The 144,179-nt window shown below is 39.2% G+C and overlaps 1 protein-coding gene and 1 long non-coding RNA gene across 10 annotated transcripts; one reads left to right on the forward strand and one right to left on the reverse strand.

Moving 5' to 3' along the window:
* Nucleotides 1–11,960: 11,960 nt before the first annotated feature.
* On the reverse strand, nucleotides 11,961–28,680 carry LOC128851129 (uncharacterized). Of its 2 annotated transcripts, none has more exons than XR_008448396.1 (3): nucleotides 28,566–28,680; nucleotides 16,735–27,846; nucleotides 11,961–14,659 (listed from the first exon to the last, which is right to left on the reverse strand). It is a non-coding gene; the product is annotated as an uncharacterized LOC128851129 (long non-coding RNA). The 2 variants fall into 2 exon arrangements; XR_008448397.1 differs by lacking the exon at nucleotides 28,566–28,680 and having other exon boundaries at nucleotides 16,735–26,775; nucleotides 27,538–28,559.
* Nucleotides 28,681–28,724: 44 nt separating this feature from the next.
* Nucleotides 28,725–120,764, forward strand: SATB1 (SATB homeobox 1). 8 transcript variants are annotated; one of them, XM_054057514.1, is made up of 13 exons: nucleotides 46,344–46,883; nucleotides 46,976–47,045; nucleotides 49,734–49,969; nucleotides 53,730–53,906; nucleotides 54,698–54,824; nucleotides 55,551–55,674; nucleotides 73,299–73,410; nucleotides 75,936–76,390; nucleotides 85,022–85,234; nucleotides 93,528–93,683; nucleotides 115,609–115,812; nucleotides 116,313–116,408; nucleotides 119,032–120,764. In XM_054057514.1, exons 3-13 carry the CDS (start codon nucleotides 49,759–49,761, stop codon nucleotides 119,512–119,514), a joined length of 2,358 nt encoding a protein of 785 aa, XP_053913489.1. In that variant the 5' UTR covers nucleotides 46,344–46,883; nucleotides 46,976–47,045; nucleotides 49,734–49,758; the 3' UTR covers nucleotides 119,515–120,764. The 8 variants fall into 8 exon arrangements, with proteins under 8 accessions (XP_053913487.1, XP_053913492.1, XP_053913494.1 ...); XM_054057512.1 differs by lacking the exons at nucleotides 46,344–46,883; nucleotides 46,976–47,045 and adding an exon at nucleotides 28,725–28,856; XM_054057517.1 differs by lacking the exons at nucleotides 46,344–46,883; nucleotides 46,976–47,045 and adding an exon at nucleotides 28,725–28,856 and having other exon boundaries at nucleotides 119,035–120,764.
* Nucleotides 120,765–144,179: the final 23,415 nt, after the last annotated feature.

Raw genomic sequence — 144,179 nt, forward strand, 5'->3', positions numbered from 1 at the left:
TGGGAAAATTCTCTTTGTATAATTTTCATGGTGAATCACAGCCACTAGGTTTGGAAAATGATTAGGTGATGTAGACCTGCATTTGTCAGCATTGTAGTGATCAGTAATACCATAGCAACATTTAATTATTTAATTACCAGCATTCATTTCCACTTATACAAGGAGGGAATAAAAAAAAAATAAATGGCAGCAATACAAATAGTAAAGAAATATTCACAGCTGAGTCTAATTGTTGTTTGGTTTGAAATGAAAAGTGTGGTAGGGGCACAACACAGTGAAGTCCTTGTTTTTTCATAAAAAATATTTTTTAGGGTCCCCATTGATTTAAAGAAGCTGAAATACTGTAGGCTCGGAAATACTTGCAGAAAATTAAGCAAATGCCTGAACGTTGGCATATTTGTGAAGAGCTACTTAGTTGTCAAAATTAACTGATAGTCTGCTTTTTAAAAGTAATGAAGTATATGCATATTTACACATTCTTTTCATGGAGGAACACAGACAGCACCATCTTCCTGTGAATCGTTATTCGCTGCAAGAAGTTTCAAGTGTCATCACCAACTGATAAAGTTTCTCCAATGTTTTACAGTTCCATTTAAAGCCATCCTATAGGACTTTTAAATGAAAACAAGTTTATTTCTTCTATAGGGAATACGTTCCGTGCTTCCCATAAGCACTGGTGGTAAAGGTGCTTTATATACCCAAACTCATGTATACAATTTAAAAGAAACAACCTACCAAAAAAGAAGAGGCAGTGTAACAGCCAGTTCTTCATGCACACTATGTGCAAAAACCCAGGATCCATAAGCAGATACTTTTTTTTGCTCTTTCACAGATGGCTTGTTCTGTGACACTCATCACTGTTGCCGTACATGTTGTTGGTTAAGCCATTCTTGTGAGTTTTACTGTAAAATTTTCCCTCCAAATGTCTGTGAAGGACAAATAGTGATTAAATCAGTACCTCCGAGAGGTGGAAACCCTGAGGCCACATCAAAATTAGTCTTGGTGACCAATACCTGATGACTCGGATTAAACTATGCTTTTCTGAGAACCACACTGCAAAGCAACACAAAAGTGAAGGCTTTTCTTTCCTCCTTATTCTTCTGTCTAAAAGTTATAGAGAAAAAAAATGAGTTACAATGTGATGAACTGGCTGCCTTGTGATTCTTTCCCAGTAGCCAGAGAAAAACTTTTATCATCTGACCTTGCATATGGGTGGGGAGAGCTATGAAAAAGTGTGTATCACCTGTGGTAGAGACTGCATCCTGACTGCAAGAAGGTTGATGAAAGTAGAGCCCAGGCTCTAACCTGCCTCTTTCGGTTAATTCAGCTGGTTATTTTATGAAAAAAATCATACCCCTTCTCCCTTGTTTTGAAGAAAAAGGGGTTTGGTACAAAAATACTACGGAGGGATGCAAGTTGTTGTTAAATGATACAGCGGAGTTGACAGTGAAGAAATTTTCTATTTCCTCCTTCCAACTCCTCATTTCTCAGTTTGCCTCCTCTTTGTCGTACTGACTCAACTAGGTGTTGGGCTGTGAGATAAACCAGGTCCCTAAATGATGCAAGTGAAAATAACCCTTCTGACTGTCTTATGACTGAAGTATTACCCTTGCAGAGCTCTTGGAGACCTTTTAATGCTTATTTTATTTACAATAAATAAGACAAAAATGATTAATTGTCGTAAGAGAAAAATGATATAGATAAGCATTATAAAGTGGTGCATCATGCCTTTTTCAATTCATAGATTCTTTTTTACAGCCAGAGGTGACTAAACATTATGAAGATGATTTCAAGTTCATTGAGAACAAATAAATCAAATTTTGAGTGAGAAGTAAAAATTCACACCCTAAACTTACAACTATATTGGCAGGATACCTAAAAAAGGCAAGACTGCTTATTTTGAAAAGAGAAAGAAAATGAGAGCTAACTCTAACAACAAGAAAACCGGCAAGACCAAGTGTAAAGTAAATTTATCCTACTTATCTATTACTGCTGCTTGCTAAAACTGTCTCTAACTAGTTTAAATAGATTATTGAACAAAACTACTAAATAATAGAAATGAAAAAGTGTGCAGTTCATACCAGTGAAGCAAGGAACAAGAGAATAAGCAGATTACCTAATAATCAGTGTCTGTCTAAACGCTTTGCAGGATTAACTTTAAGAGCCAGTGCTCAATTTCATGCAGAAGAGAAGATGTAGAACATCATGGGGCAGTTCTTTCTATAAAATAGCAATGGCATTTTGGTTGCTCAATTATTTGTATAACATGCTACATTGTAATTCTGCTACTTTCACAAAATGCATATTGTGCCATTTATGCTAAAATGCCTTCTTAAGGAGTTGTCTGTAAAAGACAAGGCAATCAGATGTTAGCAGAAAAAATCGAGTTGGCCCTTATCAGACCTCTGATAGAAAGTGCTGTCTCAGAGTGGGTTTTAGCCCTTAACCTGAATGTTGCAACTTTCTGCTTTCAGTCCAGCACAGTTTCCTGGACTAGAGAGCACAGTTACAGAACGCTTATTCAAGGAAATTTCATTTTGATTTCTGCTGCTGAGGAAGCATCAGCATAATTTTCTCTATCTGCTTCTCCATTTATCTCACTTACTTGGACCACTTTCTGTCCTTTGCTTGAGCTGAAGCAACCTTTTGCAGGCACCATTCCAACCATCTCTTTCTTTCAGCTTTATCGTGATCAGATGGCGTTGTGTAGTACTAGCCTGTTTACGTTTTAGAGCTTCTCCTCCTGCACGGTAGGTAGCTGGGACTTCTTTGGCTGTGGAAAATTAGTGGCTGGAGAAGCTCCACTATTTTCTAGAGAAATTTTAGAAGAAGAATGGGAAATGCTTTTCCAGACAGAAAATAAGCCCTGATTTACTGAAGCCTTCTAGGTTGCAGGAAATTTTATAAGCCTACCAGAGCTAAAAGAGTAACAGAGAAGAGCTTATCTATGATGCAATATAGTAACTAAGGTGCTTCACTGTTTAAGATTATGACTGTTCATTCCTTCCAGGAACAGAAATATAACTTTTAAAAATGTTAGTGTCACTTGACAATCATTTATTGCTGAGCCCTAATAATCTTTACAGTGCCATTTTACTCTTGGCATATTCATTAGGGTCTTGTTCTCAGCCGTAACTTCTAAGACCTAATTTAACACGAACAAAATAATATTTAAATTGAAAAAAATTTGAACTGAGATTAGAGCACTTGTATCTTCTGCAAACTCTTTGCCTCAGTGCCAGGTAGTACAGTTCTCCTTCTGACGTGAATACGCACATGATTTTACTAATCTGTACGTGGCATGTATGTTGGCAGTATTTCTTTCCCACGTCCATACTTAACAAAAATCTTTACAAAATGCTAATATAATCTGAAACGTTAAGAAGGAAATACCAAATAAAGGGGTAATTTACAGGGTCTCAATTTTCATTTCAGTTTACTCTTGGACTTCATTTTTTTCAAATGTTTCACTTTAACACCTGTTATTTTAATCTGGATTCCAAGCCTTTTGAGGCCATTATTACAGTTTGATGAAAGGCAAGAGGACAGTGAAAGACTGGATTAAAATGAAGATTTACAACACCTTTTCCCTCATTAGTTACATCTATGTAATTATAGCAAAGCGCTGAGTGGGTACCTCTTTGCCATGCACCTGAAGCATTTTTTGCTTGACAGTGCACTGATAGTTTAGTAACACAGCCCCTACTGTGACTGACAGTTGGTTTGGACTAAATCACATAAAATTGAATAGGAGACAATGGCTATTGGCTATCTCAGCCAAAGTCTGTTTGGCAGAGTATATTAACCTTCATGAAGCTCTGCATTATTACACAGCTCCATGTGATGCTGCTATCTGCAGCACAAGTTTACTCTTAGCTTGGCTACTAAGAGTAGCCAAAGGCAGTGGTGTAGAAAAGCAGAGAATCACTGAAAAATTTTTCTTTAGCTGCAATGAAGGTTACATGTGTGCCAAACACATCAATATGGCAGATGACCTGACAGAACCTGTAGTTAAAACAATTCAGTTTTCTTATTAAAGTTGTTCCTGGGATAAAAGCTCAAACCTCAGCTCACTCAAAGAAAATTATTCTGGAGCATTGTTTCTATCTTTAACACCTTGGGAACGTGAAAAGAGTGAATTAATGCTGTTACTTCAACACTTTTATGTGTTTTATTTAGTATTTTCCAAGAGCCATTTCAATGCCATCTCAATCTGTAAATTACTGAAATGGGAAAGCATTTAAGTCTGCTGACTGGAAAAGGAGCAAATACGGTATTTCTATTGAAGAAGCCAAATCTGAAGGTGATCCAAGAAATTGCATTAATGTAAGCTTCAGCCCAGAATCACAGATGAGGCTAGTCATCAATCACCAGGGATAGATGAAAAAATAAAACAGGAGAGTGAGAAGATTTTGGATGGAAACATGATATAATCGTGCCATCTGACCTCCGCCAGCACAGCCCAGCGTTGACAGGAGCTCCTGCATGAGCTTTCCAAACCAAGTTTGTGCCTTCCCCAAGGGTGTCAGAACTACAAGGTTAGGGCTCCCAGCTGATCTGCTCAGATCCTAGGGAAAGCGAGGAGATTGTCATACCACCTATACAGGCATGCTTTACTCCAGGTATCTAGACCAGTTGCAATTCAAGCTAATTAAAATTATGAGCCCAGGATTCAATTACTTTGTTCAGAATTAAGCATCAAGCATTTGGAATAATTTAGGGTAGCCAAGATATCAGTCCAAGGGTGCCAGATATAACAGAGGCACTACAGGAGAACTTGTGCCTCTCTGCTGCAGCAGCTGCAGGCTGGGCAGTTGACACGAGGGTATCTCAAGTATCATTGGACTTCCATACATTCAGGCAACTGATCTGAGAGCCCAATTTCTCTGTATAGTCCACAGGAATATGTAGGCACCTGCATCAACTAGTTCAGGGTGCTGAAGTTAGTTAGACAACGTGATTACAGCACTCAGAAAGCCTTTACAGAGGCAAGCATCCTTGCAAATGCGCATCCTTTCCTCAGCATTAGTGATGCATCACCCCTGCCATCAAGACTAAGATGAGATTGAATCTACTTTTGGGGAATGGTGCAGTCCTTTTCCCTCTGCTATCACCTGCCCCTCCTCAGGAGGGAACTTTATTGAAGTGAGGCAATGACAAAACTTTGTCTGATGCTTGAGCCCGCAGCTTCAGAGTGTTTTAATCCAGGCTGGTGTCTCTCACCTCTTCTGCATGGCCTCTCTTCTCATGGCCATACAATTCAAACAGAGTGGAGGAGAGATTTATGCAGAGAGGCAGGGAAAATCCCACCCTTGAAAAAATGTTAGGATGGTGAAAAGGGTGATGAAAACAGCTGTTGTACATGGGTGCCTCTGGCAGGTTCAAATGTCTGATTTGAATGAGGAAAAATCAGGGCTTGCAGCATGGATTTCTGTCTTCCAGGTGAGTGTCCTAATAACCTCTAGGTTACTGGCTTCTCCTGAGTCACCTCAGAACCCTTGTTTCATCCTGATATAAAAAGGGAAATTTCTGAATTTTTGGCAGGATAGTAAAACCACCCAGCTACAGTCTCAAGGCATGCACCCTCTCTCCATGGGAGGTGAGGAATCATGCTCCACACTCTTCCCTCAGGTACTGGCCCCGCTCCATAGGCTGATAAGGAAGGATAATAGGTCTGTGGCCCCACCTCCTTCCTTTGCCTTTTTGACAACCTGATCCCCAAATCTGAGTGACAACAAAGGCTATAGTGCCGTAGTTCTTGGGCTGCCTGGGACACCCACATGGCAGCCTGTCAGGTCCTGTGTGGATGCCAGGGCTCGGCTGGGAGCAGATCCTCCACAACCCAAACAGCTTTGGAGACTCGAAAGCACTTGCTTTTGTTTCCAGCCACTGGCAGGATCGCTCTGCGTTACCTGAATTACTCAGGAGTCCAAAGTTTCCTTCCTAACCTGCCATTCTTCTCCTGCCTGATATGTCCCCATGGGTACAGCCTAAAACTCACCTGTTGGAGGGGTAGGAAAGAGGGGGAAATTAAACAGACATTGAGAATGCTCATGCAAAGCAGAAAGATAATGACTGCTCCAGCCAGTGCTGGCAATCACTGCACAAACTTCTCTGCACAGCGCTGCCAAGGTAGCTTGCTTCTGACTGCGACACACCTGCTTGCTTAGAGCTGTGCTTCTCCGTGCCAGGGCTGCCCACTGCACTGACTGCCTGTGACTGCACTGCTCCACGCTCCGAAAAAATACGTGCAGTGGAGAGTAATCAGACAACTCTGTTCACTCCAGTTTTACATGCAAAGGCCAGATTTGGACGTGTAGGTAGTAGTCCTGGAGTAGCAATCCACCGTTTCACATCCCGCGTGTATATATATGCTATACACCCAAACCAGGAAGGCACGCTTTCGTCCGCAGACTTGCAAAACATCCCTGAGCTCATTTTAGGAGAATTCATTGCTGCAAAATGTTTTTCAGTAGTTTATTTATTAAGCAACACATGTCAAATGATATCTGCAGAAAAAAAAATACTAAAAAAAATCCAAGCAAAAATAAAAGAACAATTATTTCTTGAAGATTCTGATTGCCTATAAACTATAACTCTGTTCATCTCTATGACAATTTATATTTTCATTTATGAAACCATTCCTGTTAATAACTTTCAATCTTTTTTTACTGGCGGAAGTAGGAATACACCAAGCAGGCGAATTATTTTAAACCATGTCTTGAAAACCTAGGGTTATGGCACGAGACACATTCACTACCACTGCTTTAGAGCACATGATAAGTTTACAATGGGGCCCTATTTCAAAAGGCAGGGGTTGGTTAGGGCAAAGCAACTTACCATGACTGCAGTTCCTAATGTAAAAGTGTCAGCGTGCTTGGTATATTCATAATGTGTTTATTCTCATTACAGTTTTCAGTTTGTCAGTGTTTTACTGGCATGCAACCACAGAGCATAGACTGCTATTGCTGGTTAACCTTGTTATTGCAGACAAGTTACAAGTCCTGACAAGAGTTTGATAACTGTGCCTACTTATTTTAAGCCATACATGAGGAAAGGGTAGGAGGTTCAAAGTAGGCTATGCTTTCCTGTGTGAGTCCCCATATGATCACTCAAAAGTTACTGTAAATATAAAAGCATAAGTGCCTGATTGCCATTTTGTCACTATGACATGAGACAAGAAGGTAATCAAAGAACAGAATCAAATATGAGGCTGAAGTTACAAAGGTGCAACACCCTGGAGCCTCAATCCTCTAAAGCAAATGTGTGGATTTAGTCACCTGTACAGGTGATTGTAGGATGGAGGATTCATTCACTTGCAAATAATCTTTCCTGGAATTTATATCCCAGAAGAAACAGTGACCAAACAGGTGAAGAGTGGAAATTACTATTTCTTATGGAAAAACTATGCTTTTCCCTTCCTCTTCCTCTTGACACGTTTACTGCCTATTCATCTGCCTCAGCCCCTTGTTGTATCTTCTTGTAGACTTTCATTATAGACTTGCTAGGTCAGAATAGTTTCTTTCCTATTAATTTAACAAAAACAAAGCAGGCCACAAAAGAAATATCCTCCAGCTTTTATCCTTGACTGAGGCCACAGTTCATTGCTGGAATATAAATATAATCTTAATACTTGACCAAATGTTCCACAGCAGTTTAATAATATATATATACAGTGGTGGACAAAAAAAGAAATTAAAAGTTTAGGTAGTTCCTAGATGCAATTTCACAGATTATGGTAAGTTAGTTAACACTCTTACAGCTTCTCAAAAAGAGACACTTAAATAAAATTATTTCGATATTCCGAGACATTGGTCGTGTGCTGTTCTTTAACAATGAGGCTCATGGACCAGCAGCCTTACAATTAAAAGATTTCCTATTTACTTTTTGTCATCTATATTAGAAAGCTACTAAAGACTGCCAAAAAAACCCATAAGAAAAGATTAACAAAAAGAAGGAAAAGTCATCCATCTTTAACAAACATCTGCCAGTGGCCATTTACATATCAATTCCGATTGTTGTCTTCCTGTGGAAAGAAGTGGTGCTGCCTTGTGTATACCTTTGGTTTGAGGAGAACTTCCTTATCATTAAGGTCCATGTTCATTAATGTCCTACAACATGAGCAGCCGATGTGAAAGAGAGGCAGAGCAGAGAGAGGCAGGATTCTGGTCCTGAACAGCACCTGACATGGCTTGAAAATCCTGCTTCTTCAGTCTAGGAACACACTGCCTCTGAAACGACACTGTCTTACAGATTGTTTTGTATCAATGGAGGCCCATTTTACCAGAAAGTTTAAAAAAAAAAAAAAAGGATAAAAAGAAGCAGCTAAACTCAGAGAGCTGTGGAGCTGCTGTAAAATTAAGAAAATGCTTTTCTCATTCATCTTTTAATGTTCCCTCAAATTAGATGGAGAGGAAAGATAGTTACTGGCTTCACCCTCACACTTCTCCACCCTATCATGTAACCACAGAAAAGACTGATTTATAACAACAGTAACTTTTGTACTATCAGACATCTACAAGTTTTTCAGTCTGCAATTTTAACTCACATGAATAGATACTGCAGACTTAACAGGCTTCAAAAAGTTAAAACCATTTTAATGAACTACTTCTAATGTGACTACACTTCTGAGAATGTGCAGTTCCTTCAAATGTATTTCCAAGTGAAATAATGCTTCTGAGATTTATTATAGCACATATATTTTTTCCTGAAAATACAGCATAATCATACTTTAATTATTCTTAAGTATTTGAAAGCTGGTTATTTTCTTCTTTGAAATCTGTTTTGACTCAAGCGTGATTTATAAAAAAAATTAAATGCAAAACTGTCCATTTCTGGATTTGTTATTTGCAGTTCTATGGATGTTCTGCATTAGGACACTCCACCTCAGACCAGAAATTTCCTATGTTATTTCACAAAACTTCAAGATGAAACACCTATTTTTCTGACAAAATGTTTATTTAGAAAAAGCTCCTCTTCTAAGTATAAGCTCCCTTGTGCCAATTTTGCCACCTTGGTGAATATTTATAGATGAATCACAAGTCTCTGACAGAAGCTTTGGATTGGGAGCCTGACTGAAGCACTGGTAGTATAACACATTACGTTTCACTTGCAGACCTTGTACCTGCCACTTTTATGGGAAAATCAAATGCTTTTAATTATTACATTCAATTTCTGTCCTATATTTCAAGCCACGTCTAAACTTTACTTCTTCAGGCTCATGATAATGTGTAAACAGAACGTTTCTTTATGAATCATACAGAGATGTCAGCACCATGGTTCTTGGGTAAAGTTCACACACTTGATAAACCTAAACCTTAAGGGACTTTTCGCTGGTTCTGTGAGAGTGAAATAGCACATTTAAATCGATTCTGTTTATATCCAGTGCACAAAAGAGACTTATTTTTATCCTCTGATACACCTCGGTATCAGGAGGTGAAACATCAAGCGTAATAAGGAATAGAGGGGGTCACAGACATTCCACCAAAACAAATATACATTATTGTACCTGAGATGCCATACCAGAGTTAATCCTATTTTTATCTCCATGGCTGACAGCCATAGGGACTATGGTGTTTCCATAGAACTGTGTTACATAGATGGTCAGTGTAACTGTCGTTGGGCCGGTAGATTTGCACGGCAACACACTCTTTTGGAAAAACATCAGCATTTAATTAAGATTAGTTGGTTGATTTTTATTTTTTTTTTAAAATGAAATGACGGGGAGAACTTAAGAACTGACATAAATAGTGGGAGGCCCACCTATTTCACTCCAGTCATTCCCCACTTTGAAAATGCAGGCCAAGTTTTCTTAGCCTCTTTCATCTCAGGATCAAAACGGGACTCAGACCGACAAGGTTGTCTCAAAGAGAAGAAAATAAATAATACAGTCTCAATTGCAATCCTTAGTCTTCAGCAGGCGAAGATCGTTTCGTATACACCAACTTCAATCCCCTCCATGCAACTGGAGAGCCAAAGATGCCAGGCTGATTGCTTTGTACATCTCTGCAAATGGATGTTGGAGACATGAATCTGAACCAACATTCCATTCATAATATCAGTCCCCTACAGTAGTGTAAGGAGTATGCTGGATGGAAAAGACCTTACCCTCAGTAATGCAAAGCAAAACCACAGCAGGTATTATCTTGTACCTCTGTTCATTACCTGGACTTTTAAGGTATCAGAATGATACATCTCCCTTACCTATAGCAAAACAAAAAGAAACAAGGTTTAAAACAAAGAAAAGCATTTTTTCTATTTTTTTTCCAGGTTTTGGATTTGGAAAGATGTGGCAGAGAAGCCCTAAAGTTAGGGCAAAACACGACAAGGAAAACATGGCAGACATGGACAGTGAAATTGAGTGTACGTACCCTCAGCGAGTTTGCCAACATCACTAAGCTGTGTGGTGTGGTTGATATGCTGGAGGGGAGGAATGCCATCCAGAGGGAGGAATGCCATCCAGAGGAATCTGGACAGGCTTGAGAGGTAGGCCTGTGCTAGCTTCATGAAGTTCAACAAGGTCAAGTGCAAGGTCCTGCACCTGGGTCAGGGCAATTCCAAATGCAATTACAGGCTGGGCAGAGAATCAATTGAGAGTAGCCCTGAGGAGAAAGACCTGTGGGTGCTGGTGGGATAAGAAGCTCAACATGAGCTAGCAAAGTGTGCTTGCAGTCCAGAAAGCCAACTGTATCCTGGGCTGCATCAAAAGAAGTGTAACCAACAGGTCAAGGGAGGTAGTTCTGCCTTTCTGCTCTTGTGAGACCTCACGTAGAGTACTGTGTTTAGTTCTGGAGCCCTCAGCACAGGAAGGACATAGATCTGTTAGAGTGAGTCCAGAGGAAGGCCACAGAGATGATCAGAGGGCTGGACCACCTCCTCTGTAAGGACACACTGAGAGAGCTGAGGTTGTCCAGCCTGGAGAAGAGAAAGCTCCAGGGAGACATAGCAACCTTCCAGTACTTGAAGGAGGCCTTTATCAGGAAGTGCAGTGATAAGGTGAGGGGTAATGGCTTTAAGATGAAAGAGAGTCGATTTAGATTACACATTAGGAAGAAATTTTTTTACTTTGAGGGTGGTGAGGCTCCGGAACAGGCTGCCCGGGGAAGTTGTGGATGCCCCATCCCTGGAGGTGTTCAAGACCAGGCTGGATGAGGCTATGAACAACCTGTTCTTATGGCAAGGGGGTTGGAACTGGATAATCTCTGAGGTCCTTCCAACCCAAACCATTCTATGATTCTATGAAATAATGGCTATATAATTAACATTCTTGCTTTTGCAGTGGCAACGACTGATGGACTGAGGGCAGGCTCCTCATAATCAGGTGAGGCATATAGGACACAACAGAGCAGGGTTTGAGTGGACAGTAATACAAGTGTTATAGAGTAATAAAGGGAGTTATATTCCCATCAGTGTGCAACCTGCTGACATGGCTTTAAACAGCACTACCCTTACTTAAAATGTGTTAAAACACAGTAATTAGCTTGGATTGTAGTATAGCTCATTTTTCTAGTGTTAACAATCAGGACTGCAGGGAGAAAAACTATGAAAACATAAACTAAGTGCAAGCCAATACGTGAATACCTCCATGGTTTATGAACAGACTACCCCATTTATTGCAAAGGAATTAACTGTGACATCCTCTCCTGGTGTTTGAAAAGGTAACAAGGTTACCCCCAGCAACATCACAGTTAAGAAATTGAGCAAAACCAGGCTGATTATCAGAATGAGCACAAATATTTTATTTTTGTGACTGAAAATAGTTGAAAGCAATAGGAACAAGTATCTGGTGCCAAAAAAAAAAAAAAAAAAAAAGGAATAATATCATTCCAGCATGGAATTCATCAGCCAGCTCTCAGTTTGAGCCAGAACATTACTGACAATTCTTAAAAAAGAAAGTTCAGCAACATGTTTTTAAAAAATTCAAATGCTTTTACAATTACTGTTTGCATCCAGATCACAAAGAAGAAGTATCAGAATGGGAAGGGAAAGGTCTGGCAGTCCTGCTGAGCAAGGTGAAAACACAACAAGAGCTAGAAGATTCGTGAAAGCAAACAACCCCTCCCAAACCTGTATTTTAGTGGGTGTATTTTTTCCCACTTTTCCCCAAACAAGAAATTAGTAAAAGTATTCATGTATTGAGGAAATTATCCTTAGAGGATTTGAGAAATTCTTCTCAATACTGATTGTAAATTTATTCCTACTTGCTGAGGGTCTCAAGTCAGACTCACTGAAACAAAAGGCACATTAAGGCAAACATCCTCCCCTGGTTTTTGGGGGCTGGAAAGCTGTAAGACCCTGTGGTGGCAGAAGGCAAGCCAGTCCCTGATGGTGCCAATGTCTGCTGTGTGGCTGCAGGGGCCAGTGAGGGTCCCAGGAGGCAGAACAGACATCTCCACCATCCTAGTACAGGGGCAATCAAGATCCTTCTCTTGACTGCCCGTGTTGCCGAGCTGGAGTAGCTGGGGTGGACAGACAGTGGCTCATCACTGTTGTCCGCAGAGAGGAGAGATGGAGGGAGACGCCTGAGTGGTTCCCTGGGCAAGATCTGAGAGAGGAGTAAGGACTGGGGCTCTGGAGGCAGGCAGAAGCACAGGTGTCCGCAGCCGGAGTGCCGGAGGGAGGGTCACCTCGCCAGTGTGGGCCCAGATGGCACTGCACATGGCTCTTCCCTTGCCGGAGCTGTGTCCACTGAGGCAGGACCTAAGGTCATCACAAGGCTTGGCAGAGACCTTGCAGAGTTCCTTCTCCCGCTGCAGTCACTCAGATTTTGAAGAGATGTGGGTTTGTAAAAGACAAGTTGCTCTGCTCAGATCTGGGAGGGCTACCTGCTGACCTTCCAGAAGATAGTGTCCACCAGCCTTTGCCCTGAGATGGGAGACCTGCCTGCTTCAGGCGAAAATTAAAACAAAACACATATTTGCTTGTCCACCTATTCCAAAATTACAGGTGCACGGTTGCTTGTACTTGCCTGGGAGGCCATCTCAGTATTATCTGGCTTGTGATATGTACCCTGAGCAGCCAAGAAACATTGGAGTTGGGCTGAGAGGTGGCTGCTTTTGCCAGCTAGGTGCTGCGCACCAGGCACAAAGTTAATGTTGGTGTTTGTCAGGGGGTCTTGTCCTCTAGATATGGCATCTAGTCGGCCTTTTTTGATGCTCCCATCAGAACTAGCACTTTCTATTTCACATTTGAATATTATATTCCTCCTCTGCCTTCTCCAGCTGCACCAGTTGCTGCGTACTACAAGATGTGTGCATATTGGTGGGACCCATGTGAGGGACCAAGTGTTAGAAGGGCTTTGCCAGGGATACCACAGCAACAGAGGGAGTGGGGACAAGTCCAACAGCAGGTCACACAGTATGTTCCTGAGATGAGATTGGGACACCAGGGATACCATAAGGGTATCTCTGTCATCAAGATATGACAGGAGTCAGAGAAGATGTTCCTGTCTGGGTCACTCATAGATTAGGAAGCCTTAAGAGTGACATAAAGTGGCAAGATAATCAAAATCTTGCCCAGAACCAATTTCCAGAAGTCTTCTGACTTATACATAGTTTTCATGGGGTTTTTTTTTGAAGTTCTGAGAGCATGAAAACATGACTATACATTACTCAGCCTGAAGCAAGGCAGAGGGTGGACTGCACTATGCATCTCAGTAAAGTATTAATATAACAGGAGGTGTACCGGCTCAACTAATATAATGTTCCTCATTCCACCCTCGAGTTTAATTTGTTGTTGAGGCACACTCCAAAGGTCAAGCATTTCAGCTCATTTCAGAAGATATGACCCAGCACCATACCAGGACTACTGTATTCCAAAAGATTGAACATTGCAGTTAATCACAGAGGGAATATCATAGAATTTTTCAGTAAACAGTACATCTGCATTGAATAAAGAAAAAAAAAGCTCAATTTGAAATATTCAAAAGTAACTTCTAAATGAAATGGAAAGGTGTGAATTCTTATTACACATTTGCACAAAAGCCTTTTCTGCTGCTGTTACCATGTACCTTCCTGGGATAAATGTGTGGTTTACATCATCTACATTACAATGTATAACTTTTAGCACTCACACTTTATGCTGTAACACATGCACTGACACATTTTTTTTCTCCTTGATCTTCTTCTTTCGGATATGATTTCTTAAGGCTTGTCTACATGGGAGGAAGTTAAGCAGCACAGCAATTCTGGGATAACTACTCCATGATAGCTCCCGATGGACACTTCATTGCAATAAAAAAAAATACTTTATTTGGGAATAATTACTCTGCATTGTGAGTGGAATAATTATTCTAGAATAAAAATCAGACTAATTCCAAGATACAGTGTGCACACCCATGCCAGGGGTTTTGTCTGTTTGTTTGGACTTAGGGTTTTTTTACCCCAGAATGTGAATACTACTCAAAAATAGCTGGAAGGGTTTTTTTTCCCCTGGTATAACTATGTTAGGCCATTTTTCCTTATAGGTAAAGTTATGGTATCAAGTTAAATTAAATGTGTCACCTGAATTCTTGCTAGGTTGAAGCACAGTTTGTCTCACCATTTTGTGCTGGCAGCCAGTAACTGTCTGATGGGCCTTTTCTTGGGATGTTTTTCCCGTTCCTTCATAACAGGTGACTTGACTTCCTCAGCATATTCTTCAGATGATAGGAAATCTGTAGCTAGAAGCCAAAGTGTTATGGATTTTATTTTGTGGGAATCATGCTGGAAAGTATCTTCTTTTTCACACATCGCTAGCAAAAGACAGCAATTGACTCTGCCCCATAAATCCGGAAGAGTCAGATTGTGACTGCCAATAGTATTTTGTCTCACCTTTCTCCCTAAATGCAACTGTCTTTTTATTTCAAGTAGTTAGGCAGTAGACAAAGAACAGAGAAGGCCGTGGTGATTTGCCTCTTAAGCAAAGGCAAAATAGATCTCCACCTGGCCAAGATGCAGGCCAACCACAGACATTTCTCCTGGCCTTTTATCACTGATCTTCCTCCAAGTTCACTCAAGTGTCCCTTACCTTCTGTATTTATGACCTCTCCTGCCTTTGCATTTTAACTGGCTCTGCTCTTAAGCTGTGGGTGGAGTGAAATGTGTAAAACCACCTGCCTATGATGTTATGTTTCCATTCAGCTTCAGGGGAAAAAAAAAAAAAAAAAAAAGTGTATTCAGTAATTAAAAACTTTTTTTTCCTTTAGATGTGTCTAAGTATTTCTAGCAGAAACAAAGTCACACAAACAAATCCATTCCTCATTCATCTTGCTGGCCCGCCTTTCCCTTTTAAAGACACATAATTCTGTTTGAAGATGATCTTCGAGATCCTTAGTCCTTTCATAATATGGCCTTTCATTTCCCATTTTACCCTTTAGCATTTTCAAAAAGGTCTGGCAGCAGACTGTTTCAGATACAGAATGTGTTCATGTTACCAGTAGTGTTTAATGCATAGTCCAGTGGTGATATTTAAAGCATCACATGAACCATAAGGAGTTAAATCAACTGGCTTCAATATGAATCAGTTTTATATGCAGATAAATTGCCAGGCAAAGAGCAAACTGCAAATGTTGCTCCTGATTCTGTGTACACCAGCATTTTGGGTAATTTTTAAACATTCTATATTATCTTTTAAACAACAGATGGTGTTAATAAAATTATAAACCACACCCCATAAAATGCCAAACAGCAATAGCATTTACCACGGAAATAATATAAGGTATAATATTTCCACATTTATGAAAAGCTGAGCATGAAAAACATTCATGTTGCAAAAGATAAGACCCAAAATACTCCTTTTCATTTCTTGTTAATGCAGCTTCAGCATTTTAATTAGTATCAATTACTGTGAATAGAGCTTTGGATGTGTTTTAACTTGTTCGAAAGTTTCAAAAAAGAAAGTTTTTATTTGTTTTGTATTAGTCTCTCTTACTGCAAGTTCAGATGTGCAATGTGAAATAAAAGGTTCTGCTTTAAGAAATGGGGTTTGCTTTGAATCAGTTAAAATAAAAGAGATGGATGACATCTTAAGTTTTCTGTGAACTTTGAGCATGAAATTACTTAAAAAGAAAAGTTAAATTTGGCAATGCTGGGTAAGTAATCATAAAATAATGAAAACACTCTTAAATAGGTAACAAGTCAAAACTCTATCAAGGGCCAGTACTTATTCCGGGAAAACTAACATTAACTTTGATCGAGGCGAGAGTTTTTGTTTCTTCCACAAATGGAAAAGAATACTGACTACTTAGCACAGAGATCTTTATTCTACTGACATTTTTTGAAAGTTTGTGAACTAGATGGACAAAAACTGACTTTCCCTTTCAGACTACACTTGCAGTCTGAATATCACCCCAAGAGAACACTACAGTATGGAGACATATGGACAAAACAAGTGTCTTCTATACATGCAGGAGATGCCACCACGCCTGTCATCACTTGGGTCATTCAGCATTTCCTCTGCCTATTTTGAGCCCAGCCTGCTGCCTTATCACATTGTGGTGGAGGAAGAATATGTTTCCTCTCTCCTTCATTCATCTTTTTGATATTCGTAAAGCAGTCCTCTTACCCCAAGAAGCCCAACATCGTGGCAGCTCAGCTACTTATCTTAAAGAAATGAAAGCAATGGTATTGAGAATCTGAACATAGCTATTCTACAGCACAATGAAGCATGAACCCAGGCAGACTTTACACTTAATTATGGAAAGTAGTGATTATGCAGGATGAAAGTCCTGTCTCAAACAACTGCTGCCAGGTCTACCTGTCTTAAGGTGTTCCAGCAAGGTGTGTGGCTAAATCTTCATAGCTCCACCCTCCTTCTGCAGTCTCCTGTAGCATTTCTGCATCTTCATTTTGCAGTCTTCAGGCTTCAGGGCTAGTTGTCTGAGTGCAGTTTAAATGAGTTAAGAGACTCACACTGACATTACTGAGATCAGAATCTAGCCATTTGTACGTCTGAGCACATATTCTCCTTGAAACAAGTTTGTGGTAGTATATCCAGGAATGTTTCGTACTTGGGTTCAGATCTGGTTCCAGCTGGAGTTCCCTCGTAATGCTCCAAATCTCATTAAGTTAATGAGAGCTTTTTTCCAGCAATTTCAATGGGATTCCCTGTTTCTGTGCTCACATCCTCAACTCAGCCTTGCTCACGGGAAGCCAGAGTGAGTGTTGGGAACAAGAGGTCATGCTCCAACCCTGCCACTCCCTTTGCAGCAGGACACTGAACAGGGCTGTCAGGGCGGACGTGCCAGATGTGACTGGTAGACACTCTTGCCTACCTCCCTCATGCCTTGACTTTCCCTGTTACCCAGTTTTCTCTGTTTACTGGTATGGTCAGAGATTCAGATTTAGAAACTGGAGCTAGGAACTTTGCACAAATAAAGAAAGGAAGATTAAATAGGAATTTTCTGTGTTACCAAGCTTGGAGAGTGTACACTGACGTTGCAGTGATGGGCGATGGTGTGACCCCCACCTACAGGTCAAGTTCAGTCATTTAACATGTGCTCTTTTCCTTTCCAAGTATGTTATCAAACTGACCTGTCATATCCGTGTGCCTTGTTCACTATTCCAGAAAAAAAAGAGATTGCAGACAGAAAACATTGCCCTCAGATGAACTTGGAAGAATGGCTGGAAACCTCGTACAGCTGTTGACAAAGCTAACTTATTTTCATGGCAATCAGGACAGTCAAACCAGTACCTTTAATGAGAACTAGATGCACCCACACAAACAAGTTGTATGGACTGAGAGATACATATCTTCTCATATTCAAATAATATTCTTCCTATTAGCACTACAATTATTATACAGAATCACTAAGAGAAGACAATCTTCCTAAATATTTATTTAGTGTTGATAGAATTGCTTGCAAAACCTCTCTCTCATTCTGAGAATCTCTTACAAGACTCCCTTGTTCCCAAGTTCATTATAGCTACTTATATTATTACTGTAAATCTTCCTAATGTCTCAAATGTTTGGCTCTGAAGAACATTTTTATAATGAGGGTGGGGCAATGCAAAACTTTTCCTCTTCTAATTCATTGCTAAATTATATTTGCAAGTTCAAATGCCAGAGTGATGAAATCACAATATTATTCATTGGATTTTGTTTGATTATTTGGTAGTGTTGTAGGGAACGTATCTATAAAACAACATGAAAAGCAAAGCAACAGAGCTTTAGGGGTTTTCCGGAATTTCTCTTCCGCACACATCAATTTTACTGTATGACTGCCCTGAAAGATTTATGCTTTGTGTTTTGAGGGCCAGGTTTTAAATGACTTCACAGAATAAAAATATTAAAATTTAAATGCAACTTTAAAAATGTGTGTTGGACCTTTGGGCCTTCTGAAGAGGTCAAGTTCAAGACACTTTTATAAAAAGACCATTCCCAGAGAGATTGCATGGGAAAACCTATTAACATTACTGCTTTCCTTTTATTTCCCCTTTGATCATAAAATAAGGTTATGGGTGGCAAAAGCTGTAATGATGGGAAGATCCCAAATAGGATAGTATGATTTAATCTACTGAATACAAAAAAAACCCCAAACCACCAACAACAATGTGGTGGGTTACCAAGCAAGACTATAACTACAAAGTGCCTTGCTAAGGAGAAACAAAAACAAAACCAAAAAAACAAATTAAAAAAAAGCCCTGTGCAAGTTCACAATATGAATTAGTTTTTTTCAAAAAAAAGGAAGAAGACCTTTAATTAAATCTCATTTTGTTCATATGACAAGAAAACCATAACAACTATTATTTAAAGAGTTCCTAAATCCTGAGTAAAAATAAACAAATTCTGCATCTAGCATAAGAAACAACAAAGGACAATTAGCTATCTATGCTGGGGATATACCTCAAAATCTCCATATTCCATATAGAGAATATTGGAGCCCTCCTTTTCTTGATTCTGCAAACCTAATAGTGACAGCCACTAATTTAGGGAAGAAAGGGAGAATATACAAGTCCGCACAAGCACTTCTTTTGACTTGTTACAAATAATTTTTTCTAGAAGCTGGGGGCTTTTTCTCAATTTTACTGTATGAAGTAAAATTTGGAAGATATACTATATGAACTGTCCTCCATTCCTGCTAAGGCCATTTTTCACTACATGGTACCAAAAGCACAAAGCAGTCTCAAGTTTATTGTTTTTGAATAGTCCCATATGAGTAAAAGAAAAATTTGGCTCTGAACATCTCTAGCAGAAAACTCTGTTGTTGTCATGAATATCATAAGTGTAATCGTTTTTCTTTTAATTAACATTCAAAAGAGAAGAGGAAGTTGGAAATCCAGATAAATCTGTTATGAGTCAATTAAGAAGCCAGGATTAGCATATGCAATCAAGATGGGTGCAGCAAGATTTCATGGAAGAGTTCATGAGGAAGAAACCAGGATGTATCATTTGCATGGGCAACCTCCTTGGTTTGTGTTCTTCTCAACCTCAGTATTGTTGACTTGACTCACTGCATGAATATTGCTGAGCAGTAGCAAACCACGATTTCATTTTTCTGCTTGCACAGATTCAACTTACCTTGACACAAGGTTTTGAAAGAGACAAATCCTATGAACTATGGTAAACAGTAGTGGTCTTTTTCTTCTTCCTGCATATATCCTTTTTTATAAAATCTCTTTCTAGACCCCAGTTGCATAAATATCATCAGTAGATACTAGACACTGTTCTACTCTTCCTTCATCAGATAGATCACACTTGAATACCTCCCAGGGATTAGAATTGGGATACTTCACACATAGGTCGTCTGAGCAAGTGAAGCCTTTATCAAGGGTGACTGATTAGTGGAAGATATAAAAAAGGAAGTGATGAACTCACACCAGTTACTTTCAAGATGAATATATACTAAAGACAGTGTCAAATTCACAAGACAATGCAGTTTTTATTTGTGTGTAGTGAATAAAAAAAAACATTATGGGTACAAAGCTTGAAACCTTTAACATTTTTGAGCTGATTATTATAGTCAGGTCATCACAGAGAATCTTATGAGTCCACTCTCCACAGTGTATCTTTTCTACAAATAGACTGAAGGTCTAAGTCTCCTAGGATTAAAAGCTAATGTTTTCCTAACTTCAAATTTCACAGAAAGAAGAATTCAAAGTTTTTAAAATATTATACTCAATGGAAATAAAAATAATTTAATATATATTGGTAGTCTCATTTATTTTAAAAAAAAAGCTTTCTTTGTTTTTTTTTTTTTTAAGTAGGCTGAGCAACTGGAGATATTTCAACAAATATGTAAGATGGCATGGCCTTGACACTGTAGTAAAGACTGACCACTATAATCATGACCACTATAAAGCTTTATTTTAAGACAGAAACTTCAAAATATCTAAAGTAATATATCTACTGGACCTCTTATTTCTCTTAGTGAATCTTGCTCCATTGTATTTCTCTACACCATAGTCAATCTAAAAGGAAAAAAAGAGTAAGGAACCCTGTACATCAGAAATGCTCTACATGGACTACATTTTTTGAGGGTGTAAATACATTAGAATATATCAATGTATATGAACAAAGTAGGGTAGAAGGGTGTGTTTCAGAGTCTTTTCAGTGCATACACACTATTAAAATCTGTCTGAGATATGTTTGGAGAAAGCAACAATTATATTTCTTATTAAAGAATATGCAATTACAGCCCTCTTTACACTTCCTGCTTCCTTCAACAATGAAGACCTGTCTGCAATGAAGATTATAAAGTCCAGCACCGCTTCACTAGGTCACCAGACTGAACAGGCCAATCCACTTTCACAGCAATTTGTTCCATATTTTCTCTTTCAGGTCAACATTGTTTATAATAAAACTGAGCCTAGCTGGAGATTTACAGCCCTGTCACTGCAGAAGAGTTAGCCCCTGTAAAATCAGATAGAATGATGTCTAAACTTAAACACTAAAAAACTTATGAGGTTGCTAATGTATTACTCTCATGTCTATTACCTTTAAAACCTTCAGCAGGCACTGAAAAATACAATCTCCGGAATTCCCAGTTTTCAACAAAAGTTACCATAGCCACAGCTGGTACAAATTCTTTATGTGCTAAAACATTATTTTAGTTTCGTTTTGTTTATAGTATTTTTCTGTCATCAGAAAAACCAGAAAGTCTACAGTTCAGATTTCTCAGGATCACAAATTGTATGATTAAACTACAGATGTTAATTAAGACCCAAATCGGTATCTTCATGCATAGCCAGTATAACCAGCTTGTTAGCTAGGGAAAGCCCATGACATTTAGAATATTCCATATTGTAGGATGCAGATCACAAGTGGAAGGGTTCCAGAGTAGCTTTGTAACCTCCTCTTCAGTTGTATCGAGCAGGTTTGGGGAAAGAAACATGAATGGGACAGACTGTCTGAACTGTGCCCATATATTCTGTATGTGGCAAAAGCAGTCAGTTACCCCATGGCGGGGGTAACTGGACTGTGCACTGGACTGCCATCATGTTGTTGCCTTTTTCTGGCGGGATATATTGTGCCTTGATTTTGGAAGTTTGCAAGCAGATAATATGAAATTATTTTTAAAGGAGAAATAAGCATCTTTGAATATCATTACATTTTCCTAAAAAAAAAAAGGTCAAAATTTTAGTATTTATTTTCACTTTCATTTAGTTAAATTCCATAAAAATATAACTCTAACCTTGTATCCCAAAGGACTCAAACCAATATGAGTCTCTAGCCATGCTAGCCATTACAGCTTCCAGTGGGAAACACAGCGAGAATTTTCATTATAAATAATATGCAATCCAACAATTTCCTGGGCTGTCATTTGTGATACAAACAAAAATAGTGCAGAAACTCTACTAAGAGAACAGTTACTAGCTGATACTAAGTATTGGTGTTTATACGAAACCAACTGTTCTGAATGAACAGATACTGATTTATATCATTTTACGGCCCGATCCTATAAAGGATTCTGGTGCTCCAATATTGAATTTTTTGGCCCATGATTCCCTACCAGGTATCCAGGATCATGTTTTAAAAGTACAACTTACCTGCAGTGTACATGGAGAGACACTTGGGTGGCCTGGAAAACAGCCAGCACAGCATGTCTTGACCTCAACATAAACTGACTGGAATTAACCAGGGAAAATATGAGGTTTGTCCCAAATCTAAAATCCTGCCTCCCTCTAAAGCCAAGGCTCTACCTGAGGATTGCCTCTAAAGACAGGGCTCTACCCAGAGCTGTCTGAGAGATGCCTCCATCCACTCCGTATCTACACCCTGATTCTTTTTATGAAAATAGGTTCCTGTGATCTTTCCTTCAAAACTTATGTTTTATTAAAACATAGCTGGAGGAGAAGCTGGCTTCCCATCTCCCTCTATACGACAACTCTGTGATTAGAACACTCATGCAATCATGGGATTCATCTCTCTTGCCCTGAAAGGCCCCAACCCACATCTCCTCTCACCCTAGGGAAGACTCTGACCATCATGCTGATGGTTATTTTAGAAAAGACAGTCTCAACCCTTTTGCCGAAACAGTGCCCTTGAGCACAAACAAATTCAAGATTCCTTAGATCATAATCTACTGTTTAGGTTATTCCCAGGGCTGGGGCACACACTGAGTTTCCTCAGGATTATTTCTGTCTTTGCTATGCTAAATTGTTGTGGAATACACACATCATCCCCCTCAAAAAATTATAAATAAAAAAGTCCTGGGAATATGTACCATCATTACCACTGTGACCCTACTGCATTTTGTCAAGTGAGTTGTGTCAGTGAGTCTGAGGCATGCTCCAGGTGTGGCCAGGAGGTCAGGTCAACCAGGACATTTGAGTGGAGGAATGTCATGGTCCTGGGGTCCAGAGAACTGGGCATGACCACTCCTGAAAGGCCACTCAGGAGTCTCAGGAGGAAAAGGAACTAACTCCAAGGCATGAATCATGAGAGGCAAATGTAGTGCTTTGAGGTTTAGGCAACTGCTTAGCAGTGGTTTTTTGAATCACACCTGTTTGTTCACATGCTTCTATTCCACCAGAGTCCCACATTTCACACCATCCAGAAACACAAGTCTTAACAGACATCTTTGCGCTCACCAAAATATCTTTTATTTATGAAAAAAAAAAAAAAACCCAAACCAGCAGCAGTTGTTGAGGACAGTTAACACTGGAAGCATCGAGTTGTTACCTTCACGGCATAATCCTTGTCATAGCTCTGCTGACAGATTGATTATTCAAAGTATGGTGCACCTACGGTTGGGAATCATATTGCAAGGCTGAAGGCTTTACGCTCAAACTGCCTTGTCTGTAGATAAACCCCGGAGGAAGATTTGTGCTAAATCCTATTTTCACTTCACAATATTCCTGAGGTGAAAATATAATTTTGCGGAAGTAAAAATATTTATTTTGACATTGTGACTAATGTCTTCTACTCCAGGACAAAACATTAGCAGAAGGCTTTACTAACCAGATGCAGTAGACTCCAGACCAAAGACACATTGCTTTAAAACTTCCTCATTCTGGTCATGCTTTGGTTTAAGTCTTTTCAAAATCTCTGAATTCCTAATAACAAGATGCACTTGTGTCTCTAAATAGCTCAGTGGTGAGGTGTTTATATTATCACCTACAGCAGGAAAAGCCCTTCCACTGGAATTAGCACGAATTGAAGAAAAAAAACCCAGATATTATTTTCTCTCATTTCCTCAGTCTTCATAAGCCTATTTACAAAGATCTAGTGACACACCTTTTAACTTCTTGTTAGGTATTTAGAATAGCAACATGACTATAAGTTAAATATAATTTGTGAAATATATGCCATATTTGATAAAAAATGCATGTAGTCAGAATCATATGATGATGTAATTTGCATAGATGTAAAGCCTGAATTTATTATACACAACCTATATTTGTAAAAGTAGACAGTCACCTGGTTTCTTTTCGCTGGTTTAATCTGGCAGTCCCTCACTAGAGGCAACAGAATTTTTAAAAGCAGCCAAGACAAACCAGACACCAAGGGAAAAGAGAAAAGACGAGCAGACAATGTACAGGAAAAGTGGTTCACACAAATATTAATACAACTCATTCCATTCTTTAAAAAATTAAAATTTTAGACTGACAGAAGGTGGAGAAGGTAGTCACGCAAAGAGAAGTGTGTTTGATGTCACTGATGCACGTGCAACAAGTTGATTTTCTCCTCTGTAGAGCACAAGTTTTAAGAGGACATTTACAGGATACAGTTTACTTTTATAGGTAACCATAGATCTCCTGCTACAGACGTGGAGCAGGAAGTGATTACCACCTTGAAGAGAAGCTGAATGGACTGAGGTACTCCGCAGCATCACAGCCTAGTAACACTAATCTTCAATGAATGATTGGAGGAAAATTAAGCCAGTCTAGAGTTGGACAGATAAATTTGTTATTCTTGACGTGATGCCCATTTCAGTGAACACATTTTCAGAAGAGACATTCAGGTAGCGAGGTGGCATAGGCCTAAGTTCAGGAGATTGGCATCTAACCAACAAAGAGTAGAACAATCAAGACTGCCAAAATACACCGAAAGCAGTAGCTGCATTCAGGAAACGTCATCTGAGTGTCTTACATTGAGCCACCAGTGAGATGAATCATCAGATGAGATTATGGTACAACTGACAATGACCACTTGCTTATAAGATATGCACAGGCCACTCCAGCATGCTTGTTCACTGCCATTTTCATCTACAAAAGATTATGCCAAACCGGTCGGAACATAGTTATTCAAACCAAGTCTTAACTTTTCATCAAGCTGCTGAGACAGCTATGTGTAGACCATGCTAATAAGCATTTTTTTTTTGCTGTATTTCGTAAGTACTAACATATAAACAGATTATAAAACCTAGGCTGCTGGTTTTGTCTGTTAAGAGGGAAAGATCAATCAAACATTTTATTTTCAGTTTCTGATGTGCTTAGCTTAAAGGAAACCATGAAGAAAGCAAGCAGTGATGAGAAATGCTAGGTGGCATGTAGTGTTTTTCAATGCTACAGCATTAACTCTATATTACAAGCTAGAAATTAACCATACTTGATAAGGTATATGTTACTTGGGAACAACATAAGTATCTGAACATTACTGAGATTTCTGTTGATCATCTGTAATTTCAGGCAGAAGATGGCATCAACCATCTTGAGGTCGACTTAACTCTCAAGTATGCACACGTTCATGCAGTGTTTCTCCCTAATAATGAACATTTTATTTCATGCCCCAGCTAACATCAGATGCAGAAGAAAAAGCCATATGCATTTATTTGGCTCCTGGATCTATGTGGATCCTTTTAACCCCACTCCACTCCTTGCTCTACTTCACTTCCCACCACTCTTTACTCATGTCTAAACATAAAGTTATTTACATGTCTGAAAGGAACTGGAAAGCATCTGTGATATTTCCCAGAGGATCCAATAGCTCTTCTCACACACAGACTTATTTCCACATCATTATGTCACAGTAGTGCTTCAGTAAGGAGCACCTCAAGAAGGGCCTCTGTCAGAGTTTCAATTGGTAGATTCACCACCTCACTCTAAAGTGAAAGATTTGAGCAGAATTATTTTCAGTTAATATTGTCCTTCACTTGAATCGGTTATGTCTATAGTCCTTACGGGATGGGTCATCAATAAGATGGTCTTTGGATAAATGTACTTTTATGCATTGTTCAAAGTCCCTAAAACTCATGGGACTTTGAAATCGTGGATTTCTGGTGCTCCTTGGCAGGCTCTAAATCCACAAATTCATGAGTCGTTTATTGTGATTCATATGCCACTTTCATTTTTGGCAGGTAATTCTAATAGTATTGGAGAATGATTATTTGAATGAGATCTGCACTCACCTCCCTCAAATCTAAAAAAGTGCAGAACGGAGCTGTCAGCACAAGTACGGCAAACACTTATTCCTTATAGGGTTTTGACTGCACAATTCCAGCCATCAGGGACGAGCAGGATGAGCAGGACTTTCTACAGTTCCTGTAGAAGGTTGGGCAAGCAAACATCTGGGGGTGGACAATGAGGAAGAGGAAATATTTATGTGTCAGTACTAGGAAAGTTATATTGTACACCTGCTTCTTAGGCATGCCATCTGCGCTCAGTCACACCATAATATAGCTTTGATGACATGCCACAGGTAAAGGGCAGGCAATATATGTCTTGCTTCATTGACATGAATGACACAACTTGGTAAAACTCACTGCTTAATGACATAAATCATAATTCTCAAACACAGTATATGGTTGTCCCATGTGTTTTTCTATGTCTGGACCCATGCTAAGTATTTTGATACTGAAAGCACTGAAGGAGTATTATGGTGAAAACCGATGCACGCCAGGTAAGCAGTAACACCTTCTCTATACTAATACCTGACTTGTCGTTATATTTTGTTGACCTGTAACTACACTGTAACACCCACTGCATATTGTTTACAGTAACCTAATAATGAGCAATTTGGCTTCCATTACTGCTCACAATCTCATATTAAATGTTTCTTGTTTCCAAAGTAAACTGCCCCATGCAGTTGAAAGGTGTCACCATAATTTTTCAAGAGCTGGATAAATCTTATATTTAGAAAAGGAAATGTGATCTAAAAAAAAAAAAAAAAAGAATGCCTTTTGACTAATATACAAAATTCATGAAAAATAAGCTTTATATTACATTTCTTTATTTTAAAGAAGCATTTTCCATAGTGCACTTGAGGATCTTTTAAGAGCAGGCTTGGTCTGAATTCAGTTCCAGTCTTGGATCTACTCTTAAATCCATGTGTGGCCTCAGGCAAACGTGTTAATTTTCCCGTTTCAGTTTCCCTGCCTTCAAAGTGGGGATAACGCGACTAACCCAAATAGCTTAGCTGCAATTTATAAGAATGAGTAACTTGATTATTAGATTTCTGAGACATGAAACATGGTTATTATTAGGACTCACTGACTAGACAGTCAGAAGATTGTGATACATATAAAAGGAGATGGGTCTTTGACAATAGAAGGGTGCCAGTTTGTCAGCCAGTCAGTCAGTCAGAGTGGCTGTGCGAGGAGGTGGCTCTAGGGAGTGGATAGTTAAACCTATAAAAGTGAGAATGCCCTCTTTGTACTGATTTTCTGTTTATTACCCCATAGTTCCTAAAGACCATAAAAATCTAAGTCCTCTTTGAGAAACGAATAGGTCCAAAGCACTACAACAAATCAGCTGCAGGCAAATAAATTTTTATCTGTGTAAGAGAGCTAGATGTTATTTTCTAGTGAAATGTCAGAATTGATTAAAGACTTAGCATTGCTGTTTAAAACGAAGCAGTTAGTGGATGATACATTTTAAAGGGAGAAAAAGTCAGAGGCCTAATAACATGGAAATAATGGGGTAAATTAATTTCTGGTGTTGCTACAGTGATTTGGTACTCCACACATTGGGTCCAAATTTACACCACTGTTCACAGTATACATAGGATTACCTTGTAATAACTATGACAAAAACACTATCCCCATTGGCAAGGTCAGTACTATTAATTGTTATTCCTATTATTAACCTTTGGGCTTGTGTATCCTCCAGAGTTTAATGATTATTCAATGACTATGGTACAAGGCTGCACTTTCTAATAGCAATTAATAGAAGGGCGTACCACTGGTTAACTAGAGAAAGCAGTGACATCAACTTCACGGTCTCGGGCTTTTTTCTTGAGACACGCAAAGGTGCCTGCATGAATTGTACCTGTCAATTCCCAGAGTTGAAGGAGAAAATCTGCCCCAAATCTCCTGCAAAACAAATGAAAAAACGGAGATTGGGCTGACATCCAGGGTCCCCTCACTTCTCAGTCTCCTAGGGAATAAGAAACTGCCTCAGCTTTCAGTGAAACCTGCACTCACTGCCAGGTTCATTCTCCGGGAACTTCACCTCCAAATCCAGCATCAGCGAAGATGGGAAAGGCAGTCTTAAAAACAAAAGAAAAGAGAACAAGTTCCTCCCCAGGGAGAAGTTACGCGAATAAAGGCAATTTTCCAGCAGCGCTACCGAGGAGCGCACGGTTCCAGGTGAAACGCCGGGCGAGAGAAGCGGCAGTGATGCTCGGCGGGGCGGCGGGCAGCGACCCGGGGATGCCTGCCCTCACCCCGGGCATCCCGCATCCCACCGAGCCGCATCCCGGCCGCCTTCGACCGCCGCTGGCCCCCGAAAGGGAAGCAGGGAGCAGCGGCGGGGGGCGGGCGCGGGGGCAGGTGTGGGAATAAAGGAGCGGGGGCAGGATGGAGGGGAGGGAGAGAACGGGTGAGGGGATCAAAGGGGGGCGGGGGGGGCGCGGATGGTGGTCCCTCTCCCCGAGCGGGGGGACGCGGCGAGGATGGACGCACATACAACACACCCCCACACCCCCCCCCCGGCTCGGCACTTCCACCAAGTCAGACCTACCGCCACGCGGGGCCGGGGAGGAGGAGACGCCGCGCACACACGCACACACACACACACGCACATACACACACACACACACGCGCGCGCACACACACACACACACGCAGCCGCCGCTCGGTGCCTCCGCAGCCGCGCAAGCAGCGGGCGCGGAGCTGCCCCCGCCGCCCCATCCCCGGGGGTAGCGCGCACCGTAGGGGCCGTAGGCACACACAGACACGCAGAGGCAGCGCTGCCCCACGCCAGTACCTTGCTGCCCTGGTGCTTTCCGTCCGGGCTCCTCCTTGCTGAGGCAGCTCGGGAGCGAGCGGGCGGGCGCGCGTGTGTGTGTGTGTGTGTGTGTGTGTGTGTGTGTGTGCGAGAGCGAGCGAGAGCGAGAGAGACTCTCCCCCTCCCCCTCCCCCTCCTCCTCCTCGCTCTCCTTCCTTTAAACGCCCACTCCTGATGGGTGAAAAGACAACTTGAACTTCAGTGCAATTAACTTCGCCGGCGCCTCGGAAGCCGGAGGTGTCGCCGGCCTCGCCCGCCGCGCTCCCATGAGTGAGTCGGTCCCGCTCCTTCGCCGTCGCTCCTTGGGGACAAGGGCGGGGGGGGGGGGACGGAGGGGGGACGTGGCCGCGCCGGGGAACCCGCCGTAGTCGATTTACCGAGGTTTGCGGGGGGTGGGGAGGACGGGGCGGGGGGGGCTCCGCTCGCCGCTGCCGGAGCCTGGCGGGCGGCGGGCGCTCACACCTGCCGCTGGCTGCCACCAGCCCGTCTCCTCCCCACAGCCACCGGCACGGGGGGAGCTTGGGGAGGGGAGGGGGGAGGAACCACAGGGTGAGGGGGAAAAAAAAAAAAAAGAAAAAAAAAAGAAAAAAAAATCAACTAAAAGTTTGGCAAAGTTCTTCCCTGGCCGCGGCGGCATCCCCGACGGCGGGGGGCGAAGCGGGTGGCCTGGCCGGGGGCGGCCCCGGCGCTGGGCGGCACGTCCCCCCCGCCGCCCCGGGGAGCGGGGCCGGCAGCTCGCCTCTGCGCTCCAGCATTGGATTTGGGTTTTTTGTTTTTTTTTTTTTTTGCTTTCCGCTCCGTCTCCGAGGTTTTGCTCGAACCGTCGTGCTTTTGTGGCCGGCTCGGAGCGCTCCTGACAGGCACCTGCCCGGTGCGGAGTTTCCCTCTGCCAGTCTCCAGGCTTCTCTGACTGCCAGGGAAACTTCGCTAAAATGCAAGTTTGGTGAGATACTTCGCACCGGCTCCTAAACCGAAGTGAGTTTAAACTAACGAAAGCTCTTCGCTGGCGTTACCCGGTCCAGCTGAGCGCAGAGCTTCTGCGAAAATCATCCACAAATTCAGATGCAGAGACTCGAAGGCAGATGATCTGGTAGTGCCCTTTCATTCTGGTCCATGCTGCTGGGGTGAGAGTTAGCGACAGTCCCTTCTTTCTACTTTATATTATTTCGGTATCGTGTATTCGTATATTTGTCTGCTGTAGTCTGCTGGCAAACATTAGCATTCAAGCTTACATTTTTGACAAATGTGCAGACAGGAATAGCATGAATAGGCATCTTAAATATTAACAACCTAAGCATCTGTTGTGAAACAAATTTAATATATTTACTCTGTTTTTCTCACATTGTTAGAAAAGGTTACAATAAGTGTAAAATTTCAGCTGTAGCTAGCACAAGGAATGCTTAGATATTTCACTATTTCTTTAAGCATTTAACACAATCACCAGATAGAAATGTGTCAAATCAGGCGCACTATTCAAAAAACAACTTGAAACAGTAAGCATAGAGTGTAAAGATATGGATGTAGGATGTTCTCTGCAATTGTATCTTCTAATTACTCTGCAACACTATTTGTAGAGTTTTAGAGAACTCTTTTTAGTCCAGTGTTCCTATATGCTCTTTAATACATTTATACATTTTTAGTTAATATTCTATTTGAGGTTATTATTGACATTACTTTGCTTTTCAAGTTGAAGCAATGGTTTGACCAGAAATGTGTAATAACAGAGCAGGTAACAAAATGAGCAGGCAGAAAATGTAACATGTTCACGTATAAGCATGTGTCTAAACATAATAAGGCAATAGAAGAGAAATTGAAATCACTGGCTAGTATACTATGTATGCCTACTCTTCGATACAAACAGCTAGTGGAAAAAAAACAACTGACTCCAAGGAATTCCTTCGGCCCTGGAATAAAACTGTTCAGAGTAGAACAAGAGCACAGAAGACTGAAGTCTCCAAAAAGACTGTAGAGTTATTTCAGGAATCAGTGCATTCCTTCCCTTTTTCCCACAAGTTCAAATATGTAGTAGTAAATAAGTCCTTTGTACGCAAAAGAGTTTACTGGAACAAAAAATATTTAAATTGAATGCTTTTTGTATGTACGCCTTGAAAAACCAACCATTTCCTTTTGACATTCTTTGTTCTTAATACTTTAAATTGGAAAGTAACTCTTGCAAGATTCTCCTTTCTTGTTATTTTAGCCATACGCGTGGATCCTAACCTGCTGCTGCTGTGCACTCCCAAGAAGAGCACTGTAAAGCAGGCAGAGTCGATCCGTAACTCGCTAATGGGACGCACAGCTTTGGCAGGATGAGATGCAGGAAGGGTCTGCCACAATAACAGGGCACATTTTTTCTGTGCAGCGTAGGCCCAGTGGGTCAGCTGATGAGCACCTGCCCTCTGCTGCTGTGCTTCCCAAGGCAGGGCAGGCAGCACCAGCCCTGCCTGCAGCCCTCGCACCATCTGATGGGCACTGCCAACATTCAGTCCTGCAGGGAACACAACGCTGGCACATCTGCCCATTCAGCACAAAAACTTTAGAGCAGGAAAGCCCTAAATAACCACTAACTCATGCTACCTTTCAGGTTTGGGATAGAGAGGTGTTTAAATGTGTGCGATTGCCGTTTAGGAGATGATCAGCTGAAATCCAGTGTTCTTGGGGAAAAACACCTCAAATCTTTTAATTGTATCAACCGCTCAGTTCTTGGAAGCACTGTAACCTTTTTATTGTCACCTATTTTTTAATCTAAGTGTTGTCAGATAAATTTGAAGTCCTTAAGATTTCCAGCTGTGTTTGTGGGAATAAAAAACTCCGAGGAGATTATTTTATTAATAATATAGAAAAATATATTACAAGTAGATTTCTGAATTAAAATGGGAAGAAATATGACTACTGAAATATTTTAGTCATATTTCTAGGAACTACGTTATTTTAACATAGATACTACTGAAGCATTTTATTGCTTTCTTGTACATAACTGCCATTGGTCTCTCTAGATCTATTTAATATATATCCAGTGAAGCCACAAACTTTCCTTCTACAACAGTTTAAACACATCTGGAACATTTTACTTTCTTATAATTTATGTTAATAGATGAAGAGTGTATATACAGTCTTCTCAGAAATCATTGCTTTTTCCAAAGGGGATTTTTTTTACTTTCAGTCAGGGAATATATTTATAGGAACAAAATAACTCAAAGTATAGGCAATTCTATATATAATTTTATTTTCTGTTATATTAGGTTGATTATATAAAGCTTTCATTTAGAGCAATGGGATGATGAAATTACAGAGGAGTGATTGGCTTTTGTTTTTTCAAATGGTTCAAGTTGAGGGCTGCAAAAATGAATGTTTTTGGTAAAGTTCTTTGAGTATGTAATATTTTTCATAGAATTATGACAAATTAATTTAATAGAAAAGCCACAAGTCTCTTAGCACGGGGGGCTATATTTTCAGGTAGAATGGAAGTTCTGCTTTTGCCATTATAGGCATCAGGCTTCAGTAATCTGCTCCTCTTGTGGAATGAACACTTTCTACTTAAAGCTATCATGCACCTACTGTTTATTTACGCTGCATTAAACTGACAGCACGGCAATCAGAGGAAAAATATGACTTACTTTCCTGAAGTAAACACCAGTTTATAGGTTAGTGCATGTATTTATATTCCTGTCACCACTAAATAATGTCTGTCTCCATTTTAATATCTACCTGTGGTGTTATCCAGGGCTGCTGGCTCTTCCTTGTTTTTTTAAAAAAAAAGGGAGGAGAGGGTGAGCAAGAAAAGAAAGTTTTGTTATCATTCCAGTCCAAGAGGAACTTAATAGAAAAGTGATTCAGTATTCCTTTCTGTGGCATGCAGAAGCCAGTTTTAAAGCCATAGTATTCAGTTTTACTTAGTGTATTTGAATTGCATCTCAAACAGGGAAAACAGAATTCCTTAACAGTATTTGTCTATCCAAGTCACTGAAATTGTATATTCAGTCAACGGCAGATTAAGGGCAGAAGCATTTTATTAATAACTGAAAGCACATATGTGTGTGTGATGAAAAATGTTCTGCAAATCTGTCACTATGCAATCAAGTGCATTTTTTAAACTTTAGTTGTCACAAAGTTGCTACCGATTCTATAAAAAAAAAAAAAAGTAAAACAGTTTGATGGTTAAAGAGTAACTTACAGTTCTTAATGCTTGTTATACTGAAATTTTGCAACTTTATTAAGTCCATGTCAGAAAACCCCATTGATGTTACTTTTAATCTTGGACTAATGCATCCAAATAGCTGGCTGTTGAACTGAAAATAACCACGGAGAGAATAACCCACAGTTTGCAGGAAGTTTCTCTAAATTCTCTGTTGGAGGATTCCATTGATAAACTCCACCCGAGAAGTTCATTTTTTCTCTCAGATTCTGAAATCATTACATTTATCATTAAGTTAGCTTATATGTCAGTTCCCATGTGAGCTGTATCATGAACTCTCAACAGCCCTGACCAGAACTTGTAACTGTTACTTCAAAAAGAATGTGCTATAATGTTCCCTTCAAAAATGTAGGTGTTTTCAAACATTTGCTGTCCTGTGGCATCTAAGTTTACCACAGTTATCACTAACACTTCATTAGGTAATTGATATCTGTTTTGTTGCTTTGCAAATGTTGACTTTGTAATGGTTTCTGAGCTGCATTGCTTTCAGTAGGTATAAATCTTGGTAGAGATTAATTTTAAAGAAACTTGCAGTACTGATCTTGTTCACATGTTCTGATTTGGTCCTCATACCCTGTACCAGCTGTAATCTACCCTTAATCTGGTGCAGTGGAGTAGAAATGGCATTGTAATAGCAGAGTACAGCAGTAGAGCGTAGTAATATACCTCAGGCACTGTCTGAATTGTAAATATATCCTTTTAAACTTGCTGGGCCTGACTTTCCTCCCATGCTCCCATGCTGTATCACTGCAGATACCTTAGTTTTTACAGTTCTTGTAGGGGATCGGTGTTAGGTGTTTAGACTGGCTGAGTGACACACTAACACTTAATATTTATGCTAAGGTCACCTTTTAGCTAGTTACTTAGAATTCCAATAACAACCATCTCTTTGGAGATCAATTCTCCTGTGAGACTGTGTGCATTTGTGTATGCCAGGATTAGGATAGACTGTAAGAAGGCTTCTTTTCACAGGAGTGTAGGCTACCTCATCTCTCTGAGCTGCTGTAAAGAACCGTTGGAATCATGTCTCCGCAGCTGAAGGTTCACAAGAGTTAGCTCTCGCCACCTCGTGCTTTTCTGTTGTGAACTGCAGGTTAGGTAGGCAGAAGTGTCTGCTCGCCTGCAGATAGACCTCAGTCACTCCAGTTGCACCTTGGTGCAGAACATCAGGATGGGCCGCATCTATCACCTGTGTTGGCCTTGCATAATTCCCAGCAACAATCTGCTCTATCTCCTTCCCTTGGCACATTATGACATGATATGACCTGAGGAGATGAGGGAGGTGCTTTAAACCTCGAGTGCATCTCATCTTCCCAGGATCCTGCTCTGACAGGATTTATTTGGCCAGCAGCAATCATTTGTGTGTCGTTCCACTTGCTGCTCAGTAGAAGTGGTGATGCACTCGGATCATCTGTACCTGGAGGACTCTCTTGTAATCTTTTCTGGTGCCTGGAGTCCTGGTTCTGGTTTCAGCCCTAACAAAAATATGTGATCTTGGGTAAATAACTGACCACGCCACGTTTGCAATCCTTAATGCTCTAAGCCTGATTTCGAAAACGCTCATCACTCACAACTGCATATGAAAGAAAAGGAAGCTGCAGCGCACAATCCCTCTATAAACGTGGGCTTAATATGCCCCTGGTTTATTTACCCAGCTATAAAATTAGTAATATATATGTTTCATAGAGCACTGAAGAATTAATTTATTCTTTATATTCATAAATCTGTCCTAGAGTGGAAAACATTGTACAGCACAAGTGCAAAGAATTGCTTCTCTGAACTCAAACCCACATGCAAAGGTACGACAAAGGTATTTCCTTTTCAGTAACTACACTTAGAATATGTCTTTTTGCAACAGCCAGGTAATTAAAAACATTTGCAAGGAACAGGAGAAAAATTCTAAATATCATACACACCCTGTATTCTCAATTCTAATACATTAAATAAAAGGCAGAAAAAGAAGAGGGGAGTGAGGATGTGAAAGAGTGTGCATGCATGCAAACTCACATAAGGACCAAAGGCAAAAAATGAAGTGGAGAGAAATTGCAGAGTGAGTTTTAAAATGTTTATAATCAAAGGTTAAATTAATATTTTTGTGGAGAGCCATATTAGAAAGGTTTTAAATCATTAAAGGTTTTCATCATAGGTGGGCTTTCTTGATAAATGTAAGAAGTCTGAAGAATAATTAAAGGCATCTTAAAACTTAAAAAATGACAGTTTTAGTTTCTAAGGATTCATTGTAATGTAATAATACTGTATGCTTTTTAGTGTAACTTCTGCACTAGACATTTAATTACAGTCTTTGTGAGACATGCTATCTGTATAGTAACCAGTGCATAAAAAGAATGATATGTATTTTTACATACAAGCTCTTGCTTGCCAGCTTTAAGATTATAGATTAAGATCTCCAATCCCGAATGTTCATGTCTTCAATGAGAACAACTTAATTTTACACAATTTTCAGGAGGAATGAGGCATTTATCGTAATATTATTTCTTTTGTAGTTACATTTCTTTCTGCAATAATTGTTGTTCAGCAGGGGTTTTTCTCCTGTGCAAGGGCCCAAACTCAGAATTTCTTTGCTTGTTCAAAGGGTAGATTTTAGAATACCAAATGAAAAAGCATGTTTAATTTGTATATTGAGAAGTAAGATTCAAAAAAATTAAAGAGTAATTTGGTAGGGTTTTCACATGTAAAGCTTAATGTTTAGAGGAGATTTGAAGCTTGCTTTTCCCATGTCACATACTGAGTATTTTCTGAGGTGTGTTCCGGATAATGTAAATTCATGGGATTCATATCTTGGTCCACACATCGCTGTGGAAAAGTGAGACCATTTGCAAGAAAGATCAGGTGCATCAAATGAGATTTTTTTCTTTGGATACATTTGCAGACTCCTTAATTGCGCAGCTTGTGAAAGATGCTCCTCCACATACTGAACTTCCCATAGTTCCCTGTGTTTAGCACTGTGGTCTTTGCAGGAGGAGGCACAATGGGAACTGCATCCAACTGTTCTAGAGCAGAGCTTTTCAACTGATCATATATATGTCCTCCTTTGGGTTTTGTTTTTCACTTCTTCACTAGCAGTACTGTGCAGCAATGGTACAATGTTGCTGCTTAGCCCATAGTTTCGGTATGCTTTGTGAAAAAAACCCTCAGTAAAATCAATCAAAATCAATCTTTGTCTCATTGACTGTATTGTATTGACTTTCTTCTTCTTTCTTTTTTTCTTCATTTGACTTGCTGAATACGATAATCCTTTTGTCCATTCCTGAAGAATTGTTTATAAACTTTTTAAGATAAAGGATGTAATAATTTTATAATAACATTTAAAATTTGAAACTTGTGGTTCCACTTTCTTTATTTGGACAGATACGCCTCAATAAGCATTGTGCTGTCTGATAAATTGCACTTTCAAGCAGTATTTCTATATGAAATGTAGAATGTTCTGTCTCTTTAAAAATGCAGTCTCCTCTATTTGCCCTATTAATTGTTGATATGTTGCCATCCACGAGACAAAAATTAGAGCTGTAATTAAATAATCATGTGATGCTCCTTAGTGCCAGTGAGAGCAAACTCATTTTTCCAGGCCCTGATGGTCACTGATTATTGTATTACTACTGGCTTGCTTTATTTTTTTTTAATGGCTCTATATTGCTGGGTTACCTAACCACTGCCCTTCTTTTCAAAATTAAAGGAATTGAAGAACATTAAGTCACTTAATTGGTCAGTGGTCTACAGGGACACAAAGTAGTCATACCTTCTCTGCTTTTTGGTCACTCAATTGGTCCTACTGGGAGAACTACATCAGTGGTGTGGTTGCGTGCCATTTAATTTACACTGGTGTTTTGGCTGGGATGGATGCATATAGGGAATGCCAGGAGAATTACAAAAGGAGCAGGGTATTAAAATTCAGAAATGATTAAAATTGAAATAAAAGGATGCTGCTTCTTTGCCAGTACTCTGGCAGTCATAATGACACATAGAGATTAGTTTCCACCTTCATCTTTTCCTTCTTTCTCATTTCCTCTTGTTTATTGTTGACACATTTTCCTTATGTCTCTGCTTCTCAGTGTTTTTTTTTCAGTGTTACATATTCCTACTTTTTCTCTTTCCTTAAGCATGGAGAAGCTTACTTAACCTTATTATAACAATAACAGAATAGGTTATTAATATTTAATATGCACATGATTAAAATTTCCCTCTTAAACATAGGTCAGCTCTATTATTAACTGACATGTTATTTTTCATTAAAAAATTTTTATTCTGCCCTTACGGTTTCTCAAACACCCTTTACTTTGGTGGTGATTTAACACATAATGTTTAGAAAACTGTGTTAGGCTAGTGAAAAAAAAGAACTTACCAGTCATGGATAATCAATTATGCATGAATTCAGATATAACAGATGGAAACTGGTGAGTTAAAGTTTCTCTTTAGCTTCATGATTTTTTTGTTTTGTTTTTGTGACACCTGTCTCTTATGTATAGATAAACATCTAACATAGCATACTGCTTTTCATGCATCTTTGTGTTTTTTGCTTTTTGGGTTTGGGCTTTTGTTGTTTCTTTTCAATGTTGTCGGTGTGGCATAAACTCATTTTCCCCTGTTTCTAACTTACTATTTTTAATTTATTTGTCTGCTAGCATTTCTATACTGCCTTCCTTTTCTAGGGCTAAATTTTCCTGTGATGAAGCCAGCATTTAATCTTCTAATAAATTACACAATGTCTTTTAACCTTAAAATTGTGTCAGCACAATATTTTAAATTGTATGAGTTTACTTCTGCCTTCAGCTGCTCATGGCCTATAGCGTTATGACATTAAAGCAACAGGGTAGACTTTGGCTGTGCATATACTATATATATATGCATATACGCACATTTTTGTGATTGTGACACTTACATAGGCGTTCCCTCCAAAGGCATTAATTAAGTTTGTTTCAATCATTTGACAATGAAGCAGATTGCTTTACTGCTTTTTATTAAAGAAGTTCGGTATGGACTGGGCATAATATTTAGTTTGGTCATGGAAAGATTTTCACAGATCTATATCAAGTAAAAAAGACGGTAACCCTTTGTGATATGCCCACATCAACAACTAACTGGTACTAGGTATAAGAAGAACTAACTATATTTTCTCTGTCTTTCCACAAAAAAAACCCCCATAAATCTGAAAGAGCTTTAAGCATGGACTTGGATACAAGGTGACAGGTTTTTTGTGTAATTCATTCATAGCTGTGTATTGGGGGATCATTGTATTTGAAGGTATCTTGTGTTTCAGAACCACAGGGATAAGTTGATTTGGACATTACTTTTCTATGACTAAAATAATTTAGAGCATTTCTTCACCTGGCTCCTCCTGTCTTTGAAGCTGCATGTTTTCAGATGTGGCACAGAGAGATTTTCCATCTGTATACCTATAAAAGAAAAATTAGTTGAGAGCATGCACAGCATCTTTTTCATGAGCAGAGTATTTCAGAATTTCATGAGCATCTTGCCAACATTTCTGAAGAAAAAAATAGAATAAAGGAAGCAGTTTGTAGTGTAACCTGACAGAAAGAAGTTATATAGAATAGAGATATTAAGGAAATGAACATGGACACTGTGAAAATAATTAGTTCCAAATGTTGTATCACAGCTGAAGCTTTGCTAGGAAACTTCATGTGCATGCATCCGTTTCTTCTCACTCAGCTATTCTTGTGTCAAAAAAAAATACAAACTTTTCCCCCAAATCTTTGTAATGCATTCTATTTCTTGTAACGTGAAAAATAAATTTTACACTCTTATTGAGGCATTTCCTTATAGTGCTTGCATGAGTATCAGTGAACTAACATAAATATTAACCTCGTTTTGCCCTAAAAATATTGTATGCTAGTGGGTTTCCAGCTGCTGCTCTCCATCTTGGCTTGTTTCCATTGTAGCCACTTAGCAGAAGGAAACCTAGAAATGTAGTTGAGTTAGCAACTAGATACATTAAATAATTGAATACCCTTTTGTTAATTTTACAGGGTACTTCGAGTAACATTTTGAAGTGATCTGTTTTTGCCTTATGTTGTTTGCATTTAAACTAAGCATACTCTGACACATGTATAAATGACCTTTATCTTATTGATACTGCATATGCTACGCGTTTTTTTATACTAGCGCCTGAACATTAACAGGTAGCTTGTTCCTTAAAAGAACGGTGAATATTAATAGCTAATCGTTCCTGAAAAGAACTGTGAAAAACTCATTCATTTAGTCTTTGCTATTGTGGAATCATCTGGGTTTGAGATTGGAAAGAGCCCCAGAAGAAAAAGCAAATTCGGCCAAAACCACCAACTTTCAATTTGTTATACACCAAAACCACACATTTTGCATGTATGTTATGTAAAATGAATATTGACTCCTGTCAAGTGTGGCCGTAATTAGATGCACAGCTTTACTTGAAAGATTTTGAACCTTCGAAAAAGTGTAGCAGAACCTGGGCAGAGTTCTGAGTTAACACTGAAACTGGAAACAGGACATTTCATGTGGTTTTGGGTTTCATAATGAAAGTTTGACATAGTTCAAGTCGTCAATCAGTTCTAACCATTTCCTTAGACTTAAACTCTTCCACATTTTCAGTTTTTATCGGTAGATTTTATTCATACTACCAGGTCAAAAAAAAAAAAAAAGTGATTATTTGTCCTGTTGATGAAGTATTCCTATATACCAAGTCACTGTGGTTTTGGCTGAACAGCATGAACATCTAAGCTCTAGCTAATTCTTGAATAATCTTTGTGTAGTGCTAACCGCAATTGTTCAGACTGTTTTCCACCATAACGTGCAGCTTTGCTTGGGCTGTTAGAAATTCATCCTCACCCAAAATCGTTGGATTAAACTTCTGTATTCCTAAAAGCATCTTATTCAGACACATCCCTAAAATAACTGCTTATCAACCGACTCTTCTTTCAGGTAACAATTATATGCCTGTCTCTTGTCTAGGAGTTATCTAGTGCTATCACGGTTGGGTTTTAACAGGAGCCACTTTTTTTTCATCTCCCCATGTCTCACATTAAACCACTAAACATCTTCACATCATAGGCCTACAAATTATACTTCTGGGGAGAAAGCCGTGAAATTAGTGACCTACTAAACATACACTTATGACACAGGTAACTTGGCTGATCCTAAGATGCTAGCTTTCCTCCTTTCTTCCAGCTGCCAAATTGCATTAAATATTATTATATAAAATTCTATTGCATTTTTTTGTTTGTTTGTTTGTTTGTTCTTTTTTGTGGAAGTAGTTGGCTATAGCTGCCACATGGAAATTACGAGCATGACTCATCAAGGAACTAATCTACTGTTACAAGTGGAAGAGGATATGGTCCACAAAATGTTGTGGGTTTTTTTTAAGTTGAAGCTTTTTATTTGAAGTAGTTCTGAAATCCATACTCATAAAAGTACTGGCTTATATTAAATAATATATAGTTATTTTTTGTGGTAGTTGCAATGTGGATACACTTAAGAAGTGAACTCAGCTTGTCTACATAGCAGGTAGAGGCTGGGCAACCACAGAGTAAGATTTATGTGATTAATCCATTAATATTAATTTCTGTGATCTTTTCTGGAAAAGCGGACACCTGTCTGTTACATTTTCAACCAGTTACAATTTCTTTTGGCAACTAAAGGTGAAAGACACTCTATTCTCATTAGCAGTCATGTTCACCCTTCACTTCATCATGCCAAACAATTTTGTTGGGGTTTACTGCGTAATTTTCTTCCAGTATTTTGCCTCCTTTCTGTGACTCATTTGGCAACAAGGGGCAAACTGAAATGACTGTCAGGGCCACATCAGCAAGTGTATGTATTTAGTTCAATTGTATACAAGCATCTCAGTCAAAATAGGCATACAGCTATGAAAGAGAGTTATGCAAAAAGGTGCAGTAGTTTGACTAAAAGTAACTTGTTTCATCCAAAATCACACCCTGCAACTCTATTTTAAAAAGAAGATTCCGTGATTGAAATACACTGCAGAAAATGTTTGGAGGAGTAAACGAGCCTCGTCACAGAGGTAATCAATAGGGAGATGTCTGTTTGTATATGATCTTACATATCTGCAAGCTAGCTGAGACATCCAACTACAAATACTGTACCATGGGACACAGTGTAGCTATCTGATACTTTCTGAGGGATTTGGGGTCCCTAAACTAATAAGAGCGCTACATGTAGCCATATATGTAGGTTTTTCACCTCTGATGAATATGGTAAGGATAATTTACTTCACTTATTAAGCATTTAAGTGCAGTTCAATACAGCTGACTGTCATAAGTTAAATATTCATTTTACGTAACTGTTTCAGGACATCATGTGTGAGAGAACACAAACGAGCAAAAATTGCTCATGCAAAATGTGAGAGGGGACAACAGCTTGTGTGTGATGCCTTTCAGAGCTATGAATTTAATTTCATAGCACTTTTGCTTTTTGACAGGCATCCTAACCAGGCTGGGGCAGGTTGCAGTCAAAAAAATCTAGGTTGGTATGTAACTTTTGAGTTCAGTGTGGGGGATGTCGCAGAATGCTGTGATTCACATCGGTGTGCATCAGATTCTTGGGTCGTATGTAAATTGAGATTGACGCAGACAGGTTGGTTAAAGTGTTTGAGCGGTGTCAGGCAACTATTGTTGTTCAGGGCGAAACGGAGGGGAAGCCAGCCTGAGGAGACTGAAAAACAACTTCAGTCAGAGGTGCAAAACTTGACTGCATCCACACCACAGCAGTGGCTGTGCCAAGGCTTGCACAGATAGATGTGGGAAAGGACAGCAGGGCACATCCTTCCCCTTAACTCACACTTCTGATTAACCCATGCAGCAATTAGGCACAAGCCTGCCCCGGAGCCATCCGCCTTTTAGCCATAGATGTTTAACCTCAGAAAGACATGGGTTGGTATTTTCATTGTCTTGCTGTCCAGCGGTTACCATTACTTGTAGGTGCACATGCATCACCCCTTGCAGTGGGGAAAACACATTCAAACTCCCACCAAAGTGAGTTTCACAGGAGTGCTGCTACTGTTGCACAGCTGTGCATGGTCCCAAGCACAGGCTGGAGCTTACGAGTTACCCAAATGGTTGCAGAGTTCTCAGAAGTAAGTATGTATAAAACCCAATCAGCCTGATCTTCCCAAAGAAATCTGATAAAATAGAATACGCAGCCATGCGGGTTTTGCTCTGCTGCCAGGTCATTTCTGTTTGTGTTGCACAAGAGCCAAGCCTCAAGATTTGGGCCCGCATTTCCTAGTTTATTTTGAACAAGAAAAGATTGGAATAGAGACCTTAGGAGGCACCAGGGCAGCATGCCACACCGGGAAATTTGTTTGGTTTTTGCAGCTACTGGAACTGCTGCTTGAGAGTTGATTCGCCATGGGGTTGAAAAAACCACAGTCTAACTTTTTAAGTATTTGTCTTATTTCAACACAACCTAGTGCAAAGTGCAGTTATATATCATAAACGCAGTGCAGCAACTTTATTAAGGATTAATAAGCTTTATTAAGCATATATTTGTCTGCTGTACATTCACTAGAAGCTATGAAAAATGTGATGTTACTATTGCTGCATGTTTAAATGATTGCCTGCATATGTATCCATGACAGTATCTATTAATCTTCTGTTCTTTATATATGTTTTTATTATAAATATCTTTATTCTAGTGGAGAATTTTAATATCAAAGTTGACACAGTGAAGTGCAAATTGGAATAGGTCAAATGAAAATCAGGTATCTGTATCCTGAATTTATTCCAAGTAGTCGGTATTGATAAGAGAAATCTGATCGTTGTCTATACATCAAGACACAGCAGTCTTCAGTAATTTGTGCTTTCTAGTCAAAGCAAGTGTTCCACGCTCAGCTTTCCAAGCCTGTAGTAAATACTTTACCAGGCATAAGTGAAGTATGGGAATTAGATTAATCCACGTTGTAGGGAGTTTATAACGTTTAGTACATATATGCAGTTTCAAGAAGAGTTATTTTCCATAACCATTTATCTGAAGCATAGGAAGCATATGCATGATTATATAATTAACAGAATATTTGTTTGTCAGTGTTTGGTTAGTGTGCATAATAATATCATTATTAGGCCTTCTGTGCTCCTGTGTTATCAGATTGTTATCTCCCTGCTCCTTTAATTCACTGTCTCTGTTTTTTAAACTAATCACATTGTTTTATCGTGAACATTTTAATGTTTGGGATTTTTTTTACCACAAAGGGAATGGTTTATGAACACCAAAGCAAAAGTCATATCAGGTAATCATTTTTAATCATTAAGATGGTGTTTTAGTCCCAAATCCTGTTCCTAATCATGTCTTTAAATATCTGCTCTGTTGTAACGAGCTCTGCATCTCTCAAATGATCTCAACTGTCCTTTTCCTCCATCATATTGCAGGCAGCATACCGCTAACTGAAATTCTCATCCTTCATGATTTTCTTCTTCAGCAGTCGGTTTTGGTTGCTGCTGAAGTCTACTCTATCAGGCTTTCCTGAAAAGCATGAAAAAGGATACAATGTTGATATTTTCCATTGTGCCCACAAAGTTTGAAATCAACTAGTTAAAACTGTTTCCCTTCAGGTATGCAAACTTATTGGGAAATAATAATTATCTCTTTTATCCTCCCAGTTTTGGGGTTTTTTTTAGAGGAACTGAACAATACTCAATCTATCTTGTCGGAAAAAGACTGGTTTCTAGATAAACAACCTGCTAGACAGTTATCCCTTGATCATATGTTATGGAAGATGTCATCTACATTTTCCCTTGTTTTTCTTTATGAAACATGTTTCTTTTTTTTTTTCCTTTTCAGCACTCTCAGTAACAATCTTAGTAACCTTTTTCAGGACATGCAACATATATGTATAACTTTTCACATGTCCTATGTGTTCCACCTCCACTCTCCACTTTGAATAATAGTATTATGTAATAATAGTGCATTCATTTTCGAGCATTGCATTTCTTTGCTTCTGAGATTATAATCTATTTTGTGCACTGCTGAATATGATAAATATTTCATGCACTTTACCCTATTACCATTTTCTTTTTCCCGCATGCCCTGTATCTTCTTTGTGTTTATTTTGGTAAATGTCAGCTTGTTTCTTCACCTAGTCTGGATGCATTGCTCTCGTTTTGTAGCTGGTAATGTACGACTAGTGATAATTTTGCTCTTCATGGATTTATTGATTCATTTTTTCTTTATTCAGAGGCCGTGCTACTTTGCGTATTACAGAACTGGTATTAACCTCCCCACTTAGGTCTACTTTTGCTGCTGCTTTGAGTTTGTATGTGCAGTTCGGTATGCAGTGTTTTTTTGTTGTTAAGTGACTACCCTGAACATTTTGGCTATAAATCTGCCTGTGCAATAATCCGTGTTTTCTTTGGTTGATGATGCAACTTTCCTTTCAGACACAGCACATTCAAACACCATGCGTTTTATCAATAAAGAAGTTTAATTTTTCTCTTATCTCGTCGCTTGTACAAACTTGTTGCTTTCAAGTTTGTCTAGTCGGGTTACTTTTTCTTTCCCAAGTGCATGATGGGAAAAAGTTATGTCTGTCTCGCAGTTATTTATTTTGTCAATACCTTACACACCTTTTAGCTTCTACCTCTGAGGGTTTGGCTGCAGTCTGACAGGCTGCAGGGCCCGCACGGCGGTGGGCGCTGGACCATCGCACGCTGATTCACGGCTCATGTTTCGGGTCTGTCGGGCGGTTCTGCGAGCGCCCACCGCCTCACCCCCCGCGGGCCGCCGCGGGGATGATGCCCGGCACCAACCTTTCCCGCTTTTCTCTTATCTCTGCCGATAGCGAAGGCAAAGAGGGGTGAGGTATAACTTCTTTCTCCTCCCCGTGCACCTGCCCGGCCCCGCGGAGGCTGCGCCGGAACGTTGTGCTCGGCAGGATATTGTGTTCAGCCTTCCCTCCTCCACCTCCTCCTCCTCCTCCGCCGCCGCCGCCGCGAGCCCCCATCTGCCGCGCGCGCGCGCAGGGGGGCGCGCTGCCGCCTGCGCCGGGCATTGTGCGCGCGGCGCCAGGGCCGCCTCACCCGCAACCCAGCTGGCTGCAAATTCGTGCGCGCCCGGAAGCCGCACGCCCTCTCCTCCCCCCGCCCCCCCCCCCCCCCGCTCACCTACCGGCGGTGGCGGCCGCCCCCCCCCCCCCCCCCCCCCTTTCTGCGGTCCCCCCTTTGCCACCTCGCTTCTCCCCCCCCTCTCAGCCTCCCTTCCCCCACGCCTCTCTCTCTCTCTCTCTCTCTCTCTCTCTCCTTCACCACCTCCTCCTCCTCTGCCACTTTCTCTTTCCCAGGACGCGTCGGATGATCCGGGGCCGCCGGGGAAGGGCTCCGGGCAGCAGCAGGGCGGGAGGCTGCGTGCTCTCCTCTTCTTCTTCTTCTTCTTCCCGTCTGGTTAAAAAAAAAAAGAAAAAAAAAAAAAAAAGCCGGTGGCCTCGGTGTTATTTTGTATTAAAATGAGGAGGAGGAAGAAGAAGCAGCGGCAGCAGCGGCAGCGAGCGGTAGCGGAGAGGAGGCTGTGAGCAGGGGACGGCGGCGGCGGCGGCGGGAGGAGGAGTGATGAGTCAACTAATAATTTAATGGGGACAGAAACAGAGAGAGAAGGGGGGGACAGAGCACAGCGAGGCAGCTCCGTCCGGGGACACGCACACACACACACACACACAGCCGTGTAACATCCAACAACAACCACCAAACCGGCCTAAATAACCGTACCCAGCCAGCCAGGGCATCCGAGAATTAAAAAAAAAAAAAAAAAGAGACAAAAAACCCAAAGCCTGCCATTAATTATTATTATTATTATTATTATTATTATTATTTAATTTTTTTTTTTTTTTTTTTGCTGGCTTGGTTTTTGTTGTTGTTGGCGTTTTGCAACCTTTCTGTTTTATATTTTTTACCCCTTCTCGCGAGTAACTCTTCTCGGAGTTCCCTGATTTTCTTTTTTTTTTTTTTTTTCTTTGCAGAAGCAGAACCAGGTTTTGGTCTTTTTTTTTTTTCTTTCCTTTTTTTTTTTTTTTAAATAGAGGTTTTTTTTTTTTTTTTAAATTATCATTTCTCCTGGTTTTGGACTCAGAGGGAGTGAAACCTCGTCACTTTTTTGTAGTGGTGGTGGTGTGCCTTGTTGTGTGTGTTTCCTTCCTCCCCTCCGTTCTTTTTCTCTCTCCCCTCCTCTCCCTCTCCCCCCTCACCCCCCTCTCTCGCACAACAGCCCCCGGTAAATGAGAGGAGACAGGTCCTCTCTGCCTTTTTTATTTTATTTTTTTTTTTTTTCCTCCCCGGACCGCAAAGGCGAGATTAAAAGTGGCATTTTAGTGCCTTTTCCTGCAATTTTCTCTACACTTCTTTTTTATAATCTCCAGTAGCGATCTCTGGGGCTGAGGTTTCCGCAGAAAGTTTGGGGGCTGTTACGGTGTGTATTTTTACGGAGGGGGAGGGGAGCGAGCTCCTTCTGTGTGTGCTGCTCCTCTGGGTGCCTATTGGAGAATAATAGTGTAAGTGACAACCTAGAAGTAGACTTTCTGCTCTTCACACTGGATAGAAAAGCTGCCTTTTTTTTTTTTTCTTTGCCTTTTTTTTTTTTTTTAAATAACCCCCTTTCTCACTTGTTCCTGTACGCATTGGTTTTATTTTTGAAAGGACAGCCAGACTTAAGTCACCCTCCACCTCAATTTAAACCTGCTACTTTATTTTATTATTATTATTATTATTATGAATTCCTCGTTTTCAAGCGTTACACTTGTCTGATCAATTTGATCTTCAGCTCCTTCTTCCGTGCTAAACCTCGAAAACTGGCTCTCTCAAAAGATATTTAATCTGTTTTTTTGTCCATTGCCATTTTTGCTCATGGCTACTCTGTTTCTCGCTATCTATTTTTACCCCTCCCTGCCTAGAGGAAAATAGCATCAAAGGAAAAAGAAAAAAAAAAAAAAGAATATTAGGGGAAGTAGTCCTCAGGTCTGCTGCCCCCCCTCCCCCCTTCCAAAAAGGGGGGGACCTAGAAAACATCAGTCTTGAACTTCTTCCTCTTCAAGAGCTCGGGCTGCAAAGGAAACCTCCTTTGTTTTTGTTATTTATATGCTGTCAAGTTTTGAAGTGGTGAGTTTCGGGTCGGTTTTGCTAATTTCACTCAGAAAACTGCAGTGTTTCTGTTTCTAGATAAGTACTTTGCTTCTTTGTCTCTTTAAAAGGTCACAGGGAAAGCTTGGCCTGGATTGCGAGAGCCATATGGAATGGATAAGTGCGGAGCCTCTCTTAAATGTGATTATGGGTCTTTATGGGGGAGGGAGGGAAGAGGAGGGGAAAGGCATGGGGAGGGGGCTGATTCGGGAGGAGAGAAGAAATAATACCGGCGGCGTTACATCGCGACAAAAGGAGATACCACACAGACTCTCATTCAGAAATTGCGCGGTGTGCCCGTACGTGTACGCTGTCTCTGGGAAACTGTGCCTTGAAATTGTGCTCTTCTCTCAATGCCTGTGCTGAAAGCTTGTAGTTGTGAAAGATGCCTAGATGTGAAACCCGGGGAAACTCTTTGCCTGAAACCGGTGGAGATGATAGTTCTTCCCTGCAACCCTCTCCCTGGGCAGGCCACGCTGGTTGTTCCTCATCACTATTCCAGACTGAGGTTTCAGTGAACTTTAGCCTTGGGCATGGAGTTTAAATGAGTAAATTAGGTGTTTTATGTGCATGTAATTTTGCTTTGTAACATAAAGCTTTTTACAAGATGACTAAGAGGTGAAAGGATGCCGATGGGTGGGTATTCTCAGGCCAAGCAAAAATGACCCATTTGGTGTTTTTGTTGTAGTCACTGTATTAACTAAACTGTGATCTATCACTTGTATTTACTGTACGTGGTGTAGTGCAATTCTGACTCATGATGACTAGATACTTTTTGTAGCAAAGAACCTCCGTGCCTTAGAGTACTCCTGAAGTTGCCAAAAGTGACAAGGATTTTCTTGTTCGAGGCTTTTTTGTTTTGTTTTACTCTTCCCACCCCCTCCTTTTTTTTTTTTTTTCTTTCCCTTTTTTTTTGTTAATCCTCTTATTCTTGAGAGAGACTAGTCTCAGAAAAGCAGCCCTATAGTATGTTAGCATCATCAGAAACATCGGGAGATGTTAACGGTTTGAGTCTGTAATTCTTCGCTTAGGCTGCAGTGAATGCAGTAAAAAAGATCTTTTCAGAAAGTAGCTAAAGTAAGCGCATTTACTGTTAATGAGACACATGATATAAAACAGAGGGGATCAAGATGAGTGGTATACCTTAGGCTGTCACCTTACATCATGAGAAAAAACAGTGATTTTCTGAACTTTAGCTATTTGGCATTCTTGAGGTTTCTTCACCATGTCGGGAAAAGTAGTGTGGTATTTAAACAAGAAAAAAAAATAGTTTACGGAATTGTCATTGGCATATATACCGACAACACTGAAGTATATATAAAAAAATTCCAAGGTGTTTAGGCTTTAGCAGCTTTGCTATGAAATGTGCAGAAAATATATTAAATTACTAGGCAACTGAAAGAAAGTAGCAATTATCAGATTCACACCAGTCTTTCAAAATATGACTTCCCCAATATTAGTATTTGTACTTGCTAATGTAAACACTAGTTCATAAATTAATGTCTAGTCATCTGTCGTGAGTGATTATATTATATACATAATGTAATTGTCAGTCACACCTTTCTCAGTCAGGTACGGTAAAATACCTAACAATCGCAACAGTACTGATGAATGAAATCATAACCAGAAAGATATCTCTGTTCTCAGCAAATTTGTTTTGTTATGTTTTTTTCTTATATACTTGGCAAAACAGATTCTGATGAGTGACAAAAATCCTCAAAACTTACTCTGTTATGTTCTAGACTTGGGAGATTTTTAATGATTTAACTGGAATTGTTATTCGTGGGCCGGGGTTTCAAAAGTTTGTGAAAAAAAAAGGAATTAAAGCATGCTAACGTATACCTTTTCTTAATTTGCTATTGAAGTGACTTCTGGGGTTTGGGTTCAAATAGCTGTGCCAGCACGTAACTTAGCATCACCCAGAGTTGGCTTTTTTAATATATTAAAGGGCTTGAAAAGTACTGTAGAAATTGTGGGGAATTTTTTCCAGCATTGTGTATTGTCAGTTGCTACCATCTCTTCTCAGTTATTTTTCTTAATTCAGTAAACTGCTCCATTTAACACTTAATGCTTAACCTCTGAAAAATCTCATATGCATATTTTGAACTTTGCAAAAGTTGGTAAACTCTTTGTATAATATTGGTTAGGGAACTCAAATGCGACCATCTCCCGCCACTGCTTTCCAAAGTTAATGTTAAATTCCCTCCTAACTTTTATTTGCAAAGGGGAGAGGAATTGTAAATGGACAATATTCTACATCTGTAATAAATCTGTTGCTCCGTCAACTAAAGTTTTAGGAATCTCTGTATTGTTGAGCATCCATTTTTTAATCAAGTAGATTGAGAAATGTTTCGCTAGAATCCTCTTCTTTTTTTTTTTTTCTGTCTGTCTGTCTCTCTTATCAAAATAAAAACAACCGGAATTAATAACGGACCTTTCGGTGAGAATTATAACAATCGCTGTGTTGGAGCACATAGCTTCAGAGTCATCATCATTTATATGAGTCTTAGTCTCTCCCAGTTTTAGTAGAATATATCTTAAGATATATTTTTAAAGGGTCACTCTAGTTGACTTTTAAAAAATAATTCTACCCGATTATGATGCAATCTCTCTGTAAACTGGGGTATGAGGTTATTTTTGGAGAATAAGTTTATTTCTTTTTTTAAAAAAAAAAACAACCTACTTTCCGGTTAAAATAGTTATTTATTCTTCTTTATGAGCTTAGGGTACATATATCTTTCTCTCTGTACATGTGCAGGCTGTGTACGTATACATATGCGCACACGTGTACAACATATATATATTTTTTTTTTTTTTGAATCATGGCAGGTGATCTTTAGAGGCGGGACTGAGTATGGATCATTTGAACGAGGCAACTCAGGGGAAAGAACATTCAGAAATGTCTAACAATGTAAGCGATCCGAAGGGTCCACCAGCCAAAATTGCGCGCTTGGAACAGAATGGGAGCCCATTAGGAAGAGGAAGACTTGGAAGTACAGGAACTAAAATGCAAGGAGTGCCTTTAAAACACTCTGGACACCTGATGAAAACTAATATTAGAAAAGGTAACACTTTTGATAATACTGCATTATAGCAATATCATTTGTAATATTTGTGGGGGAAGCATACTTTTGTAGACTTTACCTCATTTATATTTCAGGAATCAATCTCCATTCTATAATTCTATATATTCCCAACTCTGATATAAATCACATTTGGGAAATGTAAGCTTCATGCTTGGGTGGAGCATCTTGCTTTACAGGGTGGAGTCTGATTTTTGTTAAGGTAAAGGCTCGCTGCCCTGATTAAAGCAAATTCCTATATTGAAATAGAAGTAATATAATGCATTAATTCTTTGACTAAGTGTTGGGCGAAGAAATGCAAAAATATGTAAGTAATTACCGAACCCCCAAAACAAATTCTCATCTTTCCTCTTAATGATGGTCCAAACTTGGAATGGTAGCAGTATTTCCATAACACTTGCAAGTTGGTTTAAAGGAGGGAGTGTAAATCTTTAGGTATCACATTGGAAAACTCATTTATGATGTCAATCTTTGCAGTTTATTTTCTTAAGTACAATTCATTATTGAACAATGAACAACTTGGGTGTCATATTTTTCAGTGGCTGGTTTGCTGTAATTAGACATTTACACAAGGAAAGAGCACATTTAGAATCATTGATGTTTGTATATGGATTGCTTTTATTTGCATTGAAAATACTGTTAATGGACAATATCTATAAATTTTGCTTATCAAAATGTGTAAGTCTTCTTGACCATGTCTTGTAGGCTTGCTAGTTTTAATCAAAATATTCTGCGTGTAATTTGGTATTTGTTTTAAAGCAGCCTCTGCTTTTCTCAGTATAATAGGTGTGTGTTTATTATCCAGATTTTTTTTGCATTTGCTAAGCAAAGTGCAAAATGCAACCAAGACTATTAAATGCACAAAGTTAGAAGGCAGAGGAATTTCATTGTGTCTGATGCATAACATTTATCGTACAATCATTTATTTTTTCCTCGGTTTGGCGAAAACAAAGAATATATTGATCCTGAAATGAACAGACACAGCAGTCCGTATTGTTAGATCTTTATCTATTAAAAATGGAAAACCAGCACTTCAGCAAATTCTTTGGCCTCTGCTTGTGATTACCCTATTTATTGATTGTTTGCCAAGAATGTATGCATCTTAAGAAAGCCAGGGTAAGAGCATTAAAAATATAATTTATTACGGCTTTTCAAGCAGAGTGCATTAATATTGTACAGTGAAGCAGTGGGGCTATGTAAAAAGGACTTTCTGACGCCTGAAAACATATAAGTTCCATAAATTCCTAAATAGGAGATTTCAGCTGTCTCTGGTATTATGTGATATTTGCACAGCAAACTTTAATGCCAGGACAGTTTTAGACAAGGATTCTACAGACTTCACTGCTCCTTATGGCAGACGTGCTGTTTACACAAACTCGTAAACCTTCAGCAAAAGCTCTAACACTGCCTTCAGGTTTAAATCATGCTGTATTTTTAGCAGCAAGCACTGACCAGTGCTCTCCCCTTTAATACCAGAAGGTTATGAAGTTGCTGCACTTGGAGGTCTTGCCAAGTACTAGCAGGAGTGATCAGCCAGCTGAGATGGTGCTGTCCTGTATAACATTTTTCACATTAACAGAAGGACACTAGTGACAGTTTGCTAAAAGATTTAGTGGCTTGATTTGTAGTCAGATGATACCTGTGTCGCACTACAGAGATCCTCCTCTGATAATCTACGCTGTACATCAAAATTTGGCCAGGAGATTCTCCCGTGTTGTTTAAAATAGCACATTTTCCAGAATGCTGCAACTCACCAGAGCGTGTACCTGACAAAAAGTGTGCTGATATGCAGCAAAGTACCTGTGCATTTCTAATCTCGTGTCTGATCATAGCTTAATTTGTAGGAACTGATAAGGGAAAAAACAAATGTGTTTTAGCTGGTTTTGAGTGTATCTGTACTGTTTGTTACAATGAAGCTTTGTTTTCGCTGTTAATACCTGATGATAAAATGCAACTACTTAAGAATTTTGAGCCTTTGCTCTGAGTCAAACTGTAGTAGGTCAAGCATCAATTGTGAGAGCCTGAAAGGAAAAAAAACCACGCTACATTTTTGCAGGTGAAGCATGTGTGTGTATTTTAGAAAGGTCTCCACAGCTTAATTAAAACCAATGAAGAAATCGCCAATTTGCATGTACTCCTTTTGGTTTGGTCTTCTCTCCCTTCCTCACCAGTCTCACTGAGATTTTAAAAAATAAAAGACAAAAAAAAAAAAAAAAAAAAAGGCTTCTTCCTGCACTATATAAATATTGGCAAGCTTTTAGTCTTGTCTTTCATGCTGAGCCTATTGGGCAAACTGGAGTGAGTTTGTGAGCTTTTCCAAGCGAGCCTGAAGGGGTTTGTTTGCCAGAGATTGACTCTCTGGTGAACAGATGTAGTTTAAATATACGTGCTTAAGAGGTATCTTTTTTATCGTGATTTCTTGCTATACATTAGAGCACAAATCAGCACATGTGGTCTTAAAGCATATATCTATTATCAAGAATAAATCTTCTTTCTTTGATTACAGTATGTCTGGTGCACCTTAGCAGGTTAGGAAGTTTCCGTAAGTCTAGAGGGCAGTGGTTATAAAGGCATTAACATTGTAGGACTAATTGGAGTTCCTGGGTGCCCTGTTAAAATAACCCTTGTCATCATTTATGCTAAAGATGATACCCCTCTGGCAGGCTGCCATAAGACAGTTCTGTACATCTGCTTTTAACCGTTTTGCTTTCCTACCATTAAGAGATCATAACCTGTGCTGCTGGAGACAGCAGGACCGGACCAAGGCCTAAAGCTGTGGGTCCGAGGTCATCATGTCATTCGCATTCGTCTCTGAGAGACCGGGAGGGATTTTCACAAAGTCTAGAGGTCTCATTGCCAGAAGAGACTTTGTCCCTAAAGAAGCTTGAGTCATTTGTTACTTTTCTGTCTGTTGTCAGAAGAGAGGGGGGTGGTGGGGGGAAATTGCTTAATGTTCTGTGCTGCGTAAGGAAGGGTTTGTTCTATGATGCTACAAAACTAGAAATTAATTATTACTTTCAGACATACCAAAATAGAAATGAATACCAGAAATGTGGAATGTGAAGTGCAGGAGGTAACAAAAAAACCAAAACAGCTTGAACTGCAGGTACACTTCTTAAAATGGCATTGAAATCATGATTTGTTTCTTAAAGATGTGAGTGAAAGTAGTGCTCAAGTGCACTCAGTGAATGAAGCACAAATTAGTGTTAACTTTTGCCTTGTTTCCTTGTGTACTCTTTTCAGAGTGAATGTATAAAATGCAAGGTGATTTGTTGTTGATGTTGCAGGCAATTAAATATTTTTGGCAGGACTAAGAAAGTTTTAATGTTAACGAACAAAATTATGTAGCTGGTACTAAAATGGCTTACAGTGAAGACATCTGCAGTATGTATTTAGGTTCTCATGCTGCCTGCTACTCACAACAAATCAGGCAGGACAGAGAGAACCAACTTCTCTTCAGTCAACCTTGTTATTTCCATAGAAGGTAATTCTTTAATCTGTATCCGATCAAGCGAGATAAATTTGCATTTCTGCTTTTCAAAGAGATGTATATTTTGTAAAACTTTCTCTTTTTTGGGGAGGGTGAGGGGAAAGGACTCGGGGAATATGTTTATCAGATATTTGTGATGATTCTTGATGCCTCCTCTGCCTGTTTGTACAGGTTTTATTTACATAATGCTGTATAGACCCACCTACTCTACTACAACTCAACTTTAATGCATTAAATTTATTTTTTTGATAGGAAGTATGCTTCCAGTTTTCTGTGTAGTGGAACATTATGAAAATGCCATTGAGTATGATTCTAAGGAGGAGCATGCAGAATTCGTGTTGGTGAGGAAGGATATGCTTTTCAACCAACTGATTGAAATGGCATTGCTATCACTTGGATATTCTCACAGCTCTGCAGCCCAAGCAAAAGGTAAATAAGATTACGAAATTGTACGATGAATTATGTTTGTTTGTGAGCTCTTGGGGGAGGGGCAGGATTTCTTTCAGGAATGCAATGCAGGTTTTATTTCTTAAACTTCTTGCAGATTCTGTCTCTGTATTTTTTTTCCTTAATGTATTTTTGTTTTGTTAGTGCACATTTTGTTTGTGGGCAATGTGGAGGTAGATTCTTTTTATTTTTTGTTTAAAGAAAAAAAAAGACTTCAACTGAATCATTAGTATGCTTATTGACCTTAATAATCTGCTCCACTGAGGATCCACAAGGAAGTGTAAAGCATATTTGAGCAGATGGACTGTTGAGAGTCAACTTGCATTTATGACTGAATATCCAGCTCTGTTTCTTTTATTCTGTTCCTGATGATTTTATAGACTGCAAAGTATTTTTATTTTTTTTTACTACTCAGTCCTTGCATTGCAAAATCCTTTCTAATTTTTTAAGAAGAATACTAACAATTATATTGAATTAATGGGAACTTAGGAAAATACATTTCTATACATATTAAAAAATCTTTACTGTAATGCATTTGTATAATTTCGTAGCATAGATAAAGCGCATCCTTGGTGGTGTGGAGGTGTTTTTTTTGGGGGGGGGTGTTCTTTTGTTTTGCCAAATTTAAAAGGCTAGAAACAAAGGTGGTGATTTGTTAAAATTAGGTATCTCTTTTGCCCCAAGGAATTAACAGGTAAATTACTTTTTTTCCCCCCCTTCAATTTTTTCTGCCCTTCTTTCCCCTCAAAAAATAAAAAACAAAAATCCCACAGGGCTTATCCAGGTTGGGAAGTGGAATCCAGTTCCACTCTCCTATGTGACAGATGCCCCTGATGCTACAGTAGCAGATATGCTGCAGGACGTGTATCATGTGGTCACACTGAAAATCCAGTTACACAGGTAAGTTGCATACCAGTTCTGGGACACGAACTGTTACTTGTCTGCTCTTACTGTTAATATTGCTTGTATTTAATTCCCACTGTGCTGTGTGCTGAAAGTACAAAGGCTTATCTAAATTCCTTTTTAGTTACTTCAATTCTTCTTTAACTTAGAGTATGCTATTGCAGAAAACTTTTATATCTCTGATACATAGCTTTTCTTTGGATATCTCATTAAAACTATATTGCATTTTAGTCAATTAAATGATGCATTACAAGAAGGCATTTTACATAAAGTTTACTTAAGAGAAAAATATTTTTGCATATCATGAACAGTACCATCTGTGTGCGTTTTGTAAAGGAATGACTTGCTCACACTTATTGTTGCTGTCTAGGTTCTTAAATTTCACGGTAACAAAAAAGGAAAAACAGTTAATATATTAATGCTTTTCATGATCAGTCGTGAGAAAGCATTACACCTTAAATTGTTTTACCAAGCGCATCAGAGCAGGAAGGTAGAAGTAACATGAAAAAATAGTCGCCACATGCAGCTGATGTATAATTCATGCATCAATACAGCAGATGTGTTGTATAAAGTAATTAACTAATCGGAACAATCAGGAGACCGAGAGCAATCTCCAGATGCATCTGCTTGATGCGCAAAATGAAATCTGTCTGTCTTAAAGGAATGTTCTGCAGCAGGATGCAATCTTGTAATAATCCCTTTTCTAATCTGTGTTTCAAATAGTTGCCCTAAACTAGAAGACTTGCCTCCTGAACAGTGGTCTCACACAACAGTAAGAAATGCTCTGAAGGACTTACTGAAGGATATGAACCAGAGTTCACTGGCCAAGGAATGTCCCCTTTCACAGGTATTTAGCATAACATGTAATAAATAATAAAGCACTATAGGCAACGCTGATGTGAGATTTGAGATTTGTACAGACTGTAGCAAGTAGTACCCGTGGAGTGAATCTGCCAAAAATGCAAATTCATTTGACCACTTCATGATCTTTATAAATACGCGTGATTCATTTTGAACATAGTCTTACAGTGTATCCCATGGGGACTTGTGAAAGGCTGTTTACACCACACTAAAATTGTCTCACAGCAAACTGGATTTTAACTGGTTTTTGTCTTCTGTCTTTGAACTGCTTTGATGTAACTACTTTTTTCGAGCACATGTGTTCAAGATGTTAAAAGGCTCTTTACTTACTGCTGTCAAAGTACTATTGAATCTGAATGCTTGTTAGATAACCTACAGTAGTTTTAAATGCTAATTCATAAAATGAGACAGTCTTTGGCATGCTATATGAGAAGGGAATGAAGAATAAAGCTCTCTGGATGATGTGTTGTTGTTGCGAACAGCCAAAGGAAAATCAGCCATTTATTAGTTCTAATCAAAATATACCTAAACAAAGATGTAACCTCAATTTATGCATTGCTAAATATTGAACTGATGCTTCCCTCAAGCCTTAGTCACATTGTTCTTTTTTGCCATTTGTTTTGTCATTCTTTTGTCAAATTACCATGAAGGTGCAACTTATTTTTCTGCGCTGTATGGTGTCCAATGATGCTGTGATGGGAACATAGTATTTATTTTTGCCTATTAAATTTTAAAATGTATTTTGTTGTGGTGCAGGAGAGACAAATTCAGTATACAAATAAATGATGCTGCTTGTGGTAGGGAAGGGAGGAAGGAAGTTAGGGAAGTCAAGGCATTTTTACGGGGATTTTATTTATCTCACTTAGAACATTGGAGTCTTTGTCTCCGAAAGACTTCAGTTAATCTATAGAGGACTACTCTCTTTCTCTCTCTTTCTTTCCAGTGGATAAATTAGCAGGCTGTTTTCACATCACTTTTTTTTTCCCCTATGGTTACATTGTTTTCAGTGATGTGGCTCCAATAGAGGAAGTTTTGAAGTGGAAATAATCAAAATTATCTTCACTGGTTGCAAACCATTTCAGTAATATGTCTGAAAACTTATCTTGTATGTACCTACTGTAAAAGCATGTGAGCTTTTGCATTTCTGGTTTATGGCGGCTGCAGATAATTCGGGATTTTTCTCCATTTTAATCCAACAATTCTAGTTTTTACTCAATAATGAGGGAAAGTAAGTAAATTCTATCAAGATGGAGTATTTCATTTCTATTTGGACATTGTTTCACATAGCAGCTTCTGAACATATGTAGATGATGCAATGATAGAAAAAAGTTCCTAAAAGTAATGCTTCACTAGAGATGCTGTCAGGTACTAGAGACAACTCAATAATTGCACTGTTATAAAACATTGATTTTAATCTGTACTGGATTTCTATATAATAATTTTAATGGACAAAAAATATCTTTCTTAGTAACGGCTCTTGAAGTCAGCACATGAGATGACCAAACCCCCAGGTTACAGAACTCTGATTTGGGGCTGGTTGTTCGCTGTTTTGCAGTTCTTTATTTGTAAAAGAATATACTTAAATCCTTGAGCTTCTTTCTGTTGTTAAAAGCTTATTAATTTTGTCATCTCTGTCTTCACTGGTGCTGCGGTAGTTGGGTTGCAAGAATTTAAAGAGCTTCTGCTTTTCTTTTTCCTTTAAAGACCTAATCATATTAAGCTTAAAATACATTTATTTATTCTTAACTTTTCAAAAAACAAGCTGTTACAGAGGTTGATTGAGAGCCTATCAGTCAGTCTAAATCTTAGTTTCCCTCTGGGAGATTGAGGGAGGATGTGTTGGATCTAAGTGTCTTTTTCACATGACTAAATTGATCCGAATGCTTCCCGTATTTGCCTAACTAGTAACTCTCTGTGTACCAGTCCTATGGGAAGGACACTGATTTAAGAGTGTCTGTGTTTCGTTAAACATATTAAATTTGGAGAATTGCCCTGCAGTGGTGTGCTGCTGCAACGGAGGTGAGAAGTAGGAGCAAGGCGGTGGTGAGGAAGGAGTGTTTCCTTAGAGGGTCAGTCAAAATGCCAGCATAGAAGACTCTTCTGAGAGCAGAGAAGTGGTCTCTCCTATTATGTACTTCTGTGGGCGTAGGTAATGCCATATGAAGTGCTTCATCGCAAATGCAAACTAATGCAGTGACACCATACCATAACTTATTAACACTGTTATGGATATAATTTATTAATCACAGAAAAATGACTCAAAGTGGAAACGAGAGTGGTTATCGTTTTCTGTCACTGTCATTACCGGTGCACTATTTTGTATAGGTACAGAAGGATTTGTTGTCAAATATTTAAGTTGCTGTGCTCAATGCGTGGCATCTCCGAAGCCCCAATTAAGCATCGTAAATTCTCTCACTTAGATTTTACTGTATTTTCTTAATTAATATTTTGATTTTGTGTATTAAAACATTGGTCATATTTATTCAGAATGCTGGCATTCTATATATTGCAAGAAAAACCAAGAAAACTATTTTTATAATGCAGGTATTATTTAATTGCCTGAAAATATGTGAACAAACTTTTAGATCCAGGTTGTCTTCATTACAGTGTTGAAAACTTAATAGCATTATCTATGTAAGTTGTTGGGTGTTTTTAATTTTATTTTTGTAGGTATTTGCTTTCTTGTTCAACTAAAACCTTGGGGCATACACGTATGAATTTTTCATGCCTTCTTTAGTAGAATACCACTGTGACTCTTGCTCTTCTTACGAGAGTTGAGTACATGGTCTCTTTTGAAGCTACTGAAGGACTGCTATGGCCACCCCCAAAGGCCAGGTTTATACTCACTCTGAGTCCGCATCACGGGAAATCCCCTTTGACATGGCTTGGAGTGCTCAGGACAGACCAGAGCAACTGGATGGCTCTGAAATGCCATGGAATCACAAGCATCTGTCCAGAGGTTTAGTCTCACGTTTTTTGGTATCAAGTAGGCAAGGTAAAAGGACACTGCAAATTTCACATGGAAAAGCCAAGCCTGTTCTGAATTACATACTGCAGCATGCATTTTCATGCTTTACCTCAGGTCTGCAGATTTTATTGCTAGAGACTAGCAGCATACGCAGATGCCGGGTGAAAAACTTCTCATGTTTGATACACAATACCATTTTTGCTTCCTCTCCAGACCTCTTTTGTGGCAAAGGCAACTTGAAATTTAATCTAGGGTTCAATTTTGGGCCATCCTGTGCATTCCATTAAACTGGTGCATCTTGTGAGTGGCCTAGATCTCGTTTCCCTCCTGTTTTGGCTCTTTAGTCTCCAAAGGGTTGCAAAGGAATTGTTCTACCCATCAGTTCTTATTTCCAACCCCTTGCACAGAAGCTCTACCTCAGTCTGTTGGGAGCTGCTATAAAATGATCAGGCAGGCAGGGCTGTTGCGTTTACTTACTTAATGTTAGTCCTTCATCTCTCTACCCGGGCTTAGTTCTAGCATTCTCATGCTTAATTTTCACAGTTTTGCTTTATTTTAGTTTTTAGTGCAGAAGACTGTTATTACTTGCACAGTTAAAATAACTGAAATACTACAGACCGTATTTACACTGTTATTAATAAGGTTTAATTTGTTTTGTCTCTGTTGAATTACTGCCTCTCTCACTCTCTTTCTGTGTAAACGTATAGTTAGATGAGCTTTAATGAAGGAGAGGAAAGTAGCATGGCCTATTGGTCCGAGAGAAGGCTGGAAATTCTTTTGACAATTCTGGATCAAACTCAACTGAGTGCTTTTGAACATTCATATGTACCCCTTATCTTGAGTTCCTCTAACCTTTTCCATAAAAGGAAGATAATGTGTCGCCTACCAAACGAAGAGATTGTAGAGATTAATTAGTATGTGGGCACTGCTTTGAAAATATGGCAGTGATCAAGTGGCATTGACTTTCCCACTGCTATTATCTCACCTGATTTTTTTCTACAGAAAGATTTTCTAAATGATTGTTGTTGGTATTCACAGACAGACTCAAGTTTTTAAATTTGGGGTTTTTTGCGTGTGTTTTATCAAACCACTGCAAAAGCAGTTCTGAAGTGAGGTATTCATTCTTTCTTTTCCCCCATAGTCTAGCTAGCCGAACTCTTGGGACAACCACTAGCCAGTGCATTATAGGTGAGAAAGTCCGGGCCTATGTGCTTTGTAGAATCTTGAATTTCATGGTTTATTATGTTTTAAAGTAATTTGTAGAGGATGTGCAATATTACCATGGAATATACCCAGAGCCTATGATACTTTTGGACATAGTAATTTATGTGCACTGTATTACTATTTTGTGTTTTTTTGAAGATATTTGTGTGTATTCCGTCCTTCCCTCAAGTCTGTAATATCTTTTACATAATTTTGCTGTTGAGGATGAGGGAATGGCATTTTTTCATTTCCAGGGATATACACTTGCATTACGTAAAACAAACGTGTACACAGAACAAGTGCTGGTACGATACCAAAGTCTGAATAGTTTTGTACTTGTCATAAATCTAGCTATCCTGACTGCATTTTGATCAAACTTTTGTGCTGTAGTGAATGATTGTCTGCATCTGATGTGGGCACAATATAGATCATACACTTTTGTTTTTGTTCAGATATGCCCTGAATTTCACAGAATCACAGAATCACATGCTTTTTAATGCAGACATCATGCAGACCTCGTATAATCCAGCAGGCACCAGACAGAAAGTTCGCTCAATGTTTCTCCGTTCCCGTGATCTGAAGACACCTGGCTATCATAGCAAATAAGCAGCAGAATGAAATCCTATCGCATTTCCTCACTGCGGTTCTGGTCCCCCACCCCTCAAAAATCCCCACCAAAAAAAGTTACTTTTGCTCAGATTAAAATTTCCAGACCTATAAATAACCAAGGAATGAGCTATTAAGAGGTGCCAAAATAAATACATTTTATGAGCAATTTTTAATTCATGTTTTACGTAACTGAAAGGTGTTTTTTGCCCTCCCCTTTCAGTTTTACCTGCCTAGACCTGAGATCAAGTCCATGGGTTTGTTGCTCATGATTCTTTTCTCTCCTTCTCCTCTTCTTCTTCCCCTCCCCCAATAATTAATAACTTGAGTAAGGAACGCACCTCTTTTTTTCTACTTTAGAAGTTACTGCATCTTAGATTTTGAGGATGCCGTTAATTATTTCAGGAAAGTAAATCCTTGAGGGCTTGGGCTCAGGTTTTGGCAGGCAGGGCCTTTCAGCCCACCCCTCCGTTGCTCAAGATCATTCACTCTGATGTCTCTTCCAGCTCATGCAGCATCTGGATTTTTAAAGCATTTTCAATTAACTATTAAAATTTGTGCCCATGATTTTCAGTCAGCCAGGTAGAATGGACACTTCAGAGGGTATTGCTTGTAGGATGGGGCAGATTAAATATGCACGTTGGCAGAGCTGTGTGAGGACATTCACAGGACACTCAGCCTTTCCATTGCTTGATCTTTTGATCATTGGTTCATGTTCTTTAGGTGCATCTAAACACTTGGTGTTAAAGCTATTATCAGTCTATCTACAGCTGTTTTATCTGGGCAGTGCCCTATTAAAGGAGAAAATACATAGCAAATTTTTTCTGCCTCTTCATCAGAGTTAACTGTAATGAGGATGTCAAAATCCCTTTCCAGAACAGCTATGGGACCTGGACTTATTGTGCATTTATTTATTTAGCAAATAAATGGCGTTTCTGACTTCATAGGACTCTATGAGTAGTCAGCATGTCCCTTAGTATTCATGCTACCATGATATCTTGTGTTTCTGTTTCTGAAAACGTGGAGAAGAAAAACCCAATAGAGGAGAATAGGTCTAGTTTTTTATTTGTTTGTTTGTTTGCTTTTTTATACTCCTAAAGTCAGCCGTATGGAGATATAAGCAGCTGTCTTCTGCCAGGCTGTCCTGCGGACAAAGTACAAATTCATGCTTTTTAAGGAAATAACACTTTTGAGACTGTGCTCCCCACTTTGTGTGCTCAATACTTGGGATTGTATCTCAGCATTTTTGAGAACTGTGCCATGTGAATGATTATCTGCATTGTATGGACTTAAAGTTTTAGGGAAGTGACAGAATTAAAAAGGACCACAGCATGTTTTCTTCTAATAAGTTTTCCTTCTAAAATGTGAATGTGTTATAGAACTGAGCCCTGCTCGACCTCTGTTACACTCAGTAGTCCTGAGAATGGCATACAGAATAACTTGCATTTGAAATATTTGCAGCAATATTTTTCTTTTTATGTATATATGTGTAAAACCATGCTAATTTTTTTTATTTCTTTCTACATTTAGTAGGTTAAGAGGCAGTTAAGGAATGTACTGTTACAAAATTCTGTATTCATTGATTCATGTTTTTTCGTACTGCTTAATGCAGTCATGGCAGAGTACAGACCCCAATTTATCTGTTTTTTCCATAACTTTATTAGAGGAGCCACTCCTTTACTGTTCTTTAAAGCAAGATTGCAAATAAGTCTTTTTTTTTAAATTCTTATTGGCAAATTGTTGGCTGTAGAGTACTGCACAAGTATAAACAACATGAGAGATCCTTTAACATAACATGAGAGAGCCTTTAGTCGCTTTGCTCCCTAGCTTTGGAACTCATTGCCAATTGAAGTAAGGAAAGCTCTGGCTGCTGGGACTTTTAAATCTAGACTTAAAAGTTATTTGTTCTGTTTAGCATTTTTAAAATGATTCTATTAGGAATTGTATGTGCTTCAGTTTTAATTTTAACTCATAATGATTGTAAAGCACCCTGGGATCCTTGCATGAAGGGCGCTACAGAAACCCAAGATTGTATTGTACTGTGTTGTAATGTATTGTATTATTACATGGTGCTGGAGTTGGACCACGGACAATTCATATAGAAAGCATTTGAATACTTAGCTAAAGATAAGGAGTGCGGGGGGGGGGGGAGGGGTACTGTCTCCTCTTGCTTCTTTTCCCCCTTTTCTGTCAGTTATTTTATTAAACTAAATTAACATGGCAGTTATTCCCTAAGAAATGCCAGCATAATTTACTGCCGTGAAGGGGCTCAAAATGTAAACCAGATGATAAACTAAAAATAAAAAAGTCCACATTAAGATTTAATTGCACTTCCCTTTCTATATTACGTTCTTATGTAAAATACATTGCAAAACAGTACTTTCTTTATCATTTCCTTCACTTTTAACTGAATTTCATTAACAATAAAGAAATATATTGTTTCTGTTTCAGTAATGTCACTTGACAGTTAATCCCTTAACTTGATGTACATGTCTTTAAGATTTCTTTTTTTGATTTTTTTTTTTTTTTTTTTGGTAAAGAACATGATAGCACTGACTAGAGCCAAGTATTGCACAACCATGTGGTTTGCAAGTTTCCCAGCTCGCAGCTTTGCCAGTGCAGGTCAATTCACACCTGCCACACTTATGCCATTCTGGTCCTCATGTTGCTTTTCCTCAGTGATTGTCAGAGGTAGAGAGAGTTGTGCATGCGGCTCCTTCTTTCCCCCCCTCCCTCCCCGCTCCAAATGTGTGGTAAACCTTGTGCATTGGAAGTGTCTGCTCAGGAATTAAATGGAGTTTAATTTCTGTCCATTAGGAAACTGCTATCCACATCGCCAATTAAGCCTTCTATTTAAAGGGTGAGGAGCTACGTATGTCTACATCTTAATCACTGCTGCGACTGGTTTGCAGAGACCTTTTCTGACTTGTTCAGTTATTACTAGCAGTGGTGGGAGGCACAGGGATCAGTGTGGTTATAAAACCTACCCAAAAGCTGAGCAAATTCTGTAGGTGCTGTAGCGTCACTGTCAGCAGATTTAAAGTTGAGGTATGTCTGTGTTAGGGGACGCAGGACTGTAGGCATAATGATGCATCTGGAGAAAATTACTTGAATTGGTAATAACCTTTTAGCTGACAAGAATGAAAGCAGAGTAGGACCCACTTACTGTGAGGCAATGCTAAGAGACAAGCACCTCTCACCTTGTCAGACCAGACTTGGTGCAGGTCTTCACTCTAATCATAATGTAGAAGAGAAGAAATGCATTTCTCAGACAGACCCCGAGCAAAACTCTCAAAGCTTGCTCCCTCCCCACTTTTTTCTTTTTTTTTTTAATTAATAATTAGATTCTTCCTTTTAATTTTCAAGAAATACAGGAGAAAAACCCAAAATCAGGGTGAGCATGTCTCTCTCTTTCCTTGAATGCTTCTTTAAGAACAGCACAAGTAGTATCAGATTCCCCGGTGCCTTGCAGCAGTGATCAGAGGACAGGTTTTTCAGGACAGCAGCAACCTCAGACCTGCCTCACTCGAAGTCATGGAATAAATGACTCAAAAGGGAAAACTTCTGTTCCCTAGGGATGGGAACACATGAAAGGTTCTCCTTGTATGCACCTGTCTCTTAATTATTTTTCTTTCATTTTTTAAGTACTAAGATTTCCTACACTGAGAGCTGCAATACTTTTGTAAGCTTGCACCAGAAGAGGGGGAAGGCTGTTCTAAATCATAACGTGTGCCTGTCTCTGCCACATTTCCAAAGGATTTCATACTTTTTAATAAACTGTCGTGGAGAAGGGTGGGTCCCATGATGATTCAAAACTGAAGCATGTATGAAGGGTGTTAGTGTCAATGGCCTTTCTAGAGATGGAGAGGGGATTTCAGCTCCTTAAGTTTACCATGTATGTTTGTGTTTGAATTGATATATCTAGGTTCTCTCAGCATTGAGGAGGGAGGTATTTTTTTACATATACACACATATATGTACATATATACATATACATATATGTGTGTATCACAATAAAATCCCACCAAAATGCTCACCAGCTAGTATGTCCCAAAGTTCTTAAAGCTGTGCTCTGTATTCTGTATGTTTTGGGAGAGTCTTTGTGTGCTAAGGCTTATCTGGCTACATCTTATTTATTCCTGTCAATATGAGGGGAGAGAAAGAATAATTTTTGAATAAATAGACTCTCAAAGTGCATGTGTATATTCCACATGGAAAGCTAACTGGAACATTTTTCTTTTGAGACACCTTCATTGAATCTTGCATCTTTTTATGAATTCTTCGGAGTATCTATACTTTTCACAAACTCTTGTCAGTGAAAGCCAGCAACACAGAGGCAAAACCAGGATCTTGGCTAGCATAGCTGCTTAGAATGTCACCTTCATATGATTTTACTTAGCAGAAGTTAAGAATCCATTGCAAATTTCATACTATAACTCATTTTTTTCCTGACAAGTTTTTACATTTTTCTTAGGACAGAAAGTATTTTGTTTGTGTGCTTTTGGTAGTGTAAATAGAATGTGGGTTTGTATAATTGAGAATAATCAGGTGTACAGGTGGCTCATAAAGAGGCACATGGCCTGAAACAATAAATCTGACGCTTAACCATTTAAACAAAGGATAGGCAAGGGATGCTACATTTGGCACTAGAGGGGTATTTAAGCAAGCAATCAGAGGCATGAGAGATGCACCGCCTATGAGTGGAAATCAATGAAGTTCAAACTAAAAGCTAGTTGTACGTTAAAAAAAAAAAAAAGTATATCTAGTGGAAACGATTGCCATGGAATGTGGTGAAAGATCCAGCACAAGAAGTCTTCAGATGAATATCAGATATTTACTCTAGCTCAGCCACAGGTAACTTGGCTGAATTTAGAAATTGCTGGATGAACTTTTAGGGTCTCTTTATAGTCCAAATAGATGATCAAAATCATCCCTTTTGGCTTTAAAAAATCTGCAAAAACTTGTGTAGAAAAAGGAAGAGAGATCAAAGAAAAGGCTTATCCTAAACACCAAAAGAAATTCGGCAAGATGACTGTTAGTGCTACTGAGTCTGATGACTTCTTGTCTGGACGTTGTGCCTTAGGGCTCAGCTTCATGGCAGGCATCTGATGCTTTGCCTAGCAGAACAGTGGAATCCGAGAAGAGACTTGCTGAAAATCATGTCCTGTTTCCCAGCAAGGAAATCTTCCAGGTAGCGGATAATGCTAGGCAATTTTGAAGAGCCTTTTACAAAAACTGTAATGAAAACAACCATCGTGGCTGGTTCAGGACAGTACAATTATCAACATCTCTAGCAGGAGAGTGTTAGTACTCCATTTTTGTGGAAAAGTTTTACATGTCCAAAACTGAATTTAATGTGTTAATAGATCTAAAATTTCCTCTCTCACACAAAGCATTTGCAGTAGGATAGCATTTGGAATCATGTGCATTAGAATTAGCATTTCCAGATAGAAATTGGAAGCATTCTGACATGGCTAGGACAGTGGTTGGGAATAAAAGCAGTCTGTCTGAGTGGAAGGCTGAAGGTGTCTCTCACTGCATGTTTTCAGCAGATCAGTCTGTGAGATTTCCAAGACCCCACCTACCCTAACCATTTTTCTTGTACTAGAAATGCAGGCTTGCTCTGTACACGTCTGTTGTGTGTGATCTGGATTGTTCTCCTGAGCTCCAGCTTCTTCTAGTCTTGTTCTGAGCATCCTGAGGAGAAGAGGTGAGATTACACCTGTACAGGCTTCATAAAGGTGGATTGCCTAGCGTAGGAACAGCAGCAGCCTCGAGTGGGACTGAGGACCCTGTGTCCGTATTCTGGGACTGGGAAGGAGGAATGGAATTGATCCTGGAGTAGCTAAGCGCTGGGCCTGTGGGTGTGAAGTCCAGCCACAGCTGGAGCATGGCTTCTGGGTTTGGTCTCATCCAGCAATCTTCCTATGCATTGCGAGATAGCTTTGTGATGGGCACCGAAGTAGGAGTAGTGGGGAAAAGCCTTGAAAATGTACATTCAAGCTGAAAGAGCAGTTTAAAGCAATCTGGTTACTTCATAACAGCTTTTTCAAGCAGATTCCTGGCTGAAATGGAATAGTGGTTTCCTTACCTGTGGAGCTCTCAGGTTTCAGAGCTCTTCTGGCAAAAGGCACTTACAGATTCAAAATCTTAGTGTGCAATAATTCACCACTTAAATATAGGACTGCTTTCAGGATTAACTTGTAAAATCTCCTTATCTTTTATAGACTAAGGTTGTGACTTTTTTTTTTTTTTTTTTTTTTTTTTTTTTTTTTTTGTCCAAGGTGCTATGTCATAAAGCTTGTAAAACAGTCAGGGCGTTCTTCAAATCTGAATTAATGTTTCCCACCTATCTTTCTCTCTTTTAAGCTTTTAACCTTTGTAGATATAAGACTAGTATCTTGGGAAGCAGCTTTTTGTTTGAGCTTTATTTATATCCATTAGTGGGAGATGCTCAGAAAACATTGGGAGAATGCTGCTCTGTCATGTAGCAACTGGGAGTTTACATTGCGAAGTGGTAAAAACGGTTCAAGGATCAGTTCCTTCAGATGCTGAATCCTCATTTCTGATTTTCAAAATCTTCTTGTGTGAGGATATATTTCTATACATATAAAAATATATGTGTATGTGTGATTGGAGTTCTTTTTGGTTTAGATCTTCCCTCATTGCATTCAATCCAGCTTTGTTTATGTTAACATGTACATTTATAATACTAAAGACAACATAAGGCAGAAAAGGAGGAGGAGATAATTTAGGCTTTACAAGGACAGGAGAAAGGAGAAAAGACATGTTCGTATATTGGAAGAAAACCTTGTGCCATCATTTTATATCTGCCTCTAGGCAGATTGAACTTACATGACCAGTATTTGCCATGCACATCCTTACTTCTCCTGACCCTGGCAAGACTGTGGAGGTCAGATAGCCATGAAAGTGAAATGCTGAAGGCACAAACAAGTGTTTTTTTCTTCTCTGTCCATCTGTGGGTTTTTCCCCTAATCCTACATGTTTATAGGGCATATGACAACAAATTCCATTGCATTACTTGCTATGGTTCAAGGTAATGGACCAAGGAATTTACCATAATTCTTCATATACTATTAAACTGTCCATGATTCTGTGTCCGAAAACAGGTAGTCACTGGGTATGTATGATCTGCTCTTATTTGGAGTGGCAGATGATAGTTCTCTGCCATACCAGAACACTAGGAACAACATTTTGCCTTGGTTGGGTATTTGCAGTATATGGTCTGGCATAGGCTCAGGCAGTCTAAAATCTTTGATTTGGGGATAATCTTGTGTTAGTTGGTTGGGGCTTGAATGTGCCCTTCTCATTTAAAAAATGTTAACATAGAGCCTCTTGAGTAATCAGCACTCCTAAGAGTTCAGCTTGTATTAAAACTGATCCTTGTGATTTCCACGCAAACAAAACCCACTAATAGTGGCCGGGATTGGGAAAACAAAGTTCTTGTGTCCTTTATGAAAAAATCCTTCCAGCTCTGCATCAAATCTTTAAGTTCTGTTCTGCAACTTTATCACTATTCAAACTATGACTAGGGACAATGGCTTGTAGCTTTTCTCTTTTTTTTTTTTTTTTTAAGGTATGTTAGGTTTGCAACATTGGAACATGCTACCCTGCTGGTGTAAAATGGAGGATTTATGGAAGAGAAAGTAGAAATAGAGCCTTAAAAGTATGGCTTTTAAAAATAGACCCAGTAGTTTAGCAGATTGTTTAGTAAATGTTCATTTTATTGGGAAGTATAAAAGGAGGTGCTTAACACCCCTGTGTCATTAATATAATGCATTAAAAGGTTACTGTCAAGATTAGTGTTTCAGCTCTGAAAATTGACTGTGGGGTTTATGGACAGCACTGTTCATATTCTGCTTGGAAGATGAAGCATCTTCTACTTACCACTTGACAAAACCATTATGTTGTTACAAGGCTTTATACTGAAAAACTTGATAAATAGTGAAACATAAATAAAATCTCATTTGAAAAGCAGGAGAATAGTTGCTGTCTCTCTTATAGCCGGATTTAGCAGATGCGGGTTTGAATGTAAAACAGTTGTGAAAATAGCCAGTGTCAAACTAGTGCAAAATTAAACTTGTGGGGTGTTCTGTTTTCAGTGTCTGTTATTGTTGAAGTACTCCATTTCAAAAGCATGCATTCCTTCCTACAGAAAAAAAATCAGATTCCTTAGTTGAAATTAATTAGCATTCAGAAACCAGATAGCATGTTTTTGGGTATTCATGAGATCTCTGTTTGAAAAAATGTTTTTAACTTGTAGAAATGTGTTGCAACACACAGATGGGAAGAAAAAGAAAAAAAAATCTCTTTAGCAAGCACTGTGTGTAAAAGGAATATTACATTTTGCACGCTCCTGATTACCCTGTGTAAACAGTTTTTGACATCTGTCTTTATAGTTTTCGAGGAGAGGGAGACTTTGTTAAAAGAACCATTTTTATACAGCAGTCACCATTTCAGTCTTGCTTTACCTGTATTATGAAAGCAGATGGTCTGCATGTCTTTTGAATATTTATAACTATCAAAAACAATCTCTTGCTATTCACCCTTAGGCTTATGAGATGTCAGGACTGTTCTGGTTGAAAAAAAATCATCTTGGGTGTTTACAGAAAGAGGATTACATTAAGCTGAAATGACTATACATTTTCCAGTTTAATATTTGTCCATCAGCTGTTTAATCGTATTTAGATAATTGTGTAAATAAGTTGTTGCAGCCCTTGCCCCTTCCACTGAGCAGGCTTGAAGCTTTAAACACCCATGAATGAGTTGCAAAATAGCTCAGATTTTTTTTTTCCCGAGTTAAACAACCTGGAAGGCCTAAATAAGTTTTGGTTACAGTGCTCCTTTTGAGGGAAATGTTTCATTTGCAAAGGAATCCCCGATTTCTAGATCAACAGAGTTGTTTTAGGAAGCTGCTGTGTCTGTTTCTCTCTGCTAAGTCTGTTAGCATGTATTTGTTCTGTGTAAATACTGCAGCCCAACTACCCCTTCATGAGGCATGAAAACAACCTCATTCTGCCCATATAAAAATAATTTTAAGGTTATTTAGGAGAAGTTTTGGGACTGTGGGGGTTAAAAGCTTTTTTGACTGGAAGCTGAGCAATCACTGATAACAGATTTTGCTGTGGTTGGTTGATTTGGCAGAAAAGCATGAACAGTTTTGGTTTAGATGATTGAATTAACCTGATTAACATTGGTTTTGTTGTTTTGCAAAATGGACAACAGTATACTTTTAGCGATGATCGAACAATACGTCACCTGGTTGGAGAGCCGTGTTAGAGGCGATGACTCAGAGCTGCTTCCCTTCTAGCACCTGCAGCGGTGGCTTCAGTGACCAGCTGGGTGGAAAGGCTCAGGTCCTTACTGTGTCTTGCAGGATGCTCCTTGCAATAGCATTTGGCACAATACGAAATGTGTCGGTTGCTACCATTTTATCAGGTTCTACTTGATGGGCATATGAAAAGAGTTCTGGTTGAGATTTAAGACATTTCCTCTGTGAGTTCTCCAAATTCTTTGAGAAATGATGGTGTCTGGTTTTTGGATCTCCGGTATTTAATTTTCCTTAGAGAGTGGTATTTGGTTCAAACTACGCTGGGTGAACCTCAGCTGAACTTCAGAGTGAATTCTACTCGTACCTCCACACAGTTGTTGGATGCCTAATTATAATTAACTTATTTGGCTAAAAATAGAGCACTTGGGCTGCAGCAGATGGTATCATTCCAGAATAGTGGGATTTCTGTGAAGGTGTTACCCTTTCAGATGAGAACTCCTGATTTTCAGAACAGGACTGCAGGTGATGTTCTTTCTTGGGGAGGTGGGATGCAAAGAGGGGAACGAGGGAAATTTGGGATCTTGAACTTTTGTAACTTACTTTCAAGGATAAACTTCCAGGAGATACTTTCAGACTGCAGATCAGTGACAAGTTTTTGCATTCTGACAGTTTTCTTTGCAATGTGAAAAAGAAATCAGATTATGAGTGATGAATGTGAGGCATTTGAGTATTTGTATGATGTGTTTATATTCATCGTCCCTGTACATGGAAAGTATCTGCCTGTGCGCCTCACAGATAAGGAATGCCTCTGTACAGTAGTACCTGAATATGATGTGCTTCAAATACAATAAAGCTCATTTTGATTATTGATAAGTAAAAGCCAAGGCGTGGGAAGCTCCTCCTGTGTAATGATAGGGGAAATAAGAAAAACTTGAATACGCTTCCAGCCTAAATTTTGGCTCTCTGAAGACCACTAACTTATAGGGTTAATCTTCAATTTTAGGCTCTACGCATAGTGGGCATGTGTATATTTAAATTGCCTTTAAAACATATAGGAATTCTGGAGCAACAGGAATTTCTTTAGCAAAGTGCATCTCTCTGCACTGAAATGACTGCAGGTTTGATGACAACATAATAAATAAAGCATAGAAACAATGAAATTCAATGTTGTCAAGTTATTTTCTGAGTTAACAAGGTAGTAATATTTTATCTGGCTTGTAAAATTTTGCCTTCAGTGAATTAGTAAATAAATCATTGATTCCTCCTGATGAGGATTCTTAGCGTAGGTAATATCACTTGAATAGTTGCATGAAGTGTTCTTGAAGAAAAAGCAGGATAATTTTCATTTTAAAATGTGTTGATAAGGTCTGTGTGGTATTTTCATTATCTACTTCTAGGAGTTCGAGTAAAATCCCAATATTAGCCATCAGAACCTGAAATTCACATTGTGTCGAAGAAGCTAAAATTTCCAGCAGCGTTATTTAAACAGACCAATCCCCTATTTGGTTGTAAAGTAAAGTAACTGCAATAAATTTAGTTCTGAAAAGCAGGAGATGTCACAAAGTACCGTGTCATTGGCATATCTTCATGTAAAATGGCATGCAGGAAAGACTAGGAAATCCCAAACATCTTCATCAATAATAGGTAACTTACTAAAATTATTTTTAATATACACGTTTTCATACTCACTAAAGTTATTTGGGCAGGAGAAGACATCTATAATGGGCACAGTAAAATGAGAGAAAACCACCTTGAAGTCTAAATTACATCCACAAACCATGCACGAGCTAATATGGGATGGTGGCCCATTACATGGACAGTTTTCCATTTTGCACATCCAGATCTGCAGGTTTTGCATGTGTAGTAACTGCATTCATGTAATTTACCAGTTCAGATTCAGAGGACTTTAAATCGTGCCTTATATATCATGTGCCCATGTTTAAAATGGTTTAATCTGTAAAAGAGGTTAGACAATAATTTTGTAAGTATTAGACATTAATGATACAGCTATTATATTAGAAATTGAAATAGGATTCAGCTGAGTTTGGTTCAGGTCATTCTGGCTAGAGTTGCAGTAGTGTATTAAGATTTCATTTACCCTTTAGAGCACTGACAAAAGGCTTCTAGCTAATTTCAGAAATACCAGAATAACATCAAGGAATGATACAAATTTTGGTGATTCAAATAAACATTAAAATAGCTTCCTGGTGAGTAGAGGATATCCACATTTGGCGTAAATAATACTGCCTCAACCTGGGAGAGCTAAGCCTCCACAAATAGCTTGTTATTGAGTAACGTGTTAGAAAATGTTTGTAATCGCTAAGATCAATAATGAAGGTACTTTAACTCAGAAGCTGAACTAGCCTTATAGAAGACAACTTATTCATTGCATTTGCACTCCAAATTCTTTCTTCCAGTGGTTATTGCAGTTTGTGTAACAAAGACTTGATGCTGTACATTGATTTTACGACAGGGAAAATATAGCTAAATGTTACATGCTGAATAGCAAAGAAGCATAATAATCTGGGCTGTGTTGTCTTGACTGTCATTGTTTCCTCAATACGCTGGACAATTCCTGTAGTTAAGCTGAAAGTAACTACATAGAAATCTAAAAGGTGGCAAAGTTCAGTCTATTGAAATTACATTTGCTAATTTTGTTGTTCATACATCATATACCGAGTATAATTTTCAAGTTGGAGCATTATCTCATTTTGCAAGGCTTAGTCTTAATTGATTTTGTAAAAAAAAATGTACTGGAACTGAAAGTTTTATGCATTGTAAATTCCACATATTAAAATTGGTCAAAGCTGAGCAGAAGGTATATTTCTCACTGTAGCTATCTGATATCTTGAGAACCTTTGACAAAAAATTATCTCGAACATCCTTTGGTCCTTTACAGAATTAGGCATGACAATAAGAGCTTTTCATAAGCATTATTCTGCAAATCACTTAAAATATCCTGTTTAGAAAAAGCAAGCCTGGGTTCCTTTTAGTTTGTTATATGACTATTTTATTAAACTATAAACCTCCTTATTTTGTCCTAATAATAAGTCACTCGGATAAATGTTAATCCTGTGATATTCTGGGGTCTGCCGTGTGATAAATGTCACAAAGGGAATGGGCATGGGTAACTTGGGTCAGTGCTTGCATTTTTGGAGTCAGTGTAGGATTTGTATGCCTGCAAATTTGTGTGGGTATATGGAGGGTCAATCAAATTTGAAAGCAGGAATAGTATGAACAAAATGCACTTTCAAGATCGGCATCTTCCGTCCAGAACCCATCCCACTGCCTGATATTTCTTGGTCAATAACATTGTTTTTCCCTTAGCGTATCTGCTTTCTTTCGCTCCCATTCACAATATACCTTGGTTTGTTTTTATGCTCAATTAATGAGTTTTTTAAAAGGCTTTGGACAATAGGATTAAAAATGCAATATGGTTCTCAAACTCTAAAAATATAATGGCTTCAACAATTGAAATAATTTAGACTTTGACTTGTACTGCTCTGTATTACAGATTTTTTTTCTTCTCCCCTTTTCACAGAGTATGATTTCTTCCATTGTGAACAGCACTTACTATGCAAATGTCTCAGCAGCAAAATGTCAGGAATTTGGAAGGTGGTATAAACATTTCAAGAAGGCAAAAGATATGATGGGTAAGCAAAAAAAAAAATAAAAATTTGCCATGATGGTGGATACATACCATTATGTGTCACATTGAGGTCTGTCACAGTCATATAAGAAGCCAGGTCCCTTCATGAGTAGATGTAGAAAGTACATGTATAGTGAAAGAATTCATTTAAATAAATATTTGCTATTGAAACAGCCAAACTGACTTGGGTTGCCAGAGATATAAAGCTGTCATTCTGTAAATCTACAGATCTTCTACCGCCTAGAATAATTGTTTAAAAAACCTGTTCCTGGAACTGTGACGGACTGATTTTTTTTAATGTATGTATTTTTTCTTGCTCTGGCTAATCTATATTTAAAGAAACAGGCTTCTATAACTATCAGTGCCTTCCAACAAGAATGCTCTAGATTTATAAATTCATACCTTTCTCTAACTTTGGGACTCTGATTTCCGTTCATTTTAACAAATAGTTGTGACAATTGTTTGCTTGTTGTAGTTAGCACCAGTAAATTACTGGAGGAAAAATCCATCGGGGGACATTTTAATTTTTTTATCTTTCTGTATTGTCCCTTTTTAGAACTTTTTCTTAAATTTGTTAACAAAATTTCAAACATTTTATGTCAGAAAATTTCTTATGTATTTTCCAACAGAATGAAGAAATTGGATGTCAATTTGGATTGAATTTTAAGCTTGACTTAGCTTTCAGTATTTGAAGCAAAATAATTCAACTACCAAAACAGGTTTCTTGCCTTCTATAGCTTAAGGCTGTAATGAAGACAATGCTTCACTTTTGTGATAATTGCTTGAATTACTGTTCCAAGTGAATGGCCCACTTGGGCTGATCTCTACTTTCTGCTAGTGAGAAAAGGCAGTTTCTTTCCCTTATCTGCTTTGTACCTTCTGTGCAACACCAAACCCTTCTTCTGAGACCATCAAAGGCAATGGTAGGACTTCACTTGGTTTCAGGTGGTCCGTATTTAAGGCTGCAGAGCATCTGCATAGAGGGATGACTTTCCACAGTATCTTCTTCCACCTCCATTGCTGCAGAGCTCCTTCATGAGACACCCTCAACAAAATCTCCCTTACATGACCTGCAAAAGCAGGTTCACCATCCGTTCATTTGACAGTGAAATCAGTGCCTAGAAAATGTGTGTGTATATTCCTGTGTAACCTAATGCTGGGGGCAGAGACTGTGCTCCCCGCAAAGCCACACGGTCGAGGAGAAGCAGCTGAGGCAATTATCCCACGTTATGGGCACCAAACCACTCAGCAGAACAACCTGCTTGCCCGTGATAAGGCAGAGGGGGAAGGCAGGGCTGTGGGTGGGAATCCAGGTGCCGATTTCTTCTTCCAACTCTCATCTCTGTGAAGGAAAGGGTGATCTTACACTGAATGACTGTGAGCAAAGATGATAATTACTATGAAAAGCTCAAACACTGACTTTTTTCTTAAAAAATAAGTCTTACTAGCATTAGAAAAGAATTGTCACACTTTTGTGAAGATAGGGGAGTTTTGGTTTTTAAATAAAGCATATTTTTGTAAAGCTATTTCCAGACCAGCATTGCTAAAGCTCTAGAACTGAAATTGTTTAAAATGAAAAAGTGATATACATTGATAAAAAAGAGACTTCTTTTTATCAGCCTAGATTTATTTTGTATTGTCTTATCATGCATAAGAAGGGAGCTGGAAGAACTCTTGTAGTTTAAAAAACTGTGTTGTTAATTAAAAAGGAGGGTGTGTCAAGGCAGATGAGTTAATATAAGAAAAAATATAACCATGTTGCAAGTCACTGAAAAAAAACCATGCATACATGGTTGCAAGATAAAGCAGCCCATCTGTGTAATTTACATAAATTATACTAGTTCCTAGCAGTCCCATACAATTGATGCAGCATCTAGAAATTAGCAGAGCATAGGGAGGTCCACATGCCACCCTGCTTGTTACAGATTTCCAGTGGCTGGGAACTGCAGATGCAGGGACACCAGAGGAGGAACCAATCAGTCACTAGGGACTTCTTTCTTTGATCAGGGTGTCCTGCTTACCCTTTGTGCAGACACTTTTTATGTTTCACTTGCATCTTCTGCAGGGCACAGAGTGGTTTCCATCTCTTGTCTTTGCCCCTGTCTAGTTTCTTGTTGCCTTGTTTGAAGTCCCCTGCAACCATAGCTGTGGGGATGTGCTCTGCAGCCACACATTCATGGCTTGGTTGTGTTGCTCTTTTGCAAAAGTCTCAGGAAGTTTGCCATACGTGATTTCCAGCATATGGGCTTGCCTCTGATGCTTTGCTGGTTCCCCCAAGGACCCAGTGACCATGAGCAGTTTGTTGGATATATATAATATTCACTACATCATCATTTGTAGGTAAATTTTGAAGGCATATAACCACAACAGCAATGTTATGGGCTTGCTGATCTAGGCAGGAGAGTACAGTAAGCTTGACCCTGAATACACCATTTTGTATTTATTTTTGTTAGCACGTCTTGCAAGGAACATGGAGTTCGTGATTTTAAGTCTTATGTTGGCTTTTTCAATGTTTCTTTTCCACCGTAGTTGAGATGGATAGCCTTTCTGAACTATCCCAGCAAGGTGCCAACCATGTCAACTTCGGTCAGCAGCCGGTCCCAGGGAACACAGCCGAACAGCCTCCATCCCCTGTTCAGCTTTCTCATGGTAGTCAACCATCAGTTCGGACCCCGCTTCCAAATCTGCACCCTGGACTTGTATCTACTCCCATTAGCCCTCAGCTGGTAAATCAGCAGCTGGTAATGGCCCAGTTGCTGAACCAGCAGTATGCAGTGAACAGACTTCTAGCCCAGCAGTCCTTAAACCAACAGTACTTGAACCACCCTCCTCCTGTCAGTAGATCCATGAACAAGCCGTTGGAGCAGCAGGTCTCAACAAACACAGAGGTGTCTTCCGAAATCTACCAGTGGGTCCGTGATGAACTGAAACGAGCAGGAATCTCACAGGCAGTGTTTGCACGTGTGGCTTTTAACCGAACTCAGGTCAGTTGTCTTTTTTCTTATTTTTTTTTTTTAAATCTACAAGTCTCTTCTTTCTCTCTCTACTTAGTAATTATCACCTTTTGAGTCTCTCTTCTCATTTCTACCTTGTCGCTTAGTTCCTGTGAAGAAACTGCTTCCTTGCAGGACCGATGTCCATGTTGATACTGTACAGAAACCTTCAGTGATTGATTTGTGGAAATAAGTGCTGTTCTTACAGACACCTTGGTTCCTCTCCAGTTGGGATGGTTTATCAATAGCTGAATCTTCCCCGGAAAGGAAATGAACAGCTTTATGCAGAAACAAGTCACTTAAGAGATTGCCTTTATTGTTGCAAAGGTGTACACGTATTGACCACATGCATGCACTGAACAACCTGTCTTCTTTCACAGGTTATGCCAGAGATGGTCTTTTATTCTTGTTTGGATTTATTTTTATTATTTTCTAGTGAAAATCTTAATAACATCTTTTCAGGCTTCTGAAAAGATTAAAAAAAATGCTTTATTTTTAGATCATCTACTCTTCTCATGTATTTTTATAGTTTGTTGCAAAATCAGTAATTGCTGAGATTGCCAATGTCCACGTCAGAACATGTACTTCAGCTCTTCAGTGCAGAAAAAATTAGCCCTAGCAAAGCTGATAAGTAGCACTAAAATGTGTTATTTTTTACACCTGTTTTAGAAGCTAACCCTGTTATAATTTATTCTGCTCTATGAATTTAACTTAATGCCATGTTGCATGGAATTTAATCAAGCAGAAATTATGGAAGAAATGTCAGTATATCCAATGCAAATAATAAGATCTTAAAATTTTAGAAGTCTGTTCTGACAGAAAATAAAATAGGAATTTTTTTTAATAGGGAATATTTTAAAACTACAGAGGTGAATTTGCTTCAGATTCTACATTTTTAAACTTCAGGAACAAGTACTTGTCCTTTGTGGACTATAGTAAAAAAAAACCAAACTAAACTATAATTTGGGTTTCTCTTGAAATGTTGATATTTCTCCTTCCGTAGCTGAGAGAATAAAAATTCTGTTTCAAATGTGCTGATATCATGGTTTGAATCAACGTGTCATTCATAATTGTTCTGAATTATTATCAGCTTAAATTTTTTTACATTCTCCTTTAGCTAAAAGAAAAAGCAGGCATGGTGTGAATTCTCTGTAGAGCTCTGTGTGTGTGTCTTTCCTCTTAACAGCAGAGGAGATTTTCGATATCTGTGTCTTCATACCAAATTTCGTGGCATACATGAACTCATTAAAGGAATCCTAATGTAAGTTAGGCTCAGACATGTCAGTAGTTATGTTTACAAATAAATAACATAGAGTTTTGCTTAATACAGTGTTTGACTAAAATATTGAAATAATAATAGTAGCTTCAAGTTACTGTAGCTCGCAGCTACCATCTTAACTGGGCAAAAAGCTGAACAAATAATTCAGAAAATAAGCAGTTTATTAGATATTTACTTTTTTCTCGGACTTGCCTAAAAGCAGGTTGTTTTCTCTGAACTTCCTCCGCTCTCCAAAGTTATTTGTTCAAGGTTTGTCACCTGGTTTTACATACAGCTTTTGGACTCTATTGTTTGCATGAGAACAGTATTTGTTACCTTAAATACAAGGACAATTACTTCCGACTTGACAGTGAATTTATACGACACAGCATAGAGGATGCTCTTGATATGTGATGAATGCAACTGTAGAACTAGGTTTCTAGTGCATATACCGATTCCTGATTACTACATATTTTTCTTACTACAGATGTTATTAAATATTTGTTTAAAGTTCAATTCTTCCACAGAGGTTGAAGTTAACCAGCTTGGTAAAATGAGCTCAAAGTGACCCAAAACTGTGAGGAAGCCCCAAAATGAACATTGAAAAACAAATCCCATGAAGAGACATGAAATATATATGTTATGTATTTTGGCAATTTTCAACCAAATCTACTTGAAACACAGAGTAGTATCCCTATAGTAGTAGAAAGTGGTATCCCTATATCCTACAAATTGTGTTGGCCAATCAAATTAGTATTTGTGGTTAGCTACATAATGCCTCTCAGTATGTATTACATATTATGGCAAATGTAGGGGACAGAAAGGAAAAATACTAGGAGCCTAGACAATATTAGCTTCAGCGTTGCCAGGAAATACCTCCGCATACTTCTACTATGAAGTGAAGACTCATTGAAATCCAAGGGAGTTTGTTGTAGGCAACTTTCACTTTTGCAAACCTGCAAACTGTTACTTGTACCCACAGTAACAGCTAATGTCCAAGTCTAAATTAAGGTAAAGGTACCTGTGATTCATATAAGAAAGAATTTAAATTTGTTTTCCTTGCTGTACTTCAGAATTTATTTCAGGTTATTCACAGATATGTCACATTTAACTAAAATTAGGGAAGTACTTTAATAACTGATGATATTTAGATATTATTTTCTAATATTGATGTAGTACCTTTTGGCCTTCTTTTTTTTCACTAAAGCAAGTGAAAATGCTTGTTTAAATTCATCTACTGTTTTCTGAGATAAAAAAGCTAACTCAGGCTTACCACTGACATTTTTGAAACTGTCATAAGCATAGTTGAGCCGTGTCCAGGGACCATATCATGCCATCAGTTTGTGAAGGCAGAAGATCTCGGTGAAATTGGTTACGAGTTCTGTGCAAAAAAATCTGATGTTGAGATACGGTCTCAGATGAGAGGAGAGATTTTCTTCTAGCGTAAAAGCTAAGAAGGGAAGTGAACTATAAATTAAGAGTAATTTAGCTGAATGTTTTGGCCATAGAAATGAACTTTGGTGGAATTTTCTGAAGACATTGGCACCTTGTGTTTTACAGACTTGTGCTCTGCAATATGAATACAGATTTTGATGGTGGTGGTGGGAAGGGAGACTTCTACCAGCTTAGTGTGGTCATTCAGCACTTGGCCCTGATTATCAAGAAGTTTTTATTTGGGGGCAAAAATGTTGACTAGAAATATTTCTACTTCTTCCCATCTCAAAGGAAAATTACTTCTGAAAAATAGGTTGTCCTTTTTAATTATCACCTACTTGTAAGGCAGAAAAAACCCTCAGCCACACCTAAGAAACCTGAAAGGGAGTTCTTAAGCCTTCTTGGATAACTTCCCCTCTACCCTTAACTTCAAAATGGTAGTTTCAAAAATGTGTAGCTCTTGGAAAATGCCTTGCAAATTTAAATCGAAGAGTCCAGAGATCTATAACTTGAATGAGAATAAGCGTCAGTACAGGCACAATAGAACAATTGTAGCGGGTTTGGAGGGTAGAGCGGTTTTGGAGGGTGGAGCACCTCTCCCCACAAGAAAGTTCACAGTGGTCCTTCTAGGAAGGATTCAGAGTGCAGTGAGGTCTGAAGTTTTATTTGTCCTTCAGCAGTTGCGATTCCACCTCACTGGCTGCAAAGAAACAGATTGAATCCTGTTAGCACTTCTTTGTAGTGCACCATGGAAAAGTTTGTCAAATTAGGATTTATGCTAGCAGATCTGAGTTTCACCTCAAGCATGGCTACCAAATATGTCTACTGGTCTCTCTGTTTGCTAGGTTAATTTTGGTAAGTTGAGCTGCTTATGTTTCAGTTACTGTTTGACCAGACTAATGAACGTAATATTTTTTTTCCGGCTGATATCAGCACACTGTGCAGACACCTCCCCTCTACTAAATGAGCGAGTTCGGTTTTTTCCCCATGCTGTGTTGGCCAGAAAATGACATTTGCTATCAGCTCACTGGCGTGGGTGGCATAGAGCAGTCATGGGGTGACAGCGCTAGTGCATCAGGGCACCCTCCCAAAGGATAGTGCCCCACGCCAGTCTCTGTTGCAGCCTCTCATCCATCAGAAGGGAGGCTCAGCTTGCCCCTGCAAATCTGCAGTTGACAGAGTAGAGAATCTCCCAGTTTTTATTCTTCTTGAGAGAGCTGGAGTGGAGCATCGGTGTTTGTTCAGCTGAACCACCTTCAGAGCCCTAAACAAATAAACAAACTCCTCTCCTCTGCCATTTCTGTTGTGAGTTTGTAAATGTAAGTATGAGTCAGGAAACGGAAAGCTTGGGTTCCCACAGGCAGGTCTGACATTTGACATGAAGGCGTAGCTTCACCTGGTGCATGGGAGGGTGACATGTATGTACTGAACAAGTAAGGAATTGTGTTAGTCATGGTTGTGGTTGGAACTGTCACTTGGGGCTGCCTGTCTCTATTTGTGTACACTTTCAGCCATAACATTTGTTGTATGAACTCAGATGCTGGTGTGTGGAGGTGACCTCTCAGCTCCATCTTCATGAAAGGAGGGGGAGTGCTTTTTGCTGCTTTTGCCATGTCTGACTATTGTAATTTTTCTCCTTCCCACCAGTGACAGTTTTTCATCTCAAGATTTGTCAGTACTTCTCAATGTTTTTGCCAAATACCTTTTCTCCTCCCCTCCCTTCTACTTTACCCTCATGCTTGTTTAAAATATTAACTGCCAGGATACATTGCCTTTCGTTCATGTATAATGCCTTTTCTCATACGTGAAAACTTCTGTGTGTTTAGCACTGTGCTCATACTAATTCTGGGCAACTGCTGTTTTGAGGGAGAACACTCGGATGCAGCAAACCGCTCCACGTAATTTTAAAACAAAATCTAAGTGTACAGAAACCACCTTCTCAGGCACTTTTTTTCCTTCCACTTTGTCTTTGGCATACTTTATTTTCCAGTAAAATGAAAAATGAAGATGGATTATTCAGAATTGATAACAGTAATGGACCATCATGTAATGTTTTATTGAATTTGAGTTCTGTAAATTATGTGGTAGAGAGAAATTTGCCTGCTTAAGTATAACAGAAATTGCCACTGTATTCATATAATTCTTCGTAGTGTAATTTAAGAAAAAGCACACTATCCATATCACTATTGAATAAAAGGTAAGAAGGTGCTATTACACTATCATGACAGCTCTCCTCTTCCTTCTAAGCGACATAGATAAATGTGTCTGCTCATAACTAACTTGGCAGCGATCCAGGCTTGTGGGTGGAGCTTGTGAATAATCTTCCACCTGGACATGGGATGGGAGCACCCTGCAACGGAGAGGGATAGTGTTCAGGGATGTTCTGTATGTTTTGGGAAGGTTTGGGCAAATTGCATTTTTCTTCTGTGGGCTTTGAAGTTCTGTCAGGCTGATAATATCTATTTGAATCAGTGATTACGTTCAAAGAGGAGACAAACTGGAGGCCCGACAGGCAGTGGTTTTGTTCATATTGGCAGGCGCTTTCATTTATCTCCAGTTTTAAAGAATTCATAATTAGCTTTTGAAAGCCCTGATAATATTTATTGAACATTTTTGTGCAATTAGTAGTGAATTATACTTGTCATGATGTTGTGTAAACTTTCTTTTTTCCACTGGGACCCGGTAACATTTTAAAAAAATATATTTCCAGTGTGAAAAAAATACAAGAGAGGAACAGAGAGGAGGACTAACCCTGAACCATTTAGAATCTCTCTAAAACAGCATTTAACTTTTATACTACTTGAGGTGCAATATCAGAGATCACACCGAGACTTGTGTCTTGGCAAATGAGCACAAGCCTGGTAAAACAAACAGTAAATCTCTGCATGTCAGCGTGGGGCAGGATGTGAGAGCTTGTTTCCTTTCTAGGATTTTACCATTTTACATCTTGTATAACAATCTTTAGCTGAAATTTTGTGCTTAGAAAATCAAAGCAGTAGCAATGAAGTAATATTTGAAGCAGCCAAACTGTATTATAAGACTTTGCCTGCACCTGGTACTACACCTTATTCTTCATGTTGTTTTCTCCACATATTCTGACCTTTAGGTTCAAAGCTTCTAGAAGCAAGTACCTCCTTCTTGCCTCCTCTCCTCTCCTCTCCTCTCCTCTCCTCTCCTCTCCTCTCCTCTCCTCTCCTCTCCTCTCCTCTCCTCTCCTCTCCTCTCCTCTCCTCTCCTCTCCTCTCCTCTCCTCTCCTCTCCTCTCCTCTCCTCTCCTCTCCTCTCCTCTCCTCTCCTCTCCTCTCCTCTCCTCTCCTCTCCTCTCCTCTCCTCTCCTCTCCTCTCCCTCTCTCCTCTCCCTCTATCCTCTCTGCTCTGCTCCCAGCTCATGCAGAGATGTGGGAAGGAAAAGGGAATGAATACTTAACAGCATTTTTGATCACCAAAGGTGTCTTGCAGCAATGGTTATACTGACAAACACAGGAAAATTTAAAAGCAAAACAAAACAATTTTCTTTGGTTACTTATTTCACTGAAGGGGGAAAGTTTACAGGAAAACCAGACTTTTCTGCTTTTTTTTAGCTGCCCGCTATGTGGCAAAGGCTTATACGAGCAAATGTCTTCTCTTATCAGCTAAACTACTTTTCAAGGACATTTTCTGTAGCTGATGGTGGGCTAGCTGTTAGTAAGGAGTCTCCCTTCCTGCCAGTGATTGGTCCACTTGAGTTTAGTTTTCCTCTCTTCTTTTTAATCCTGGTATGGTTGTTTTCACCACAGTAGCAGTCAGAAATCACATGTGTTTACAACTCCATTATACATCCTGTGCTCTGCAGGCAGCTTTGCCTTGTCTCCAGTGGCACAAAATCATTTTTGGCCTCCCTTGGAGGATGGGTCATCTAATACTACCATTGACAAAAAATAGTAACTGTCAGTTTGAGTACTCAGAACTTAAAAAAAAGAAAAGGCAGACAAAAATTTAATTTCCATATTTGCTAAAAAGTAAATTTATTATTAAAGTAATCATTAAGAAAAAATTTAAAACTTATACTCCACCCAAATGTCACTGTGTCTGTAACTCATTTATTTACCTTCTGAGAAGTTTCTGCCTGGATATCAGAAAAGCGTGGTAAGAAAGTATCACCCAGGATTAGTATTTTTTCAAATCCTACTCTAAACTGTTTTTCATGCTTAGTGCTGGAAAGACTGTTTGTGTTTTCCATCTCATATCTCTCTCATGTGTGCAGGCACATGAGGACCACACTGACACCAGCATAGTGGTTGGCACCTCTGTCCTCATTACCCCTGAGAGTTGGAGGGGCAGTGGAGCAAATGCAGAGCTCAGAGCTGCACTGTGAGGGCTCTGATAGGGCACAGCTATCTGAGAGCATCGCCTTTGCAGCAGCACCTTTGTAAAGTGCTTTTGCCCAGTAGGATAGAAACTTTGAGAGAGATGACAATTTCCATAGGTGCTGTGGGCACCGGGCTTCCCTACAGAGGAAGCTGATATTTGGGCTGTAGCTTTCTGTTGCACTCTCTTAGGAGTGCATATATTGAGTCAGGATTGTCTCTCTTTGTTAGTTTTACCTTTTTTATTGCCTGCCTGCCTTCCTCCTTCCCTCCATTCACTGCTCTCTTGCACCAAATAACTTACAACAGTTCGTTAAGAAAAGGAACGTTGGGTTGTGTTATCAAAACCACGTTCCCTTGTTACACTAGAAATAAAAACCTATCACACCAACCCTCTCCTTGTGCCAGCATGGCAACAGCATTTATTCTAAAAAGAAGTTCACACTTGCTTTTGCAAAATTTCATTTTCTTACCATCACCTTGTTATTTGAAGGGAATAGGAGTGATTTGTACATGCAATGTATTTAAAAGGAGAATTTGACAGGGAAGATTCCAAGAGCCTGTTGAAATTAAAGTTCTAGTTGCACTCACAGTTTTGTAAATATTTCATCTTTCAGAGTAATTAGGTGCCCCAGACTGCCAGGCTTGCTGCATTCCTGAGAACCAAGATGAAATGATTACATAGGAAACCTGGTGTGGTGGTTTGCACAAGCCACTGGCAGCTTGCTGTCATCTGCAGCTTGCCCATCTCTGGCTCGCTGCTATGGATGCCCTGTCTACTGTTTTCCTCAGTGCTTGCTTTTCTTCATCATTGCTGGACTCTGAAAGTGGTTAAAGGACAGCAATGGTAAATGGACTTAGTAAATTCTACCTGCACAGCTGGTGCTCAAATAAATAGTCCAGAAAATGGACTAGGTGAGGTTTAATGTTGTCCTGGAGAGGAGAGGAGGATGGTGGGAGGAGAAGGAGGACGAAGGAGAGGGACCATCCAACAGTGAGTTTTCTCACTTCTTAAACTCCAATATACAACTCACAAAATAAAATATTAGCATAAAAAGACATGGGCCTGAGTCAGTTAAGCAGTGCTTTAAGAGCATTGAGTCTATTGTCTCAGATTATTTGTGAAATACCACTTACTTTCAAGGAGCTGCAAGTTGCTAGAAACGTGAAAAGTGATTTTTTCAGATTGGCTCTGCATTTTTTTTCTGGGAAGCCTGAGAACACCCCAGTGTCATGCCTCTGGACTGTCTGTATTCCACTTATTCTTAACATCTTGTGATTGTCCGTAGACTGTGAAAGATTTCATGGGAAGTTAAGCCAGTAAAAGGAAGGGGACCTATCAGGCAGATTCAGTTTATGTTGTATGTAAAACAGATGCTTAATAAAATTAAGGACAATTGAGCCTCTCTGCTGTCTGAAATTCCTTTAATATATTCCTGTGTGGAGTGAATTTGCTGCTCTCACGTCTCAGCTCAGTGGAAAAGAAGAAAGAGGGCTGATAAACAGTGGCTTAAGCAGAGCATAGTTTTACAAGCACTTACCTAGGCTAACTCTCCAGCCTATTTTTTTCTTCCCTCTCTACAGGGCTTGCTCTCAGAAATCCTCCGAAAGGAAGAGGATCCCAAGACTGCCTCGCAGTCCCTACTGGTAAACCTGCGGGCTATGCAGAACTTCTTGCAGCTGCCAGAAGCTGAACGAGATCGAATTTACCAGGATGAAAGGGAAAGGAGCTTGAACGCAGCCTCTGCAATGGGCCCCGCACCTCTCATAAGCACACCGCCTAGCCGGCCTCCACAAGTAAACCAATCTCTCTGTCTTTGAGATTTGCTCGTTGTGTTCTTTTGATGTCCTGCTGGGTGACAGGAAAAGAAAACTTTTACTGTTGCATATTTTTAACACTGGTAGAATCGATATTTGCAGTGCATATCAGAAATTAAACTTAAGAAATATAATGAATGATAGTAGCAGTTTATTACTACTTGTTTTCTAGTTTTAAGATAAGTTCTGTCCATTAAGGCCCCTACAGAGTTATCGCCCAGCTTTACTGAGCCTGGAAGGTGCTGCCTTTTAGCTATCTTTCTTTCCTGTAATTCTCAGGTGCTGTTTTTAATGTTAGAGGTTCAAACGGGGATTTTGAAGCATTTGAACCATTAAACTGAATGGGAATGAAATCAGAATTATGAGAACATTGTATTGCCTTAAAAGTTATCTTCCAGAAAAGTATCAGGTAAAACTAAAAGGATGGGGGAAAGAAGAGTCCGTTGTGAATTGCTGAGAGCACTTTAATCGGGCTGAGCTACTGACAACTGGATAACATGACAGACTCGCTATATCTGTCGCTCTGAAAGATTTGAATATGTTCATTCAAACTTGTTTAGTATCTGTGCAAATGGAAACTCCTATTGATTTCTGTCAAATCTAGCGGGACTATTCATTTTACTCTCCCAAAATTATAAAATTTGATAGAGTATGATCCAGCAATTCAGTGGCGTAGTCCTTGTGTCTTTCAGGGTGACTCTGAGGCTGGTTTTAGGTGCGTGAGAAATACAGATACGAGCCATAAGAATGCATAGGATTCCCGCAAAGAGGAAATGCAGATGTGAATGAAACACTCAAAAAAACCTGTATATTTTCTGAAATACTCTATATTGCTGTGGCTCAGGGTTGTACTTATGCAAGGACAAAAGAAACTGATCTGCAGATGTGTGAGAATCATGCTGTACACACAGTCTATATTTGTTATACAAAGCAAAGCTTTGGAATTGTGCAAATTTGGTGTAGGTTGACTATATAAAAGCAGAGTAGTTTTTTCTAACCAGGCTTAGACGTGTAGCTATGACTATATTCCATACCCATTCTGAGTGCCAGAAATTCCTCAAGATTATTTTTTAAGTTTTCCTGCAGCTAAGGGATACTGAGGGCCGTGCTAAAGTAATGAATAACAAAATTGTAGGAAAAAGGAGGACAAAAGGCCATTTGACCTGCTGCACTACTTTTCACGAGGATAGAAAAAAAATTCAGCAGAAAGAACAGACTGTGTTAATGGTCTAGTTTTGTTATCATTAGCTGAGTTTAGTCTGTGAAATCCACTATAGATACTCTTGAAGATAAAGGATGAGAATCTATTTACCTAGTAATGCTTTAGGGGAAAATAGTTATATATAGATAACTGTGTTTAAAATAACATTTGAGTTTGGTTTAATATCTGTACCTGCTCCCACAGCCCAGGTAATTCAGAGCAAAGGCTAACCCTCCTTCGTAACTTATCTCTTTCTGCCAAGGTAATGTCTCACTCTTGTCTCAAGTGGTCTTGGGCAATTTCACAGCTAAAGAACAGAGTTAATTACAGGACCTACCAGAAGGGTAGCAAGTCAGAGGTAGTCCTTGTATTGGTTTAAATTCACACTTTAAACTGTATAAATCCATATAGGAAGAAAGTGAGAGTTATGGGGTTTCTTAACTGACAAAACATACTGTAAGTACAAATTTAGGGGTTGAGGTGGGGGTCTGTCTGTCTCTACTGTGCTCTTGTTCACAATTACATTTCATCTTTTTAATGGGAGTCAAGAGTATAGTTAACCTAATTGTGACAGTTCAAAATGGAAACAGCATACAGTTTTGGTTTTAATTTCCAAAAGGAAAAATGGTTTAACAAGGAAACCTTATAAACTAATGCTTGAGGTGTACAGAACAAACCAGTTGTAGTTGTTCCATCGTTCTCTGTTGTTCAGCAAAAGATAGGCACTTTACCTAGTGGAGGAACCAAGGATGTGAAAACCTCCGAGTTGGGATTCTGCGCAACCTTTTTATATATTGCCAGAATTGCCCGTGTATAAACGTGTCGAGCACTTGCTACCTGCTACTAGGTGTTCAGAGCCCTAAGTTTGAAAACTGAAATATCCGTGTTGATATCAGAAGCACAATACTTAATGCTAGATATACTAATGTAATTATTCTAGTTGTTGCACTGGCAATTATAATGTTACAAATCATAGCAGAAATAAATTATAGTCAGGATACTGCAAAATTATTAATGCAAACTACTACTCTGATACACCCCAAATGTCCACAGTTCATTGAATATTTGGTATGAAGGAAATAAAACTACTAGTGTCCTTACTGCTAAATTTATTATAAACAGTTATTTAAAACTCACTATACAGGAATAGAGCATAATATTTTTCTAGCTTAGCTGTGAGCTTCTTGGATAACTAGTGAAAGACCAAGCAGACCGTTTATCCTTACAACAGAATTTACACAAGAGCTAACATATTTAATATTGAATCTTTAGACCAGTGTAACATTTGAAACAATTAAACTACGAAACCATGAAAAATGGGAGCTAATATGCCACACATGAAGGTTTATTTTGCAATTGCAAGTTATCAGTTTCGGAAGGATGTGAAAATAAACATCCTGAAAAGGATCTATTTTGCATTTTCGTGTTGCCAACTGGTGGCCAGACAGTAGAGCAGACTTAACCATTTAGCAGCTGAGCTTATTCTACGTGACTTTTGCATATTGTTGCATATAAAAACAGAAAGTGTGACCTTGGAGATCTGATAGGATAGTAGGAACTCACCAAGCATTAACCCTGGTACCTGACTTAGAGGGAACTGTGTTGGATTAATCTCATTTTTACAGCATTCTTACTAGTTGCTACTTGAGCTGATTCGGGATTGTTTCCAATTCTTTTTTGAAAACCTTTAAGAAGCTCTTTGTCCCCCTACTTCTTCCTTTCTCTCTAACTTAAAAAAAAAAAAAAAAAGCAAAATCTTGCCTTTTTTTTAAATTTATTTTTTATTGAAGTCATTAGTTTCTAATGCGTGAGCTTTTGGGATACGTGCATAGCCCTCTAAGCTAGTCAAGTTGTAAAGTCTGCTACTATCTTCCACATTGACTGACTGAGCCTGAGGAGACGGTGTCTACAAGAATTTTTCCCTTGAATGTTGTTCATTTTGCCACCTCCTGGGGGAGAAGCCTGTCTGTCAGGCTCTTTCCTGGGGCAGTGGAGTTTATAAATATTAGCACCTCCATCAGGTAGGTACTGCATGGAGACATAGTTTAACCTCTTCAACCTAGAAGAAAGAAAAAGGATCCTTTCTTGTTCTTTTTCTTTCATTATTTTTTTTTCTCCTCTTCAACACCTTCATCTTGCAGATCCCCCAATAGAGTTCCTTTCTGAGTATCCCTAAGTCACGTTCAGAGGATGAGTGTATTACACCTGGTATGGGAATGAGAGGATGTGGAATAGTTCAGGGACACCGAAGCTATGAAGCTATGTTCAGGGTATATAGAGTTCCCCTGGGAAATACTAGGGATGCCCTCTACCTCTCAACAAGGTGATTTGGGGTGTAGGAGGAAGAGGAATCTCTCCTCTTTAATACTGCTTGGGAGCAGGATGGAGACAGGCGACTAAGTCACAGATTTTCCAAATTATTCTGGTTAAAGCTTGTTAGCCATCCTGCAGTTATGAACACTTCCTTCTCAGGACAAGTGATCTCCCTTCCAGCAGAGCTGAGGAAGAAATCCTTCTCACTACCCATATTCTCCAAAGAATATTCATGCTAACTCTTGAGGCCCATCATCGTCTTGTGTGAAAACAAGAGTACATGTAATGTCAAGAGCACAATATAATTTTAACAAGGCAGTGTTTTAAGAAGTATCCAGAAATCTTGCATGAGTCATGATTCAAGGTACTCAATTGACAAAAACCTTCCTTTTCATAAATATAGTCCTGGCTTCTCTCTAGATGAATTACAATTCTGTCATGCTAAACCAATATCAGTGTTGGTGGGGAGGTTCGGATGTCACTCTTGAAAGACTGGTTTTGAGGAGGACAATGCTTTGCTGGTGTTAGTGAGCCTCCATTGCAAGAAGCTTTGGATAACACCAGCTCCTGTGAACACTGACAGTGGAGCCCTGGAGTTAAAACACACATGCGTGCCATACATCACCACCGGCAAAAATGTTTATTTTTAAGTTTGCAAAATTTGAGATTTAGGTTGATAGTCTTTGAACCAAGTTGCATTTTAATGAAAGTGAAACTGAACAAAATAAATGCAAACCTCTCAGCGCCCCCCCAGAAACCACTATGGAGGAGAATTAATGGAAACCCTCACACTTAACTATAACTACACTGCCAGGCGCCACTGTAATAATGGAGTAGTAAACCTTGTCCTGATAAAAGCTGTTCTGAAAGCAACAGCATTTATTGTACCTCCTGTGCTATTTGCAGAGCAGAGCTGAAAAGTAGTTTGTTTTGCCTGGAATGAACTACTTTATGAATTTTAATGCACGATGTAATATTAAAAGCTAAACCAGGATTAAAGAAGATTTTTGTTCCCAAGCTAAAACAGTACTTATGAGAATGTGTTATAAAAGATTTTTTGTGTGTTTCAGTTTCAATGGGGAAGAAATGAGCTTCCATGTTTGTGGAGACCTCTTCAGACTGATTATTCCTTCTTTAGCAACCTGTCCTTTGTTTAGGAAAATTGAATTAATCCAGAACTTCTTGCTACTGTAATCAGTCTTATTTGATGAGGGATTATATCTGGGCAGGTCAGGAGGGGAGGGATATATTCTTTTTTTTTATTTTATTTTTTTATTTTCCAAGTATTTTCAAAAGACTGAATTGATTTGCAGTAGGAAGATGACCAAAAGAATTTCTGATTCAGTGTGTTACATTTGTAAAATATTGCTCTCCCGTTCAGTTAGTGTTTGCAAGATTTGATTACTGTCCAAAAAAATTAGCTGATATATGATTTCTTTCCTAAACAGAAAACGTGGCTGTAAGTGTGGGTGAGGTGGGAGGTTGTGCTTAAGTGTGGATGAGATGAGAGATTATGTTTTGTTTTGTTTTTCTCTCCAAAATGAATACTTTTCCCACCTCCTCTCCCAAGTCTTGAAGTTGCATCGTTGAGGGCTTTTTTGTTTTCTGTTGGGTTTTTTTGAGGAGGAGGGTGTTTTTTCAACCCAGCTTCAAACAGCCTCTGTCTTGAACTCAATTCTAAATTCAACACAACAGCCTAGATGCTTGCTATGTATAAATTATGAAACAGTTTTATGTATGGATATTCTCCAAGAGGTTAATTAGCATTATTAGATGGAATTCATCAGACCAGAGCAGACCAATGGTCCGTCTAGTCCAGCCACAATCTATACCTGATCTTTGAAGAGAAATTATAAAGAGGTGGAGAAAGAATTTTTATACTTGGCCAATGATGTAACTTGGAGAGGGAGAGGGTATGGCTGTGAACAACTCTTGGTATTCCCCAAACCCATCATTTTGTAACTTTAAGACTTTTATTCTCCTGAAGCAGTTTGGGCTAATATGGCTTTTTGATGCAGATACTATTGTTTTCTGTTGCTCACTTCCTAATTCAATATCAGCAGAAGGCAATAGGACTTGTTTGGTTGTTTTTTTGTCTGTCTTAACCTCAGTGACATATTAGATACTGTTGAGTTTGTTGTGCCTATATAAAGAAAGATGTGACTTGCCAGCTAGAATGATCATTTTCATATGCATATCTGTATTAAACTGGACATTGAAAATTATGGACCAAGACGCGCAGTTTAAATTACATCTCTAATATGGTGTGCCAGGCTTGGGTTTTGAATATCTGGTTGTTCACAGCTAAAGAAGTGGTCTATGAAGTACTGCTAACAACATGAAGCTCTCTTTCAAAGCTGTGAACAACCAGCCCAAAACCAGCTTCCCAAAAGATACTGTGGACTTATGTATGCTAGGTGAATACCTTCAGCTTCTCATCTTCCCCTTAGGACCCTCAAAGATTAGTTACAAGTTAGAAGTATTTATTTGGAAAGGACTGAAATAACTTTGCCAAAATTTAAACTCGAAGTCCAAGGCATATTGACAAAGCCATCACTTTTTCATTTTTTTTTAATTTAGCTTAGTCTGATTTTTACATGCGAACAGAGAAGGCTTTCTCCAGTTGCATATTTAACATCTGTATTGGTTGACAGTTATCTTTTAGCAAGTCCTTTTCATTTAAAGGTTATAAAATTGCTGCAGATTCTGTAATTTTCAAATGGTTTCACTGTGTGGTGTTCAGGAAGTGCACCTGCTCTTGTGTCCCTGGGCTGATTTGCCCAGTGTGAGGCATGCGTTTTCCTGCTCTTCAGTGGGAGGTTTGTGGTGCTGCTCGTCATGCTGCCCATTACCAGGTGTCTCAAATGTTTTTTGGCCATCCTCTATTGCAGTGTCGCCTATAAAATATCGCACTGCAGAAAAGGAAGTGCTTCACTCTCCAGGTCACGACTACAAAATACCAGTTGTACCAGTTTTTATCAGATGAAAGCAAGTCATGTGATGAAGTGTATGCCACATTCTGGGGTTTTACTTAATTTCCCTTTTTATTTAGGACTCATGTTTCAGACACCAGAACATGCTAATACCTAGCAGAAGAAAGCAGGTGGAAGTGTGTGTATAGACTCCTCGTTCTTGCTGGGATTTCACCCCTTGCAGCTAATGGCCATTTGTTAGCATAGCTACTGAAAAGCCTGTTAGACAAATCAGGCTCAGCAGAAGTGGCATGTGCTCCCAGTTTCTGGACTAGATTATTTTATTTTAAAAGCACTATGGAGGATAGTTAACACAAATTGAGTGTGACATTTCTAGGAAAAAATGGGCTGATGATTTGCCTAAGTATGTCTCTTACCCAAACCCTTTGACTCTCAGATCATGAGATCTGTGACTTATGAGAGCTCCTAGAGAGTGAGATTAGAAGGTGAATTATCATGTTGTCATGATTTTCCTTTGAACCTCGAAGGATTTTAGAGCATAGGAAGATGCCGACTTGCACTGGATTAAACTGATAGTGGAGGTGTGGTTTTAGACACATATTTAAGAGTAGTTGAATCACCCTCTGAAAGTGCCAAGCTCTGTCCATTAGATTTAAAGGTAGCCTGAATGCTATCTTAGACTAGACATGTAACTTCTCATTTGATGAAAGTAATTCAGCTCTCAACAAGCTCAATATGAACCAGCAGGCTTTCATCAAAAAGGTTTGATTTTGCATCATCACCTTGTGAGTTCTTGCAGAAATGCAGTCTTTCTCTGGTCGTCTTTAGGATTAATGGTCTACTGGGTCCGCTAATCTTGGTCAAAGACTGCAAGGAGTAGCTGGAAAGATGTTATCCTTGACTATTGAGAATATTGTAGGATAAGCTAAGTACCTGCTGATTTTTTGGACCTCTCAACTGATATTGCAGAAACTGCACTTTTAACCTTGGTGGGATGAATCTTAGTGTTGAAATGCAACTTCCATCATTTCCAGAGGATGAAGAAAAGAGTAGTCTTCTGCACATCCTGTCACTACTGATGTATTTTTTGTTGTTTTCCTTAATGCTGCAGGTGCAGCATAGAAGTGGTAGTGTGATCATTCTGATTTGTTTTCATGTTATTTTTTTTAAGCTAGGCTGCAAGAAGAATAAATATTTGATGTATGTAAGTGAAATACAGCTAGAATTAATAGTTTTTAAAAAGCCCTACTTTGATTTCATGAATGAGTGGTTAAAATATGCATTATTCTAAATTATCGCTTTCTTAAAAACACCTTAAGAATTAAACTGATAAGATAATATTTTACAACTTAAATCTAAAGCCACAACTTTTCTACATTATCATGCATTTGAGTATACTGGGCATAAGACATGAATCAAAATGTATCTGTCAGGTTACTATTTCATTAGAGGTGCTTTTATGCTGCACTTACAATTTTCACTTAATTTGCGTGGGGTGAAGAAATCATGTAAGGATTCACAAGTCTCTACAAGACTGACAGGTTTCCACCTGATTTGTTTTATTACATTGAAATTCACAGTGGTCAGTTAATGGTAACTCATATTTCAGATGCATTCACCTGTTACAATAATGCTGAATTTTCTTGTTTCCCAGTTGCCTGAACCACAGATAACTTATAATGTTAAATCTCTGAAAAGCTGAAAGAATATCAGAGGCAGATTGAATAAAAGGAATAAAATGGAAAAGAAGAACTACACGGGGAGGGAAAGAGAGGAAAATAACTTTTTCATAATGAAAAATGTCTCATAAAATGTATTTTTCTAGGTCAAAACTGCTACTATTGCAACAGAGAGGAATGGAAAAACAGAAAATAATTCCATGAACATTAATGCTTCCATTTATGATGAGATTCAGCAGGAAATGAAGAGAGCTAAGGTGTCTCAAGCACTGTTTGCAAAGGTTGCAGCAACCAAAAGCCAGGTAAAGTTCTCAGGGCATAATGGCCTACCTCTCCTTTGTGATTATTTCCACTCTGCGCCTGCCCCCCACCCCTCCCCGGTTTTGATCTGTTTCTGTGTGAGTTACAACAAGCGACCGGGTTAGCATACCAGGCTGGTACCGCGATTCAGACGTCCTTGCTGAGTCCAAAAGTAATCTCTGGTTACGCTTGACAAGGCAGTCTTGAGAAGCAGCCTCCCTCCCTCTTCCCCACCAGTGACGTGCCTTTGCTGCATGCCTGAGGGCTCAGAAAGCATGAGGTTCATCACTTCTTAGCTGGCACGGTTGTGGCAAAAACTGTGGGCGAGCTCTTTTTATTGTTGCTGAATTCATCTAGAGGCTTTGGTGTTTTGCAGTTACATGTGCTGGAACGAGGAACGGCGGGGTTCTGACTTTTCTGAAAATATTTAGTCAGACCTACTGCTGGTGAGGCTGAACACGGGAAGTGGGGCAGCGCTGTCTGTGTCAAAACCAAAAAAAAAACTGAAACCACAAAATCCAGCAAATTATAGTTATACAAGTTACATCTGAGAAAACTTTTATAATCTTTGTGGAGTATGATAGCTGCTTGGTTACTTGCGTGTGTGCATACGTATATATTGCATGTTTGCTTTTAATCCTTTGTTGTACAGTTTCCTGTTCTGATTTCTTCAGCTGAAGAATTTCTGTCAAGTTTAGTGGCAAGCGAGGGAAATCGGCAAGCGCTTGTTGGGTGTGATTATCGTAAGTGACGTGTCTTATGAGAAAGATCATTGGAGTATGCGAAAGCATTGATTTAAGTGAGAGTGTACTCAAGAAGCAAGTAAGGGAAAAACATAAAGAAAAATGGGAAGATGAGAGCAAAGGTTATACCAACACTTGAAAGAAGTGGTAAAGGCACCAATGCTTGCAATGCTGAATTATCGCGTTAGATTAAATGTTAAGTTCTCTTAGTCACTGTTCCTTTACTTTTCTAAAATTGCTTTATAGAAAAATACAACATCATCCAAGGAAACCTGGTAGTGATCAGTTAGACCAATGTTTCATGGGCCATCAGCATTTTAGTGCTGGTTTTCTTTTTGACAGTCTTTAACTTTTAACTTCTGCATTGTTCACATTTCAAAATTTACTCCATTTCATTGTACAGGAAGGATGTTCTGTCTTAAGTTATATGCTGTAAGGAGCATTTAAAGGGATACTTTGGAAATGTTGTATCAAAATGATTAAACTCAAGCTGTGGACTGTAAAAATTATAGCTTTATAGGCCACATGCCTGCCTACCCTTCAGTCACTGTCAAAGTGATAATTTCTACAATAATATGTTTCTTTTATTGTGGGATTCTAAACACCAAGTGCTGTTTAAACATTAAACTGAATTGTTTATGTTAGTGCTGTACTCCGTGTGTCATACATCAGGCCACTATAATCTCCCATGGAATGTAAAAATTCTGTCATGAATCATGGCTTGTATATCAGAAATTACTGTAATTTTGATTGGAAATTACGGGGCTCTTGAAATGTTTCTAATTATGATAGAATGTTACAGCAGCTTCCAACCTGTGTGCTCCTCAGATGTCTTTATTTACATGTCAAGACTCGGGGTTAGAGAACTGTCCATTTTCTACACTTTCCCTGTTCCATTGCAGTTCTTCGCAAAACTAAGGTATGAAGCCAATCTATTAGTCCATGTAATCTTGATCTGATCTGATTTGTGTGATAAAATATTTATTTAAGTGTGTCATTTTAAAATTTCTAGGCAAGACAGCTCTTCCAGTGCTGACTTTAAAAGAGACAGGTAATCAAAGTGAAACACAAAAGCTTCGAGAGGATGTGGTGCAGGTTTTTAGAGTATTGGTACAAAATTTAGATTCTTTACAAACTTTACTACTGAGTATACAAAATAAACACCAAACACATAGTTCTTTTTCCTTTTATTGTGGAGATTATACCTGTGTACTTAGAGGTTATCTTTCTTTGGAATTTAAGCACGGTAATTTTAATTTATGTGTTAAACAAGCTTTCAGATCTCTAGTTAGACAAATTGCAATTTGTAGTAGAAAACTGCTTCAGAGAAGTAACCTCTTAGGTAAACTGAATGTGCTGGGTCTTCTCTAACCAGTTGACTACTAGTCAGCCAATTACTAAGCTTTAAATACATAGCAAAGACTTGTATATTAATGAAGATAATCTATATAGAAAATTCTGCATTGGAACATGTCAAAAGTACAGAGAATATTTCTTGGGGCAAAGAAGTCTCTCTTGCACAATAAAAGAGGCTTGTTCAAGCACACTCTTTAAGATAACCTCCATTGTGGTTTTGATTTGGGGATATTGGTATCCTGCTCAGAATTGGAATTCCTGGGATAATCGCTTCCAGCTACAATGGAAAGTATGGAGGACACATCTTAGAAAATGATATTTTGGTTAATAGTTTTGTTTTTTAAAATCACTAAAATTGAACATTGCTACTTTTATTTTGGATATAAAACCTTGAATAACTCGTAAGCGTAGTCTAGAGTTATGGTATGGAACAGTTTGTGACCTAAAACAACTGCCAGTGCACAAAGATAGTTATTTGCTGGTAGACCTTTTAAGGAGGGACCCAGTTTGGGTCAGCGTTAGTTTGGGTGTTTCAGCAGCCAGCATCTGAAAGGTGACTGGGCTTGCCTGAGTCAGGAGACTGCAGATAATATTCTGCTAACTAAAGCACTTTGTGGAGAAGAGCTGTTAAATGATACACTACAGAAGTTTCTACTTAGGTATGTAGCACCAAGGTAAAAACCAGACATTTTCCCTTGAGCTGTGCTAGTGCCTTTGTCAAGAGTTATCTGATTCATAGAGGACCACGAATGGGCCTGATGCTCAACAAACCAGCTGGCTACAGGGACTCAGTGTGGCAGAGGTCATAGCATGGGGCAAAGAAGGCTTAGGTGAGTTATGATTTGCGTACTTGTAGTTTCACGGTATACTTTGCTGGCACCTTGTTGGCCTTCCCAAAGAAAAGGGACTATCTGACATGAATTTGAACGAACTAGGGGACTTTGCTAGAAGATTCCTTCAAATGTTGAATTCTTTTCTCATATAGGAATGTATACATTCCGCACCTGTTTAAAGTTTCTATGTTTTTAAGAATCTATATATTATCTACAGAATAAATTCAGTTTATGTTAAATTCAAAATATATACTTTAAAAGTTACTATGGTTATACTGAGGAGCTAAGAAAGATATAATTCAAGTTGCTCAAATACATCATATCTTTGGGGAGTTTTAGGACTGCAATTGAACATCAGTATTTAAAATCTTCCACTTTGATTGCAAGTTGTCTGCCTAGTAGGTCTATGTATTTTTTGTTAGGTTATGTTGAGAGGATTGCTTTAGAAAAATACATGGAAATAGAAGAGAGAAAGGTTTACTAAGTACTTTGTTTCTGCTCCCAGATTGTTGGTTTTTAGTGGTACAACAGCAATACTAATAATATTGCTTACTAAAATTTAATCAGCGTGCCTGAATAAGTCAAAATGAAAAGAATCCAGACATATATAAAACTGTGTGGTATATGTTACTTTTACAATTTAATCATACTGAATTTTTATTAACTTTATAGCCTGACAGTCTGATTCGAGTAATTATGAAAGCACATTCCTAATTTTGTTAGTCCAAACAAAAAAAAGTTGATTTATGTAATGATCATTAAGGCATTATGGTTCAATAACTGTGCATTGGTTACAATGTTTTCATGTGGGAGCCAGGGATGAGTTTTTTTCTTGATGGTGACAGATGTTGAAATCTAATTTTATTCCGTGAAAACAAACAAACAAACAAAAAAACCCCAAACCTAAGAGCCTCGAGAGATAAGGCAAGTAGAGACTTGTGGTGCTCCTGTAGGTTTGCTGTGCTTTGACAAGTTATATTTACGTTAATGGTTTATCCTGAAAAGCTGCGGCCTGCACATGCTAGTGCGAAGTAGGGAAGGAAGCAAAACTTTGCTGAACATCACCTTACATTGCTAAAGTTTTCTCAAATTTAGGTAACTGCAGTTTGAAAAACTGAAGTGATACCAGCTTCTGTACCTCTGAGAGTCCCATGCACTAAAGCGTAAGGCTATGTGCCTTCATTATTAGATCTAAAGAAGTTTATAGTAGAATAAAAGGGTAAAATTGATATTTTTCTGCAGCGTCCGTCCTGTTGATTGCTGTATATGACCGGGTAGGTGCCAAATGCCCTGCCTTCTCACCAAAAAATGCCTGTATGCAGAAGGCGATACACCTGGCTCTGACAGAATAAAATAGAGTACTAGCCGTACCTCCAGAAACCTCATCTAAATTACAGAGGGTTTGCCCCGTTACTTCTGAGCTGTTGCATTATGTTGCCCAATTTCCTGTCCTCCTGTCCTCATCTTTCACTTTGGTTAGGCAGTTAGTCCCTTGGAATGAGTAGTTTCTCATGCAAAGCATGGAGGTCAAGTCAGTGGTTCAGACCATTGCTGGAGACCTCAACGTAAGCCACCAGGCAACTATTCTGTGCAGTGGTATTTTATTAGAAGTGTTGCACTTTTTGCCTTAGCAAGCACCTGGAGAACCCTCCTGCAAATACTGCCCGGGAGGCACATCGGCTGGGTATTACATGGAGCATCCTGCACTCATGAGTAGATGGGAAGGAGTTAAATGGGAGGGGAATGCTAAACATTTGCACTAAAATTGCTTTTGGCATGCAAATACCATGGTTTTCCTGACATAAATATTTTCAGAATAGGCCATTAGAGTTCAGGTATATAAAACCCTGCTTTTACTGGAAATTTTAATGTTGTAGTAAACCCAGAGATTTATAGTGAAAAATTGATGTCTGTTATCTCACTTTTATCTTTTTAACCAGCGGTTTTAGAAATGCTATATCTTTGATCTGGCTTTTTCCATCTAGAGACTAAGCTATATACTCTAATAGGAAAGTAATTTTTAAGCAGCTTCCCACATTGAATAAGCACAGTATCGTGCATCTGGCATGAAGATGTAACACACCATTACTGCAGATGTAGAACCATCTATTCAACTATTTTCCAGCAAGGGGAAAAGAAACCTTTTTATCACCAAGAGTAACTCTCTGGTAACAATGTGACTTTAAGTAGGGAGTCTTGAAATTTATTTTCAAAGCCCTTTCCTTGGGGCACTACTCCTTAGGCTGCCCCCGTGGGGTCCAGCCTGGGGAGCAAGTGGGGGCTCAGTCCCTTGCCTGTCATCCTGAGTCTCAATCAAGTCTTCTCCTTGCTTTGTCTCTCTCAGAGTAGCTGGATCACTGTCTGGGTTTAAATCTTGGCTTAAAAACCTTCTCTGCCTGACTGCACCTCGGCATACAGTGGATTGTCTGTGGAGTGGGGAGGGATACTGCATGGGGAGATGCGAGGTGGAAACAAGATGTGCTTTGAGGTCTGCCGTCGTTTCATGGGTCCACCTGGAAATAAACACCTTGCCCTCAGGGAAAGATGAGATACAGTAGTTAGAAAACATTAGCTGCAGAAGTATGCCACACGCCAGCCTCTTATTTTTTTTTTATTTCATTTTTTAATTTTATTTTCCTCCCCCTTCCACTACCTGAGGGTGATTGCTCTGGCAGTTGAAGAAGTGCCATGAGCAGCAGGAGTTGGGATAGGATCAGGTGTCAGTGGGGATGGAAGAGGAAGAGTGTGAACTGAGAAAGCATGATGGGCTTCTACACGTGATCAAGAATTGCCCCATAAAGTGACGTGTCATTCAGTGAAACTGTGAAACTTGGCAGATAGAGACGATTTGTTTCTTTCACAAAATATCATGTTGCAGAGTCATAGAGTGCTCTGTCTCGCCTGCGTCGGAGGGAAAGAGATTTTCAGGTTTCTGTTGTGAGAACAAAATGAATGCTTAGAGCACTCTAGATCCTTCCTCTGCCCCATGTCATAATTTCTTTCACAGCATCTTTTCTCCAAAATAGAGGTTAAAACCTCAGGAAATGCTCTTAGGAATTTTTAAAAATTAATTTCTCTTTCTTTTTTTTGTGGGGGGGCGGCATGGATCTTGGCCATATCCTGCATTACTGGTTTAACCTTGTTGGAGTGGGTTGATTTTAGTGAGTCTTGGGCTCCCACTAGTAAAAAGTAGACAGCAAGTTCTTGAATCAACAAAGATGCACTGAAGAGAAACCGCCTTAAAATCTCCAAGGTGGTTCATATCAGTGTGCAATTGCCCATGGAAATCTGCATAGAGGGGAAAAAAACATTAAAACCTGAAATAGCTCAAGTCAAACCAAAAGGTGCAGAATGGAAAATACTTAACTAGTAAGAAAATTATATTGACCTCTTCAAACAGCTCCTTGGGGCCAGGCAGCCCTTTCAGCATGTAAGGGAAAGGCTGGAATTGTTGACACACTGGTGAAAAAGTGAGCTTCCTGAGCATACTTTACATGTGCAATCAAATCAACTCCAACTAGAGTTTCCCAGCCAGATTGGTGGCAGCACGAGCTATTCCAACACCGCTTACAATCTGCATAGAGACTGTTTCAAGAACTGATAGTAGCTTCAGGAAATGCTGTATATTTGAGCCCTAAGGAGAGCTTCCCTAGAGAGATGCAGTGAGTACCTGCCCCGCTTTGGTTGGGAGTTAATGCTTAACGCTCTCACTGCCTCAGCCTGCAGCACATCCCTGGGAAGCACTGGGGCTGGGACCACTGAGTGCCAAGGCAGGATGCAGCCCCACAGGTGGCCAGAAGCAGTAAAGGGGGGTTCTTGGTTGAATGATTTTTGTCTGGTGGAAGGAGCAGGAATATGTGGGAGAAGCTTGGAGAAATACAAGTTTAAGTTGTTAAATGTACAAATGGAAAAAGAGAGCCAAGTAGAGAAAGCTCTTTACAAAATATAAAATTCTGTTAAAGCAGCAAGACAGCACAACATAAGGAATGTTTGGTACATGTTATTGAAACTGAAAACTCAGAGTATGGAATGAATTATAATTTAGCATAATCCATAATTTTACAGTTTTCATTTTGAATTATTTATCTTATATGATTTGATGAAAGATAAAACTGACTGACAAGATCTTGAACATCTCTGCATGTCTTAATGATGAATGAAAAAATTCCTTATTATGACTTCACCATTTAAAAAATTTTATTTGTATCGTTTCTACATAGCTTCCTTTTATTTTTAAAGCGTATTTCAGATACGCATTGTGTACACGCAATTCCATAACCCATCAGGCTTCAGTGTTGCCTCAGTACCTCTGATTCAGTAAATCAGATCATAGGCAGCATGCTGTCATATAATAAGGTGTCTGATCCTTATTACCAGTTTGTTGATGCACAGACTCCTTCAAATTGACCATTGCAACACATGGTTTCCCCTGAAACTAGCTGTGATAATTAGCGTGGCTCTAATGAGACAGAATGTCACTGATCTTGTGCTGAACTGTCGAGTATCGACGCTACGGATGGGAACTGTCAAAGCTTGCCATCTGTGACAGAGCTTGGCATATTCCATTTGCAAGGTAGAGCATGCTCAATAGACTGTTTTTAAACAAATGGTCCATTTCTTGATTAGGGCTCTGTGTTCTGTTACCGTGGAAGACTTTATATCATAGTTAAACTTTTTTCTTCCCCCCCCCCCCTTTTCTTTTTTTTTCCTGTGGTAAGCTCGTTAGGAAATGAAAATGTTACTAATTCTCAAACTGGTACCTTCAATCTTCTGTTAGCTTTGTGGGGAGGGGTGGGGGACTGCTGATCCTGTATTTATGCTTCTTCCTTCCCCTAGTTTTCTAAATGTAGTTCTTCTAAGGCTAGCACTTCCACAAGGGTTTTATCTGATATTTTTAAGCAGTGAAGTATAGGGACAGTGTAGTTTTGAAGGATAGAAGAACAAAAATTAAAGTCTTCGATGACGTGCAACGGGAGCACGTGCACCTGGAATGAAATATTGAATTGGTCAGAAGAGTCGGGCGCCCAGGTTCCCGAGACCGGCCCTGCAAAATGCTGCGCAAAAAGTCCAGCATTGCTTATCATTCCAAAATATGCTTTGTTGCCTTTTATTTCCTCCTTCTCTGGCAGACCACACAGGGCTTGTTCTGAAGAACATTTTCACTAATCTGATCAGGCAGCCAAATACGCCGGGAAAACTGCTTTAATGATCCCACTAATTACCTCAAGTCAATATGAACTGTATTATTAGACTGAGGGAAAATATTCCATTAGGTCTTCCCCTTGGGAGTTTCTCCGCTTTGTGATGTCACCGAAGCCTTCGCCCTCTCGCTTGTAATTAATTTTATTTACACACGCAGGCACGCACAAGGTCACACCTGCACAACCGGAGCTGGCCAGGGAGCTAGTGGCACTCAGGCTTAATCAGATCTGTCATAATTACCATTCTGCATGTTTCTGACACACGCTGTGAAATATTTCAATTTAACTGCCGCTACCAGCACAACCAGATGTAGTGTGAGTGTGGCTGCATTGGAAATATTATTCCTCAGGATAAACTCTCTCCTCCTCCTTTTTCCTCCCACCCCCTCTCCCTTTTACAGCTAATGTGGCACAGAAGCTGATGTATCCTGTAAATCTTGAATGCAGTGCTAGATTGATAACAGCAGATTAGACAGTTTAACCACAAACAGCTTGTTCATTTTTCACAAATGAAAACCACATGTGGTGTAACTAAAATTTCAGGCTTCTTCCCCCCACCCACCCCCCCTCTGGTTGTTGTTTCCTTTTGTGTGTGCATGTGTATGCTCATGTTAAGGTCTGCCTTTCGTTGTAAAGGACTGAAATAAAAGAGTAAACATATAGGGGAAAGATACACTGCCTTCTTTCAAGATTATTTCTCCATGACCTTTATTAAAACCCTTCCTTGCTTTGGCAAAGAAATCAGATATCGCACAGGGGTTTTGTCTCTCACTTAGAGTCTTTTTAATCTCTCGGTTTTATGCTCTCTTATTAAAGAAGTCATCTTACTGTGCTGGTTTTTAAAATAACATGCCAGCAAACACCTCACTTTAAGAAGAGTTTCTAACAAAAAATATAGGCTTCACTGCTACTTAAATTTAACAAAAATAAAATTTTCTGCCAAAGTTTTTCACGATGAATTCTGTCCCTTTGCTAACTCTTCCCTCTGCCTCTTCCTTCAGGGAAAAGATTCTTTTTAAAAAAGAATCCTCAAAGTGTCTAGAATTTTGGCAAATGGAAAATTGATTTTTTTTTTTTTTAATTAAAACATTCCAGTATTTCTTATGAAAACAGATTATGGTTAGTTTTTAGGAAACTAAATATTGTCTGTTAAATGTTTTACTTTTTTATAAATCCATTTTTTCAGTTAAATTGTTCAGCTTGCCCTAATTAAACAGACTTCAACACTTAGTAAGGGGGTTTTTGAAACTATCTACTCTTTAGGAGATCACTGTTGGCTACTTTTCTTGCACAGAGAAGAGAAATAATACGATTTTGATAGGAAGTTTTAATTATAAGGTTCTAAAACAATTCTTACAACAAGGAAAAAATTATAAGCATGCAGAATGCAACTGAGCAGATTCCCCAAAAGCTCTTACAGGTATAGTCAGGTGAGAAGAATGGTGCAGTGCATGTGATAGAAATTCATCAAATCTAATATGTAATAAGTCTTCCAGGGGAGGTTTAAAAAAAGTAGCTTTAGTAAGATATTGTTTTATCCGTTGCCAGTGATTTATGATGCTGTGACAATATCATAAGGACAGGAGACAGGGAACTAAGACTCAGTCAGTGCTCAAAATCAGTTGGAAGAAGGTGAGCGGGATAGTTTTGAAAGGCACTGATGGCACAGTTTGTAGTGGAAAATTTGACTGCATAGATGGTCCCACAGATTGCTGCAGAGGGGTTTAAAATCCCATGCTCTTAGCGCTTGGCCAGCAGTTACTGACTGCATTGCTTATCCCCCAGAGCTGAGATGGAGTAGGTCAGTGTAGGTGTGCCATCAGCATCCCTCACTGCACAGCAGTGCCACCTGCATAACTGACTGCCCCAGGGCCCATGCAAACCCCAAACAAAGGGGAAATTCATCTCGGAGGTGCAGCTGAAGTCCTGGTAGTTCTGTGGCTGCATATGTCTCGAAAATGAGTCTAGAGTAAGGCAAAGAGGAGGACAGCAAGGGCTCACATTGGAAGAGATAATGCAGAAACGAACCATCAGGATTCTTGCAAGGATCAAGAAATCCAGCTCTTGTTTCTTGACAAAACTATTTTAAAAAAGATCATGAAGTCAGGAAGCACTGCATTGTCAAAAGGAAAAAAAGCATGGCACCCTCTCCCACATCCAAGTCTTTATTTTTAGTTTTTCTTTCTTACGTAGAGGTGTTTCGGTTCCTACACTCCAGATGCATGAATCAGCTCTTCCCCAGGCAGCACCTGCTGTCTGCCTGACAAGAGGTGCTGTTTCTGGCAGGATGAATTTTCTTAATCTCTCTTCCCGCTTTCTTTATCCTCACCTTCTGTTTTGTTTGCCTCTTGCTGCCTTTGCCAATTCCTCTCTTTATACCTTTCCTCTTAGCCCTCCTTTGACTTTTTCCCACCTCATTCCTCTCCTCCACCAATGTACCCTCACCAACCTCTCTTACTCCATTTACACCTCTCTTCTATCCTGCTGCTGTCCTCTGTGTGCCAGAGCAGCACTTAGGACACCCCACCCTACGTGCAATCCTCCACAGCGAGATCTTTGCACAAGCATCGGCACGTGCATGGGGCACAGCATGGGCAGTGTCTGCCTTTGAGCTTTACTAGATGGTGGGAGCCAAGGGCTGGTCGCCAGCACTGCTGGCTTCATGGCTGAAACGTCGTTCCTTTCCACACATGGCAACATGGATTTAGCTAGGAAAAGAGCAGTGTTCTTGATTTCTCGGATTTCTCCTGCTTGCTGTGGGCAGATCACTGGTTTGAGAGGCTTTTGAAGATGCAGTGTATTGGTGTTTAAACATGAAGAAACTACAGCACTTTAAAAAAAAAAAAAGAAAGAAAAGAAAAAAAAAAAAGAAGTGGGGGAGAAAGTCTGAGCAAGCTGTACGAGAGTTAATGATGTACGGAAATGAAAACAAAGCTGTAGTGCCAGAGCCGAGAGGGAGGCTGAGGAGTTAGCGAGCAGCCCGTGGTTCCCGGCAATGGGGGAAGCAGGGTACCAAGTAAACAGCACAGAAAACAAAAGCGAGCTCAACCCGTAACTAAACAGGAAACGACGGGGTAAAATTCCTCCTGAAAAAAAAGCCTGAGAGCTGCTAAACACATTGCTGCAAAGAATAAAGGCATCTTATGCAAACAGAAATATACAGTAACGGTCTGAGAAGCGGTTTGTTAAAGGAGTGACCGATTACAGTTGAGGTGAAGGGTGGTTGGGCAAAGGAAGGAGTAAGAAATAATAGATGTGCGTTTTCTCCCTTACTGATAAACTGAATCCTCCAAAACACATGACATCCGAAAGAACGTTACAGGATTTCTAGGTGCAACATGAGAAGGGAGACTATTCCAGATAATTTTAAATTTCACTATTTCTAATAATTTTTCAGTGTCCATGTTTTTTTTATTTTCTTCAAATTTAATCTCTAAGTCAAACTTCAATTTTTTTGGTTTTGAATTACCTGAAACTGCTGGTATATAGTGAATAGGCTAGGGCAAGCAGGCAGCAAGCTAAGTGGGGAAAAAAATCCAATTTACAAATACTTATCTAGTTCTAAATCTGGCAAACTTTATCTGAAAACACATTGTTATTCACTGGTCATCTCATTTTTATTTCTGTGCAGTGTCATGTTCCCTTACTTCAGGATGGCATTTTAGAAGCATATAAAAATAATTTTTCAGGATTTCTGTAAAGTAAGGATGCTTGGACTTCGTGATCCTGGCATTCCCTAAATTTTGGACGCCAACTGAGAAAGATTTGCACACATATCAATTATGTCTGTGAGTTTACTTAGGTGACGAGTGATTTTACTGAGCCTGGTGCTTAGCATCTCTCGGATATGCGACATGCAAAAGAAAGCTCTAAGAATGCAGGAACTTTTCACGGGTTATATAAAGACAGTTATTTTTTAAAAAAAAGCTATGAAGGGCTTAAATGAGATTCTTTTAATTTTGCCTTTGGACAGCCAGTTTGCTTCAACTCTGAAAAATCATTTGCTACTCATATTTAATATGAAGAGAGAGTTAAACTAAGGAGATTGATCCTTTTCCCCTTAGGGACAGGACGGAGGGATCAGGGCAGGAAGAAGCATGCCTGCTCCATGCAGTCCCTGAATTAAGGGCAGAAGCTGCTGTCTGGAAGTCCGACTGGGGCTCGGTTTGGCTGGCACCTCTCTTGGCCGGTGAGGGAGAGGGCTAAGGCTAACACTAAACACTGCTCTCTCTAGTAGTTTCTCCCTTGTGGCTGTTCTTATCCCCACCGTGACGGCAAGCTACCTGAAAACACTCTTGTGTTGGTTTCCACTCTGCAGCTTCCCTTATGATCCAGTTTTCCTATTCTTTTAAGTCTTTGCTTCAAGTGACCATGCTACAAGTAAGGATATTTTAGTTTACTAAGGACTTTGCTGCCTTTATTTTTCTGTGGGTGAGATATGTGCTTCTTGCTGCCCCTTTATCATGTGATGGGAGGCATCTGTCTTTCCCAGGTGTGGATTTATGAAGATTTTTTTTTTAACTGTATTGAGGTACTGGGTGTTATTAATTTTCTGACTGTTTCTGCGGTTAACAAAATCTGGAAGGAAGTTAGGGAAAAGTTTCTTTTCAGTTTCCTGAAGATTCTTCTCACTCTTGGCATTATCAGAGCATTGAGCATGCTTCACTACAGAATGGAGAGCCACCAAAGCCAGCTGAACTGCAAGAGACAAGTTAAAAAAAAATTTCTTAGAATATAGAATATTTACATATCTAATTCAAATCCATATGAAAACTTTTAGTTAGCCTGTAAAAATGTGAAGGAATGCCCGAAAATGGATTTGAGCTGTGTATGTTTTGGAATGATGTCACTTGTTGGAACATCTTGTCAGCTGAACTGAATTTACAGTGAAGTCAAATATCTGTGAGCCTGTGATTCCTCAGTGTGTGGCAAATCTTCTCCTGTTCCAAAATGAATTCTGAAAAGAAAAAAACAAATGACAAGAAGCCACAGATTTAAATTACTTCATCTGGGAAATTACAATCTTGAAAAAAAAATAAATCTAACAAAGTGAGATAGATGGATATGAAAAAGTAATTACAGAAATGACACTTTGGTCCTATGACCTTTTTACTGGAGGTCTTTCCCCAAAAGCGAATGTTAAATCTCTGTAAGCAATGTAATAATAAACATTTGCTGTTCACTTGTAAATTGATAGTAGTAAAAGAGATTTTTAAACTTACCAGGCTTTTTTTATTAAAGACTCTTAACTAAACTGCAGAGATAGCTGCCATACAAAAATTGATTGCATGCTTAGGAATAAATAAATATGGGCTATTAAGGGTCATGGCTGGATTTAGGTTTATATTTACTTTTAAGGGAAGCATCGGTATTGCAATGAAATCAGTACTTCTCTCTACTTAAATAAAAGATAAAGGGCCATATATTACCAGTCATCCTCAGACTGGTACCCACTGACCCATTTTATATGCCTGTACTATAAAAAGTAATGTACCAGACTAAGACTGACTTATTTAATAATTAGCAGTTGTTTTTTCTTGTCTTGATTTTTTATTTTTTTATTCTTAAGTCCATTTTTGTCATACATATCTCATGGTTAAAATGCGAATTGAATTGTGTATGTGAAAGAGGGAGGATCTGGCATAGAGAAAGACAGAATAAAGCTTCGCCCACTGGTTTTTTTTGCATCTATTACTTTTTTCCTTTCTTTTTACATATGAATATGATTGCATTTTATGTAAGATTTTCAAAGGCATGCATATTATGTTTTTAATTAGAGCCTGTGCCTATCTATCATTGCTAGGAAATTGAAGGCAATACTGTAAAGAAGATACCTTTGAACAAGGGAAGGAAAAGGTGGAGGAGGCTGCAAGCAGAAAAAACAAGCTTGGGAGAAGCCCTTCATTTAGATTATTCAGTTCCCTCTCTACTCAACTACGAAATAATGATACTTATGTTTTCAGTCAGTTTTAGAGTTACAGGTTGGAGTTTATTTTTTCCATGAGCTGATGGTACATCTCAAGTGCTCATACACATGGAACTTACCCAGGACTTTTGACACAGCCTCAGACCTTAATCGGACAAGTTTTTCAGTAGCACTAGATTTTAACTACTCACTGTGGCCTCGGGTAGAGGAAGAGTCCTGATACAACAAATGAGACTGTGAGAACAGGAACACAGCTCTCTGGGTCATTTTGGTATTGTACTTGTTTGCTGCTTGTCATTGAATTTTACAGGGTACTTTAGCAAGTTTCCTTTTCTTATTTATTTGTTTGGATGTTTGCAAGAATAGAAATACATATTTAATTTTTAAGTGCTGCAGCTAAAGAGGATAAAAGGCAGAGGGAAGAAGAGATGTGAGGGATCCTTTTCCCCTGAAATATAACCAAAAAATTACAATGAAATACTGTCAGTACCACTGCTAGCTGTTTGGTCGTTATTTTTTTTTTCCACAACGCAGACAAAAGGTGGAGGTAACATCCAGACAGATGATACAGCTGAATGATAGGTTGGATAAGAAATTTAAGGAAATGTCATAATCTTTTTCAGTATTCTTCAAAGGAAATTTCTCCTGCTAGTGGAGTTTACCTTTCTTCTGAAAAGCCCCATGAGGTTTTGGGGGTTTAAGTTTGTTTGTTTTGCTAAATCTCATCTATTATGATGGCAGATAGAGATTTACTTAAAATGCACATCTGGCTTCCCCTTTCAATGTTCTAGTAATGAAAGCCAGTAAAATAGATAAACCAGAAATATCTGGAGATAAAAGAACAACTTCAGTTTTCACACTTTCTCAGATTTAGGGAAATGCTTCAAGGCAAAGCCTGAAACTTCAGGCTGATTAGTGTAAATAAAATACTAAGGCAACCATCTTTCTGGGGAGATTTGTTATCACTTTAGGCCGCATCTCAAGAAGAGGCATTTGTATTCTGGTGTCTCTACTCATCTTCTGGAAGATGCTGAAAAACAACTTTTGTTTCTTGAATTAAAGATACACAGGTTTTGGGGAAAAATGAGGAAATCATAAAGTATTGAAAATTCACAGCAGTTTTTAAAAATACTCAAAAGTATGTGCCTCACGAACTCAGTGCTTAAAATTACTTGAAAATTTAAGCTGAACTGAAAAGATTTGCACCAACAAACGTGTTGGTCAGTATCAAAATCTGCTAAATCTACCAAATTATTAATTTTCCTGAAATTTTGTGAAAATATGAAGTGACCCTTCTTTTAATAGCCTTCCGTTCTCCTGTGAAGCATTTAGGTCTTTTCAGCTTTGCATAGGAGATAACCAGGACAATTTATGTGTTTTAGGAAAGAAAATCCAGCGGTCAGAATAAGTTTTCCTGCAGTCAGGAAATTCCAGAAGAACATTTAAGGCTAGAAAGGACTGCTGTCATCATCTAGGCTTATTCCCATGTCTGAACCCACAGTTATTTCACCCGAAAAGAAGTCAGATTTAAGTAATCTCAACCTGAAAATGAATTTTGAATTAAATTCTCTGTCCTTACCCTACAGTTGGTATTCCCTGCAGTGTTTTTCTGGATGATACAAATATAATGCAAACTGCATTTCCCAGATAAATTAAGGCAGTGTCCATTGTTACTTTTTTGTCTTATATGTTTGTGCTGAAGTGACTTTTGTTTATTTTGCTTGTCAATGCCATATGCATGAGCTTACTGATTCAAAACTCTCTGAATTTTCAGTCCTGTTGAACACTGTGAGAAATCCCAGTTGAAGGGTTTAATGTGTTTTCCAATCAATGTGTAAGGGAAATTTGGTCTTATCAATTTAAATGCTGGATATCCTTTCATTGCATTATGGAAGAATCGTTTCTAAGCAGAGATTATTCTGAAGAACTTCATAACTTTTAAAGGTTAATATGTTAGGTAAAGAACAATATCTTAAGACAAACATTTTTATTACAGGACATGAAGGGATAGTTCTGATTAAATTACATGATTATTTGAATGGGAAAGAAGACAAAGTGCATCATTTCTTGCCCTCAACTTTAATGCCTTTAATCAAATAATGACCTTCTGGAAATAGTTAATTTTAAGCATTTGGAAAGATCAATACCACTTTGCCACCAAAAAATGGCCCACATGATGAAATTTGATGTATTTAAAGTACCATTGCACCCTTTTAACCTAGTAAATAATTTAAAATGCTTTCAGTAGTCCTTTGCTACCATTATGTATCTTGTTCAAAGTATTATGCCTTTTCCAAAAGCAACCTTTCTGTACAATGAGCAGCTTACAAGTTTAATAGTAAGGAGTAAGACTACGCATATACTATAGTGGTGATGTCAGACTTTTTTTCTTCTCTTTTATACATGGATTCTGCTTTGAAAAGAAATGGAAGTATCTATGATGAATGCAGGCATTTGGAACAAAAATGAGATTTGTAAAGTGACTTGGATGGCTTTTGAAGGGGAAAAAGTCTATATATAAGTTTAGTTCATGAGTTCTTTTCCTTTGTTTTGTCTATAAGCTTTTGTGTTAAAGGTGAAGGATTTGGGTTGCTTAGACAATTAAGAGCCCATTTTACCAAGTGTAATTTCATATAAACTAGAGTGCCTTCAGCGCTGTAAATAAAAAAAAAATTGCCCTCTATTAGCATGTTTGTGGGCAGATTAAAAACAGTCTTCATTAGCATAAGTAACACTTACAGATTCTTTTAAAAGTAGAAAATTATTTGCTGAATGATAAATTGCTAGCTTTATACTTAGTTGCTGAAAATGTGCTCTTTCAAATGCCTACTTTAGTTTAGTCTACAATACTCAATTTTTTGAGTTAGAAGTACTGTTTAATGGATTATGTACTTAGTCTTTGTTCACAGTAAATGCTGAAATGCAATTCACGCTTTCTGCTAAAATGTTTGTATCAAATACCTCCCTATTTAGACTCATTTCTTTTAACACCAGATATATTTTTATTATACTGTGTGCCCCAGAGAATGATACAAAATAATCTTAGATATGCTATACTAAAGAAAAACTGTTCCTGTCTCAGCACTGGTTCTCTAAAATGTTTTGCCTTCTTAGATTCAAATTATAGTTCTTCTAAAAATGTTACAGTCTTAGTTATTCTGTAAGAAATATTAATTGTGTGGCAAATTATTATCACTATAACAAATTCACCAAACAAAAGAGTTCAGTTGCTCCACCTTGTAGCCCTTTCTTCACAGACTAGATGTGTTTGTTGCTGATTTAGAAAGCTTTACACAGAGAATATCTTTCATTAGTGTAATGCTACCCACTTTGATCTAGTTAAGGTTGGTGTTTACACCTTAAGTGTCTATTTCAATTATCTTTCTCTCTTCTTTTTTAATAAGAAAGATGACAGAATGCAAGAATAGTTTGTTAGAAATTCCAGGTGAAAGAAAAGAAGATTTTTGTTTAAACACAGCACAGGTCAGACTGAATAAAACAGCATTTGGATACATAGATAAAATGTGTAGATGCTTTCTTTAAAATAAGCACGCTTGTGGGTTTTGCAGAGTCTAATGTTTGGCAGTTATCCTCTTTGCGCTTTTCCTGCAATAGTTTGGCAGTTCGGCTTTCACAGGTTTTTTTCCTCTAATGTCTTATGTTTCTTTACTAAATCCCTATCAGAAAACCAGACAGAAGACTCTTATTTATTTTAAATATCTTAGGTTTAGCATCTTTTTTTTTTTTCACCATTTTCTTGCTTACTGTAGCAAGACCTTTGCAGATGGTACTTGGTTACTTGAAAGCGCATAACAGTATTTTCTTTGTAGCAGATGGATTTAAGACTTTTAGTTCCCAATAAATGTAGGTTTACAATACATAACTTTACAGGATTTGTGTTGTATATAACAGGTTTGAACATATTATCTCAGAATTCATCTGCATGGCATTTTCAGCTTATCCAGGGCCCATGCCAGTATTTTAAGTAATAGGGAGCACATAGTGATTGATAGCAGCTAAAGGCGTGATTTTGAATAGAAACAAAGGTTTTAGAACAGAAGGTGTCAAATTAAACTTTGTCAGTTTGAAAAGTAGTAACATCCTGAAAGTTCTCCAAACATATTTACATGTGGCTAATGTTTATATTTTGCTTTGTACTCTCTTTATATGCAGTGTAATGTTGCCTGGCAAATTTACTCTGTTTTAAAATCAAGGTTGTTCCCAATGTCATTTCAGAATTTTGGGGGGTTTGCCTTGCTGCATAGATGTATAAGCTTAATTATTTTAAGGCTGGGGGGGGAGGGGTGTAATGATGTAGTATCTATGCTAGATGAACGAATTGTGATCTAATCTGAGTTATAAATATTTCCTTATTATTTTGTTGTCCTTACCACTTCCTGTAAGGCTATAAAGACCAGAAAATCTGGTGATCCAAGCCCTTCTTCAGAATAAATTTTTTGAACAGGACAGAAATTGCTCTAGACTTAAATGTGTATAAGAAAAGACTCAGCCATCTTACATTCATTTGTAAATTCAAGTGCATTAGATAGCGCAGTTTATTGTCCTTCAGATCAGAATGAAATAAAACTTGAAAATTTTGCAGAACTTAAAATTCACCATTAAAACATCTGTATGATTACTTTTCCTAAAGCTTACAAAAGCATTTCGTACATTCTCTTTTAGCTGACTTTTATGAAAGAGCTTTATGTTGTATACAGAATTCTGAACCTGAAACTAAGCAAAATGCCTATAGCTTTGTTTGTTTTTCTGAACCAAAAGAAACCACATTGGTATAAAGTTTTAATCTCTTAACAAAGTAAACCCCTACGACTTCTGTTACTGCCCATTCACTATCTCTGCTGAGAGTATTTGTGAGATTAACTTTCATAAATATTTTCAGAAGTAAACAATGAAGACCAAAATTTTCTTTATATCCTTGTAATTTTAGAAGATTTCAGTTGGTTGTTCCCATGTCATCCATTGTAGGTTTCATCAGAGTATGTCTACTTTAAAAACACGACAAACCCAGTGGAAAAGAGGCATTTTGTTAGAATAGCAGTCTAGTCTGTATACTATGTCAGAAGCATCTGATTTCACTGTCTCAAAACCACTGCTTCCCTGGAACGCTAGCAGGACATGCTTCAGGTTGCAATTCATCAAATCATTTTTAGATAAGGAATAAGAAGTGCAGAAATGGGTAGAAAAATACTGGATATATAACGTAAGTCATCAGTAATTAATAGAAACAAGGTCTGATCTAGAAAATATAGAAACAGAAAAGACAGTATGGGGAGAAGGAATTTCTTAGTTAACTAACACTTGTTGAGAAATATGTTTGATCGGCATAAAATCTGTCAGCTCAAGCATTATTTTTACTACTGGACATTTGAAAATAATTCTACTGGCTTTTTTTCCAAAAAAAATCTGTCATTCACGTGATCACCTGACAAAATATATGCAGATTCTAGATGTGCGCTGCAATTTTTTTTTCCAGTCTGTCTGTATAGCTTAGAGAGACGTCATAGGAAGGAGCAGGTTGTCTTGTATGTTTTTTACTTTCACCAAACTGCTGTGATAGTCGGCTCTGTGTTCTATTTCACCACCATTAGAAAGAGGAACAACAGTTTCAATGTGAAGCAGTGCCAACTCTAGACAACTGAAGGACAATTTTTATGCTTCGGAGCAGGTTGTTTGTTTCGGTTTAGGGTTTTTTTTAATTAAAAATTTTGCTACTGCATTTCAATTAAAAGATCTAGATTTATTTCTCTTCATCATCTTCTCTCCATCATCCCAAACAAACTACCTACCTTCTGATTGCACCTTTTTTAACTCGCTGCAGAAAACCAATACTGCTGTCGAGCATAATCCAGCATAATTCCCCATGGAAGCAAGGTAGGCAGAGAACCACATAACATGTTGATTTTGTTAGAGTCAGGGAGAGTTCATACATTAACCTGCTAACATGTCCTACGGTGCCTTACAGTGGGGAGGAAGAATCCATAGGCCTTCCTGTGATTTTAAATGCATGCCATACTATTCCAGCTGGGACAGGCTGTACGTTATGTGCTCTATACGGAGGTGTTTGACCACGTTTCTCAGTCAGCTTGCTAAACCCTGGGGTAATACCAGGTTATGCCCTTAGTGCGTGCACTCCACCCCTCTGGGTGTAGACAGGAGGCTTCTGGTGCTGCGACTCTCCTCCCTCTCCCTTCCCTCCCTAGCACACCTAGTGAGCATCCAGAGGATTTTGGCCCCATTTAAATCTCTGATTTCTCAGTTCTGTTACCACTGTGTCTCTTAACATTTGTCATTTTGATTATTTCTGTTTCTTAGGGGCATTTTCTCCTGTGTCATTTGTTCAGTTTTCCACTTATATCCAAGAGAATATACTTCAGATTTTTATACATACCTCACCAAATATTTTCATATGCAGTATGAACACATTAAGATTATTTGTTTACTTTCACATCTTCCTATCATAGCAATATTTTTACACTGCATTTATTAACTGTAAGCTAAAGATATGAATGTCTTCAAGAAAATACATATCTATATTGTATCTATGCATCTATTGTATCTAGTAGTAAACTAGTCTGGATAAACCATTTTTCAGCTACCAGTACATATAAAAAGGATCTGAAAGCTTCTGTACATTTATATTATTTGTTGATTCAATAAAATGTCACATTATCTTTCCTACAGCATTAAGAAGTAAAATTGCATGGACCTAGTTTTGAAAACAGATCCTTGGATAAAAGAAAGAAAGCATGCATGTTTTATACATGTAATATTTTGTTTCTAAATTTTCATATACCAAAAAAATGCTGCTGATGCACACTATGCTAGCTAGAGCATTTGCATTCTTCTTTTAAAACTACCAGTGCACAATTAAGAAAAAAAAAAAGTCAATTAGATTTTAAGAAAAAGTAAGAAAACAATTGTTAAATTTTCAAGATGAAGTTTTATGTCTCATTTAAAGACAAATTAGCAACCACTGCAGTTCTCGCAGGGGATTTTGTAGCCGCCTTCATAGTATGTATCACAAAACCACATCTGAATTAGAAGAGGTAAACTCTTGGGCAACTTGCTGTCCTGTGATGTGGAAATGGTACAAAAGGTATGTGAGAAGCTTGAGCATATCTTGCCCCTGAGCCCCAAGTCCTAATAGTGTATATAAAACTAAGAAACTTTTTTTCTGAGTCTATGAGGAAAATCCTGAAACAAATAATCATCTGTCACTTGAAATTAGTTCACCTACAGAGGCACCTCTACTTGTAGCAGATAGGACGATGATATTACTTGACTGCTGCTAGTCAAAGGATTCCTGTCTTTAGAAAGGACATCAGGCAGCTTCATTAATGCTATGAATTACACTAGGCAGCCCTGTAGTCAAGGCACATATTTGAAGTACTTTATTGTTTTGAGTAGTTGCACCAGGATTTTAAAAATTGCTCAGCAGACAATCTATTGGCTACTGAAACACATTATCAGTGTTCTCAGATCGGTGTAGCCTTGCATAAAAGAAAATAGGCAGCAGAGAGAGTCAAGTACCATCAGGGCACTTTGTGAGGGATTCTGCCTTCATCAACCAGTTTGTTTCTAAGCAAGCAAGCAAACAAACACTGCTGTGGTGCAGAACCAAGGGGAAAGTGCTTTGCAAAATGCTGGTGATTGACAAAGGTTTGTGAAATAACACGGCAGCCGCTCGGTGTATTGATGTTTGCTTTGAGCCTAACCTGTACAGGGAAAGCCCTTTCATATCAAGGAGAGTGTGAGAATGGAGTGCAGCTAAAGTACACATTTCACCTTCGTTTTGCCCCTCGTGAAGTGAAGAAAAAAACTAATGTTTTGCTGGTGTTATCTTCAAGGGGTGGCTCTGTGAGCTGTTACGTTGGAAAGAAGATCCCTCACCAGAGAACAGGACCCTCTGGGAGAATCTCTCCATGATCCGAAGGTTCCTCAGTCTTCCTCAGCCTGAACGCGATGCCATTTATGAACAAGAAAGCAATGCAGTTCATCACCATGGTGACAGGCCTTCCCACATTATCCATGTGCCAGCAGAACAGATTCAGGTTAGTTTACCTTGGCCAATCCTGCAGAACACTAAGTAAATAAAGCTTTAAACAGAGCAAAGGAAGTTAGTGTTTCTTTCCTCCTGGCCAGGCTAAATACAGGTCTCCTGGTATGAGATAAGAGCATGCTGCCATCCACCACCAGAGTTCAAAGGAGAGCATGCGACCACCCATGGGTTTTGTTTCAATGTGGTGGTTTCCCGCAAATGTGTGAGGACACAGAGGCACAGAGTCAGCTGTGTACCAGGCAGGATGACCCTCCATGCTCCCTGTCTCTGTCTAGACAGGCATCAGGACTGAAAGGCAGAGGCATTTGCCACTGGGTGTCAGATGCCTTACCAGCAAAGCGGGAGGAACTTGTGCTGTTGTTGAAAAGCTAAGCTCGAACCCTCAGCAGTGGTGGCTCGCCTTGGGTAAGAGTGAAGGGAAGGGGATTCCTCATCCCACTTTAACCATAGTCGAGACCGGGGTGAGTCAATGTTTGTTTGTTTTTCCTTCAGAGCCCCTCTCCCACCACCCTTGGGAAAGGAGAGCATAGAGGCGCTTTCTTACCAGGCCTGCTGACCGCTGGACCTTGGCTGGGTGCTGCTCCGCAGGTGAGCTGGCACAAGGGCACCGTGTCAGGGAGAGAGAGGAGGGGATGCAGGACCCACACCATGGAGCTTGGAAACAGCTGCTCTCCTGTCTGGGGCAGCCCCAGCAGTGCCCCCTCTTCCTTCGGGGGCTGCACCCACCCTTTGCTCGCACAGGCGCTGTGAGCCCACCAGGAGCGTGGCTGGCTGTTTTGCTAAATATTGTAGCCCAGGTTGGCAGTATGGACTGCTGTGTCTCTGAGCTGTGGACTCTTTAATCTATTCTCACAAAAAAACTGAGGTCAGCCTTTCAACTGCTCCCTCTTAAAGGGCAGATATTACCTCGTGCTTTCCCAGCCTCAGCTGAGACCCACCGTATCATTTGTATTACCTATGCAGAAAAATATTTACAAAGCTGGGAAGGATAGAGTTATCTCACAGCCAGAAACAACACGAGTGTATATTAAAGATAAAGCAAACTGAATAAGACAATCCCTTAGGATATCAAGTACTAAAATAATTGTGAAAGCCTGGAAACTTGCTGTTTGATTTAGCGAAAAGAGAGAAAAAGATCTATATTAAGTAATAAAACAGCACTTGTTTGAAAATGTACATTGTTTTTAATAAAATCGCTTCTTAAGGGGATAAAAGGAGCAGCTTATGCACAGTATAAGCATTCAACCACTATGCTACTTACTTAGATTTTCTTGCCTTGTTGATAAAAGTTGTGTGTTTGATCTCGCAAATATTATTCACATAAGCAGTTGCATTGTAATCTCTTAATATGGCTTCTGAGAGTAAGGATAGGAGATTGGGCCTGAGTTTTGTCTCCGCTTTTCTATGTGGTAATTGTTGTAGATGCATAAATATGTAGCTAAGACACAAGTTTTCTAACTGTATATACAAAGCCTCCAGTCCTGTAAGAATTTAATGTGCTGGGAGTAGCCTTGAATCTCTTTGGGACTGAAGCCTTGAATGGGACTGCTCACAGACCATAAAACATGAAAGGAAGTGAATAGGGGTGAAGCAAGAGCCCTAATTCTACTAGCATTTGTGTCAGATGTTATAATAAGAAGATCACTTAAAGCAGTGGCTTCTAAACCGGGTATTAAGATCTATACAGTGTCCACGACCACAAGTGGCACTGTGAAGTGGACAGAATTATAATGCCTCCAATATTTATACTACTTGTACGGTATTTTGTGTTTCTTAGGGTCTGCAAGTGACCTGCAACTGACACTTGGAAACCACTCCTGACACAAAAAATTCCCCTCGCAAAGGGAAATGAAATGTAGTGATAGCAACTGCTTGTTTTGCTGCTGTTGTTTTTTAATAACTGGTGGTTTGTACCCTATGACAAGAAATTTGCTGATCCAAAATATCTCACTAACCAGTGCTTCCTGTGCTGTGAAGCAAAAGAATTGTCAACAAAAACAGTAGTGATAAATTTACTTTTGATTTTAAACATGATCTGATAGTGTACTGTACCCCGGTGGTAGATGAGAAAAACATTTCTGTCCCTGGAACTCGGTGCCTCACCTTTTAAGAATATGTCTGAATCCATGCTTGCAAAACTTCATTTTAAGCTCTTGTTAATTATTTACATCATGATTTGCTTTATCTTCTAAGTTGTGCATACTGGCTCATTTTTATTGCCTGAGTTTTTTGGAATGCAGCATGTTCCCTTCTAATAATAATAGAGCAACTTATTTAGAGCTTTGCATCTTAGTGCTTTATAAATATTAACTAAATAAGCCCCAGTACAAACACAGAAGCAGGTAAATATGTTTGTTTCCCATTATGTTGGGATACTTGAACACAGGCAAGACAGAACCTCTCCCAGACGACAGTCAAGAGAGGTCAGAGACAGAAGGGGAAATACAGATTTCCTACCTCTAAATTTCTTTGTCCTTGCCAAGGCTGGATTTGGTAGTGTGACATTAGACACTTCCAGCTAATGCATTCGGTTGTAATGTTTGCAAGTTTGACGAGACTTCAGTGCATGCTAAGGTCAGATCAGCAGTGGGATATTTCTGCACTTAGCTAAAATGCTCTCCTTCTCCCTGATCCCCCTAGTCCCTCAGTCTAGCTGTTGCTAGAGATTTGCAGCCCTTGTTTTTGGGCAGCAGCTGCTGCTGCTGGCAGAGCTCCTCTGCGTTTGCCCTCATCTGGCACTTTTCTCACTTTGCCCTTGCTACAGTTCTGGCTAAGCTGGTCAAGTTAATCCTATACTATGTTACCTACTTAGCATTTTGTCTTGTCTGCACTTGACTCGTGGAGCGTGTTCATTAAAATTTGTCAGCTAAACTGCACTGATGTCACATCATTGGTGCTTTCAGTCAGACAAAGCCAGTGTTCCTTCTACCTCTCTGTCTGTATCCCACTGTCCCTTTATCCTCCGTCTCTGCTTACACACATACAAACATATGTGAGGTATGCAGAGAGTTACTAACTCCTATTTTAATTCTGGTTCTGCAAAAAATGGGCTTTTTTTTTCTTTTCTTTCTTTTTCCCTTTTGTTCTTTAAACTTACTACACCTTTGTTTATAGCTTTGCAATTCCCCTCCTCCCCGCCAGTTTTCTTGGTCACACAAAATATAAGCAAGAATGCATTTACAGAAAAAAAATGCTGTGCTTTGTCTTGCAGCAGCAGCAGCAGCAGCAGCAACAGCAGCAGCAGCAACAGCAACAGCAACCAGGTCCCAGACTACCCCCAAGGCAACCGACAGTAGCATCACCAGCTGAATCTGAGGATGAAAATCGTCAGAAACCCCGACCGCGAACAAAGATTTCTGTTGAAGCCCTAGGGATCCTACAGAGTTTCATACAAGACGTAGGCCTATATCCAGATGAAGAAGCAATCCAGACTCTCTCCGCTCAGCTTGACCTGCCCAAGTACACCATTATCAAGTTCTTTCAGAACCAGCGGTATTATCTCAAGCACCATGGGAAGCTGAAGGACAATTCTGGTTTGGAGGTGGATGTTGCAGAGTACAAGGAAGAAGAGTTGCTCAAGGATTTAGAAGACAGCATCCAAGACAAAAATGCAAACACGCTTTTTTCAGTTAAACTAGAAGAAGAGTTATCGGTAGAAGGGAACACAGAGATTAATGCCGAATTGAAAGACTGATCTAAGAGTATTATTTTCTTTCAACAGTGCCACTGGTATTTACTAATGAAATGAAAATTCCATCTTGCGTTCTATCAAAAACCTTTATTATTCATTGTTTGGCCAATGAATCTTCCAAAACTTGCACAAAAGTTGAAAAAAGGATAATGCAGACTGCACTAGATGTTTTACTCTGTTTTATAAACTGCTTCGCAGCAACAGATGAAGCGTTGAGGATTGTTTGATATTAATTTGTGTTCACTGGATACACTGTGAGTGTACCCAATAAGCATGATACCAGTGATTTTGATTCTGGAGCCTTCAGACAAGCATTACAACTTTTGTGATTTACTGTTTTTTGTTTCTGTTTTGTTCTGTTTTGTTTTTTTTTTTTTTAATTATTACTGTAGCACTCCACACTTGATCTTTGGAAACTCACGTTTATTTAAAAAAAATAAAATAAAAAGAGTTTGTTACTCTTGTTCTATTGTATGTTACAAAAGAACTATAGACTGTGGAATGCAGTTTAAAGATAACATATGCCAACAAATGCCTTGTATTATATGGCACTGCCGTAATTCAGATTTGTTTTCTTTTGGAAATAAAGGTCACTGTATTTTTTTTTTCCATTCTCATTGTTACATGGTTTTAAAGAAAATGAAAAAGAAAATGTGAAACACAATTTAGTCCTCATTATTTATTTGTAGATCCTGCAGCATCATGTTGTAATTAATTTTTTTGGAAGTTTCCGTTAAATGTAATATTGCTTCTCTTGTTATCATACTGATTTTTTTTTCTATTTATAAATGTATTTTGATGGGCAGTAAAACAAAGTGTCTTAAAAGTTTTAAATAGAGAAAATGTGCTTTACACAGTTGCCTATAAAAAGTGCTCTATGTTATCCAAGCAATTCATACTATAAGCTTCACTCTTATTGTTGTATGCAATTTTTACTATCATGCAAATAAGCTTAGGTAAATAAAACTAATAGATCACCTTAGAAACTTATGCAATTAATGTGAAAATAATTGATGTTTGCAATGTGTCTTCCTTTGGTTTACAATCAATTTTAAAGCTACAGCTGTATAAATTTTCTGTATAAAGGTGTATTTCTTTTTTATGAGTTTATTGCTATGAAAACACCAGTTATTTTGTTACAGCTGGCTGTTTTTATAAGTGTATCACAATTTTCTTTATGCAGAAATGTTCTGACTAGGAGTGGTTATTGACTGTAACTACACAATTAAAATTGTTTGTATGGTATGATATGGCAGGGTTTGTCCGTGTATGTGTATATCTGGGGGGAATAACTTGTTCTTAGTACACATTGTACCTTCTTGCCACCACTTTGAAGATGACACTTCAATTGTTCTCCTTTAAAATCACAGGCAGATTTTTTTAATGACCTTCTTAATATTTGAATTTAGATAACACACTTCAAAAAGAAACACAGTTTGGTTATGAAAATCATAACCTGTCTTTTCTTGGTTTAAAAACTTGCCTGCCCAACAGAGATAGCAGGATATTATTGAGTCAAAGGGCTATCAGGCATAAACATATTTACAGTTCCTGGCAGTAATGCACGTATAATGGATACAGCTGGTTTTATTCTACAGTAGAATTATGCTAACACTATTCCTTGCACTAATGTATAAACATTGAAAAAAAACATTAACAGTCACAAAATAAATAAGAAGGATGAGCCTTGCACATAGCTGTCCCTTCCTAAACAAGATTATTTTTAATAATCACTAATAAGATTCTTGATAAAGCCAAAATAATTGGTGAGCTCTGAATTTATGCGAGATTCAAGTCTAGGCTTGAGAGAAATATGTAGCTGAAAGTTGTGAAGTACAACATTGTTCTCCTTTCCTAGGAGGGAAAGGACTCACACCGAGTGCGGTCGAGGGTTTGAATTCAGTTCAGCTCTTCTAAAATTACCAAAAGTTTGCAAAACTCAGGATGAGTTTTGAAGCTACAAATGGCTCGTGGGCTGCAGAAAGTTTCTCCTTTTAGCTCTGTTAAGTTCTTTAGGAAGACACATACTGGGCAACAAAGAAGGTTTTCATTCCATTCATTTAAAACTGCTGCAGGTTGCCTAGGTCCTCTGTCATAGCAGTCTTGGGGTTCCTTGAGCAGGATCACAACTGTAGCACCTCTTGGCTGCTCCGGGGATTGCGTTGGGTCTGCACTATGATTTGTGCTTAGGATCCAGTCCTTAGTACCACTTTGGGAGGGAAACAAGCCTTAGGACAGACACGTGCAATTCGGCATTTCAGTCCAAAGGAAAGACAGTCAAACTATGTCCTTGCTTAAAGGAATTTTAGGGACAATACCTCTAAAGATATTGATAGCCCAATGCTATATTGATTGCAAAAGGGCAAAAACTAAGCCTAGTCCAAGGAAGCCACTGTTGTCACTTGGTTTTCTTCACTTACTTCAAATGGGATTTTTGTTTTGTATAGCTGCATAGCCACCAAAGTGTTAGGACAGATCCCTGTTCACAGTGATGGGACAGGATGAAATGAACCAGGCAATGCAAGTTGATTTGATGTGCAAGACAATACTACTGACACCCTTGGCAGGCTGAAGTGCCACATGACTGTTACAATAGGGCAGCTTAATAAAAAAAAAAAAATGCTTTTAAACTAATATGTGTGCATATTCAGGGTAGAACAGAAAGTGAGGGAAAGACTTTCCTGGAATATACCTCTTTTCACACTGAAAGCTGATATAAAGTCTCCTAATGCCAGAAACAGGGCAACAAGTCCAACACACTATAAAAGCATAAGAAGAAACATTTATAAAATTGTCTTTGGTCTTTTGAAAGCAATTTCCCTTTCTTTTATTCTTTCAAGGTTTTTGGGTGCTAAAGTAGAAGCCATGTGCACTTACAGATGGTTCTTTTCCATTATCTTCGTTTTTCTTTCTTCTAGACTAGGTGAAGTTATCTTACAAGTAGTTCAGTCTCTGTAGTCACATATTACCTGCACAGAGGTTTGAATCAGTGCATTTTTGTGTCCCAGTGGGTGGGCAGGTAGTACAGTCTTTTAACTTGACCTAAATGCTTAGCAGCATTTTCAAATGTGACATAGGTATTAGGGGTACAAACTTTATGTAGATGAAAGAGATTTATACTGTTGGGAGTTAAGCTACTACAAGCATATGCCACCTTGACTCATGGGCCAGTAAGTCTACCTAGAAAATTACCTTATGTCCTTTTCTGTTCTGTTTTCTCACCATCTTGTGTATACCTACCAAAAAAAAACCTTGTAATTTCTCAAAGATTAAGAAATCAGACTGGACGTCTGTAATGAAAAACACAAAGTGAGACATCAAAACACTATTAGTTGGCAAGTTGTTAGTAAAACTCACTTAGGACTCCACTGAGAGTGTACGACATGAGTGTTTCATACATATTTTGAGAAGTATGAGGAAAAGATATTGCTTGCTAGGAATAAAATTTAAGCTGCAAAGAAAGCCAAATGCCTAAAAAAAAAGGGAACTGAGTGCTGGGTGGGGATGGCAGAACTTGGGTTTTGCTATAAAACTGCAATTTAGTATTTACCATATTTTATGGTGTTTACCATAAAAAAGGTGGAGTATTTTTGCTCCCCGCTGTTTCCCATTAATCTATATTTAACTGACAAGATTTATGTGTATATGCAAAAGTCCTCAGTGTGTGTTTTTCAAGCCTGAAAAAACACCAAAGAGGCCCCAGATTCCCAGAAGTCCATGGCTTAGGGACAGTCAGACGTATAAAGGTTGCTTCACATTATGAAGACTCCCTAACCTCAAGACAGGTTTTTAGACTTGTGTTTTATATAGCTACATTAAATTGGTCAGATGACTCAGAAGAAAATGCCCAGGTTTTTAAATTATTCCACTTAATTTTTTCTTTACGTTGGGAAGGTGCAACAAATCGAGAAAGAAGAGAAGCTCCTCCAAATGAGTGATTTTGTTTTGGTGATTTACCGAGTCAATACTTTGGTGGTGTGCTGGGAAAGTACTAAATACTGCTAAGTTCATTTGTCAAAGCAAATGCCCCATATGTTAAGAGCAGTATAAATTAGATACAACAGATACAACAGAAGATCTGCTTGAGCATCAACTATTAGCAATTCTGCTTAACTTACTGAACTTGTGCTTTGATGTCAGGTAGATTGCAGAGACCAAATGCGTTTTGATTTTTACATAATGATTTATATTGTGCTTTGAATAACAGTCCCATAGCAAAGCAGGGATAAAAATATACTCCCAGGCCTTTTTTTGCACACAGATGTAATTTTAGTTTGGTCTCCTCACAGTGCCTTGTGTCCACACAGTCTTTTACTACAACAAATGAGCTAATAATTCAAACTGCAATAAGTGATCCTCCTTGGAGCAGGAGTAGTGCTACTTGGCAGTGAGTTTGTTTGCTTTCAGGTTCATATGGGAGCCTTCCCGCCTGCTCTGCTGCTGGCAGTCCTCCCACTATCCCACGCTGCATTGTTTCACATCAGCCTGGCCTTCCTGCTTTAGGTCGTCGAGCCCAAATGTCATCTGTCCTGGTTATATGCCAGCACTCAGGTATATGCAGCAAGGACTGTGTGTATCTGATGTCCCCTACACTTTATCATCACCACTCACACTGTAAGCCATGTGGAAATTGCTAGAGTAGACCAAAGAGAGTTGGGAAGAGAGTGACAATGGGAGAAAACCCACCAGCAGGCAATTAATTTCTGAGCTGATGAAGTAAAGGGAGCAAAGGGACAGGTATCCCAGAGGGAAACAGGAAAAGGAATGTGCCAGAGAAAGATGTGACCATTGGTAAAGTCACAACAGCTAACCTTTGCATGGAGGAACAGGCTCCTTGTGCAACTCGTGCTACAGTGATACCCAGAAATACTCCAAGGTACTGCCAAGCCTTCACAGAAAATGTTCCTGACGTGAAATGTACAATGGTCTCCAGTCATGGTATTTACCTTGGCAGGCAATATCTAGGACAACATAAAAGCCTCCGCAGCCTCCCATAGCGAAAGAGGTCTCCTAACAATTTATCCTCTGGTACCATCCCTGCTTGCAGGACATACAGGATTTTTAGTCAGCTGCAGACTGGCAGCTACCATGGCAGCTGCAGTCAGGAGTCTCTTTCCAGATTCCTTGCTTACCCACACAATACGCTAAAGAAACATCCAGGCTGTAAAATCTCTCATTTTTCTCCAGGATCACATCCAACCACAAGCAGCATGTTTGCAGCCTCAAACCTGTTTTTCAAGCTGTCTCCTACAGCCTTGCTCTTTCTTGGACCAGATGTGCCACAGGAGTTAAAAATAATCAAAATGTGTTATATGGCCTAGAGTTTATCATAGTACAAGAGAACAGAAAAAAAACATTACCTCTGTGAGCACACAGAGTTATATAAGCATGAACAGTCCCAAAGTTTTGGGGCAAATAAGTGGCCCCAAGAGGCTTCAGAGACAGATTTCATGTTGCTATATTCATCTCAAAGCACTTGTCACAATGGTTTGAAATTGTTAGGGTCAGAATAATTAATGCAGAGTCCTGTTAACTTTGCAGGAGAGTTTCTCCCAGAATAGAATCTAAAGTAAAGAGCACTCTTGGTTTTTTTTATTTGCATTACAAAAATAAACAGCCTTTGCAGGGCCAGCCTTACAGATGTTGTTGCCCTTCTACACCCGCTGGATGACTAGCAGCACTGCCTGCAGCTGTGCACCCCTTCTTGCCTCACCTCAAGGGGCTCCTCTGCATGTAGCATGCCCCAAAATGGCTTAACTCTTCTATACTCTCACGTCATCAACCTAAACATGGCCTTTCATCCACAGTCTATCTTTTTACCTACGGAAAGCCAATCTAGAAAAACAACTTACTTCAGAGCAAACCACAGCAGGGAAAGGCTCATAAGGTGTCCTTTGAAAAGTGTAGGAAAAGTGATTCTTTATCATTACCAACATGACAGCTTGGACTGGGAAATAAGTACAGGTGGTGTTTCTGGCTTGCCTTAGTAGGCAAAATGCTTTATCGCCAGTCTAATAACTATTTAATATCAACTGAGAGACTGAAGGAGGCAGAAAAGAAGGAGAGGTAAGAAAAGATATCTGGATAAAAATTAATGAGGGGCAGTCATGCCCAGAGGAGAGTGGTGTATTGCAAGGCTTGTTTAAATTGAAGGATTTCTGAGGTTTTCCACTACAAATAAAACTAAGTGAGAAGTGCTTGTGATTCACACCTTGGATGTCCTGCAAAAATGCAGAAAAAGTGAGCAGAGTTAAGGAACTGTTTCAGAGAAAAGATCTAATAGAGAGGGCTTGCAAAAAGAAAGTGGCAGCTTGCTTCTTTAGCAAATACCTGCAAAATCCTAAATGGTACGTGGAAGGTGAAAGCAAAAGGAACATTCAAAATTTCTTGTGGCATGACTAGAGGCACTGTTTGAAATTATCGGCTAGCAGGATTAAAAACAAAAAAGAACAAAAAAAACCAAAATACAAACAGAAAAAGGGCTGAGATTTCTACACATTTAACTGCAGAACTCACCTTTACACAACCCCCTTCATATCAAAAGCACAAATGGCTTAAAAAAAAGAGTTCTAAGAATTTGAGAAAGTAAAAGGTTGATCTGACATTTTAAATTGGTCAAGGACTGCTTTCTGCTCTGTGGTGCTGGACAACATGTGAAGATTATGCTATACTGTTTTTCCTGTGATCCAGTGATGGGATCCATGGGGGCTGTGTCCACCATCCAGATAGGGACATGGTTGCTTTGATTTCTTCATAGTCACAGGTGAGATGAATTTGAGTGGGCTGAAATTTGCACTTTGTTCTTGGTCGGGTTTCTGTGCTTTATTCCTTCCCTTAAAATCTTTAACCAGATTTTTAAAGAAATGATCTGAACAATTTCTTTGAGGAGTAGGTCACCCTATATTTATAAAACATTCTCTCCCACACACACCAGCATAAAAATTCATATACAAATCGTATTGGTCATTGCCATGGTACCAGTGCAGTCACTACTCACAACTTTGCTCTAATTGCAGTAAGAGTAAAGTAAGGCTCCTTTGACCCTGTTCGCCTACAAAACTGGGACATTTTTTGTCACGTTATCACCTTTCTTTCAGCCTTCCCTATGCATATCCCACTTTCATTCAAGTTTATCTGACCTGTTCCTTCCTTTTTTGTTTTTCAAAAGCGCACCAGAAAGATTCACATGGGGGAGAGATAAGTCAGGGCTTCCAGAATGATTGGGAAAAAAATAATGTATATATTTGCATCATCCCCTCCTAAGATTTCACTCCCAAGTTTTCTAAGATGTGCCATGGGATGGAAAGGAGAAGAATTACAGGAATGTACTGGTTTGATCCCAGGTCTCCTCCAGTGGTCACTGGGGATTCTCCAACACATTCTGTGCAGTCAGGAACAGAGGGACAGTCACCGCAGCTGTGGGTACCTCCCCAGGGCACTGCGTAGCACATGAGCATGGCACTGCTTGCAAGCACACTGTTGGACAAAAAAAAACATTGTGGGACAGCAGATCAAAGCAATATGATTGTATTTCACATTTGATAGAGCTCATTCCTCAAGCCAGGGTGAATAGCCTAATCCAATGTATCATTCCTGTGCAGGCAGACCCTCAGGCTGGCATCATGTCCCACAGAGCACTGCTCCAGCGCGCAGCATCTGCCACCGTCTGCCCTAGGGCTTGGCTTCAGACTGCCCTCCTCCTTTCCACTGCCTTTTGGGAGATGCTTTGCGCAAACTTTGAAGGCCAAAACTCAAGCTGTCTCAGGCCCCTCCGGGCATTTGTTCCCCTGCCACTTCCTGCACTACCTGATCTTTGATCTACCCTCCTGACCTTTAAAGATTCAAAGGGGCAGATTTCCAGTGATTTAGCTTCAATTTTGCATGCTCTTATTTTTGCAAATACAACTCTATCTGCTTTACCCATTGTGTCCCCCATTTAATCAATATGTCAGCTGTTGATCACAACTGCTGCCAGACAGCTAGTAGATGGGACAATTATTCTCACAAGGACTTTTAAGTCCAGACTTTTAACCCACCAGGTCCAGCACTGAGCAGCTGCAAGAGCTCTGAGTAGCAGCTGCCCCTGTTCTATTGCAGCCGCTGAGCCACTCTTCTGATGGTCTCTGGCTACTTGGCCAGGGCAGGAGAAAAGCTACTTTCTTTTCTAGTCATCATAGCATAAAGGCTTACCTCACTGCTGCTGTAAGAAAGGAGAACAAACACCACAGCCACCTCCTACTCAGTGTGGTCATGATGTAGACTAGCCTGGGGCAGCTCTACCTTGCACCCAGCCAGCAAATAAAAGGCACAAGACACGACAGGAAAGTTCTTTCTTCCTGTCAATTTTCATATCTCAAATTGAGTTAAAGAGGCATTGAGGAAGGTATTCCTACAACCTAAAGATACCTGGAGCATTCTCAAACTCAGAATCCTACAGCTACTGGCTTCCAACTTATCTGCTGAGCAAGGGTCTATGGCAGGCTCTATCAAACCTCCCTCCTGTACTTCATCGGCTCCCTCGGGACATGACTTCACCAAACCCATTGGAATAACATCAGGTATAAAAATGGAGGAACAAACATGCCACATGTCATTAATAGCTATCCTACCGATGGGGATCAATTTCATACCAACTTCCATCCTTTCCAAGACATTGTCATGTCCACTGGACTGTTCCTCTTCACTTCCCAAGGATAAGATTGTGTTCGGGAAAAAAAAAGTGTGTGGCAAATACATTGGCTCAGTCACCTAAGCCCTTGCTTCTCTGGCCCCACAGAGGTCATGGGCCACCAAGAAACACTTGAAACCATCTTTGTTTTCCTCTGCTTTATGGTAGGAAATGGCCTTATAATTCACCTAGCATGGAGATTGGGGTTAAAAAAAATATTTAAGACCATACTACCCAAAAACTCTGATTTTATTGCAAGTATTGCTCATCAGTATCAAACCATCTATACTGCTGTAGTTTAAGGCCATGAAGTTGTAGCTGCAAAGTGGTACCACTGCTAGTAAAAAAACATGCAATATGAGCAGCCGTAACTACAGTTTTCTGCCTGGCCACGTGGTCTTTTGTCCACTTCTTCAGTGGTCTGGAAGGTAGGCTGGAGGGCATTCCCAACATCAAGGAAATTCCCTCCTTCTGCTGATTGCTCCTTCCTGCACTCTGCCAGAGTTCAACTTGTGCGATTCATTAAGGGAAAGCAAGACAAAAAGTGAATTAATGTGGGCACCCCACATCCTTTCACAACATCCAAATTCGAGCTATAGGTCTGGCTGTAGGGGCAGGATATTGTTTCAGGGGATTTTTGCTGACTTCTCTCAAATGGTTACATTCAGCCATGTAACCGACAGTTATATTAAGGCACCTTGCTGCCCTGTGGAGACATCCTGTCCAGCGGAAAGATGAGAGCGTCTTTCAGCACAATGTAACGATCCAGTCTGCTGAGGCTGTACAACAGCGTGTTAATGGCTCGACAGTGAAGGTGCACTAGGAGAACAGCATCAGAGACAAGTGGGGAACTTCACAGGGGTAAAAACACATGAATGGAAATAAATTGCCTTGATATTGAAAAAAAATGCAGGAAACAATAAAGCAAGGGAGGAAAAAAGGAAATAAAAGAAAAATAGGTGACTGAAATATACACTAATGGCATTAAACTGTCCCATCCCTCATCCATAGTCATTTTATTCCAGTATTTCCTCCCATTTCTCACAAATATTTGTCAGTTTTTCACACAGCTGGTAGTAACCAAATAGAAGATATTTCCTCGCCAGTGAAGAGAGTGTTTTAAACTCTTATGGACTTGGAGACATCTTTTTTATTATAATTCTTTCTTTTGGGCTCATAGGCATGATGTTTATCTCATTCACTCATGGGAAGAGGGGGAGGAATGGGTAGGTTTGACTTGTGCTAACTGTTGGCAACAGTTGATTAATTTTTTGCAACATGCACCCAAGTATCATGAGACTGAGTAAAATATAAATAAATATGCTCTTTAGAAACCCCATACATCTTTATGGCCTACGACACCTTCAAATCATGGAAAACACATGTTTGTTTGGTTGGTTTTTTAAAAAAGATTTTGGTGGCAGTGCTACTTCTCATTGCTGTAAACAAGGTCAGGAGGCCAAAATTAGTCTGTCCTATTTTACACAAAATAGTCAACAACTTAAGATGTTTTTGCAATAATCAGAAAATTATTGACCGGTGTCAACACCCCCTTTCTGATAAACTGTTGAAATGTTAATATTCTTGGCAAAATTGTTTTTGCTCTAATTACTGTATCCATCTGCTCTATAAGATTGATTATACTGTGAGAATGTTTGTTCTCTTGTCTCCTGCAATGATGGGCCTCTCCTTGGCTCAGAAATAGTCCTGCCTCATCTTTACACAGAGACAAATGTACAGCAGAAATCAAACCAACACTCAGCCCCACTAAAGCCGAATAAAAATTCCTTGAAGGAGTTAATACAATGGACATTAACTGGATCTTGGATGGACCATCCTTTGGAAAACTGTTGCCTTGGCCAAGATGAAACTAGCTGGCCTTGCGCCAGCACAGGATACCAGTGACCAGGAAGGCCACCTGAAACCTGGAAGCCCACAAATGATGACATATCAGCAGTGTTACTGATTGAACTTATGAGGAGTTTGCGTAGCTGGTGGTGCCAGGCCCCTCTGCACCGGCTCCTTGGCAATGAGCAGCTGAGCTATCCGAGGAGCAGAGCGTTTCCTATCCTACCTTTCATCAACACCTGCAAAGACTAATGTTACCTGGATTGGACTGGTTATTTTTCCAGCCGACATTAAACATACATGTTATCTGCTACATGTGCCAAAAAAGACTTTGTATAAAGTGATATCTGGTATTACTCATTATTAAAGGCAATTAAAACACAACACACCAAAACCTCCAAACGTTTTCTTATATCATAAAAAGGGGGGGAAAAGAACGGTTTTATTAGAAAAATGGGTTTTTTCCCATGGCAAATCTGGAAGAAATTTCATTTTTGAACTGGTATTTCAAAATACACGCACAAGAAAAATCGTGCAAACTAAAACAAAATCTTTTTCTTCAAGCATTCTTGCACAGTGGCTGAACTGTTCCATTGAAAAAAATGATGCCTTTTCTCACACATGCAAAATCAAATTCAGCAACAGCATTTATTTCAGAAATAAAATTATCGGTAAAAAAAAAAATGCAGCTATACTTTTCCAGATACTGAACTGTGGAGATGTGTCTAAAGCATTCAAAAGATATTGAAACTCAAGCTGATATTGCTTTCAGGTTTTTCATTTCAAAATAAAACGATTTAAGGTCTTTGTAGAAACCTTCCATGTTCTTGACTCCATAGGGTGAGCTCAGTGCGTATGCTTATCCTTGCAGAAAGAAGCCTAAAAGCTAAAAACATCCAAAAAGGAAGAAGGACTTTTGAGATGTTGAAGGGATGGCTTTTTCACAGTTTTAAATTTGTAACTAGATGCAAATTTTCCTGAACTGTAATGGGGGCTAAAGAGCCTCTGCTGGTTATTCATTCCCACCTTCGTGTCAATCCTTTATTTGTACCAGCAGAGAGTATTAAGTTGTACTGAGCTAATACAGACTGTTTCCAGTACCTCAGCTAATGTGCCATGCAGGGACACTTTCAAAAGAGTTAAAGAAAAAAGGGGGAGAAGGCTAACATAAATTTATTGAAGATGGCATGGTAGAACGTTGTTTTTAAGAGAAATTCACGGTCAGAAAAGGATTCTTTTAATGCCCTCTGCTTAGTGTGACATTATGCAACTTAGGAAGTTATGGTTTTTTCAATCCTGAGAAAAGTTTCAGTGGGGAGAGGGTGACTGCAGTCCAGCCTCGACATTACATGTCTGTCTTATCTTCTTCTGGGTTTACCTTCTCCCGTTTCTCTTACTAGTCCCCAGCCTTAAGAAGAGCCAGCGAAACTCAATATCAGTGCTACCACTGCCCAGAACAGGAAACATGCAGGAGGACTCCCTGTGGGACAAATGTAGTAGAAGTTTCTTCAGAGTTCTAGCTTCAAACATAGTTTCTCAGGCCTGGACATCAAGCACCCAAGGCATCCATTCTGCCACCACTTCCACAAGGTCACTTGTCTTCTTGTGTCCGGTAACCACCATTCAAAGGACTTTCCACCTGGAAAAGACAGGGTTGGGATATTGCCAAAGCCAGAAAGTGACAATATCCCTTTCAAAATGAGCAAAGATGTAATTAGGTACCTGGGAAACAAGCCTGGGTTAACTACTGCTGAAATTAGTGGGGATTTCTAATTAGATTTTGAGCTCACAACTATTTTTATATTTCAAAAGGTTTTTCAAGCTCTTTTTCATCACATATTTTTTTAGCCATACCAACCCTAAAAGGCCTGATAAAATTCTAGCGAATACCAAGAGAAATCCATCAGAAAAAGAGTCAGCACAAAGATCACTAAATCTCAGAAAGGAAAAGGACTGAAAGTTATAATCTTTACCTTGGACAAATACCTCAGAAAAGGATACTGACAGCAGAGAATGCTCCACAAAAAGTCACTGGGCAATCCAGAAGTGGAAAGAGAAATTAAGCTTCCAGAGAACATTCATCTGCTACAGTTGCTCTCTCTGTAGGACTGTGAAAACTTTCTCATCGTCCACTTCACAAAATACATGGAGTATTACAGCGACTGAATTAGGCTTGATGATTTTCTGTCTGCCTGCAGACTCGGACTGATATCCTGACTTTGTCCTACACTGGTGAACTATCTTAAAAGCTTCCTTCACAGGCACACTGCATGTAATGCAGTTTTATTTTTAAATGAAATCTTTGATTATGGAGAATGATCCCATGGCTAGGGATGCGTGCTACAGAACCACTGAGACCATGGGGGACCGTGCTTATCACAGCAAAATCACCTTCTCCACTGTTCACCATTGCTGCCATGTCATGTTACAGTAATAACTGCAGATGAAGAGCTTTTAATTCATTGATAAAAGCAGAAGGCTGGAGTAGCTGGCTAGCTGTAATGAAGCTTATTATTCTGCAGCTAATTTGCCGATTATATTAGAGTTTTATTTCTGAGCACTTGTACCAGAAGACAGCATTATCAACACAACATCTAAACATAGAAGATCCTGGGAAAAATGTTAATGAGCTATCACCTGCCTCTGCAAAGGTCCCTGATATTAATAGTGAGTGTCCTAAGTATAGATCAAAATCTTTCCCTGAAGAGCGCGCAACCTGTGTAAAATATGATTAGTCATTTGGAACATAACCAGAAAGTAATGGCTTACTCACATCTCATTTAAAATATTGTGGTTTCTTTAATGATAGTAAGTAGACGAGGGCTCAGATTAAGCACCCTTGTTCAGCAGTGGAATTCTCACACACACTCTGACAGCCTAAGCCACAGGTTGGAGCCGGATCCTGGGAGAAGAGCTGCACATTAAGGGCCACTCTGCTGCTCCCTGTCCTCTGCCTTCTCTAACTCTCTTGCTTCCTTATTTCACTGTCTGGAGGCCAGGAACCCCTGAAGACTGCTAAAACATGGGATCTGCTCCTTCCTCCTATTTCTACCACTGAGATCCCCCAAAAGCCTGAAACAGGATACTGGCACACGGAATAAAAGCAATGTCATGATAGATGCATGGATAAAGAAGAATCAAGGATATGATATCTGGGTACCTACCAGTCACTAAGATACAAGCAGACCTTCAGTCAATCACATACCCTGAATCTTCCTGGAAAAAATGAGATCGTTTTTTGTTTTCCTAAAATTTCTTCAAAATTTCATTGATAAAAGAATTCTTCACATCCTCTTGCTTTGCTCTCACTGGTCTCCTGCCATTCACAGAAACAAGTCCAGCTCCTTCTAGTTGCTTGTGAGAACACAACATCATATTAAAACAGTGTTTACTTGGGCCCCCTTGCAGGAAAACACAGCAACACTGAACTTCCTTGTGCCTTAGAACTGAGGAAGAGCAAGCATGGCTTTAGTTGTCAGGAAATTTCATAAATATATCTACTTATTGCTAAGCGTGTGACATAGTTATGTATTGAGTTAGCTTCAAGCTAGACCAAAGAACAGCAGAGATTGCAGTAGGATATACTTCGGCTTTGTGTGTAGCAACACCGTAGTTCGGTGAGGTTATTTATCCTAATCCACAGAAGTCCATAATTGCTTTGCAAGCTTACTGCCTGTTTGAGGGAATTACAAGCCTGAGAGTTTCTCTCTTGCATTGTGTCCAGCCAGAAAAATTGATTTACTACTAAGAAAAAAAAAAAGAGACTATTACAACGCAACTCTTGTTTTCTTTAAATCATGATACAAAGTACTCAGCAGCAGGTAGAGCAAGTACAGACTGTTTCTCTTTCCTATTCATTAAAATATTGTCAAGAAACTTGTTTTCTTTTCGCAGTGGCAGTGTGCTCTGGTTGCTAAATTCAGTTTAAAACCTCAGTTCATGACTGATTTGTAAAAGCACTAATTGCTGGAGATATTAATGTCAAACTGATATAGCTGACATCTAGAAAAAAGTCCACTATCTCCAGAGACAAAGCAGTGGCAGGCCAAGGGGGGAGCATGGTTATCCCATGGGCTCTCCAGCCCACCAGTTAGCCCAAAGAGGGTGCAGACAGGGGTGGCGTGGCCATGGCGGTTGGCTGCCAGGGGCATCCAAAGCCAGTCTTACCCTTCTCTTTGGGTAGTTTCCCAGCTGGCCTTTGCCATGCTAGGGACCACCTTGAGCCAGGAGCAGGGCTAAAGAGAGCTTCCAGCCTAGACACTTCAGTCGTGAAGTTGGTTTGAATCTGACCCTTGATTTTTTTCCAAAAAGGGACATTTGGGGGTCAATTCCAATCTAAACTGTGCTGTCTGTGCTCCAGCACATGCTGATTAGCTGTGAAACACTGGGCTGCCAAGCACAGCAGGCACATTGCATGCCAAGCAGCTTTCTGGGGCAATGCCTGAGCTGCGTCTGCCCCGATCTCACATCAGGGTGCAGAGTCTCCACATCACAGGACAGGGCAGTGCCCACATGCCCGCAGAGGGGAGAGGCTTGCCTTCTGTGGGAGGTGGGGGGCTAACATGTGGGATCCATAGTCTTCGCAGGAGGGACAGAAATGGCCTGTAAAACAGCTGAGGAGATGGACAGTGATGGCAAATTCTTTTCCCCAAGCAAATGTCAATGTACCAGCATGACCTCTTCTGCATATAGGATATTTTGTCTGTTAGAGACCAATCCACGTAGCCACAGGCAATCTAGACTCCTTAGGGAAACAGAAGGTTGCCTACTTAGACTTATTAGGATGGTAAATGGCTGAGCAGCTGGATGAACATGCAAAAATAAACTACCTGATATTCTTCCAAGTGCTATATAGAAACCATCCCCTTTTCTCTTCAGTGCTCTTAGTTTTGCAAGACCAAAGGGATTTATATGCTTAGCGTTCAGGACTTAGAAATATAAATCATCAAAATATAAACAGGCAGCTTTGAAAATCTGTATCATAAGAGTCACAGTCCCATTGATTTGCCATTAGACTTTCAAAAAAAGAGGTGCTAGGGTCTGGCAAGGTCAAGTGGAATTGCCAAGACAGTTTGAAGAAGGTCACATTCACAATAACCGGGCACGTAAAAGGCAACGGAGAATATAAGACTCATTCCCAAAACCTGGTAAGATGCAGGTAGATCACAAAGTGCTTCCTAACAAGATCTACCTTAGTAACCAAAAAAAAACCACTGCTCAAATCACGTACAGGACAGGACAGGGCATTAGATATCAAATCACAGCCAATTCACCTGTGACAAAATTTTAAGGACTGGACTCGCTCACATTATTGTGTAGATGATTTTTCTGTGATTTTTTCAATTCTTTTCATCAAAACAATGTTTCAACAAATCACTTTTTTCTAGTATTGATGGCTTTGTGTAGAGCTTTTCTCTGGAGCAGTTACAGATGTTTTGTAACAGAGCATCATGTATGAATTGTAGAAATAGTTTATTCTTGTAATTGTGCATTACCTTGAGCTAAGGTCCCACAAATTCCTTCTGTGCTGTGGAATCAGTCACTAATGATTTCCTTTTCTATCATTTTAATGCTTCTTCTTTTTTTTTAACTTGAAAGAAAGAAATTCTACCCAGCAGTATACGCTGTATTTTACTGTGCATCTTTATACTGGCAGGAGGCTGAGAAAGACCCAGTTTGATTGCCAGTCCATCTCTGACATCTCTTATTCTGTGGTCCTTGAGCATGGAAACCAACATTTTCCAACAGAGTGTGTTATGTTAGGCATTTGAATCCATATCTATACACGTAAATAAAGTTAGCCCTGCTTTTCAGAGGACTCTCAGATCCCATCAGTGGGAGTTTTTATGGACAGAAGACTGAATAAGCATTGCAGGATTTAATTAGTACTGTTACCCAAAGGAGTGCTTTAAAGATGGCTATATCAGAGGACGCTGATACAGTTCAGCAGATAACTGTTCTTTTTTTCTGTTTATAAATGTGTAGTGATGCTTAGGAGAGGAGAATAATCTTCCTTAAAAATAAAGTTCAGCTATACACTTCTTGAAGGAGTATTTATTCGATTAACATATCATGCATTAAGGATATCAATATTCAAAAAAAAGAAGCATTTAAAACTAGAGTCAGAGCAAGAAAACTGTCTCCAGAACTGTGCTTAACTGCTGACTTGGTAGAAGAACAATCAAGGGCAGTTAAAAACACCTTTAGGAGTTAAATGTTACATAGGAGCACAAACCCACATACCTTCTCAAAAGGAAAGGCATAGTGCGCTTCTCTGTGGTCTACATGAGAGATCTCATCACATATATCCTTGAAAAGGAAGTAAGTTTGAAGTCAAAAACCACCAAAAAAATTATAGCCATCTTCAGCTGGTGCATCAGTTGGTGTAAATCAGTATAGCTCTGCTTGTTTAGATGGAGTGACGCTGATTTACACAGACTGTATTGGACTGCTGTGCAAATGTGCTTCTTAAATACCTGGAGAAAGAAAAAAAGTGAAAAAATAAGGGCGGGAAAGGTTTCTAGATCTATAGCCAAAAACGAACCAAGAATTCTGTACCTATATTTTCTACATGAACACATGGCTATTTTACTGCTTAACAGCCCCAAAATAAAAGACTGAAATTTCAACTTAGGAAGCGCCACTATGTCATTTTAAAATATTTTTGTATCAGAATTAAATTGCATGCATATATATTCCTGTAATGGTTCAGGATATTTGTCTTCATACAACTAATGACTTCAGTTGGGCATTATGAACTCTGCTTATACTCTTGATCTTGCTACATTCTTAGTTTTTACTGCGCTATATATTTACTTGTAGTGAGGCTATGAAGCCTGATGCCTGGATGTCTGCCTGAGAATAGGTCAGGTATTACATTGCTCATAAACTGAATCAAATAAATAATCTGAACAGATTAGCCCTAACAAATAGAAGGATGGCTCCAGCCCAGCTTTATGTAGAGTAAGGTTTGGTGCAGTGTGTTTTCTTATCTCAGAAAAAAAGACAAAGACAAGAGATAAAGAACAGTAATTTTAAAAGAATTCATGTAATGATAAAAACAAAAAAAGGAACAGAATACGTGTCATTCCACGTTCAAGAAAAGAAATTTGAGTGTATAAAGGTTAAGAAGAAGTTACAAAAGGAATCTTTTAGGGTCCCGGAAGAACACCACTCAAAGTACAAAGACTTGTCAGGAGAAATGCAAGAAACACTGAAAACCAGCTGAATTAATTTTGTACTTAATTCAGTATTTGTTGTCCTGGATGTAGTAAAGAGAGTGGTACTTGGGAAACATTCTGCAAAGTGTATGGTTATTTATTTGAGTATTTCTTCATAAAAGGTTACACCAGAAAAAATAGCACATGAATTTTTGAAGGAGGCGCTTGGTCTTTGTGGTGAGCCCATGGGAGGATGGGCTTTTGCAGGACTCAATGGCAGAGCAAAGCAGTGAGCATCCCTGCCAGGACAAGGCAGAGACAGAGGATGGGCTAAGCAGGGAACAGCTTGTCACAGGAGCTGCTCGTCCTGTGGTGCAGGGCGTGTGGCCAGGACCAATATCTGACCAGGTATGGTGTAAGGACCCCCAGAGTTGCTTCTCTCTGTGACCTCTGGCCACATTCAGAGATGGCCTGAACTGGTTTAAAGGCAGTAATATTCTAATTACGCTGAATCTCACACCTTGCCAACAGTTCAGCCAGTGGGATCATTTCTCAGTTCCTACAGATTTAGCCATTTACTCATACTCACTCCACTCACCTCTCACATTACAGCCCTGCGTATTTATCGGGTCTGGATTTGTCTGGGTGCAGAATGCAGTTTCCATGCACTGAGTTCATTATAGGAAAATACAGAAAGAAAAATAGCCAACAGAAGTATATGGAGAGGTCTATGCTGAAAACTCCTACTCAGATTTTCAACATTTTCTAAGTTTTTGTGAGCTGGACTAGATTGAATTGCCTTATACTTGATGAAGAGTGTATAGTAATAAGAGTCTGGTTAAGAATGAGGAAACCAACTTGAGTAGAAGGTGATTGACTGGGGAGGCATTTGAAAAATCTTCCTGACCCAAATACATGCACAGTGGTGGGGAAAATTCCTGTAAAAGTGAAGTCAGTAAGTGTCGCAGTCAAACTAGTGACTGCGGCATGTGTGCATGTGTGCAAGAGACAGATGAAAGATTTAGTAGATGGCAAAACAGGTGACACGACTTCTGATTCTGACTTATGGAAATTGATACCTCTGCTGAAGTACAACCTGTTCTCCAAATCCTGACGTTAAGATGAATAGCAGCCAAACGGCAACCTCTAGCATTTTATATTTGCTAGATCTCAAATATTGATTGCACTACTTATTAATGAGTTTCATTCATAATAAATACATGGTATGTTTGCACAAAGGAGGTGTTTTCTAGGGGAGGCATTACATGCTGTATTAAACAATGAATAATTTCTTAATCTTAAATGTGAGTAAACAGCAGGATAGTAAGTGTCATGGTTATAGGCAATTTCAGGAAGGTGCAAGTGTAGCAAATGCTCCAGCACACCTGATGAGGCATCTCTCACCCCAAATGAAGATTGTCTTGATAGCAATGACTATATGAGTGTTACAAGCTAGAAATTATTGATATAATTTATAACAGGTAAAGTACTAAATTCCACAGTTTCATTGATATTTTGTTACTTTATGTATTATGGTAACTGTCTGTGTTGCCTTTTTAGTAACTTTTTTTTAGTAACTTTTAGTATAGTTACTTCTACAATGTCTGGTCTTGGCTAAAACTCCAATGTTTTTATTATTCTCCATTTAGATCTATTTCAAAGAAAGGGTTTCCTCCATAGGACAACTGATGGAATTGAAATTCAGAGAAAATAATGTATCATAAAGACTGCACAGAATGGACTTTTTAAAAATGGATGTTTAACATTGCATTTCATAAGGATGGTATTCCTCAAATTGCGGGTCAAATAGCCATTTACTGTAATGAAACAGAAGATGATGTCTTGTGTTTAGGAAATGAAACTTCAGAGCCCTCAGCACTCTCTCTTTCCCCCCTGCCCCCCTATGTTTTTTCACCATCGTTGGTAGGTGTTCTACGATAAGCTTTTTATATAGAGGCAAAACCAGGAAGTATGGATAAGAGAACATCCAATCAACAACAAAAATTGTCACTATTTTATATTGAATATGCGATTCTTCTTTCACAAATGTTCTGCCAGAACACAGATCATTGTAACTGCTCTACTTGAAAAATTTTGTGTAAAATTACTGTGGAATATTTTCTTGCCTTCATAGCTAATAGCCACCGCCCTCTGTGTAGGTCTCCAGGGGTCCATTTCCAAGATTCACTGAAAGAAAAAGGAATTTAACCAACATGGACATACTTACACTGTCCTGCCAGCTTGATGCTCCAAGCTCAGACCCTCCACCTGCCCAGCCTGCCTAAGCCCTTGAAAAGCCACCTTTGTGCCTGGGGAAACCTCACCCCCTGAGAGGGCAGAAAATTGGGCTGAGATGAAACATCAGCCATGACCGTGCAGTGGGACAGGGAAAACAGGTTCAAACCACATAGAGGAGTAACTCCTGCCAGCAGAGAGGCACAGCTAAGAGTACGAAGCTAAAGAAAGCTGATCCACCCCTTGCTGCTGTGGGAGGAAGACTTATAACCCCAATATTCATGCATAATGGAATAAACATTCATGGTTTGATTGGTGATATGATCCACACAACTAACAGTGGTATTTGCAGAATACCTGTGATACTGTTGCATATTTTACCTTTACCTAAGCCACCCTGTTTCCCTACCAAATTTCCTATCAAACACTAGCTAGAAAGGTTGTTCTCCAGAGGAACAGACAGCAACTTTCACACTTGTGATTAGGGCACTGCTGACTAGGTCTCGAGCACAAAAACATTAGGCTGTGTCTGTAAAGTGGCAGCTTCAAAGTTACATTGTGGGCTCCAGAGCAGATCCACTGAGACCCCGGAACACTTTTATTAGCTTCTTGACAGTGGTGGCAACCTCTCGGATAGCAGCAGCATCACTTATTTTTGAGAAACAGCATATGGTACTTAGAATCCAGTGGTTGCCAGCTTTTGATGTAATTAGCCATGATCCCTGAACATCTGCACTCATCAACTAGCCTTTAAGTCGGTGATCTATTGTTCTACATTGGAAGTGAGATTATTCTTTCTTTGGGCATGCTTCCTTCAAGAATGCTTAATATCTTCAGTTAAAGTTATTAGCTTCAAAACCCTGTGAGTACTCTGCAGGCAGAAATCCTATTATAGATTATCACCTCTTCACACTGAAAAAGTTCTCCTGAGACTGGAAAAAAGCGACTGCTTAAAAAGCACTGTAGGACAGTGAAGGTCCACAAAACATGATGGTGCCGTCATGACAGAAAATCATCAGAATAACCATGTTTACTGAATCATATTTGTAGCCTGATATTGTCAGACAATGTAATGCATATACATACATTATGTAAGTTCAGTATATATACAGGGAAAATAGAGTTTAAAAATACTAGTCAGAATAGCCAAGAAAATGTAAATATTTCAAAATTTTGATAGAGCTTTTCATTAGAATTTTGAATTGTCAAAGAGGTGAGCAAAGGTGCCTTACAAGGTGAGCAAAGAAGAACCATTTATTCAGTGATTTTTTTTTCTTTTTGAATTGCAAAAACAAATTAACAAAGTATTTGTGATCAATTATAACCTTGGATTACCAGATAGATTGAAAAAGACAGTAAGGCAAGAGAGAGAAACCATTAGTTAAACAAGTAATCTCATGGAAGCCATATGGGCTGTTTAGGCAATTAGGATTACTCATAGAAGAAGGGACTTAAAGAGTCTTTCAGGACGTCTATTATCTTTGATAGCAAGGTTACACTGGGCAATGTGAACTATCTAGAAGAGAAATTAGGCTGGAATAAAAATTAAAAAGGAAGGGAAAAATCCAGGAATAACAATAACATCCAGAATAGCAAAATCAAACAATAAATGAGCTGATAGTTTCCCTGGACATAGAGGTCTAGAAAATAGCACTAATGAATGCTGGGGCAGTATAAAGAGAAAGGAAAATGTTAGTGTAATGAATATTGAGTATTCAGAAAAAAAATCACTCATTTTTGCTGCCTCTATATTTCTAGCACTCATGCACATAAGTATAGGACATCTAAGATGGGTCAAGGAGACTGTTAATACTTGAGATTGTAAAGCTCAGTGGAAATAACAGTCCAGCTCTGTACTAAATGTAAGAAGGCTACCATGTAATCTATATCATATTTTCTTAATACAAGTTGAAGGCTTCCTGCTGCATCACACTCCCCAGCAGAGTTTCTCTGCAGCTCCTGCAAGATAACAACCGTACAATGATTTTTGCAATGAAGCTTTATTCTCAGGTTAAATATACCACTGAAGTTTCACCTGGAAGTTACACATTGGATAATGTACCTGGAAGATAAAAAGACATACTCAGAACAGCCCAAACAAAGACTCGTGCAGACTAAGCTTGCTGAACTATCAGCATAATCAGTCCTACTGCTTTGCCCAACAGTCATTAGGTCTTTTAGGCTGACTCCAAGCAGGATTATCTTTCATCAACATATTACACCAAGCCTAACAGGTTTAAAATCCCATCCTGATTCACAGTGGAAGCTCATTATAAAGCATGAAACTTGCACACTGTCTAGAATCAAGATCAAAATCCTTCCATGAAGGAGGGATGAACTTCTTTGTCTCTGAAAAGTTCAAGAAGAGGCAAGTTCCTTCAGGTGAAGAAATAGTTGGGCTGTGTAATGAGGCCTTGCAAAGCACCATTCGGCTATAATCAGGTTAAGATAACCTCAAATGGCAAGCGAGGAGAGAATGTTTGTTTTCCCTAATTTGCAATGGCTCTGCTTTACTTGGCTGAGACACAAAGAGTTGAGCTCTGATGAGCATTGCAAGAAGAGATGATTGTTTTACCAGCTTGAAAGAGAGGAGAATCAGGGGAATTCGTTCTTACTTATATTATTATGAAGATCTTTGGGGTTTGGCTTGAGAGTAAAAAGACCAAAGGACATTTAAAGCCTACACTCTTTTCCTGCATTTTCATCAGCTGATGCAAAGCTGGCCAATTTATTGCTCTGACTGACAGCAGCTGATCAAGTGTTCCCACAGCCACTATCACAGTGTGAAACATTGGGTTCAAAATGGTGATGGGTTCATTTGCTGTAATTCTAAATGGGATAGAGCCCAAAACCGGGATCTCAGCTCCCTTGAACTCGAGCTGTTCAAAATTCAGACCCATATAAAAATCTTACTGCTCAGGCCCATCACTACTTAATTTACCAAGGCTGTTACTGGCACAGCACTTTATTCTGGCTGTCTTGACTAGCCCTCACGTGGCAGCCACAATAAATTGTGCAGCTGGGAATGCAATAACATCTAAAGCGATTGACCCATGCAAGGATAGTGCTATCACTCACATCACTGTGATGCAGTGCCATGCTGGGCAAAGCAGTGCTGCTTTCCACCAATGGGACCAGAGACTGGTCCTCTACTCTCCTGCATCTGAGTAAAGCCAGCTTATTTGGCAAATGATGCCTTCCTTCTGTTGTGCAGCAATAGCACTGGATACCATTGACTACATGCCGATAAGATTTCCTGTAAGCATGTCTGCTTCCACCTTTCTTAAGAAACTTAGCAGTCTCTTAAGTGAGTAGTGCTACAGCCCATAGAAGGACTTCTCTCTTCATAGAAGGACAAGTCTTACGAGGAGCAGCTGAGAGAGCTGGGGTTCTTTAGCCTGGAGAAGAGGAGGCTGAGATGAGACCTTATTACTCTCTACAAATACCTGAAAGGACGTTGTGGAGAGGAGGGAGCTGGCCTCTTCTCCCAACTGACAGGGGACAGGACAAGGTGGAACGGCCTGAAGCTCCGCCAGGGGAGGTTCGGTCTGGATATCAGAAAAAAGTTTTTAATGAAAAGAGTCATCAGGCACTGGAACAGGCTGCCCAGGGAGGTGGTCGAGTTGCCTTCCCTGGAGGTGTTTAAAGAACGGGTGGATGAAGTGCTGAGGGACATGATTTAAGGGAGTGTTAGGAATGGTTGGACTCGATGATCCAGTGGGTCCTTTCCAACCTGGTGATTCTATGATTCTATGATTCTCATATAGACCTACGTCCCTTTAGTGAAGCTTTCCCTTTAGCCTGCTTGTGTACTCACTGGAGAACTGAATGCAGACTCAATAGTTAATGTCATCATTAATATTTCTATTTGTAAAGCAAGAAGACTATTGAAATGCGACTGTGACTACCTGAACCTAAAGCCCAGAGGATGGCAGGTTTGGCTGAGACTCAGGAGATGCATGATGAATATGGCAAAAGTGAGTTAGAAATGGGGGTCAAAGGAGTCAGCGGTGTGCATCATAGCTGTTAGACACAGAGCAGTAAAGGTATGTCTCTAAGCATTGAGCAGCCCCTGAACTGTTGCTTTATCTTGGCTGTTATGAGTGAGAAACCAGCTGCAATGGTCCAGATGTCGTGCTGGACTGCATGCTCTGCAGCCTCAGTTCCTCAGCCATCTCCCTGTCCTGGGACTAACGTGAGCTTCCTTCCATGCAGGCACGGCATAGATTCAGCAGTTGCAACTACACGCAGTTACCAGTGGTCTTCTCAGCTGGCAAAAGCCTCCACAGCTGGGGGTTCCTCTGCCTTCCTCACCATGGCCCTGCATTTAAGTGCTCTCAAACTGCCTTTCCTAATTCCTCCAGCATAAAAACTTTTCAAAGGAGCAGAGAGAGACAAACTATGAGTTCCTGGATTAGCTCCAGACCCCGCTTACAAATAAGAAAATGACCTTCTCCCTGCAAAGGGAATATTAGAGGAGTTGTTTTACCTATAAGACTGGGAGCTTTCCCTCCTCCAGACAGAATAGGTTCACACCCTGCCCTCATAGCTGGTTACCTCCATGCAGAGCTCCTCAAGGGACTGACTCTGAACAGCATGGCCTATGCTAATGCTCATAACTAGCTTTCTACTCACTTTCAGTCTGAAGCATCAAGTATTCACCATGAGTGCTGAGCTACATATGGTGCAAGGTATACATTATTCCACTGGCAGCCATTATATGACACTGTAAGTAAAATAAAGTAACAGGTAGATAT

Source organism: Cuculus canorus, chromosome 2 (genome assembly GCF_017976375.1).
Source record: "Cuculus canorus isolate bCucCan1 chromosome 2, bCucCan1.pri, whole genome shotgun sequence".
NCBI lineage: Eukaryota > Metazoa > Chordata > Aves > Cuculiformes > Cuculidae > Cuculus > Cuculus canorus.

Coding starts and splice junctions, on each gene's coding strand:
- SATB1 (XM_054057512.1), top strand. CDS start 49,759: ATGGATCATTTGAACGAGGCAACTCAGGGGAAAGAACATTCAGAAATG. Junction 55,675..73,298: donor AGGAATGTCCCCTTTCACAG/GTATTTAGCATA, acceptor CCCTTTTCACAG/AGTATGATTTCTTCCATTGT. Junction 115,813..116,312: donor TGCCAGCAGAACAGATTCAG/GTTAGTTTACCT, acceptor TTTTTCCTTCAG/AGCCCCTCTCCCACCACCCT.